Source organism: Corythoichthys intestinalis, chromosome 6 (assembly GCF_030265065.1).
Source record: "Corythoichthys intestinalis isolate RoL2023-P3 chromosome 6, ASM3026506v1, whole genome shotgun sequence".
In the NCBI taxonomy this organism is placed as follows: Eukaryota; Metazoa; Chordata; class Actinopteri; order Syngnathiformes; family Syngnathidae; genus Corythoichthys; species Corythoichthys intestinalis.
The window spans coordinates 2505129-2633485 of NC_080400.1; the positions used below are offsets into that span (position 1 = coordinate 2505129).

Genomic DNA, 128357 nt, shown 5'->3' on the forward strand with positions numbered 1-128357 from the left:
TGGGTCCTTTCCAGGTGACTTCCTGTTCTTTTGGTGTCACTTCCTGTTGAATTTGGGCTGTTGCTGGGTCACTTCCTGTGGATTTTGGGTCTTTTTCCTGTTTATTGTGAGTCACTTCCTGGTCACTTTTCTTTTTGGGTCACTTCCTGTTGATTTAGGGCTGTTCCTAGGTCACTTCCTGTTCATTTTGGGTCACTTCCTCTTGCTTTGGTGGGATTTTCCGGTCACTTTCTATTGATTTAGGGCCACTTCCTGTCGATTTTGGGCCGTTCCTGGGTCACTTCCTGTTGATTGTGGGTCATTACTACGTGACTACCTGTTCTTTTTGTGTCACTTCCTGTCAATTTTGGGCTGTTTCTGGTTCACTTCCTGTTGATTTTGTGTCCCTTCCTGTTTATTGTGGGTAATTTCCAGGTGACGTCCTGTTGATTTCGGGCCGTTCCTGGGTAACTTCCTGTTTATTTTGGTACACTTCCTTTGAAATTTAGGTAATTTCTTTGTGACGTCCTGTCCATCTTGGGTCACTTCCTATTCATTGTGGGTCATTTTCATTTGACCTACTGTTTGTTTAGGGTCAGTTCTGTTGATTTCTTTTTCTGTTGTTTTTGGGTAAGTGACTTCCTGTTTATTTTGGGTCACTTCTTGTTTTTTGAGTACTTTGTGGGTAACTTCTCATTGATTTAGGACTGTTCCTGGGTCACTTCCTGTTTATTGTGGGTCATTTCCAGGTGATCTTCAGTTTGTTTAGGGTCACATCCTGTTCATTTTGTGTCAGTTCTGTCAATTTCACTTTGTTAATTTTGGGTAACTTCCTGTTTTTGTGAGTTGTTTCCAGGTGACTTCCTGATGATTTAGGGCTGTTACTGGGTCACTTCCTGCTGCTTTTACGGGGTTTTCGGGTCACTTTCTATTGATCTTGGGTTACTTCCTGTTGATTTTTGAGCCGTTCCTGGGTAACTTCCTGCTTATTGTGGGTCATTTCCAGGCGGCTTTCTATCGATTTAGGTCTGTTCCTGGGTCACTTCCTGTTTATTTTGGGTCACTTCCTATTTATTGTGGGTCATTTCCCGGTGACTTCCTGTTCTTTTGGTGTCACTTCCTGTTGAATTTGGGCTGTTGCTGGGTCACTTCCTGTGGATTTTGGGCCACTTTCCTGTTTATTATGGGTCATATCCAGGTCATTTCCTTTTCTTTCTGGGTCACTTCCTGTTGATTTAAGGCTGTTCCTAGGTCACTTCCTGTTTGTTTTGGGTTGCTTTCTGTTCATTTTGGGTCACTTCTCATTGCTTTGGGGGGGGAGGATTTTCATTAATTTTGGGTCACTTCCTGTCGATTTTGGGCTGTTCCTGCATCACTTCCTGTTGATTGTGGGTCATTACTATGTGACTACTTGTTCTTTTTGGGTCACTTCCTGTTGATTTCGGGCCGTTCCTGGGTAACTTCCTGTTTATTTTGAGTCACTTCCTGTTGATTTCAGGCCGCTCCTGGGTAAGTTCCAGTCCATTTTGGGTCACTTCCTGTTTATTGTGGGTCATTTCCAGTTGACCTCCTGTTTGTTTAGGGTCACTTCCTGTTGATTTCTCTTTCTGTTGTTTTTGGGGTAAGTTCTGGGTGACTTCCTGTTTGTTTTGGGTCACTTCCTGTTGTTTTTGGAGTACTTTGTGGGTAACTTCTTTTTGATTTAGGACTGTTCCAGGGTCACTTCCTGTTTATTGTGGGTCATTTCCAGGTGACCTACAGTTTGTTTAGGGTCACATCCTGTTCATTTTGTGTCAGTTCTGTCAATTTCACTTTCTGTTAATTTTGGGTAACTTCCTGTCTTGTGGGTCGTTTGCAGGTGACTTCCTGTTCATTTTGGGTCACTTCCTTTTGCATTTAGGGGGAGGGATCACTTTCTATGGAATTTGGGTCAGTTCCTGTCAATTATTAGCTGTTACAGGGTAACTTCCCGTTTATTTCTCTTCCCGTTTATTGTTGGTCATTTCCAGGTGACTTCCTGTTTATTTTGGGTCACTTCCTGTTGCCTTTGAGGGGGTTTCGGGTCGCTTTCTGTTAATCTTGGGTCACTTCCTGTCGACTTAGGGCTGTTCCTGGGTCACTTCCTGTTTATTTCACTTTTCATTGTGGGTCATTTGCAGGTGACCTGTTTATTTTGGGTCACTTTCTGTTGCTTTTACAGGGTTTTTGCGTGACTTTATATTGATCTTGAGTCACTTCCTGTCAATTTTGGGTTATTCCTGGATCATTTCCTGTTCATTTTGGGTCACATCCTGTTAATCTTAGGTAATTTCTGTGTGACTTCCTGTTCATTGTGGGTCATTTCCAGTTGACCTACTGTTTGTTTTGGTCACTTCCTGTTCATTTTGGGTCAGTTCCTGTAGATTTCACTATTCGTTTTGGGTCACTTCCTCTTGCTTTTGTTTTTGTTTTTTTGGTCACTTTCTATTGATCTTGGGTCATTTCCCGTTCATTTGGGTCACTTCCTATTTATTTCAATTCCTGTTAATGTTGAATAATTTCTGTGACTTCCTGTTCATTTTGGGTCACTTTGTATTGGTTTAGGAGTATTTTCTGGGTCACTTCCTATTGATTTAGGACTGTTTCTGGGTCACTTCCTGTTTATTTTGGGTCACTTTCAGTTTATTTCACTTCCTGTTCATTGTGGCTAATTTCCAGGTGACTTCCTGTTCATTTTGGGCCACTTCTCGGAGCTTTTGGGGGGAGGTTGCGGGTCACTTTCTATTGATTGTCGGTCACTTCCTGTCGATTTTTGGCTTTTACTGGGTCACTTCCTGTTTATTTCACTTCCTGTTCATTTTGGGTCAGTTCCTGTGGATTTTTCTTTCTGTTAATTTTGGGTAACTTCTCGGTGACTTCCAGTTCATGTTTGGTCACTTCCTGTCGATTTAGGGCTTTTTCTGGGTCATTTCCTGTTGATTTCACTTTCTGTTAATTTTGGGTAACTTATGGGTGACTTCCTGTTCATTATTGGTCACTTCCTGTCGATTTCACTTTGTTAAATTTGAGTACCTGTTCATTTGAAGGTGCTTTCTATTGATTTTGGAGCATTTTGTAGGTCAATTCCTGTTGTCGTGGGTCACTTCCTATATCACTTCCTTTTCATTGTGGGTCATTTCTGGTTGACTTCCTGGTGCTTTTTTTTTTTTTTTTTTTCAGGTCACTTCCTGTTGATTTGACTTCCTCCTGTTCCTCCTGCTCATGTTGGGTCACTTCCTGTTTCTTTTGGGGCACCTCTAACACTAAAATGACCAATAATAGTCACTTGCCCTGTGAAGCATTTGTTTGTTGAATTCAATCAACGTCGAAAAATACAGAATACATAATGTGAAAAAAATGTTTTAAAATTAAAAAGTAGAAATGTTTCATTTTATTATTTTAAAAAATATACATTTCAAACAAAAGGAAAACAATAAATAAACGCTAAAACTTTTTTTTTTCGTCCTATGAATTGAAATTAATCGCTAGCTAATCCGTTTGAAGCGGGAGGTTTGGCAGCGAATGAACAATCGGGCAGCCAATGAGTTCATATTCATGAAGCATATAAATTTGTGTCATGTGGGAATTGACCTTTTTGAAAAATTAGTAGCTGCTTTCGTGGCTGCCTTTGGGCGCGAATGCGGGAACGGCGTTTTACGATGGCGGGCTCCATTTGTTGGCCGCCGCGTAGCCACACGTGGTGCTAAAAGTCGCACCCGCGACCTTTCACACTTGATGTTTTTGCTGAAGGCCTTTAAAAATGCTTTTCTAATTCAGGCCTGGATTTTTACTAATAAAAGATGTTTTTTAAAGGTAAGTAGGGGGGGATATCCATTCCATGAATAATGGGAGACGCTCACCCTAACCTCCCTTGCTATTGACTAACAAGAGTTGCATTGGAAATGAGCTATTTTTACATTTAGCACACGGTAACGCTAGCATTTTGCGAGTTACAACAATGAAGCTAACCATTGAAGCTACTGTTATTTCATATATTAGCATCAAGGGGAATTATAATTACTATAGCATATAGCACATGTATAGGATACTATATACTGGTATATAATTTATATAATTACTTATAAATAAGTGGCATATACATATATATATATATATATATAAATATACACACACACACATATATATATACACAGTTCAATATCACTTCCTGTTGAGTTTGAGTCACTTGTTAATTTGAGCCATTTCAGGGTCACTTCCAGTTGATTGGGGGGAAATTTCGCGGTCATTTTCTATTCATTTTGGGGACATTACAGGGTCACTTCCTGTTGTCAGGTCACTTCTGTTGAGGGCATTTCAGGGTCTTTTCCTGTTGATTTTTGGGGACATTTAAGGGCCACTTCCTGTTGTCGGGTCACTTCCTTGTTGAATTTCAAGTCACTTCCTGTGAGTCTCTTGTTATTTTTGGGCATATCAGGGTCACTTCCAGTTGATTTTGGGGCATTCCAGGGTCACTTTGTATTGATTTTTGGGGAAATTACAGGTCACTTCCTGTTGATTTTGAGTCACTTGTTAATTTTGAGCATTTCAGGGTCACTTCCTTGTTGATTTGGGGGAAATTTCAAGTCACTTCCTGTGAGTCTCTTGTTTCTTTTGGGCATATCAGGGTCACTTCCAGTTGATTTTGGGGCATTCCAGGGTCACTTTGTATTGATTTTTGGGGAAATTACAGGTCACTTCCTGTTGATTTTGGGGTCACTTGTTAATTTTGGGCATTACAGGGTCACTTCCTGTTGATTTGGGGGAAATTTCAAGTCACTTCCTGTGAGTCACTTGTTAATTTTGGGCATTTCAGGGTCACTTCTTGTTGATTTGGGGGCATTTCAGGGTCACTTCCTGTTGAGGTCGGGTCACTTCCTACTGATTTGGGAGTATATCAGGGTCACTACCTGTTGATTTGGGGGCATATCAAAGTCTCTTTCTGTTGTTAGGTCACTTCCTGTTGATTTTGGGGGAAATTTGAAGTGAGTCACTTGTTATTTTTGAGCATTTCAGGGTCATTTCCTGCTAATTTGGGGGCATTTCGGGGTCACTTCCTGTAATTTTGGGGACATTACAGGGTCACTTCCTGTTGTCAGGTCACTGTAAAGGAAAGAATGAATAGTAGAGGTGTGCAAAATTTCCGATTCTTAGATTATTTGCGATTCGGCCGTGGAAAATTCGAGAACGATTCACGAACATCCAAATTCCGATTATTGAAATATGCCAAGTAAAGCGGAAGTACAACACACTCAGCGCGCCGCGCGGGCTTCGGGACGGAACGGAGCGGGAGTAGCTAAACATTATGCTTCTCATTAACCGGCCCCTCGGGTAATGCCAACGCTCAACTCACGGCTCTAGCTCAACTCATGCCACGAGATAAAAAAACACAACAACATACCTGACTGCTGCCGAAAAGCTGCTACAAGTACAGCTAAGCTACATAATGTTACGGTAGATATCATTTATATAGGACTAGATGGATTATAGACTCGGTAGCGGTAGCAGCACATCTGCAAAAAGCTAAATGCGGGCGTTAGTAAACGGCCGCCATCTTAAAGCAGTAAACGTCCCTGCAATGCTGTTGTAGCGAACCTTCCAAGCAAACCTAATTAACTTTTTATCTAAAATACTCCTAAATCGGTAAAATATTGACTTGAATCTATCTTTAAAATAGTTTTAAAACTTTCACATGTCAAAAGTAGACAAAAGGGAAATTATGGAATAACGGGAGCAATTTTAACAACTTTAACGGTTGATTCACAACATTAAATTAATTGAATGTAGTTTAAAGCTGCTGATACAGAATGGGGACTGGAGTTTTTTTTTATTTAATGTTATTTTTGTATATTTGTTTACTGCTATAATTTAACTTGATACTGAAATAGTAGTTTGGTTTAGCCTGAGAGTATTTTTGAACAATTTTGGAACTAATGTACAAAACTTTATTTAAAAAAAAAAAAAAAAAGGAGGGGGGTGCATCAATAATCGTTTTATGATCGAATCGGAGCCTCTGAATCGTAATCGTAATCGAATCGTTAGGTGCCCAAAGATTCCCAGCTCTAATGAATAGGGTCATGTATTGAGAGATTTTGAGTGAAAATCTCCGTCCATCAGCAAGGGCATTCAAGATGAGACGTGGCTGGGTCTTTCAGCATGACAATGATCCCAAACACACAACCAGGGCAACAAAGGAGTGGCTTGGTAAGAAGCATTTCAAGGTCCTGGAGTGGCCTAGCCAGTCTCCAGATCTCAACCCCATAGAAAATCTGTGGAGGGAGTCGAAAGTCCATGTTGCCCAACGACAGCCCCAAAACATCACTGCTCTAGAGGAGATTTGCATGAAGGAACGGGCCAAAAGACCAGAAACAGTGTGTAAAAAGCTTGTGAAGAGTTACAGAAAATGTTTGGCCTCCGTTATTGCCAACAAAGGGTACATAACAAAATTTTGAGATGAACTTTTGGTATAGATCAAATATTTATTTTCCACCATGATTTGCAAATAAATTCTTTAAAAATCAAACAATGTCATTTTCTGGTGTTGTTTTTCAAGGAGTGGTCGAGATTTTCTTTTTCATATATTTACCCTTTTAAGCACTTTCTTTCAATTTTTCTTTGTTTGGATCGATTATTTATCATTAACATATCGGGGAAAATGTGACAATAACAAAAAAAAAAATTACAATTAAGCGATGGTTATGAGGAAGATATCAGTGACTTTTTTACAGACAGCAAATTTTTCATTGTGACGTCATTTGTTTAAAAGTTTAAAATATGCGAGTGAATCATTTTTTAAAGGCGTTTTTTTTTTTTTTTTTTAAACGAAATATTAGACATCAATTAATGATTCGAAGCTTAAAATGACAGACATTTTGAATAATAAATATGATTAATTACCTTGGTTTTATGGCTGGGTTGAAACAAAAGCGGTTGGGCGACGTCTGTAAACGGGGGTTTCCAGGGTAAAACGGACATGTTCGGGGGCTTAATGTGCCATGAATCTGCTATGGCAGCATATAGACATATTGTTCCATCAAACACAACAGTTACTTTGGCTTAAAATACAGCAGTTTTCTTTTAAAGAAGGGTGCAAGAGCAGAAACTGCTATTTCAGTCTTGTCTGTGTTTTCCGCCATATATAAATGTATATACTGTATTATTATTTCGCTCCAGGATTTTTTTATGGGGGGAATTTCTGTCAGTCTTTTAATTTGTATATATTTATTCAAATTTTTGTTACTGTGATACATTTAAGTTCTGTTTATTTCATCTTATTTTTTTCATACATTTATTAGTTTTTCTTTCACTTTAACATTCAATTTTTATTTGAAGTTTTCCAATTCATAAATCCCATTTTTAAATCTGTCGTGGGGGTGCCGGAGTTTATCCCAGCTAAATATGGGCAAGAGGCGAGGCTCAACTTCAACTATGGTTTCCAGATAGTCATGACAGGCCCAGCCAATACGCAGACTATGCAGCTGCTTAGGGCCCCTGACCACTTGGGGGCCCAGATAGTGCGCAATCTGGCATTTGTTTAATTTATATTCTATTTTCTTTACTACAGTTTGCTTTATTTGACTTTTGTGAGTTTTGATACTTGATTACAAGCTTTAAAAAAATAAAAGTTCTTCCTTAACTTCTTTCTTTCCTCTTTTAGAAAAAGGTTTGGCGTTATCTACTGTAAGTACTGACAATCATTTGGGGGGAGAAGTTTGAAGAATGCAGTGCAACAAAATCTGATTAATAGGCAAGGCAAGGCAAATGTATTTATATGGCACAATTCAACACAAGGCAATTCAAAGTGCTTTACATCACATGAAGATCATAAAAATCACATTTAAATCAATACAACGTAAAAACCAAGAAAAAAAGATTGCATTTAATCACAAATAGAATAAAAATAAATAAATAAAAATAAAACAAAAATAAAAATAAAACAAAAACTACTACTACTAATAATAGATTAGATTGAAATATATAGCCAGTTATGGATATGTAGTGCTAGACAAAAGCGTTTTTAGCCCTGATTTAAAAGAGCTAACAGTTTGAGCATACTTCAGACGTTTGGGTAACTTGTTCCAGAGGTGAGGAGCATAATAACTAAATGCTGCCTCACCCTGCTTGGTTCTTGTTCTTGGAATATGCAGAAGACCGGTTCCAGACGACCTTAGGGGTCTAAATGTCTCATAGGAATCTAACAAACCAAGCATGTATTTTGGTCCAAGGCCATTAAGTGTTTTGTAGTATTTTATAGTCTATCCTTTGACTCACTGGAAGCCAGTGTAGCGATTTCAAAACCGGTGTAATGTGGTCAAATTTCCTTGTATTTGTGAGGACTCTGGCTGCAGCATTCTGTACTAGCTGCAGCTTCCTGACTGATTTTTTATCAAGACCTGTAAATATACTGTTGCAGTAGTCCAATCTGCTGAAAATGAATGCATGCATAAGTTTTTCCATGTCTTGTTCAGTCAGAAGCCCCTTAATTCTGGTTATATTTTTTAGGTGTTAATAAGCAGATTTAGTGACAGACTTTAGATGGTTATCAAATTTTAGGTCTGAGTCAATAATTACGCCAAGGTCTCTGACTTGATTTGTACCTGTAAGTGACACTGTGCTAAGTTGGCTGCTTATCTTTGACCTTTCCTTTTTTGGCCCAAAAATGATCACCTCTGTCTTCTCCACATTTAACTGGAGAAAATTCTGGCACATCCATTCATTGATTTGATGAATGCATTTACTCAGGGAGACTAAGGGACTATAATCATGTGGGGACACAGAAATGTACAGTTGTGTGTCATCTGCATAGGCGTGGTAGGAGATGTCATACTGTTCCATTATCTGAGCTAACGGAAGCATATAGATGTTAAATAAGAGTGGTCCAAGAATTGACCTTTGAGGGACTCCGCACGTGAATTTGGTTCGTTCTGACTGATAGTTTCCGATTGACACAAAGAAATCCCTATCATGTAAATAGGATGTGGACCACTGAAGAATAGTGTCAGTAAGCCCTACCCACTGTTCCGATCTGCTAATATACAAAATATGGACATATAGGTTGGATTGCATGTATGGGTTTCACAGTACATTGTGACGAAATGGTGGGCCAAAAATATTGGCCCCTTGGCATTATTTTGCTTAGGGCCCCCAAATGGCCTGGGCAGGCCCTGCAGATAGTCACAGTATATCTATATATAATACAGTGATACCTCAGCTCACAAACTTTTCGCCTCAAGAACATTAAATTCGCGAGCATATGGTGTCTGCTGACGAACTAGTTTTCGGCGGACGAACCAAACCACGCGGTCGAACAGCGCCACGAGAAGCTGACACACAGTCACGGTGTCCCAGTTCGGCCCCTCCCTTTCGTTGAGTGCGGACGTGGTTTGTGTTTGATAGACATTTTGGACCATATTGAGTGTACTTTTGCTATTATGGGACCGAAAAAGACCCCACCACAGGCTAGTGTTAAGCCTAAGAAGACGTTAAAGAAAATAAGGTATATTCTTGTGTAGTTTCAAGGCTTATTTAGTAGAAAATTACAGTGCCTTGCAAAAGTATTCGGCCCCCTTGAATCTTGCAACCTTTCGCCACATTTCAGGCTTCAAACATAAAGATATGAAATTTAATTTTTTTCTCAAGAATCAACAACAAGTGGGACACAATCGTGAAGTGGAACAACATTTATTGGATAATTTCAACTTTTTTAACAAATAAAAAACTGAAAAGTGGGGCGTGCAATATTATTCGGCCCCTTTACTTTCAGTGCAGCAAACTCACTCCAGAAGTTCAGTGAGGATCTCTGAATGATCCAATGTTGTCCTAAATGACCGATGATGATAAATAGAATCCACCGGTGTGTAATCAAGTCTCCGTATAAATGCACCTGCTCTGTGATAGTCTCAGGGTTCTGTTTAAAGTGCAGAGAGCATTATGAAAACCAAGGGACACACCAGGCAGGTCCGAGATACTGTTGTGGAGAAGTTTAAAGCCGGATTTGGATACAAAAAGATTTCCCAAGCTTTAAACATCTCAAGGAGCACTGTGCAAGCCATCATATTGAAATGGAAGGAGCATCAGACCACTGCAAATCTACCAAGACCCGGCCATCCTTCCAAACTTTCTTCTCAAACAAGGAGAAAACTGATCAGAGATGCAGCCAAGAGGCCCTTGATCACTCTGGATGAACTGCAGAGATCTACAGCTGAGGTGGGAGAGTCTGTCCATAGGACAACAATCGGTCATACACTGCACAAATCTGGCCTTTCTGGAAGAGTGGCAAGAAGAAAGCCATTTCTCAAAGATATCCATAAAAAGTCTCGTTTAAAGTTTGCCACAAGCCACCTGGGAGACACACCAAACATGTGGAAGAAGGTCCTCTGGTCAGATGAAACCAAAATTGAACTTTTTGGCCACAATGCAAAACGATATGTTTGGCGTAAAAGCAACACAGCTCATCACCCTGAACACACCATCCCCACTGTCAAACATGGTGGTGGCAGCATCATGGTTTGGGCCTGCTTTTCTTCAGCAGGGACAGGGAAGATAGTTAAAATTGACGGGAAGATGGATCCAGCCAAATACAGGAACATTCTGGAAGAAAACCTGTTGGTATCTGCACAAGACCTGAGACTGGGACGGAGATTTATCTTCCAACAGGACAATGATCCAAAACATAAAGCCAAATCTACAATGGAATGGTTCAAAAATAAACATATCCAAGGTGTTAGAATAGCCAAGTCAAAGTCCAGACCTGAATCCAATGGAGAATCTGTGGAAAGAGCTGAAGACTGCTGTTCACAAACACTCTCCATCCAACCTCACTGAGCTCGAGCTGTTTTGCAAGGAAGAATGGGCAAGAATGTCAGTCTCTCGATGTGCAAAACTGATAGAAACATACCCCAAGCGACTTGCAGCTGTAATTGGAGCAAAAGGTGACGCTACAAAGTATTAACGCAAGGGGGCCGAATAATATTGCACGCCCCACTTTTCAGTTTTTTATTTGTTAAAAAAGTTTAAATGATCCAGTAAATTTTGTTCCACTTCACGATTGTGTCCCACTTGTTGTTGATTCTTGACAAAAAAATTAAAATTTTATATCTTCATGTTTGAAGCCTGAAATGTGGCGAAAGGTTGCAAGGTTCAAGGGGGCTGAATACTTTTGCAAGGCACTGTATATCAAGATGAATCCGTTTTATTTTTATTTTTTTTAATGCACATTGAATTCCCTTTTAATTGTATTTCTACGTTTCAGGTTTTTTTTTTTTTTTTTTTTTTTTTTTTTTCTCTCACTTGATTACCGGACTAATGATTGACAGCCGAATATCCGTTCGCCTTTTGTCCGAGCTCGTGCGCGTTCTGGTGTCGCTCTTCGCACCCCGCTCCGTCACGCGTGCTCGCACCTCGGCAGACGTTCCCACGACACGCGGCCGCCCACCTGTGCGTTTTCGCACCTTCATCCTCACGAGAAGCTGCCGTTTGGGCACGCGCGAGCAAAAGGTGCGAAGGAGGGGGCGCGTGCGCGCGCGGGGGACAATAGCGGATGGCGCGCGCGCTTCCTGACGCTTCTTGTGTATTGTCGCAAGCGGGTGCGGGGCGCGTCTCGTGCGGAAGGCACGCGCTGAGGAGTTAAAAAGGGGCGGGGCCTGACACGAGTCGGCAATGATTCTGGGACATTACAAATCGGTGATAGGGTAAAATGACGTCAGGGTTAATCCTTTATGAGTAACCGGACTGGATTATATTTCAGCGACATTGACGGTGATAGACGTCAAATTATGTAGTTCTAAAACTCAAATTACGAGTTTATCACTAGTAGACGGGATGAACAATGGCTCTTATTTGGCAAACAATCTAGCTACCTTCATGTTTTTTTTTTTTTTAATAATTAAGGTTTTTCAGGTTTTTTTTTTGCAGTTATAACAGTTTTTCAGTATTTTTTTTTGTTGTGCAAGTTTTTGTTCTTACGTATGTCAACTTGTGTATTGTTGCGCACTGGTGGGCGTGTCTTATGCAAGAAGGAGTTTAAATGGGGCGTGGTCAAACAGAAGAAAGTGATTCTGGGACGTTTTTTTTCTTTTTAATTGAACCATACAAATAACAAATAATACAAAACAACTAGTTCACATAGAATATAACCATCTCAACATATTTACATCATAAGACATACAAAAAAATAGTAATAAATAAAAATAATAATTCAAGAGGAAATTAATGAAGTACTTAACAATTTTGCATGAGCTTCTATAGTAGATTTGCATTTATTATGTATCATATTAAGTGATGTGAAATTTGATTCAAATTCAACCAAAAAAATCTTAAAGTTCGGATTTACTTTTTGAAATTTAGATTTATGAATATGAAATTTCCCTAGCAATATATAAAGATTTAATATAGTAAATGTATGATTCTGGGACGTTACAAGTCAGTGATTGGGTGAGGTGACGTTAGTGTTATTCCTTCACAGGGTTAACAATTCAGAGTGATTGACAGCGATAGACGTCCAATCACGTAGCTTTTAAAAATGAACATTTAAGTGAGTTTATCACTAAGCCATTTTAAATGGGAGAGTGGATTGGACGTCTATAGCGCCACCAGTGGCGGACAATTAGTTGATAGGCTTGAGAAAGGTTTTGGATCATTGGTCAACAATGTTTCTAAATTGGCGACCAATCCTTTGCATGGTTAATCACGTTTTTTTTTTTTTTTTAATTTGTCAAGGTTTTTTCAGTTATTATTTTTGTATGTGATGTTCTGACGGTTTTTCATGGTTTTTGTGGTTTCTTTGCGAGTTCTTGTTTTTCACTTTTTAAATTTTTTTTTTCTTTTTTTGCACTTTTAGCCTTTTTTTTTGTGTCTTTTCTAATTTTAGCTGTTTTCTAAAACATTGACGGTTTATCACAGTGCAGCCGTCAATGCCAAAGATGTCTGTAATCGTCAATGCTAACGACAGCTATATCCATCAATGCTAAAGACTGCTAACTATGTCAATGCTAAATACGGCCAAGTTTGTCAGTGCTAAAGACATCTATAACTGTCAATGCTAAAGACTACCATGTCTGTCAATGCTAAAGACTGGCAAGTCTGTCAATGCCAAAAACTGCTATATCCGTCAATGCCAAAAATGTCTATAACTCTCAATGCTAAAGACTGCCAAGTCCGTCATTGCCCAAGACTACTATAGCCATCGATGGCAAAGACCGGTTTGTCCGTGAAAGCTAAAGACGGACAAGTCCGTCAATGCCAAAGACTGGTATCACTGTCAATACCAAAAACGTCTATAACCCTCGATTCAAAAGACTGCTAAGTCTGTCAAATGCTAAAGATTGGCCAAGTCGGTCAATGCCCAAGCCTGCTAATGCCCAAGACGGCTATGCCCGTCAGTGCTAAAGACGTCTATAACCGTGAATGGTAAACACTGCAATGCCCGCCAATGCTAAAGAAGTCTATAACCGTAAATGGCAAAGGAGGCTATATCCATCAAGATACATATATATGGTGGAAAACACTCAGGTGACTTAAAGTTCCGCTTTGGCCAAACTTCAAAATTGGCTTATATGCATGTGTGATACATCATTGGAAAACTTAAAATCTGTGTTTTCTTGGGGAATAAACATTTTAAACAGGAAGGCATTTAAAAAAATTTTTTTTAATTAAACGGCAAAACCCTAACTGGAGGTGAGAGCATGAGAGAGCAGAATTAAAGACGCCATGATTTTAACGACATATGCTTACCTCTTATCCAAAAACTCCATGTAGCATGTATCACCGAGTGTCAAGACACAGCTGTGAGTGGCCACAGCTGGATTTTGGGGGGATTTTATGGGTGAAACATGGTACTATAACAAGGGTCTCGATGCAGAAATCGCAGACATCAAGGAGTGGTTGATTTTTTCTTTTTCATATATTTACCCTGTTAAACGTTTTTTCTCAATTTTTCTTTGTCTGGATCGATTATCATCTAAAATATTAGGGAAAATGCGAGAGTAACAAAAAAAAAAAAATACAATTAAGTGAGTTATGAGGTAGATATCGGTGACACCATTTTTTTCATTGTGACGTAATTTGTTTAAAATATGTGAGTGAATACATTTTTTAGTCTTTTTTTTAAAAAACAAAAAAAAAACAACAACTAAATATTAGACATCAATTAATGATTCTAAGCTAAAAATGACGGACATTTTGAATAATAAATATAATTAATCACCTTCGTTTTATGGCTGAGTTGAAACAAAAGGTGTAAACGGAGGTCTCCAGGGTAAAACGGAAAAATTAAAAATATTTCGGGGGTTTAATGCGCCATAAATCTGCTATGGCAGCATAGACATATTATTTTATCCAACAAACCAATCCAACAACTTTTTGGCTTAAAATACAGCAGTTTATTTTTAAAATACAGCAGTTTATTTTCAAGAGGGGTGCAAGAGCAGAAACTGCTTTTTCGTCCTTGTCTGTGTTTTCCGCCATATGTGTATATATATATATATACTGTACATATTAGGGCTGTCAAAATAATCACGTTAACGGGCAGTAATTTTTTTTTTTTTTTAATTAATCACTTTAAAATAGTTGAGGCAATTAACGCACATGCCCCGCTCAAACAGATTAAAATGACAGCATAGTGTAAAATCCGCTTGTTACTTGTTTTTTGGTGTTTGGCGCCCTCTGCTGGTGCTTGGGTCCAACTGATTTTATGTGTTACACCATGAGTTAGCATGGTGTGATTATTGACATCAACAATGGCGAGCTACTAGTTTATTTTTTGATGGAAAATTTTACAAATTTTAATAAAACAAAAACATTAAGTGGGGTTTGAATATAAAATTTCTATAACTTGTACTAACATTTATCTTCTAAGGATTACAAGTCTTTCTATCCATGAAATGCTTTAAGAGAATGTTAATAATGTCAATGCCATCTTGTTGATTTATTGCTATAATAAACAAATACAGTGCATATGTACCGTATGTTGAATGTATCTATCTATCTATCTTGTGTCTTATCTTTCCAGTCCAACAATAATTTACAGAAAAATTAGGCATATTTTAGAGATGGTTTGAATTGCGATTAATTACGGTTAATTCATTTTTAAGCTGTAATTAACTCGATTAAAAAATGTAATCGTTTGACAGCCCTAATATATATATATATATATATATACATACACATTTTTGAGTACTCTTCTAATTACTTGTAAGAGTCATTAGCTCTTTCAGTGCAATTAACGATGATACTCATCCAACCTTATGCTCTGAATTCAAATGACTTTATCTCTAGTAAACTTCCAATCCATTTAAAGTGAAATAGATTGGACGTCTAAATCCGTCAATGATAGCCAACAATTTTCCATGAAAGCAGTTTCACTTTAGCCAAATTTTGACTACACCGTTTGTTATTTTTGGCAAGCCGGGGCTGTAAAATGACATTTTTTACAGCTGGGGCCCCGCCCCTCCCCACATAACCCCTCCTCCTCCTCCCACCTCCACGGCACTGGAACAAAAAGCGTCCCGTGCGGTCTCCCGCTTCAGTCCGCAGTCCAACTTTCCTCAACACTTTTGTCCCTCGTCAGGAGAGCGCCCGGCCCCGTTCGTCTGCCGAATTTTTTGGGACACTTTTGGATTGGACGCAGTTGATCCATGGAGCGCTACCTGCTTCTGCTGCTGCTTCTGCTTGTCGGAACGCGCAACGTCAGTACTTTTACGCAAGTCTCTCTCACCTTTCACTTTCTTATTCATATTCTCTCAAAAATTCATTTTTTTAATGCAAATGAGAGAGTGCTGTTGTTACTCTTATTTTTCTTATACTGTACGCTTTCTCCAGTAGATGTATGCATGTATGTTTATAAAGGGGCGCAATAACAGGTAAACTCATATTAAGAATAAGACAAACTGCGCTACTAAATTATTATTTCTAAAAAAAAATAAATAAAAAAAATCATTATCAATTTCATTATCAATTTGATCATAATCAATGAAAAAACCTTGTGTAGATGGGTGCACTAAATTACCCATATATTTATACGGAGGGAGCAAAAGTCAGCTATGAAGATAAAACATGATATAGTCATACAGTGGTTATCTGTTATTAAAGAGTAATGCGTGAAAATAGTTTAAAAAAAAAAATTGTACAACTCTTATATGTATGTGTACATATGTGTACACATACATGAGTATTTATACAAGGGTGCAAAAGTAGCTATGCAGTAACAATGATCAAAATCATTCAAAACTATATATAAATATATCTTTATCGCTACTATGTTGTACACCTATACATAAGCGTAGTTTGAGAGGAGGCAGGCGCGGCAGCGCCCCTCCTGGTGGCCGTAAAAGGTCATTCCATGTAATTGACTTTCCTATCCATGAATTTGAAAAAAAAAAAAAAAAAAAAAAAGACTTTGTTGGTAAAATTTTGTCTAAAAAGTTGAAAAGCAATCAAACGAACAACAAAAATGAATGAAATGAACAAGAATCCGAGAAATTATTTCATAACGGGTCCAAATTATTTTTTGGAACAGATCATGTGACAAACCACTTAGTGATGGTCCTTTTTTATGCTTAGCCAAAACTACACTTCATGGATATCTAGAATTTCTTGTAACCTTTTAACAACAACTGAGCTTGAACCGTGGATTGCACACAGTGTCAGGATGTATGTACATATACTGTATGACTGTATATATAATAACATACATATTTGTGTGTGTGTATATATATATATATATTTATATAGTATTTATGTATACATATCTATATGTATGTATATGTGTATATACATAAATGTATATACGCATATGTGCATATATGTATATGTATTCATATCTATATATCTATATCCATATATACTGTATATAGATATGTATACATATCATATATATAGATACAGATATATAGATATGTATACATAAATGTATATGTATATTTGTATATACATAAATGTATATGTGTATATACGTATATGTGTATATACGTATATGTATATGTATTCATATCTATAGATCTATATCCATATATACTGTATATAGATATGTATACATATCATATATATAGATATAGATATATAGACATGTATACATATACATACATATACATATAAACATATATACAGTATATACGTATACATTTATATATGCGTATATATGTATATGTGTATACATGTATATGGTGGAAAACACAGACAAGACTGAAAAAGCAGTTTCTGCTCTTGCACCCTTCTTTTTAAAAAAAAAACTGCTGTATTTTAAGCCAAAACAATTGTTGTGTTTGATAGAACAATATGTCTATATGCTGCCATAGCAGATTCATGGCGTATTAAGCCCCCGAAATAATTTGTCTGTTTTACCCTGGAAACCCCCCTTTACAAACGTCGCGCAACCGTTTTTGCTTCAACCCAGCCATAAAACGAAGGTAATTAATTATATTTATTATTCAAAACGTCCGTCATTTTTAGCTTAGAATAATTAATTGATGTCTAATATTTCATTTAAAAAATTATTCATTCGCATATTTTAAACTTTTAAACAAATTACGTCACAGTTTAAAAAATTGGTGTCCGTAAATAAATCAAGGATAGCTACCTCATAACTACCGCTTTATTTTATTTTATTTTTTGTTACTGTCGCATTTTCCCCGATATGTTACATGATAAATAATCCATCCAAACAAAGAAAATTTGGGGGAAAAAAAAAAGTTTAAAAGGGTAAAAATATTAAAAAGAACATCTCGACCACTCCTTGATGTCTGCAATTTCTGCATCGCGACCCTTGTTATATTACCATGTTTCACCCATAAAATCCCCCCAAAATCCGGCTCTGGCCATTCACAGCTGTGTCTTGACACTCGGTGATACATGCTACATGGAGTTTTTGGATCGAAAAGAGGTAAGTACGCGATAATATCTTGTTAAAATCGTGGCGTCTTTAATTCTGCTCTCGCGTGCTCTCACCTCCAGTTAGGGTTTTGTTTAATTTTTTTTTTGAATGCCCTCCTGTTCAAAATTTTTTCCCCCCCAGAAAATTGAGATTTTAAGCTTTCCAATGATGTATCACACACGCATATAGGATAATTTTGAAATTTGGCCAATTTGGGCGTCTCAGAGCAGAATTTCAAGTCACCTGAGTGTTTTCAGCCATATACATGTACATATGTGTATGTATATGTACTGCATATATGCATATATGTGTATGTATATGCGTGTATGTGTATGCATATATGCATATATGTGTATGTATATGTATATATGCATATATATGTATGTATATGTACAGTGGGGAGAAGAAGTATTTGATACACTGCCAATGGGTTTTCCCATTGACTGTGTATCAAATACTTGTTCTCCCCACTGTATATATGCATATCTATGTATGTATATGCATGTATGCATATGTATGTATGCATATGTATATATGTGTATGTATATATGTATTTAGTATGTGTATGTTTATATGTATACGTATACAGGTAAATGTATACTTATATATGTATGTATGTATGTGCATATATATGTATATATAAACACCCATTAACATTTCAATAAAATAATAAGAGTATGTGTATATATAACTAAATAAAAAATAAATTATATATATATATATATATAGAGAGAGAGAGAGAGAGAGAGAGAGATATTAGGGCTGTCAAAATTATCGCGTTAAAGCGCGGTAATTAATTTTTTTAATTAATCACGTTAACATATTTGACGCAATTAACGCACATGTCCCACTCAGAAAGTATTCTGCCTTTTGGTAAGTTTTACAGCAAGGGTTTTTGTGCTGTCCAACAGCGAACTCTTGCGACATGGTTTATTGTTTTCTTGCCAGTTCATTATGGCTGCACGACGTCTCGGGCTGATAATGTTGTGCTTATATGATCCTTGGACAAGATTTGTCCGTAAGTATGGTTGTTGTAAAGAATGCACATATTATGTTAGCAAGCGAAATGTTATATTCTTTTGTATGAGACGCTTTTTGTTTATGTTTAGTGAACCTGTATAGCGTGCTAAGCTAACGTTGTTGCTAATGCAATGCTTCTGTACTTTTTGTATTTTTACGACGGTCTAAAGAGGACAATGGTTTGAGGCCATTTTATTAATAAATCAGATGAAAAAGGAAGAAGTCTAATTATTAAGGCGTCGTTCACTAGCTGTCTAGCTTTGGAAAAAGTAGACGCTTCAGAGTGAGGACAGCATAGACAGATTTAAATGACAGTAGAGTGAAATGCCCACTACAGTCCTTTTGTACCGTATGTTGAATGTATATATCCATCTTGTGTCTTATCTTTCCATTCCAACAATTTATTTTACAGAATATATATATATAATTTACAGAAAAATATGGCATATTTTATAGATTGAATTGCGATTAATTGCGATTAATTACGATTAATTAATTTTTAAGCTGTAATTAACTCGATTAAAAATTTTAATCGTTTGACAGCCCTAATATATATATATATATATGCATATATGTATATATATTTGTATATATCAGTGTATATGTATATATATGTATATGTATCAGTATATATAATATCAGTATATATATATATATATATATAATATCAGTATATAAATAATAAAGAGTATGTATAACTGATTATATATTTTAATTGCTTTTTCTGTACTATACGAAATGGTAGAAACATTAAATTTTCTCTTTTTATTTATGTGTTTATTGTAGAAATATATTATAAAAATTATATAATCTATATTAATAATATTTTAATATTATTTAAATAATTAATATCAAAATATTAAATATAAAAATCACGAGGAAAAGAACAGTCAACTCTCTATTTTTTTATTCTTCTATATTTTTAATTAAAACCAGAAATAAACAGTAAATATTTCCATTTTTCTCCTAAATGACTTCAAATATAATGCACTGCCTGCCATTGACAGCGATAAATGTACAAAGTTACTCGCTCCCACACAGTTCAAATTAATTGGACGTCTATCGCCATCAATGGCAACAAGTGGTTAACTGAGTTCCCTATGAAGGATTTAGCTGAAGTTAAGCATCCTATAACAGTTGCTGAGTTATTACTGTATTATTTCTATGTTAAAAAACTTATTTAGTTAGTTAGACTAATTTAGTGCTGCAACGACTACTCGATTAACTCAAATAATTCGATTTGAAAAAACGTTCGAATCAAATTTTGCTGCTTCGAGGATTCTGTTAATGTGTTTTGAAAGTGTTGCGTTTAGTTTGGTTGGATTCGTTTGGGTGGATACACTGCCCTCTAGTGGCAACAGTGAATATGGCATAACTCGCCTATCATGGCTGGATCCAGCTGCTCCATGTTAGGACCAACATAAGGTATGTTTTTGTTTGCGCTAATATGTTTGTTTATACATTCGTTATTTAGTTTACAAGTATATTTAGCAGTTTTTGTGAGAATGTGTTTAAATGATTTGTTAAGAGCCTTGTAAAAGAAAAAAAAACATTAGTATTTTATAACATTTAAGCTAGTTAGCCAATTGTGCCAATTTTGTTAATACTTAGATCTTCATTTATTTATTATATTGTTTGAGGCTAATCTCAGGTATTTAAAATAATCGATACCCTACTGTTATTACCATGTTACGAATTTAAAAGTTAATAGACTAATAACTCAAAGTTAATATACTCATGTAAAGCTGTCTGAACACAAGTGGCGAATGAAGAGGACGCTGGGATACACATACAGTAGAGGTCCGTCTTAGCCAATTGGATGTCAGGAATGCTAGGCAATAGCCAATGGCAGAGCAGCTATCAGTATGTTACGTTCAGTTAAATCTGGGAGCTGCTTTCTCAAAATCAGATCGGAATTTTTGTGAGACGCAAGGAATTTTTTTAATGACCCCGTAAAATTTTCCGTTTGCCTGTAAAAGTGTTTTTTTCCGGGTTGGGGGTTTCAAAAGGTATCTAGTGCTAAAATTTTTGACAAAATCACATCAGTAAGGGGCATAAAAGTTGTATACAATATTTGCCAAAAACTGTCCTATTCATTTCTAATGGGATGCCATTGACAGGCATGTACGTCCAATTTTCCCATTCATTTTCAATAGCCAGAAAACATAGGTCCTTGTGATTTTGCACCTTTTACCATTACTGCTCATTGACTAGCGCCCGAGTATGTCGACAGCCATTGACGGCCATGTACGTCCAATTTTCCCATTCATTTTCAATGGCGAGAAAACATAGGTACTTGCGATTTTTCACCTTTTACCATGACAGCCCATTGACTGGCGCCCATGTAAGTTGACGGCCATGCCATTGGCAGGCATGTACGTCCAATTTTCCCATTCATTGTCAATGGCCGGAAAACATAGGTCCTTGTGATTTTTCACCATTTAACATGACAGCCCATTGCCTGGCACCCGAGAAAGTCGACAGCCATTGACGGCCATGTACGTCCAATTTTGCCATTCATTTTCAATGGCGAGAAAACATAGGTAATTGCGATTTTTCACCTTTTACCATGACAGCCAATTGACTGGCGCCCACGCAAGTTGACAGCCATGCCATTGACAGGCATGTACGTCCAATTTTCCCATTCATTGTCAATGGCCGGAAAACATAGGTCCTTGTGATTTTTCACCATTTACCATGACAGCCCATTGCCTGGCACCCGAGAAAGTCGACAGCCATTGACGGCCATGTACGTCCAATTTTCCCGTTCATTGTCAATGGCCAAAAAACATAGGTCCTTGTGATTTTTCACCATTTACCATGACTGCCGCCAGAGTAAGTCGATGCCATTGACAGCCTTGCAGGTCCATTCCATTGACGGGCATGTACGTCCAATTTTCCCATTCATTGTCAATGACCGGAAAACATAAGTCCTTGTGATTTTTCACCTTTTACCATGACAGCCCATTGACTGTCGCCCGAGTAAGGCGATGCCATTGACAGCCTTGCAAGTCTATTTCATTGACGGGCATGTACGTCCAATTTTCCCATTCATTATCAATAGCTGGAAAACATACAGTAGATCCTTATGATTTTTCACCTTTTACCATGACAGCCCATTGACTGGCGCCCGAGTAAGTTGATGCCATTGACGGCCATGCACGTCCATGCCATCGACAGGCATGTACATCCAAATTTCCCAATCATTTCCATTGTCGGGAAAACATAGGTCATTGTTTTTTTTTCACCATTTACCATGACAGCCCATTGACTGGTGCCCTAGTAAGTCGATGCCAATGACAGCCATGTACGTCTAATTTTCCTATTCGTTGTCAATAGCCGGAAAACATAGATCCTTGTGATTTTTCACCATTTACCGTTACAGCCCATTGACTGGCACCTGAGTAAGTCAACAGCCATTGACGGCCATGTACGTCCAATTTTCCCATTCATTTTCAATAGCCGGAAAACATAAGTCCTTGTGATTTTTTTCCCCCTTTTACCATGACAGCCCATTGACTGTCACCCGAGTAAGTCGATGCCATTGACAGCCATGCACGTCCGTCCATGCCAGTGACGTGCATGTACGTCCAAATTTCCCATTCATTTTCATTGGCGGGAAAACGTAGGTCCTTGTGTTTTTTTTTTTTTTTGGACTATATAGCATGACAGACCATTGAAATTCAACTGGACAGTATACATGTGTAATTTTACATGGGGTGTACACTGTAACGTGTATACACTATAAAGCAAGGGTGTCCAAACTTTTCCACATAGGGCCGTAGTGGGGGCTAGATTTCATTCCAACAAAACAATCTGATGTCTTACAAGTGTAATCGGTCGACTGCAGTCAGGTGTTGCTTTATTTTTAGATGAAACTTCATTGGTTCAACTGTCTTTGCTCAATTGGTAGGAACAAAAACCAGGACCCAAAGAGGACCGGTTTGGACACCCCTGCTATAATGTGTATATACATGTAGAACTGGGTGGTATTGCCTAAAACAGGGATATCCAAATTCGGTCCTCGAGAGCCCCTATCCAGCTTGTTTTCCATGTCTCCGTCCTCCAACACACTTGATCCTAATCAGGATCGTTATCAGGCACCTGCTGATGAGCTGATCGTTTGATTCAGGTGTGTTAAAGGACGTAGACATGAAAAACAAGCTGGCTCTTGAGAACCGGAGTTTGTTACCCCTGGCCTAAAAAAAACACTCAAAATTTGAATGAATACACTAACATAAGACAGAGAAAGATTCAAATGAACATTATCGGCGAAAAATAATTCAATCCCAGCCATTTTCACCGGTGCAATGGCCTTCGCTCCCGGCCGTTTTACTGGATTTTGACTGATTTTGCAAGGCCCACAGAAAATTCTGTTCTATTGCTATATAAACATGGAACCCACCAAAAGAAAGATTAGGAAAAAAAGTGAGTTAATATTGATTTGAAAATTGCTTAGTTTGAGCAATTTTCCAATTTCTGATGAAAAAACGGAGAAAAACTTTATGTGAAAGCATACATTTCAAACATTAACACAGCTATTTTTTGCTTTTGTGACATCCCAAACATCTGAAAAATATTTTCCTTTTACAAAATAACATAAACAACGAGACAAAAAGAGCTTTTGATTGGAAAGTAACAATTTATTTACACATAACTAACTGAGAGATGACGCTTTTGTGGCCACGGCAGCCGGGTGTCTCATAAAAATGGATTTTTTTTTAGTCTTTCCAGCACGGACTCAACGGCATCGTTTACTGCACCGGTGGTCCCGGTCGTTCTGCATGGTCGTCCAGCCTCTAGGTTGTTCTCCATTTGGTCGTCTTCCGCCGGCGACCCGGCCGTTCTTTGCCGTTAAATTGGGTTGCGGGTCTTACCAAATGCGCTACTGCCCTCCAGTGGGCAGTTTTATTGCTTTAAAATGGATTTTCAGCATTGTGCTTTGGAGCTAAATTGAATCAGAACCCAGAGATGTCTACCGTAAAAAGTCTTTGGGACAATGAAAAATCTTTTAAAAATAGAACATATTTATATGTTTTTGGGAACAAATGAGTTAAAAATTTGTTTTGGCGGCGTTCCAAAGTCACTTCCTGTTGATTTTCAGTCACATGTTGTTGATTTTAGGTGACTTCTAGTTAGTATAGAGCTTTTGCAGGTCACTTCCTGTTAGTTGTAGACCACGTCTTGTTGATTTTGGGGGCATTTCCGGGGTATTTCTTGTTGATTCCGGGTCACTCAATTTTGCGGCATTTCCAAGTTGCGTCATGATCGTTTTGGTTCAGTTCCTGTCCATTTGGGGGGCATTTTGAGGTCACATCCTGTTAATTTTTTTTTGGACCACTTCCTGTTTAATTTGGGGGGCAGTTCCTGTTGACTATGGGGCATTTCTGGGGTCACTTCGTGATGATTTTAGGTCACTTTGAGTTGATTTGGGGGTATTTTCAGGTCATTTTCTAATGATTTTGGGCCACTTTCTGTTCATTTTCCGGCATTTCCAAGTTGCGTCCTGTTCGTTTTGGTTCAGTTCCTGTCGATTTGGGTGGGGCATTTCGAGGTCACATCCTGTTGATTTTTTTTGGACCACTTCCTGTTTAATTTGGGGGGCAGTTCCTGTTGACTTTGGGACATTTCCCAGGTCACTTTGTGATGATTTTAGGTCACTTTGAGTTATTTAGAGGTATTTTTGGGTCATTTCCTGTTGATTTTGGGCCACTTTCTGTTCATGTTTCGGCATTTACAGGTCACTTCCTGTTAGTTCTGGGCCACTTCCTGTTGATTTTGTAATTTCAGTTCACTTCCAGTTCATTCGGGGGCGATTTTGGCTCACGTCCTATTGATTGTGGGTCACTCTCTGTTTGTGTTACGGCGTCTACGGGTCACTCCCTGTTGATTTTCAGGCATTTCTGGGGTGTTTCTTGTTGATTTTGGGTCACTTCCTGTTCATGTTGCGGCGTTTACGGGTCACTTTTTGTTATTGAGTCACCCGCTTTTCATTTTGCAGCATTTACAGGTGTCGTACAATTTTGGGTTCACTTCCTGTTGATTTTTTGGGCCACTTTCTGTTAATTTTGGGGCATTTACAGGGCGCTTGCTGTTAATTTTGAGTCACTTCCTGTTGACTTTGAGACATTTCCGGGGTCACTTCGTGATGATTTTAGGTCACTTTGAGTTGATTTTGGGGTATTTTGGGGTCATTTCCTTTTGATTTTGGGCCACTTTCTGTTCATGTTTCAGCATTCACAGGTCACTTCCTGTTAGTTCTGGGCCACTTCCTGTTGATTTTGTAATTTCAGTTCACTTCCAGTTCATTCGGGGGCGTTTTTGGCTCACGTCCTATTGATTTTGGGTCGCTCTCTGTTTGTGTTACGGCGTCTACGGGTCACTTCCTGTTGATTTTCAGGCATTTCTGGGTGTTTCTTGTTGATTTTGGGTCACTTCCTGTTCATGTTGCGGTGTTTACGGGTCACTTGTCGTTTTTGGGTCACCCGCTTTTCATTTTGCGGCATTTACAGGCTGCGTACGATTTTGGGTTCACTTCCTGTTGATTTTTTGTGCCACTTTCTGTTAATTTTGGGGCATTTACAGGGTGCTCGCTGTTAATTTTGAGTCACTTCCTGTTGTTTTTGCGATTTCAGTTGACTTTCAGTTAATTTTGGGCATATTTGGGTCATTTCCTGTGAATTTTGGGGCATTTCCGGATCACCACGTGATGATGTTTGGTCAGTTTAAGTTCATTTGGGGGATTATTGGATCATTTTCAGGCTGTTTTCTGTTCATGTCGTGGCATTTAAAGGTCACTTCCTGTTGATTTTGGGGCATTTCCAGGTCACTTTGCGATTTCAGTGCACTTCCGGTTATTTTGGGGGCATTTCCGGGTCACTTCGTGATAATTTTAGGTCACTTCCAGTTTTCGCGTCACTTCCTGTTAGTTTTAGGCCACTTCCTGTTGATTTTTGGGCCACTACCTGTTCATTTTGGGGCATTTTGGGGTCACTTTGCGATTCCAGTTCATTTTTGGCATTCATCGGTCACTTCCTGTTGATTTTGGGTCACTCGCTTTTAATTTTGCGCCCTTCACGGGTCACTTCCTGTTGATTTGGGGCATTTCCCGGTTACTTCATGTTGATTTCAGGTCACTTCCAGTTAACTTGTTTTTTTTTTTGTGTGTGTTTTTTTTTTTTTACGGGTCATGCCCTGTTCATTTTGGGTCACTTCCTGTTGATTTAGGAGCATTTCGAGGTCACATCCTGTTGATTTTTGGACCGCTTCCACTTAATTTTGGAGGCAGTTCCTGTTGATTTAGGGGCATTTTAGAGTCACATTGTGATTTCAGTTGACTTTCGGTTAATTATGGGCATTTATATGTCACTTCCTGTCGATTTTGGGTCACTCCCTTTTAATTTTGCACCATTTACGGGTCATTTCCTATTAATTTTTGGGTCAATTCCTGTTGCTTTTTGGGCGTTTTTGGGGTATTTCTTGTGGATTTTGGGTCACTTCCTATTCATGTTGTGGGGTTTTCAGGTCACATGCGGTTAATTTTGGGGCTTTACGGAGCACTTCCTGTTCATTTTGGGTCACTTTCTGTTGATTTTGGGCATTTCAGGGTCATATTGTGATTTCAGTTCACGTCCGGTTAATTTCTGGGATTTAAGGGTCACTTCCTGTTAATTTTTGGGTCACTTCCGGTTGATTTTTGGGGCATTTAAGGGCCACATTGTGATTTCAGTTCACGTCCGGTTAATGTTTGGCATTTTGGGTCACTCCCTTTTAATTTTGCGCCATTTGCGGGTCACTTCCTATTAATTTTTGGGTCACTTCCTGTTGATTTTGGGCATTTCAGGGTCATATTGTGATTTCAGTTCACGTCCGGTTAATTTCTGGGATTTAAGGGTCACTTCCTGTTAATTTTTGGGTCACTTCCGGTTGATTTTTGGGGCATTTAAGGGCCACATTGTGATTTCAGTTCACGTCCGGTTAATTTTTGGCATTTTGGGTCACTCCCTTTTAATTTTGCACCATTTACGGGTCATTTCCTATTAATTTTTGGGTCACTTCCTGTTGATTTGGGGCATTTCAGGGTCATATTGTGATTTCAGTTCACGTCCGGTTAATTTTTGGGATTTAAGGGTCACTTCCTGTTAATTTTTGGGTCACTTCCGGTTGATTTTTGGGGCATTTAAGGGCCACATTGTGATTTCAGTTCACGTCCGGTTAATTTTTGGCATGTTGGGTCACTCCCTTTTAATTTTGCGCCATTTACGGGTCACTTCCTATTAATTTTTGGGTCACTTCCTGTTGATTTTTGGCGTCTCTGAGGTATTTCTTGTTGATTTTGGGTCACTTCCTATTCATGTTGTGGGGTTTTCGGGTCACATGCGGTTAATTTTGGGGCTTTATGGACCACTTCCTGTTCATTTTGGGCATTTCAGGGTCATTTTGTGATTTCAGTTCACGTCTGGTTAATTTTGGGGATTTAAGGGTCACTTTCTGTTAATTTTTGGGTCACTTCCGGTTGATTTTTGGGGCATTGAAGGGCCACATTGTGATTTCAGTTCACGTCCGATTAATTTTTGGCATGTTGGGTCACTCCCTTTTAATTTTGCGCCATTTACGGGTCACTTCCCATTGATTTGGGGGCATTTCAGGCTCATTTCGTGATCATTTCAGGTCACCTCCAGTTAATTTGGGGCATTTATGAGTCACTTCCTGTCAATTTTGGTTGACTTTTGAGGCCATTTAAGGCATTTCTGGGTCTCATCCTATTGATTTAGGGTCGCTTCCTGTTGATATTAAGTTTTTCCTCCTTGGAAAAAATGTATATTATGTAAGTTTTGGCAGAACATTTTTGCCCAAAAACTGACATTTGACTTTTGCAGACCTTGATTTTTGTCGTAGGACAAGTAGCATTTTGAAAATTTTATATAAATATAATTTTTTATCATTGAAAATGAATTTTTTTCTTTTTTAGTTTTTGGTGCAACCGAAAATGCTAGTCTCAAAATCAAATGGGGCTTTTAAAAAAAGCATCCCCAGAAATATAGAATACGCATATGTGTGTTGACGACCAAAGACGTCCAATCCATTTGAAGAGGGAGGGTTGGCACTGAATACACGAACGATCCCTCCCGCTTCAAAAAGATTGGACGTCTACTAGTGACAAACGATCACCTCCAGACCTCGTGCTTCAAATAAATTGGCCATCTACGAGCGACGCTGAAACGTAACCGGTAGTTTTGCCGTCGCAGACGGAGACGTCAGGCGTGTTCGAGCTGAAGATCGAGTCGTTGACGGGCCTGAGCGGCGGCCGCGTCTTCTTCCGGGTTTGCCTCAAGCACGCGCAGGAAATCATCGACCCCGAACCCCCGTGCACGTACGGGATGGAGCTCAGCCCGATCATGGACGCCGACCCCGCCTCCCTGGAAGGGAGCGAGCCCCTCAGGGTGCCCTTTCTCTTCAAGTGGCCGGTAGGCGTCCCGCCGCGCCGCGCCGCCCTTCTCGGGAACCCGCCCTCTTTGTCTGATTTGCGCTTATCGCTCTGCCCATTTTTAGGGAAATTTCTCGTTGATCCTGGAAGCCTGGAGCGCCGAGTCGTCGGAATCCTCAGGTAAGAGGAGGTCCGCTTTGCTAGCTGAGATTCTCCACCAGGGGGCGCTGACAGGGGAAAAATTAGCTTGTGAGTTGAGGAGCTTCATTGAAACAAAATGTGTGCTCTTATGCCATCATGTGTCCTCCATGGGAATTACAACAAGATCCTTTTGATTTATTTATATATGTAGTTTTTTAAAAATTGCTTTATATATATATATATATATACATTTTTTTTCACATGAAAAACATTACAGAATTACATAGTGTTTTAATTTTTTTGGTCAGTAATTTTCTTACAATAACAATTATATATATGGATTGTAGTTCATATTAAATCTTTATTTTTTTATATATATGGTATTGTTTAATGTTGTCAAAAAATATTAATCTAAGAAAAAATTTTTCTACATTAAAAATGCATAACAAAATACAGTAAATAAAAAAATGTTTTAATTTTTTTGTCTGTTGATATTTTTCTTACAATATATGGATTAAAATTCTAAATATTATTTATATGTGATATAAATTATTATTATAATTTAGTGTGGACATAAAAATATTTATTTTAAAAATAATGTTCTGTTCATATTCATCTTAAAAAATAAAATAATTTAAAAGAATTATTTAAAAAATGATATTCAACTAATTAATTAAAAATAATAATTTAAAAAATATTAAATACACAAATACACAGTTAAATACACATAAAAAAAATTAATCATTTTTGTCTGTTGATAATTTTTATACGATAAAAGATAACAATCGAAATTAATTTTAGATCCAGAATATTTATTTGCAATATGTATTATTGTTATTAGTTGTATAATTTTCACATGAAAAATGAATATTTTGTATTTAAAAAAAAACATTTTTCTACTTTATTTTTTAAAAATTTCCGTTTTTTTCTTTTTTTTTTCTTTACAAAATGTTTCTTTAAAAAAAGTTTTTTTACATTAAAAAAATACAATTCAAAATGTATTATTTATGTGTAATCATATTTATAATTATGTATTTAAGTTTCACACAAAAATATTGCTGTTTTTAAAAAAATTATTATTTATATTTTTTTATATTTTTACATTTGAAAAAAATCAATATTTGTGTTATGTTTTTTTTTTTATAAATGAATAAACTTAACACTTCAATTAAAATGTATATTCATTATTTCTTATTTATATGTCGTAATAATAATAATTATTATTATTGGTAGTAGTAGCTTATTTAATATCACATAATTTTTTGGGTATTTTTGAAAAATGTCAGCATATTAAAAATATTTAATTTGTATTGCTACTTCCCTTTATTTTTCATTTTGTTTGTTTGCTTTTTTTCCCATGTATTTTTGTATTGTTTTTAAAGCTCCGTGGCCCCCCCACTAGTGGCTTGGAGGGCAATAAGCAGCTACTCAACATCCTTGTGCCTCAAGCAAAATTTGATCTATGAACACTTGCACTTGAAAAAGAAATGAGGCTCCTCCCTTCACTTGGACATCACGACTCCACCATTAGATGGCGCTTGACCCGTTTTTGAACGGATTCTCCCTCCTCCCGCAGATAAACAGAACAACCTGATCGGCCGCCTGGCGACGCGGCGTCAACTGGACGTAGGCGAGGATTGGTCGCGGGACGTCCACTTTGACCACGTGCGCTACCGGTACCGCGCCGTGTGCGACCAGCACTATCACGGAGACACATGCTCCGCCTACTGTCGCCCCCGCAACGACACTTTCGGCCACTTCACCTGCCAGGGGGACGGGCAACGCCAGTGTCTCGAGGGCTGGGACGGTGAATACTGCGGGAAGCGTGAGTACGCCTTAACGTCACTGCCATTGACGGACATAGACGTCCAATTGGGCATTTAAGGTTCACTTCCTGTAGATATTGCGTAACTTCCAGGGGATATGAAGGCATTTCGAAGTCACTTCCTGTTTATATTGGGTCACTTCCTGTTGATCTTCAGGCATCTCGGACCTCCTGGAGATATCGGGTCACTTCCTGTTGATGTGGGGGCATTTAAGGGTCACTTCCTGTTGATTTGGGGATATTTCAGGGTCACTTCCTGTAGATATCGGGTCACTTCCTGTTGATTTGGGGCATTTAAGGTCCACTTCCTGTTGATATGGGGATATTTCAGGGTCACTTCCTGTTGATTTGAAGACATTTAAGGTTCACTTCCTGTTTACATCGGGTCACTTCCTGTTGATTTGGGGCATTTAAGGTCCACTTCCTGTTGATATGGGGATATTTCAGGGTCACGTCCTGTTGATTTGAAGACATTTAAGGTTCACTTCCTGTTTACATCGGGTCACTTCCTGTTGATTTGGAGCATTTAAGGTCCACTTCCTGTTGATATCGGGTCACTTCCTGTTGTCATGAGGGTATTTCAGAATCACTTCCTGTTGATCTGAAAACATTTAAGGTTCACTTCCTATTTACATCAGGTCACTTCCTGTTGATTTGAGGACATTTCAAGATGACTTCTTGTTTATACCTGGTCACTTTCTGTTGATTTGGGGCATTTAAGGTCCACTTCTTGTCAATATCGGGTCACTTCCTGTTGATTTGGGGGCATTTCAGGGTCACTTCTTGTAGGTTCGGGTCACTTCCTGTTGATTCGGGGACATTTCTGGGTCACTTCCTGCTCATGTTGAGTCACTTCCTGTTGATCTTGAGGCACCTTGGACTTCCTGGAGATATCGGGTCACTTTCTGTTGATTTGGGGGCATTTCAGGATAGCTTACTGTTTATATTGGATAACTTTTTGTTGATTTGGGATATTTCAGGATCTCTTCCTGTTTATATTGGGTCACTTTCTGTTGATTTGGGGACATTTCAGAGTCATTTCCTTTAGATTTCGGGTCACTTCCTGTTGATGTGGGGACATTTCTGGGTCACTTCCTGTTTATATTGAGTCAATTCCTGTTGATCTTGAGACCCTAAAAACTAAATTTTCAGATTTTTGTAGTCCTTGGATTAAGGACTACAAAATGGTATTATCCGCCAGTAATGGCGCTAGGCATCCAATCCACTTGAAATGGAAGGGTGGCAGTGAATGACGTAGTGCCGTCAGTGGCAAATAATGAGTTAAAAGTATGTTAAACGAGTTAAAATTTAAAAAACCATCCCACCAATGAGTTTATCGCTAGTAGACGTCCAATCTCTCTGAAGTGGGAGGGTTGGCTAGCTCTCCCACTTCCAATGGCTTGGACGTCTAGCAGTCAATGTTTGAAAGTAAGAAGAAATAAGCTATTTCTGCATTAACTTTGATGGGTATGTTGCCCCTTCCAACATGGCCGCCCTGAGGCTATAGTAGGGGCGATGAAAGGCATTTTTGAATGCCTCTACCCCGAATTGGATGTCGAGCGCTGTCAATGGCAGCCGCTGAAGGGAAGCCGAGCAGCTGGCCTGCCCGACAAAAAAAACACATGGCCGGCGGCGCACATTAATCAGTCAGCGTGCGCGTGTTTCGGCCGGGGGCGACGGAGCTCCCAAACAAAATATGGGCACTCATGCCGATTTATGACAATTTCATGGCTCATAGACATAAACAAGCCTTGCTAAGAAAAGGAGGGAAACCAACTTTTTTGATAGCAAAATTTTTTTGTTTGTTATTTTTTTGTTAATTAGACCTTTATTCATTCCCTGCCATTGACAGGGATAGACGTCCAATTCATGTTAAAGTTATCCGTGACCCAAAGTCAGTAGGAAGTGACCCTGACATGCTCCCAAATCTACAGGAAGTGACCCTAAAGTGCCCCAAAAATTAACAGGAAGTGACCCGATATCCACAAAAAGTGACTTTGTAATGCTCCCAAATAAGCAAAAAGTGACCTGATGTCAACAGGAAGTGACCCTAAAGTGTCCCAAAATTAACAGGAAGTGACCAGATATCCACAGGAAGTGACCCTGAAATGCACAAAATCAACAGGAAGTGTAATTTTCCCAAATCAACAGGAAGTGACCCGATATCTACAGGAAGTGACATGATGTCAACAGAAAGTGACTCTGTAATGCTCCCAAATCAACAGGAAGTTATCCAATATCAACAGGAAGTGCCCCCGAAATTCACCCAGATAAACAGGAAGTGACCAGCTATCCACAGGAAGTGACCCCCGATATCTACCCAAATCAACAGGAAGTGACCAGCTATCCACAGGAAATGACCCACCCAATTTCAACAGGAAGTGACTCTGCAACGCTCCCAAATCAACAGGAAGTGACATGACATCAACAGAAAGTGACCCGATGTCAACAGGAAGTGACCCCGAAGTGTCCCCAAATAAACAGGAAGTGACCAGAAATCCATTGGAAGTCATTCCTAAATGAACCCAAATCAACAGGGAGTGACCTGATATCAACAAGAAGTGACCCAATATCAACAGGAAGTGATCCAATGTCAATAGTAAGTGACCCCAAAGTTTCCCCAAATAAACAGGAAGTGACCAGATATTCATTGGAAGTCACCCCGAAACTCACCCAAACTAACAGGAAGTAACCTGACATCAACAGGAAGTGGCCCGATGTCAACAGGAAGTGACCCGAAATCAACAGGAAATGACCTCAAAGTGTCCCAAAATAAACAGGAAGTGACCAGATATCCATTTGAGGTCACCCCAAAATACACCCAAATCAACAGGAAGTGACCTTATATCAACAAGAAGTTCCCCAATATCAACAGGAAGTGATCCGATATCAACAGGAAGTGTCCCCAAAATGCACCCAAATAAACAGGAAGTGACCTGATATCAACAGGAAGTGACCTGATATCAACAGGAAGTGACCCGATGTCAACAGGAAGTGACCCAATTTTAATAGGAAGTGACCCAATATCAGTGACCCAATATCAAACAGTGTCCCCACATAAACAGGAAGTGACCAGATATCCATAGGAAGCCACCCAGAAATGCACCCAAATCAACAGGAAGTGACCCAATATCAACATGAAGTGACCTGATATAAACAGGAAGTGACCTGATATAAACAGGAAGTGATTCTGTAATGTTCCCAAATCAACAGAAATTGACCTGTTATCAACAGGATGTGACCCTGCAATGCTTCCAAATATACAGGAAGTGAACCAATATCAACAGGATGTCCCCCAAATAACCAGCAGGGGGTGATTAACTGTATCAATTGCCCAATAACTAGTGGCGGGGGCGCAACTAGCGATAAACTCATTTCATTTCATGGTAGAATCTGCTTTCATCGCCCCTACCAAAATGGCTACGGGGCGGCCATGTTGGTAGGGGCACCTTTCCATTCAAAGTCAACGCATCGAAATTAAGGCTAATTAGATAATCCTTTGTCTTTTAAGATGTTTTTATATGCTAATTATCCTGATTTGACAATGTATTTGAAGACTTTTTTTTGCTAGGTTAGCATATTTTAATGATGTTTATGAAGGTTGAAATGCTGAATTCATCTTATTCCCAAGGCTAACTTGTTAAGTTAAGATGTTTCAATGTTGTTTTCAAAGACTAAAGTTCTCAGGTTTGCCTTTCTAAAGTTTTTCAAGGCTAGTAACACAAACTTGTGTCTTTTAAAATGTTTTTAAAGGCTAAGTAACTTGACTTGATGATGTTTTTAAAGGATTTTTTTTACTAGATTATCATGTTTTGATGATGTTTTTGAAGGTTAAATTGCTAAATTATCTTTTTGCCAAGGCTAACATGCAAAGCTAAGATGTTTTGGTGGTGTTTTCTTGGACTTGTGTGCTAAGGTTTTGCTTTCTTAAGTTTTAATGGCTAATAAGATAAACTTGTGTCTTTTCAGATGTTTTTAAAGGCTATGTAACGTGATTTGGTCATGTTTTTGAAGGCTTCTTTGCTAGGCTAGTGAGTTTTCCTGATTATTTTGAAGGTTAAAATGCTAAATTCATCCTATTTCTAAGGCTAACATGCTAGGATATGAGATTTCGATAGTGTTTTCAGAGGTTAAAGTGCTAGGGTATGCCTCTCTTTTTTTAAAGTTTTTAATGTCGGATAAGATAAACTTGTTTCTTTCAAAACGTTCTTAAATGTTAAGTATCTTGATTTGATCATGTTTTTGAAGGCTTCTTTGCTAGGTTAGCATGTTTTGTTGATGTTTTCTGAAAGTTAAAATGCTAAATTCATCTTATTCTCAAGGCTAATCAGGATTTTGAAGGCTTCTTTGCTAGGTTAGCATGTTTTAACGAGGTTTTTGAAGGTTGAAATGCTAAATTCATCTAATTCTTAAGGCTAACATGCTAGGATAAGATGTTTTGATGGCGTTTTCCAAGGCTAAAGTGCTAAGGTATGCCTTTCTAAAGCCCCTGAAGGCTAATATGCATGTGTGAGACTTACTAATAAGTTAATTAATATGTGATTCCGAGACATTTTTTACCTATAAATGGTCAGAATCCTCTTTTGAGCTTAGTAAATGGTGTCTAATTTATTTTTGATTAGTTTATTTCTTTCATATTTAAAAAATGAAAGAAAAACAGCAAATGTATTCATTTTTAAATTTTTATATATTTTTGTATATATTTACAAAAAACTGATTACATAAAAAAGAGAAAAAGTATACTTGAAAAACTTTTTTCATAATAAAAAACTAAATCATTGTATAAAAAACAATAAGTATTAACTCTTTCAGCGCCATTGATGCAGAATTATGTACTCTTTAAGTGCGTTTACCACTAGTAGACGCCCAACGTTCGTTTAGTCGCTGCCAACCCTCCCACTTCGAATGGATTGACATCTATGGCCGTCAATGGCAGCCTGTTAATAGCCAGAGTAATTAGCAGACGTTTTGATTTATAATTTAAATAATCTTTTAAAAATTGGTTGAGAAATAAGCAAGTTATGTATCGTTTTTAATGTCAATACATTGACTTTGTTGGGAATGTTGCCCCTACCAATATGGCTGACCTGAGGCTATAGTAGGGGTAACAATTGGCCTTTTCATGCTACTGCAGTGAATTTTATGACTTTTTTTCTTATGATATTATTGTATTATATTATATATTTTTTATAATTTCATTATTGTATGCCATTGACGGTGTTTTATGTCCAATCCACTTGAAGTTGGAGGGTTGGCCGGGTCCCCCACTTCAAACAGATTGGACATCTACTTGTGATAAATTCATTTAAAATTATGGGCATAAGCATGAAAAGACCTGTCATTAGCCCCACCAACATGGCCTTTGGGCAGCCATGTTGGTAGGGGCAAAGTCAACACAATGACATTAAAATGAAGTCATAACTAGCTTTTCTTTAAAGATTATTCAACCAATGTCAACGCAACTGCTTTTTCCTCATCGGCTGCAATTGACGGTTATAGACGTCCAATTCATTAGAAGCGGGAGGGGTGGCAGCCTTCTGCTTCAAATGTAATTTTTACTAGTAAAAAATTCATGGAAAGTCATGGCAGAAGCATCGTTCATCACCCCTATCAAATTGCTTCAGGGCGGCCATGTTGGTAGGGGCAACATTTCCATCAAAGTCAATGCGTTAACATTGAAATGAAGTCAGAACTAGCTTATTTCTCAACCAATTTTTAAAAGAATCAACGTCTAAGCATCTGACCCTCCTCCCGCTTCCTTCCCATCAGCCATCTGCGCGGCGGGCTGCAGCGCCGAGCACGGGTTCTGCCAGGCGCCCGGCGAGTGCGCCTGCAGGCAAGGCTGGCAGGGGGAGCGCTGCGACCAGTGCGAGCGACACCCCGGCTGTCTGCACGGAACCTGTCAGCAGCCGTGGCAGTGCCACTGCGAGGAGGGCTGGGGCGGACTCTACTGCGACCAGGGTTAGCGCCGTCGTCGCGCGTCGTCGAGCGGACGCCGTCCTTTCCCGATTGACAATTTTTTTGGACGCCCTCAGATCTCAACTACTGCACCAATCATAAGCCGTGCCAGAACGGTGCGTCGTGCACCAACACGGGTCAGGGCAGCTACACCTGCGCTTGCAGGCCGGGATTCAGCGGGAACAACTGCGAGACGGAAAACAAGCTCTGCGACAGCGCCCCCTGTAGGAACGGAGGCAGTTGCCAGGTATGTTTTTTGGGTCAATTAAATAACTTTTTCATTGTTATTACATTATTATTTTTATTAATAAGAACATTGCTCCGCTGGTTGGTAGACTAATTGTGGGTCACTTCCTGTGGATTTTGAGCAACTTCCTGTTCATTTTGGGGAATTTACCGGTCACTTCCTGTTGATTTTGAGGCATTCTAGGGTCACTTCCTGTTAATTTTGGGGCACTTACGGCTCAACCGCCTGTTGATTTTGAGGCATTCCAGGGTCACTTCCTGTGGATTTTGGGCCACTTCCTGTTAATTTTGCGGCATTTGCGGGTCATTTCCTGTTCATTTTGAGGCACCCAGGATCACTTCCTGTTTGGGGCGTTTACGGGTCACTTCCTGTTGATTTTGAGGCATTCTAGGGTCCCTTCCTGTTAATTTTGGGGCACTTACGGATCACTTCCTGTTGATTTTGTGGCATTCCAGGGTCACTTCCTGTGGATTTTGGGCCACTTCCTGTTAATTTTGCAGCATTTACAGGTCACTTCCTGTTAATTTTGGGGCACTTACGGCTCACTTCCTGTTGATTTTGAGGCATTCCGGGGTCACTTCCTGTGGATTTTGGGCCACTTCCTGTTAATTTTGCGGCATTTGCACGTCATTTCCTGTTCATTTTGAGGCACCCAGGATCACTTCCTGTTTGGGGCGTTTACGGGTCACTTCCTGTTGATTTTGAGGCATTCTAGGGTCCCTTCCTGTTAATTTTGGGGCCCTTACATATCACTTCCTGTTGGTTTTGTGGCATTCCAGGGTCACTTCCTGTGGATTTTGGGCCACTTCCTGTTAATTTTGCAGCATTTACAGGTCACGTCCTGTTAATTTTGGGGCACTTACGTCTCACTTCCTGTTCATTTTGAGGCACCCAGGATCACTTCCTGTGAATTTTGGGGCACTTACAGGTCACTTCCTGTTTATTATGAGGCATTCCAGGGTCACTTTCTGTGGCTTTTGGGCCACTTACAGGTCAATTCCTGTTAATTTTGCGGTATTTGGGGGTCACTTCCTGTTGATTTTGAGGTATTCAAGGGTTACATCCTGTGGCTATCGGGCCACTTCCTTTTGATTTTGAGGTATTCCTGGGTCACTTCCTGTGGATTTTGGGCCATTTCCTGTTAATTTTGCAGCATTTGCAGGTCCCTTCCTGTTGATTTTGAGGCACCCTGATCACTTCCTGTTAATCTTGGGGCACTTACGGGTCACTTCCTGTTGATTTCGAGGTATTCCAGGGTCACTTCCTGTGGATTTTGGGCCACTTACAGGTCACTTCCTGTTAATTTTGCGGCATTTGCGGTTCACTTCCTGTTGATTTTGAGGTATTCATGGGTTACTTCCTGTGGCTATCGGGCCACTTCCTTTTGAGTTTGAGGTATTACTGGGTCACTTCCTGTGGATTTTGGGCTACATCCTGTTAATTTGCGGCATTTACAGGTCACTTCCTGTTGATTTTGGACTACTTCCTGTTAGTTTTGGGGCATTTAGAGGTCACTTCCTGTGGATTTTGGGCCACTTCCTGTTAATTTTGCAGCATTTACAGGTCACTTCCTGTTAATTTTGGGGCACTTACTGTTAATTTTGCGGCATTTGCGTGTCATTTCCTGTTCATTTTGAGGCACCCAGGATCACTTCCTGTGAATTTTGGGGCACTTACAGGTCATTTCCTGTTTATTATGAGGCATTACAGGGTCACTTTCTGTGGATTTTGGGCCACTTACAGGTCACTTCCTGTTAATTTTGCGGTATTTGGGGGTCACTTCCTGTTGATTTTGAGGTATTCAAGGGTTACGTCCTGTGGCTATCGGGCCACTTCCTTTTGATTTTGAGGTATTCCTGGGTCACTTCCTGTGGATTTTCGGCCACTTCCTGTTAATTTTGCAGCATTTACGGGTCCCTTCCTGTTGATTTTGAGGCACCCAGATCACTTCCTGTTAATCTTGGGGCACTTACGGGTTACTTCCAGTTGATTTCGAGGTATACCAGGGTCACTTCCTGTGGATTTTGGGCCACTTACAGGTCACTTCCTGTTAATTTTGCGGCATTTGCGGTTCACTTCCCGTTGATTTTGAGGTATTCAAGGCTTACTTCCTGTGGCTATTGGGCCACTTCCTTTTGAGTTTGAGGTATTACTGGGTCATTTCCTGTGGATTTTGGGCCACTTCCTGGTAATTTTGCAGCATTTGCGGGTCACTTCCTGTTGATTTTAAGGCATTCCAGGGTCACTTCCTGTGGATTTTGTGCCACTTACAGGTAACTTTCTGTTAGTTTTGCGGTAATGCGGGTCACTTCCTGTTGATTTTGAGGTATTCAAGGGTTACTTCCTGTGGCTATCGGGCCACTTCCTTTTGAGTTTGAGGTATTACTGGGTCACTTCCTGTGGATTTTGGGCCACATCCTGTTAATTTGTTGATTTTGGACTACTTCCTGTTAGTTTTGGGGCATTTAGAGGTCACTTCCTGTGGATTTTGGGCCACTCTGTAGTAATTATGGGGCATTTACAGGTCACTTCTTGTGGAAATCAGGTCACTTCCTATTGATTTTGAAGTATTCCAGGGTCACTTCCTGTGGGTTTTGGGCCACTTCCCGTTAATTTTTGGGCATTTACGGGTCACTTCCTGCTGATTTTGAGGCATTACAGGGTCACCCCCTGTGGATATCAGGTCACTCCCTATTGATTTTGAGGTATTCCAGGGTCATTTTCTGTGAAATTTGGGCCACTTCCTGTTAATTTTGGGGCATTTATAGGTCACTTCCTGTTGATTTTGAGGCATTCCAGGGTCACTCTCTGTGGATTTTGGGCCATTTCATATTAATTTGGGGGCATTTACAGGTCACTTCCTGTGGATATCGGGTCAGTTCCTATTGATTTTGAGGTATTCCAGGGTCACTTCCTGTGGGTTATGGGCCACTTCCCATTAATTTGGGGGCATTTATAGGTCAGTTCCTGTTGATTTTTAGGAGTTCCATGGTCACTTCCTGTGGATATCGGGTCACTTCCTACTGATTTTGAGGTATTGCAGTTTCACGTCCTGTTGATTTTTAGGTATTCCGGGGTGACTTCCTATGGATTTTGGGCCACTTCCTTTTAATTTTGGGGCATTTACAGGTCAGTTCCTGTTGATTCTGAGGCATTCCAGGGTCACTTCCTTTTTACTTTTGGGCGACCTACTACTCTTCTAATTTTGGCACACTTTCTGTTGATTGTGGGGCATTCCTAGGTCACTTCCTGTTCATTTTCGGTCACTTCCTGTTCATTTAGGTTCAATTCTGGGTCACTTCCTCTTGATTTAAGGCCAATTCCCGATTAATTCGGGGTCATTACTGGGCTACTTTCTAGTTTATTTTCTGTACTCCCTGAAAATTCTCAGGCATCTACGTGACAAATTGTCACAGTAAAGTGCATGGTCCAACTAGAATATGCAATTTTTGCTTTTCCATGGGTCACTTTTGAGGCATTCCCAGGGTCATTTCCTGTTAATTAATTAATCAGCAATATACTGAATATATATATATATATTTTTTTTGTTGTTGTTGTTTTTTTTGTTTGTTTTTTTGTTTGTTTGTTTGTTTTTTTGTTTTTGTCGTCAAAACTAATGACCACCAATGACGATTTTTTTTTTTCGGGGTCCTTGTTGACAATCAGTAAAACTGAATGGATTGAATTGTCAACTTGGCAGTCGAGCGTGCTGACCACTGAGCTAACAGTCCAATCTGTTTTCAGCTGCCGTTAACATGCAAATAAATTTGTCAGGGAATAATTTGGTCCTAACCGTGTATACCGGGTGTCTCAAACTCAATTTCATTGGTTGTGGTCGTCATAAAAGAGGTCTAGCTGAGTCTGAATTGCATCAAGGATTAATAATAATAATAATAATGTTACAAATTCAATTTTGCTAACTTTTTTGTAAAAACACAAAGTTTATCATTAGCTTGAACTATATTAGGCCAGGTCTTCTGTTTTTTGTGTCCTACATCCGCCCGGTGACCAGTTTAGGATGTAGTCCAAATTTTGCCTGAAGTCAACTGGGATAGGCTCCAGCACCCTGCAACCCTACTGACAAGGGTGAATAAATGGATATGTTAGGCCATAGTAACGAAAACAAAATATGCAAATAAGCAAAATATGTATGGGCCACACATTTAAACAAAATATGTTTATTATTCTTTTAAATCAGTTATTCAGGTTGATTATTTATTTGATTTTTTTCATTAGTTATTTAATTTTCTTTAGTTATTTACGTTTTGTATTTTTTTTTTCCCTATTGTTTCATAGTATTTTATGTTATTCATTTTTTAATTTTATTTATGTATTTATTTTGACATTTTTTTCATTGCGCATGCAAAATAGCTGAAGGTTACACTTAAAAAAAAAAAAAAAAAATATTATTATTTCCTTAAATTATAATATTAAATAGTAATATAATAAATTATATTACTATTTTAATTATCAATTTCTCAATCATATTTGATCATTTCATATAACAGATGTTTTTTTTCCAGGTGGCAAAATATGCCTGAGTCACACAAGGGGCGGAGCTTGGAGGGGTGTTGGGTGTGGCGGCACCCGGGCTGTGGGCGTAAAGGGGGCGTGGTTTAGTGAGGAGAGGGTCAATTAGAAAGGTAAACTGATACGCGGAGTTGGAATATAGGGTTTAAGTACAGGTAGTTCCTAAGCCAACGACGTAACCCGAATTTCCGCATAAGTCGGAATGAACCCTTTAAGTACCCCAAAATACCCCTTAAATCTCAAAACAACTGTCCAAAAACATGTATTGTGTGTCATTGTCCTGTCGCGGTCAAGTCCGAGATTGAGCCAACCAAGATTTGCCCAAAATCGGGACTCAATGACATTAGGTCGAGATCCAGATTTGAAGAGTCCGAGACCATGATCCCAACCAAGAATTCGCAAAATCTGGAATCGCTGAGATTAAAACGGGATCGAGATTTAAGGAGTAGAGAAAGAGATTTACTGACCTCTTTAAAACGCGATCAAGATTTTAGGCATAGAGATTAAGACGCGACCAAGGTTCGCTGAAATCAGGAATCGCTCGGATGAAAATCAAGATCCTGGGAGTCAAGGCTGAGAAAAGACCGAGATTTGCCTGAGACTCTCCCAAAATCAGAAAATGCTGAGATTGAATCGAGCTCAAGACTTTAGGAGTCGAGATCAAAACCCAGCCACACGTGCCGAGAAATCAGAAAATAAGTGCCGACCGAGATTTGCCCGAATAAGGAATCAATGAGATCAGGTCAAAAGTCAAGACTTGAAGAGTCAAGACCAAGACATAACAAAGATTTGCCAAAACCAGGACTCCCAGAGTTGAAATCGTAATCAAGATTTTTAGGAGTCGCGACCGAGACGCAACTGAGATTTGCTGAAATCAGGAATCGCTGAGATTAATTCAAGTTTTGGGAGTCCAGACCATGAAAAGATCAAGACCAAGACACGCCCAAGACTGAAATCAGAAAACACTGAGATTAAAGTCAAGACTTTACGAGTTGAGAACACGACCGAGACCTGAACAAGGTTTGCCTGAAATCAGGAATCACTGATTTAAAATTAGGATCAAGCAAGATTTACCTACAGAGTTTATCCATTCTTCTTTGCATCAACAGCCCTTTTCAGAGCAAGCCACAAATTCTCTATAGGGTTGATGTCTGACCACTCCAGAACATTTATCTGCTTCCTTTTTAACCATTGCTATGTTGCTTTTGCAGTACGCTCTGGATTATTGTCTTGCTGGAAAATGAATCGTAGTTCTCTTCCTGGTGTAGTTACAAGTCTTTACAAGCCTTCCAGGTCAGGCTGCTGAGAAACATCCCTAACCACCATGGTTTACTGTGGGGATGGTGTGTTTTTGGTGATGTGCAGTGTTTGTTTTCCGTCAAACATAACGACTTGTATAAAAGGCAAAAAGAATTTCAAATTTGATTTCATCTGACCAAATGGGTAAACTGTCTTGTCTAAGTCTTGTCTTGGTCTTTGTCTTGTCTGGGTCTTGCCTTGTCTTGTTTGGGTCTTTGTCTGGGCCTTTGTCTGTGTTTTGTCTTGGTCTGGGTCTTGTCTTGTTCTCGGTCATGTCTGGGTCTTGGTCTCGGTCTTGTCTGGGTCTGGGCTTTGTCTTGGTCTTTGTCTTGTCTGGGTATTGTCTTGGTCTTTGTCTTGTCTGAGTCTTGTCTTTGTCTTGTCTGTGTATTGTCTTGGTCTTTGTCTTGTCTGAATCTTGTCTTTGTCTTGGTCTGGGTCTTGTCTTGTCTGGGTCCGGGTCTTGGTCTGGGTTTCGGTCTTGTCTTGGTCTAGGTCTGGGTCTTGTCTTGTCCGGGTCTTGGTCTGGGTCTCGGTCTTGTCTTCGGCTAGGTGTAGGTCTGGGTCTTGTCTGGGTCTTGTCTTGGTCTTGTCTGGGTCATGGTCTTGTCTGGGTCTCGGTCTTGTCTGGGTCTGGGTGTTGGTCTGGGTCAGGGTCTTGTCTTGTTCTTGTCTGGGTCTTGTCTTTGTCTTGTCTGGGTCCGGGTATTGGTCTGGGTCTTGTCTTTGTCCTGTCTGGGTCTTGTCTCGGTCTGGGTCTTGTCTGGGTCTTGGTCTTGGTTCAAACAGTGCACATCACCATTGGGGTTTCTCCATGTTGAAATCAGTACATTTCCTATTGATTCTGGGGTATTTGAGGTCACTTCCTGTTGGTTTTGAGTGACTGGGGTTGGAAATCAATAGGAATGAATGGATCTTTTTGTGCTATTAAAAAGAATGGCTACAATGGCCATTGACAATCAATGGGAAATTTTGACCATTTGAAATGAATAGGGATGTTTTTGACAAATTTAGGCCAAGCCATACGTTTTTTTTTTTGTGTGTGCAAAAACCGAATAGAACCTTTGTGCCTATTAGCGTCCTGATTTTTTGATGTGGAAATGATATGATTTGAATAAAAAACTGTAGGACAAGTAGTGATTTTAAATGTTACTTTTATCGACCCAAAAGCCAGCAATTTGGGGCAAAAGGTCATTTTTAGGCTGTCAAACGAAAGCGCCCATGTGGCATGAGAATTCCAGTCGTTTTGGTGTCCGAATGGAGTCAGTGAGTCACATGGTTTTAGATTTAAAAAACAAAAAGTGTGCTAATGCATGCCCTCCTAATACTAGCTACTGTAACTCCTGACCTTCTAGCAAGTCTAAATCTGCAATTAATAAATCAGCCCTGATACAAAAATTCAAAAATCGGGCTCCGAGGATCATTGCATATACGTCCCTAGAATACGCCTACCAAATTTCATTCAGATACATTCACGGTTATCGGAGGAATAGATAAAAAACAGTGTACACGTAGCCAACAACAAGATTAACTTGACAAGCCTTCAACTTCTAACCACTGAAATTTTGCCTATCTATCAAAGCTATATCAAAAAGTATCCAAGTATCAAAACAGAAATCTTGTATCCGGATGCAATTTTTGATTGCAAAAGTATCAATACTCATTTATTTATTGTCATAGGATGAATTTTAATTTTGCACGACCACTGATAGTAATTTATGATATTTTAGCATTTCCTTGTTAACTCGCTGGCTAGCATTGATTGTGCTAGACGTCCAATCCATTTGAAGCTTCAAGTAGATTTAAAGCTTCAATTACATTTGAAGCTTCAAATGGATTTGATGTCTAATAATGATAAACTCATTTCAAATCACAACAGAGGGATGATTGGACGCCACATAATTGGATGTTTATGACTGTCAGTGGCAGCCAATGAATCTCGATGAATCACCACTAATTTTTTGGGATGAATTCATGTGTGATGAATGAAAAAACGAAAAAAAAAACCCTAATATTTTTCTGTAATCAAAATCAACAGGAACTGAAAAGGAACAGGAAGTGACCCAAAATGAACAGGAAGTTCATTTTCATCCGCTGCTAGCTCCTCCCACTTCAAAGGGGTTGGGCATCTCCTGGCGGCAAACTCATTTCAATTCACAGCAGAAAGATGACTCGGCGACGCACAACTGTTAATGCCCCAAAAAAATCAACAGGAAGTGACCTGAAAATGCCCCTGAAATTAACAGGAAGTGACCCGAAAACGTCCCCCCAAAAACAGGTAACACTAAACAAAACGGTAATTAACCCAGAAATGCCCCCAAAATCAATAGGAAGTGAGCCAAAATCAACAGGAAGTCACCCGTACATGCCTAAAAAAAATTACAGGAAGTGATCTAATCAAAATCAAGAGAAAGTAATTCAAAATCAACAGGAAGTGACCTGTAAATGCCCAAAAATCCACAGGAAGTGACCCGTACAGGAAGTCAAAGTCAAAAGGAAGTGACCCTGCAAATTTCCCAAAATCGACAAGAAGTGATCCAAAATCAATGAGAAGTGACCCGTAAATGCTACACAATCAACAGCAAATGATCCATAATCAACAGGAAGTGACCTGGAAATGTCCCTGAAATCAACAGGAAGTTACCAAAAAATGCCCCCAAATTCAAAAGGAAGTGACTAAAAATCAAGAGGTAACCCTAAACAAAATGGTAATTAACCCAGAAATGCCTCAAAATCAACAGGAAGTGAGCCAAAATCAACAGGAAGTGACCCGTACATGCCCCCAAAAAATCATCAGGAAGTGATCTAATCAAAATCAAGAGAAAGTAATTCAAAATCAACAGGAAGTGACCTGTAAATGCCCAAAAATCAACAGGAAGTTACCCTGTAAATTTCCCAAAATCGACAAGAAGCGATCCAAAATCAATAAGAAGTGACCCGTAAATGCTACACAATCAACAGCAAATGGTCCACAATCAACAGGAAGTGACCCGGAAATGCCCCCAAAATCAATCGGAAGTGACTCAAAATCGAGGAATTAACCCAAAACAAAACCGTAATAGACCCAGAAATGCTCCAAAATCAACAGGAAGTGACCCGCAAAGGCCCCCAAACCAAAAAATCAAGAAGTGACCCAAAACAAAACGATAATTGACCTACAAATGCCTCAAAATTAACAGAAAGTGATCCAAAATCAACAGGAAGTGATTCAAAGTCAACAGGAAGTGACCCGTAAATGCCCCAAACTCAACAACTGATCAAAAATCAATAAGAATTGACCAGTAACTGCTACACTATAAACAGGAAATGACCCAATATCAATAGGAAGTGACCCGGAAATGCCCAAAATCAACAGGAATTGATCCATAATCCACAGGAAAGGGCCAGTAAATGCCCCAATGCATATGTCATTATGTCTGCCACGATTCGTCATCTGATCGACAACTCGTTAGCAAATGAATCGACAACTATTTTGAGTCGATTAAGTTAGGTGGGCCAAAAAAAAAGGACGTGACGGGCCAGATTTGGCCCCCTAGCCGCGTGTTTGAAAACTTAAAGCTACGGTCCGCGGCGGCCATTTTAGGAGCTTCTGCATGTTTGTGTCAATCAAGGGATTATTATCAAATTTGTCATTTGAAAGAAGAAGAGGTGCTCAAATTTTGGACTTGTGAGGTCAAAGGTCACTTAGGTTAGGCGGGGCGGTATGCAGGACTTGGGTTAGAACCCACCTTAGATGCATAAATGGGTCAAAAATGAAACATTGGTAGCATTTCGTAACATTTTTAACATGCATAACGTCTTGATCCTTTACAACAAAATCTGACGGAAAAAGTGATCTAGTCTGTGTGGGATCTAGTCAGGTTAATTATTCTAGTTTCCCATTGGTTTCTTAGGAAATGCATGCGATTCGATACGATTTCAATACTTTATGAGGTGAATGTCACACTGGATGGACGTCCAATCCGTTTGAAGTGGGAGACATGACAGCGACTGAACCAACAGGCCAGGGCGGCCATGTTGGTAGGGGCTATGTTCTCATCAATGTCAATGCATTGACATTAAAATTGAGTCATAACTAGCGTGACTATTTTATCACTGTTAAAGAGTGGCTGCCATTGACGGCCATCGGAGTCCAATATGAAGTGGGAGGGATTGACAACGTTCATTCGCGGCACCTTCCTGTTGATTTTGGGGCATTTCCAGGTAACTTCCTGTTGATTATAGGGCGTTTTTGGGTAATTTCCCGTTGATATTGGCTCAATTCCTGTTAGTTTTTGACATTTCTGGGTCACTTCCCATTCAAATCTTGTCACTTCCTGTTGATTTTGAGGCATATACAGGTCACTTCCTGCAGATATTGGCTCACTTCCTGGTAATTTATGAACATTTCTAGGTCACTTCCTGTTGATGTTAGGATCTTTTGGGTTGGTCACCTTATGATTTCAGGTGACTTGCTATTGATATTGGCTCACTTCCTATTAGTTTTTGACATTTCTGGGCCACTTCCTATATATATTGGGTCACTTCCTGTAAGTTTTTTTTTTTTACATTTGTGGGTCACTTCCGGTTAGCTTTGGGACACTTCCTGTTGATTTTGAGGCAATTACAGGTTACTTCCTGTTCACGTTGGCTCACTTCATATGGGTTTAGGGACATTTCTCAGTCACTTCCTGTAGATATTGGCTCACTTCCTGGTAATTTATGAATATTTCTAGGTCATTTCCTGTTGATGTTAGGGTCTTTTGGGGTCACCTTATGATATAAGGTGGCTTGCTATTGATATTGGCTCACTTCCTGTTAGTTTATGACATTTTTGGGTCACTTCCTGTTCATATTGGGTCACTTCCTGTAAGTTTTTGACATTTGTGGGTCACTTCCGGTTAGTTCTGGGACATTTCCTGTTGATTTTGAGGCAATTACAGGTTACTTCCTGTTCAGGTTGGCTCACTTCATATGGGTTTAGGGACATTTCTCAGTCACTTCCTGGAGATATTGGCTCACTTCCTGGTAATTTATGAACATTTCTAGGTCATTTCCTGTTGATGTTAGGGTCTTTTGGGGTCACCTTATGATTTCAGGTGACTTGCTATTGAGATTGGCTCACTTCCTGTTAGTTTTTGACATTTCTGGGTCACTTCCTGTTCATATTGGGTCACTTCCGGTTAGTTTTTGGACACTTCCTGTTGATTTGGAGGCAATTACAGGTCACTTCCTGTTTATATTAAGGCATTTCTATGTTACTTGCCGTTGATGTTGGCTCACATCCAGTTAGTTTTGGGACATTACATGGTCACGTCCTGTTGAATTTAGTGCATTTTTACATCACTTCCTGTTGATGTTAGGGAATTTGCTAGGTCACTTGCTGTTGATATTAGCTCACTTCCACTTAATTTTGGGCCACTTCCTGTTCATTTTTGGGCATTTCAAAGACGCTTTCTGTTTATTTTGGGGCATTTCTAGGTCACTTCCTGTTGGTGTTAGGGTCTTTTGCGGTCACCATATGATTTCAGGTGACTTGCTATTGATATTGGCTCACTTCCTGTTAGTTTTTGACATTTCTGGGTCACTTCCTGTTCATATTGGGTCACTTCCGGTTAGTTTTTGGACACTTCCTGTTGATTTTGAGGCAATTACAGGTCACTTCCTGTTTACATTAAGGCATTTCTATGTTACTTGCCGTTGATGTTGGCTCCCATCCAGTTAGTTTTGGAACATTACATGGTCACTTCCTGTTGAATTTAGTGCATTTTTACATCACTTCCTGTTGATGTTAGGGAATTTGCTCGGTCACTTGCTGTTGATATTAGCTCACTTCCACTTAGTTTTGGGCCACTTCCTTTTAATTTTGGGGCAATTCAAGGCCACTTTCTGTTTATTTTAGGGCATTTCTAGGTCACTTCCTGTTGGTGTTAGGGTCTTTGGGGTCACCATATGATTTCAGGTGACTTGCTATTGATATTGGCTCACTTCCTGTTAGTTATTTCTAGGTCACTTCCTGTTGGTGTTAGGGTCTTTTGGGGTCACCATATGATTTCAGGTGACTTGCTATTGGTATTGGCTCACTTCCTGTTTTTGACATTTCTGGGTCACTTTCTGTTTATATTGGGTCACTTCCAGTTAGTTTTGGGACACTTCCTGTTCGTTTTGAGGCAATTACAGTTCACTTCCTGTTAATATTAAGGCACTTCTACGTTACTTGCCGTTGATGTTGGCTCACATCCAGTTAGTTGTTACATTGCATGGTCACTTCCTGTTGAATTTAGTGCATTTTTACATCACTTCCTGTTTTGCTAGGTCAGTTGCTGTTGATATTAGCTCACTTCCACATAGTTTTGGGCCACTTCCTGTTAATTTTGGGGCATTTCAAGGCCGCTTTCTGTTTATTTTGGGGCATTTCTAGGTCACTTGCTGTTGATATTAGGGCATTTTATTGGTCACTTCATGATGTGGGTCACTTCCTGTTAATTTTGGGGAATTTCTAGGTCACTTGCTGTTGATATTAGCTCACTTCCACTTAGTTTTGGGCCACTTCCTGTTAATTTTGGGGCATTTCAAGGCCGCTTTGTTTATTTTGGGGCATTTCTAGGTCACTTCCTGTTGATTTGAGTGCATTTTTACATCACTTTTTGTTGATATTAGGGCATTTCGAGGTCACTTCATGGTGCGGGTCACTTCCTGTTAATTTTGGGGCATTTCTAGGTCACTTCCTGTTGATTTTAGGACATTTTTAGGTCACTTCCTGTTTTGCTAGGTCATTTGCTGTTGATAGTAGCTCACTTCCACTTAGTTTTGGGCCACTTCCTGTTAATTTTGGGGCATTTCTAGGTCACTTCCTGTTGATTTTAGCACATTTTTAGGTCACTTCATGTGACTTTAGGGCATTTTTAGGGCACTCCCTGATATCAAGTTACTTCCTGTTGATTTTGGTGCCTCTTGTTGATATTGGCTTACTTCTTGTTAGTTTTTGGATATTTTCGGGTCACTTTCTATTTATATTTGCTCACTTCCTGTCAATTGTTGGTCGTCAATGGCAGTTAGAGAGTTAAGTTTGAAAAATTAATTCATTTGGGTTAGATGTCCAATCCTTTTTGAACTGGGAAGGGCTTAGCGAAAGCTAACGCTAATTTGTTTGAATTAGTTTCAAGAGTGGCTCGGGAATGATTCGGCGTCTTTTTCTTTCAGGATTCATCGTCCGGCTACGTGTGCGTGTGTCCCCGAGGCTTCTCCGGGCCCGACTGCAGTACCGGCGCCGTCCTGACGTGCGCAGACGAGCCCTGCTTCAACCGCGGCGTGTGCGTGACGGGCACGCCCGCCGGCTACACCTGCCGCTGCCCGCCCGGCTACGCCGGTTCCAACTGCGAGATGAAGGACAACCCGTGCAGCAGTGCTCCCTGCGCTAACGGTAACTCAAGCTAGGCTAACATTAGCGCTGAGTCTTGTCGCCGGGCGGAAAAGGAAGAAACGGGGCAAAACGGTGGTTTAACGGGAATCGACGGCCACGTGTTTGTCGTTGCCTTTGTTAACGGGCTCCCGCTCAACCTGATTGGTCGGTTGCGGGAAGGTACATAGACTTGGCAAAGTCAAACAATGTCTTAGTTGTTACTTGAAGGGAAAAAATGCACTGGTCTCCACTCTGATTGTGGATGCAAGGGCAAAATAAAGTAGAAAAATGCTTTTGCAAGAGGAATTGCGATGGTAGCTTTACTTCCTGTTAGTTTTAGGTCACTTCCTGTTGATGGGTTGGCATTTTGTAGTCACATCCTGTTAGTTTTAGATCACTTCCTGTTGATTTGGGGACATTTCTGGGTCACTTCCTGTCAGTTTGGTGGCATTTTAGGATGTTTCTGGTTGATAACGGCTCACTTCCTGTTGATTTGGGGGCATTTAGGGGTCACTTTTAATTGATATCGGGGCATTTCTAGGTCATTTGCTGTTGATTTTTGGTCACTTCCTATTCATTTTGCGGCGTCGACGGGCACTCCCTGTTAATTCTGGGTCACTGCCTGTTGATATTGGGGCATATCTGGGTCATTTGCTGTTGATTTTTGGTCACTTCCTGATCGTTTTCCAGCATTGGCGGGCACTTCCTGTTAATTCTGGGTCACTTCCTGTTAATTTTGGGCATTTATGTGTCACTTCGTGTCAATTTGGTGGCATTTCAGGGTAGTTTCTATTGATTTTTTTGTCACTTCCTGGTCGTTTTGCAGCATTGACGGGCACTTCCTATTAATTCTGGGTCACATCCTGTAGATACTGGGGCATTTCGGGGGCATTTCCTGTTGATTTTTGGTCACTTCCTGGTCGTTTTGCAGCATTGACGGGCACTTTCTGTTAATTCTGGGTCACTTCCTGTTGATTTGGGGGCATGGGGTCACTTCCTGTTGATGTTGGGGCATTTCGGGGTCATTTCCTGTTGATTTTTGGTCACTTCCTATTCATTTTGCGGCGTTGACTGGCACTTCCTGTTAATTCTTGGTCACTTCCTGTAGATATTGGGGCATTTCGGGGTCGTTCCCTGTTGATTTTCGGTCCCTTCCTGGTCGTTTTGCAGCATTGACGGGCACTTTGTTAATTCTGGGTCTCTTCCTGTTGATTTTGGCGCATTGTGGGGTCACTTCCTGTTGATATTAGGGCATTTCAGGGTAGTTTCTATTGATTTTTTGTCACTTCCTGGTCGTTTTGCAGCATTGACGGGCACTTCCTATTAATTCTGGGTCACATCCTGTAGATATTGGGGCATTTCGGGGTCATTTCCTGTTGATTTTTGGTCACTTCCTGGTCGTTTTGCAGCATTGACGGGCACTTTCTGTTAATTCTGGGTCACTTCCTGTTCATTTTGGCGCATTGTGGGGTCACTTCCTGTTGATATTAGGGCATTTCTGGGTCATTTCCTGTTGATTTTTGGTCACTTCCTATTCATTTTGTGGCGTTGACTGGCACTTCCTGTTAATTCTGGGTCACTTCCTGTAGATATTGGGGCATTTCGGGGTCATTTCCTGTTGATTTAGGTCCCTTCCTGGTCGTTTTTCAATATTGACGGGTATTTTCTGTTAATTTTGGGTCACTTCCTGTTGATTTTGGGGCATTATGGGGTCACTTCCTGTTGATATTAGGGCATTTGTGGGTAGTTTCTATTGATTTTTTGGGTCACTTCCTGGTCGTTTTGCAGCATTGACGGGCACTTCCTGTTAATTCTGGGTCACTTCCTGTTGATTTGGGGGCATTATGGGGTCACTTCCTGTTGATATTAGGGCATTTATGGTTCATTTCCTGTTGATTTTTGGTCACTTCCGATTAATTTTGCATCATTGATGGGCACTTCCTGTTAATTCGGGTCACTTCCTTTTAATATTAGGGCATTTTGGGGTCATTTCCTGTTGATTTTTGGTCACTTCCTGGTCGTTTTGCAGCATTGACGGGCACTTTCTGTTAATTCTGGGTCACTTCGTGTCAATTTGGTGGCATTTCAGGGTGTTTCTGGTTGATAACTGGTCAATTCCTGTTGATTTGGGGGCATTTATGGGTCACTTCCTGTTAATTCTGGGTCACTTCCTGTATATATTGGGGCATTTCGGGGTCATTTCCTGTTGATTTTTTGGTCACTTCCTGGTCGTTTTGCAGCATTGACGGGCACTTTCTGTTAATTCTGGGTCACTTCCTGTTGATTTTGGCGCATTGTGGGGTCACTTCCTGTTGATATTAGGGCATTTCTGGGTCATTTCCTGTTGATTTTTGGTCACTTCCGATTAATTTTGCATCGTTGATGGGCACTTCCTATTAATTCTGGGTCACTTCCTTTTGATATTGGGGCATTTCAGGGTCATTTCCTGTTGATTTTTGGTCACTTCCTGGTCGTTTTGCAGCATTGACAAGCACTTCCTGTTAATTTTGGATCACTTTTTCACATTTCACACATTACAGGGTGTTTCTGGTTGATAACGGGTTACTTCCTGTTGATTTGGGGGCATTTTTGGGTCACTTCCTGCTGATTTTGGGTCATTTCTGGGTCATTTCTTGTTCATTTTTGGTCACTTTGTATGGCTGCATTGACGGGCACTTCCTGTTAATTCTGGCTCACTTCCTGTTGATTTTGGGTATTTATGTGTCACTTCGTGTCAATTGGGTGGCATTTCAGAGTGTTTCTGGTTCATAACAGGTCAATTCCTGTTGATTTGGGGGCATTTTATGGTCAATATCAACTTCCTGTTGATATTGGGGCATTTCTGGGTCATTTCCTGTTAATTTTTGGTCACTTCCCGATCGTATTGCAGCATTGACAGGCACTTCCTGTTAATTCTGGCTCACTTCCTGTTGATTTTGGGCATTTATGTGTCACTTTGTGTCAATTGGGTGGCATTTCAGGGTGTTTCCGGTTGATACTGGTCACTTCCTGTTGAATTGGGGGCATTTCTGGGTCACTTTCTGTTGATTTGGGGCATTTATGTGTCACTTCCTGTCAATTCGGATGCATTTCAGGGTGTTTCTGGTTGATGACGTGTCACTACCTGTTGATCACAGGACTTTTTGGGGTGTCAAACAAAGGAGAGACTGCGGCACGCGAGAATTCCAGTTGTTTTGCTGTATTAATGGTGTCAATGGGATCAAACGGTTTTGGCTGGGAAGAAACGCCATTGAAAAAAATAATAAATACTGATGCTAGCTTTTGCATTACATGCTAAGCTAACATCAACACATGGTCGCCACTAAGTTTTAAGACACGGACAAAATAAACAAATGATGCCATGTTTGTAGGGGCAAAGTCAATGCATTGACATTCAAATAAAGTCATAACTAGCTTATTTCGCAATCAATTTTTGTTTGTTATTGGCTGCCATTGACGGTGCTAGATTCAAAATGGTCGACTTCCTGTCTAGGTTCAAGAGACTTCCTGTTGATTTTGGGGCATTCCTAGGTGAATGCGGGTCACTTTTTATTGATATCAGGTCACTTCCTGTTGATATGGGAGGTTCTGTGCCTTCAAATTAGCTTAACTAAAATATATTGTTAGGGGTGCTTTTGTTTTGAAAACTTGTACGCGGCACTACCGAGCCAGAAACATCTCACAGTTATGACTTTGCTAGACATTTATGCTAATTTCCATTAGTTTTTGAGAATTTTCTTTTGTTTTGCGGAATCCTTATGTTAAAAAATATGTCATATTCGAGTGCTTATTTGCTAAGCTAGCATGTTTTGAAGGTGGTTTTCAAATATAAAAATGCTAAGTCATGCCATTGTAATTTAATGTGCTCAGGTTAAGGTTAAAGTGCTAGGTTTACTGTATTGCTGAGGCTAACATGTTAAGTTACAATGTTTTGACGGTGGTTTTGAAGGTAAAAATGCTAAGTCATGACTTTGTAAGCTAATCTGATAAATGTATTTTGAAAGTGTTTTTATACCAAGCTAGTTTTGCATATGTTTTTTTTTTTTAAGGTTAAGATGCTAAGTTTATTGTATTGCTGAGGCTAACATGTTAAGCTACAATGTTTTGACAGCAGTTTTAAAGGTAAAAATGCTAAGTCATAACTTTGTAAGATAATGTGCTAAATGTATTTTGAAAGTGTTAATATGCTAAGGTTGCTTGTTTTGCATATGTTTTTTCAGGGTAAGGTGCTAAGTTTATTGTATAGCCGAGGCTAACATGTTAAGCTACAATGTTTTGGCGGTGGTCTGGAAGGTAAAAATAATAAGTCATGACTTTGTAAGCTAATGTTCTAAATGTGTTTTGAAAGTGTTTATATGCTAAGCTTGTTTTGCATTTGTTTTTTAAGGTTAAGGTACTAAGTTTATTGTATTGCCGAGGCTAACATGTTAAGCTACAATGTTTTGACGGCAGTTTTAAAGGTAAAAATGCGAAGTCATAACTTTGTAAGCTAATGTGCTAAATGTGTTTTCAAAGTTTTTATATGCTAAGCTTGTTTTGCATATGTTTTTTTTAAGGCTAAGGTGCTAAGTTTATTGTATTGCTGAGGCTAACATGTCAAGCTACAATGTTTTGATGGTGGTTCTGAAGGTAAAAATGCTAAGTCATGACTTTGTAAGATAATGTTCTAAATGTGTTTCGAAAGTGTTTATATGCTAAGCTTGCTTATTTTGCATGTTTTTAAGGTTAAGGTGCTAAGTTTGTTGTATTGCTGAGGCTAACATCATGTTAACCTACAATATTTTGACAGTGGTTTTGAAGGTAAAATTGCTAGGTCATGACTTTGTAAGCTAATGTGCTAAATGTGTTTTGAAAGTGTTTATATGCTAAGCTTGCTTATTTTGCATGTTTTTTAAGGGTAAGGTGCTAAGTTTATTGTATTGCTGAGGCTAACATGTCAAGCTACAATGTTTTGGCGGTGGTCTGGAAGGTAAAAATAATAAGTCATGACTTCGTAAGCTAATGTTCTAAATGTGTTTTGAAAGTGTTTATATGCTAAGCTTGCTTATTTTGCATATGTTTTTAAGGTTAAGGTGCTAAGTTTATTGTGTTGCTGAGGCTAACATGTCAAGCTACAATGTTTTGACAGTGGTTCTGAAGGTAAAAATGCTAAGTCATGACTTTGTAAGATAATGTGCTAACTGTGTTGTGAAAGTGTTTATATGCTAAGTTTGAGTGTTTTGCATGTTTTTGAAGGTTAAGGTGCCAAGTTTATTGTTTTGCTGAGGCTAACATTTTAAGCTACAATGTTTTGACGGTGGCTTTAAAGGTAAAAATGCTAAGTCATGACTTTGTAAGCTAATGTGCTCAATGTGTTTTGAAAGTGTTTATATGCTAAGCTTGATTGTTTTACATGTTGTTTAAGGTTAAGGTGCTAAGTTAATTGTATTGCTGAGGCTAACACGTTAAGCTACAATGTTTTGACAGTGCTTTTGAAGGTAAAAATGCTATGTCATGACTTTGTAAGCTAATGTGGTAAATGGTTTTGAAATTGTTAATATGCTAAGCTTGTTTTGCATGTTTTTTAAGGCTAAGGTGCTAAGTTGATTGTATTGCTGAGGCTAACATGTGAAGCTACAATGTTTTGACGGGTGGCTTTGAAAGTAAAAATGCTAAGTCATGACTTTGTAAGCTAATGTGGTGCTAAATAGCCTAAATGTCTAGCCTAATTCTTTTCCCATGACTGCCTCTTCTCAGTGTACGATACGATACGATTTGTGATACAAGGCTCACGATAACGTGCGTCTAAAATATACAATGTATTGGTTTTAGGTCACTTCCTGTGGATTTGGAGGCATTTCTGGGCCATTTCTTGTTGATTTGGGGAGCATTTACAGGCCAATTCCAGTAGATTTTGGGTCACTTGTTAGTTGTGGGGCATTTATACGGCACTTCCTATTGATTTTGGTCACTTCCTGTGGGTTTTGTTGCATTTCTGGGCCATTTCCTGTTTATTTGGGGGCATTTACAGGTCATTTCCTGTTGATTTTGGGGTCACCTGTTAATTTTGGGGCATTCACATATCGGTCACTTCCTGTTGATTTTTGGGCATTTACAGGTCACTCCCTGCTGCTTTGGGGCATTTACGGGTCATATCCCGTTGATTTTTGGGCATTTCCGTAAAGCTCATTTCGCTATAAGTGACTGGCTAATTTGCGTTTAAGATTACGCACATGTCGTTCATTTAGCATTTGGATGTTTGGATGGTGTGTTGTGCGCGGGACTGGAGCTCCAGCAGTATCCTACTTCCTGTTTGGGAGACAGCTTTATTCTTTGACACCACAGTGAAAGCATAACACACAGAGAAATACATGAACAAAACCAAATCTTAGCACCTGGGTTCAGAACAATGTCACTATTTTAGCCTGCTTTTGCAAAAAACTACCACATTGTCATGTTTACATATCATTTAATAACCCGTTTACTACTAAATTACTGCTTAGCCCCTTCAATATAAAACAATTGCTAATGATTAGCATGGTGAAACACTGCTTACCAGCAATAAATGAATGAACTCCTCTAAAAACTGAGACTTTAAATGCTCCCAAAGGCCAAAATTTTCTTCTTTTCAACATTTGTTCAATGTGTTGTCAAGCCTAATACTCATATTAAATCCACAATCAATATACCACATTAGTACATTAGCTTGGATAACGTACTAATCACTTATGTTAGCAGAGGAGACAAGTTCGCTAGCCTACTTTTGGCAGTTTTTCCCTCCTTCTAACAAAGCTAACACGTTTATAGACACTCAGGTTAATGTTAGTGTTCATAAAAATCCTGGTTGGTATTAGCGTTTAGCGTATACTTTTACCCACCATTTAAAATCATTACTATCACAGCATGGTCAGACAATGCTTAACAACATTAAGCTTGATGCTTGTATTAGGTGTACAACCATGATATCGCATTAGTACATTAGCTTAGCATACATGTTAATCACTGATGCTAGCAGAAGACACAGGTTCGCTAGCCTACTTTTGGCAGTTTTCCCTACATTTAACAAAGCTAACATGTTTATGGACACTCAGGTTAATGTTAGTGTTCATAAAAATCCTGGTTGGTATTAGCGTTTAGCATGTACTTTTATCCACCATTCAAAATCATCACTATCAAGGCATGATCAGACAATGCTTAACAACATTAAGCCTGATGCTTGTATTAAGTGTCCAACCGAGATACCACATTAGTACATTAGCTTAGCTAACGTACTAATCACTTATGCTAGCAGAGGAGACAAGTTCGCTAGCCTACTTTTGGCAGTTTTTCCCTCCTTCTAACAAAGCTAACATGTTTATAGACACTCAGGTTAATGTTAGTGTTCATAAAAATCCTGGTTGGTATTAGCGTTTAGTGTATACTTTTACCCACCATTTAAAATCATTACTATCACGGCATGGTCAGACAATGCTTAACAACATTAAGCTTGATGCTTGTATTAGGTGTACAACCATGATACCACATTAGTACATTAGCTTAGCGTACATGCTAATCACTGATGCTATCAGAAGACACAGGTTCGCAAGCCTACTTTTGGTAGTTTTCCCTACATTTAACAAAGCTAACATGTTTATGGACACTCAGGTTAATGTTAGTGTTCATAAAAATCCTGGTTGGTATTAGTGTTTAGCGTATACTTTTACCCACCATTTAAAATCATTACTATCACGGTATGGTTAGACAATGCTTAACAACATTAAGCCTGATGCTTGTATTAAATGTCCAACCAAGATACCACATTAGTACATTAGCTTAGCTAACGTACTAATCACTTATGCTAGCAGAGAACACAAGTTCGTTAGCCTACTTTTGGCAGTTTTCCCTACATTTAACAAAGCTAACATTTTTATGGACACTCAGGTTAATGTTAGTGTTCATAAAAATCCTGGTTGGTATTAGCGTTTAGCGTGTACTTTCATCCACCAATTAAAATCATTACTATCTGTCAGGCCGAGATGACGAGGCGGGCTCAGCTGCGGAGTTTCAGGCAAAAACTTTTATTGAGAAAACAGGTTCTTCCGCAAGCATGCGGGGATGAGGGAAAAATACCAACAAAAAGCGCTCCAAAAGAAAGAAAATTACAAACATAAAACACTCCCAATGGAGGAAAAAGCCCAGATAACTATGATCAAAGTTCAAACCAAAAGCACTCCAAATGGAGGATAAAATCTAGACAACTATGACTGCTGTGAAACCAGGCCGACGTGACTAACATAGGTAGTAAGACAGTTTGGCACATGTCAAGGGAGATGCAGACTATTTATACACAAGATGTAATGGGGAACAGGTTGAAACAATAGGTGATTAGGTGATAAGAGGAAGGGCAAGTGTACAGACACAAGGAAGGTGAAGCCTTCAAAATAAAACAGGAAATGACGTGACACAACTCCTCCATGACGTGACACTATCACGGTATGGTCAGACAATGCTGGTATTGCTGATGCTGGTATTAAGTGTTCAACCATAATACCACATTAGTACGTTAGCTTAGCTAACGTACTAATCACTAGCTGACAGAAGTTCGCTAGCTTACTTTTGGCACTCCTTCTGTATAACTGAAACATGGCGGCACCCCCAATGAGTTCAGCTCAATAAACCATTCACTATTTTGGATCTCGTCTGTTGTTAGGTGTAAGCCCCGCCCACTCTTGTACCGTGACCTTGAACTCGTTATGTTCAATATCGAATTTGCCATCAAAAATCATCCACCCCCGATTATTATTTTTTTTTACCATAAGATTAGAAAATGCAATTTCTGGAGAAGTTGCGATGAAACACTAGAACACTTCCTGTTGATTTTGGGGTGTCATGGAGTCACTTCCTGTAGATTTGGGGGGATTTCTGGGTCACTTCCTGTTAATATCGGGTCACCTCTGTTGATATTTGTTCACTTCCTATTTGTATGGGGGCATTTCAGCGTGTTTTTGGTTGATAATGGGTCACTTCCTTAAGCGAACTTGCGTTCTTTGCTAGCATAAGTGATTAGCACGTGAGCAAAACTGATGTGCTTATGTGGTATAGTGGTTGTGGACTTAATACGAGGATCAGCTTTAACGACAAATCGAACAAACATTTTTAAAAAAATATATATTTTTGGTGTTTGGGACCCAAAGTCAAATTTACCCAGAGATGCCCCGAAATCAGCAGGAACCGGCTCGAAAACCAATAGGAAGAGACCCAAAATCAACAGGAAGTGACCTGTAGAGGTCACCAAATCAACAGGACGTATCCTGTAAATGACTCGAAATTAACAGGTGACCCCAAATCAACAGGAAATGCCGCGTAAATGCCCCAAAATAAAAATGAAATGAATCATAAATGCCCCAAAATCAACAGGAAGTGACCTGTAAATACCCCCAAACCACAGGATTCGACTTTGGAAAGTGAAATGAAATCAAGAGGAAGTGACTCAAATTCTGGGAAGGACCCAGGAACGCCTCAAAATTGATGGGAAGTTACCCAAAAATCAACAGGAAATGACCTGTAAATTGGCCAAGATTAACAGGTGACCCAAATCAACTAGATATGACCTGTAAATGCCCGAGAGTTAACAGGAAGTGACACAAAATCAATAGGAAGTGATTTCAGATGGCACAAAAATCAAAACGCAACAGCAAATCGATGTGAAGTGACCCGGAAATGCCCCAAAATCCTTGGAAAGTGACCAAAAAAATCAACAGGAATTGATCCAGAATCATGGAGGGATCTGCAGATGCCCCCACAATCAAAAGGAAATGACCTGTAAATGCCCCGAAATCAAGAGGAAGTGAATGCCCCCAAATTAACAGGTGACCCAAAATCAACATTAAATGAACCGTAAATGCCCCCAAATCAACAGGAAGTGACCCGTAAATACCCCCAAACCACAGGATTCGACCTTGGAAAGCCCCAAAATCAAAAGAAAGTGACCTGTAAATTTGCCAAAAATTGGAAGGTGACCCAAAAACAACAGGAAGTGACCTGTAAATGCCCCCAAATCAAAAGGAAGTGACATGTAAATGTCCCAAAAATTAACAGGTGACCCAAAATCAACAGGAAATGCCCCGTAAATGCCTCAAAATCAACAACATTAAATGAACCATAAATGCCCAAAAAATCGACAAGAAATGACCTGTAAATGCCCCAATATCAACAGGAAGTGACCCGTAACCTGTAAATGACCAAAAATCAACAGGAAGTGACCTGGTAATGTGAAAAAAATGAAAAGGTGACCCAAAATCAACAAGAAATGACCCGTAGATACTAACTAACCACAGGAATTCACCTGGGAATGCCCCAAAATCAACAGGAAGTGACCCAGTAAATGCCCCAAAATCAACAGGAAGTGATCCGTAAATGCCCCAACATCAACATTAAATAAACTGTAAATGCCCCCAAATCAACTGGTTTGCCAAAAATTAAATGGTGACCCAAAATCAACAGGAAGTGACCTTCAAATGCCCCAAAATTTATAGGAAGTGACCGGTAAATGTCCAAAAATTAACAAGTGACCCAAAGGCAACATTAAATGAATCACAAATGCCCCAAAATCAAACATTAAATGAACCGTAAATGCCCCAAAATCAACAGAAAGTGACCTGTAAATGTTCAAAAATTAACAGGCGACCCAAAGGCAACATTAAATGAATCGCAAATGCCCCAAAATCAACAAAAAGTTACCTGTAAATGTACAAAAATCAACAGGTGACCCGAAATCAACAGGAAATGCCCTGTAAATGCCCCAAATTTAACATTAAATGAACCGTAAATGCCCCAACATCGACAGGAAATGACCTGTAAATCCCCCAACATCAACAGGAAGTGACCCGTCAATGCCCCAAAATTAACAGGTCACCCAAAATCAATAGGAAATGACCCATAAATACCCCCAAACCACAGGAATTCACCTGGGAATGCCCCAAAATCAACAGGAAGTGACCTGTAAATTTGCCAAAAATTAACAGGTGACCCAAAATCAACAGGAAGTGACATGTAAATGACCCAAAATCAAAAGGAAATGCCCAGTAAATGCCCCAAAAATCAACATGAAGTGACCCGTAAATGCCCCAAAAACAACATTAAATGAACCGTAAATGCTCCAATAATCAACAGGGAGTGACCTGCAAATTTGCCAGAAACTAACAGGTGACCCAAAATCGACAAGAAGTGACCCGTAAATGCCCTAAAATCAACAGGAAGTGACCTGTTTGTGTCCAACAATTAACAGGTGACCCAAAACCAACAGAAAATGCCCAGTAAATGCCCCAAAATCAACAGGAAGTGACCCGTAAATGCCCCAAAAGCAACATTAGATAAACCGTAAATGCCCCAAAATCAACAAATTTGCCAAAAATTAACAGGTGACCCAAAATCAACAGGAAGTGACCCGTAAATGCCCCAAAATCAACAGGAAATGCCCAGTAAATGCCCCAAAAATAGACAGGAAATGACTAGTAAATGCCCCAAAATCAACATTAAATGAACTGTAAATGCCCCAAAATCAACAGGAAGCGACCTGCAAATTTGCCAAAAATTAACAGGTGACCCAAAATCAACAGGAAGTGACAAGTAAATGCCCCAGAATCAACAGGAAGTGACCTATAAATACCCCCATGCCACAGGAATTGACCTGGGAATGCCCCAAAAGTGACCCGTAAATGTCCACAAAATTAACAGGTGACCCATAATCAACAGGAAATGCCCAGTAACAGCCCCCAAAATCAACATGAAGTGACCTGGAAATGCCCCAAAATCAACATTAAATGAACCGTAAATGCCCCAAAATCAACAGAAAGCGACCTGCAAATTTCCCAAAAATTAACACGTGACACAAAATCAACAGAAAATGCCCAGTAAATGCCCCAAAATCAACAGGAAGTGACCCGTAAATGCCCCAAAATCAACATTAAATGAACCGTAAATGCCCCAAAATCAACAGGAAGTGACCTGCAAATTTGCCCAAAATTAACAGGTGACCCAAAATCGACAGGAAGTGACCCGTCAATGCCCCAAAATCAACAGGAAGTGACCCGTAAATGTCCCCAAATCAACAGGAAGTGACCCGTAAATGCCCTAAAATCAACAGGAAGTGACCTGTTTGTGTCCAACAATTAACAGGTGACCCAAAACCAACAGAAAATGCCCAGTAAATGCCCCAAAATCAACAGGAAGTGACCCGTAAATGCCCCAAAAGCAACATTAAATAAACCGTAAATGCCCCAAAATCAACAAATTTGCCAAAAATTAACAGGTGACCCAAAATCAACAGGAAGTGACCCGTAAATGCCCCAAAATCAACAGGAAATGCCCAGTAAAAGCCCCCAAAATCAACATGAAGTGACCCGGAAATGCCCCAAAATCAACATTAAATGAACTGTAAATGCCCCAAAATCATCAGGAAGCGACCTGCAAATTTGCCAAAAATTAACAGGTGACCCAAAATCAACAGAAAATGCCCAGTAAATGCCCCAAAATCAATATTAAATGAACCGTAAATTCCCCCAAATCAACAGGAAGTGACCTGCAAATTTGCCAAAAATTAACAGGTGACCCAAAATCAACAGGAAGTGGCCTGTAAATGCCCCCAATTCAACATGAAGTGACCTGTAAATGTCCAAAAATTAACAGGTGTCCCAAATCCCCAAAACAACAGGAAATGCCCAGTAAATGCCCCAAAATCAACCGGAAGTGACCCCTAAATGCCCCAAAGCAACAATAAATGAACCGTAAATGCCCCAAAATCAACCGGAAGTGAGCCGTAAATGCCCTGAAATCAACAGGAAGTGACCTGTAAATGTCCAAAAATTAACAGGTGACCCAAAATCAACAGGAAATGCCTAGTAAATACCCCAAAATCAACATTAAATGAACCACAAATGCCCCAAAATCAATAAGAAGTGACCTGTAAATGTCAGAAAAATAACAGGTGGGCCCATTATCAACAGGAAGTGACCTGTAAATGTCCCCAAAATCAACAGGAAGTGACCTGTAAATGTCCAAAAATTAACAGGAGTCCCCAAATTAACAAGAAATGCCCAGTAAATTCCCCGAAATCAACGATAAGTGACCCGTTAATGCCCCAGAATCACCAGCACCAACTCTTTCAGTGCCATTGACAACAATAGACGTCCAATCACATGGCTCTTTTCATCCTTCTGCTGTAAACTGAAATGTGTTCGGTCACTAGTTGATGTCCGATCGTTCTTCTTCTGCTAATTAAAATGAGTTTATCACCAGTAGACGTCCAATCCATTTGAAGCGGGAGGGTGGCAGCGGTCAGCCCCTCCCGCTTCGAATGGATTGGACGTCTAGCACCGTCAATATCAGACAATCCACCTCGTTATGCCATTAAATCGTATTGACCCGCATGCATTTCCTATGGAATGCACCGACCTGAATAGATCACACATAGACACAAACTAGATCACTTTTTTCTGTCAGACTTTGTTCGGCATTTTTTGGGGGGAAACGGAAATCGGCTTATTCATTTTTAGGGCAAAAGATTTGATTCCTCAGTTCTGATTGGGCGCCTGCGCACAAATCGTGTCAACAATGACCTTTCTTGTTTGTCAGGCGGGAATTTTAGGAGATTGGAAGATAAGAAATGGGCCGTGCCCGAGGGGGAGATGACGCCCCGATAACGGCGGCGCTGGCGCCCAGGCTTCCTGATTAACTGGCTACTTCTTTTCTTAACTGTGGCTGCAACAACAACTTTTGACAGACAAACACCAGCTTGAAAAACTGATTTGTGAGCTGACTTTGGCTGGTGACTGATCTTTCTGTGTTTATTCGTCAAAACAACTAATTTTTAAAACAAAATATTAACTTGCAGTATTGGACTTCTAGTGCTGTAAATGGCGCTGAAAGATGAATCAAAGATAAGTTGTGTGTTTTGAAAGTGTGTTTGAAGGCTTATTTGCTAAGCTAGTATGTTTTGAATGTGTTTTTGAAGGTTCAAATGCTCATTTCTTTACATTTCACAAGCTAACATGCTAAGCTATAATGTATTGATTGGGTTTTTAAGGTAGAAATGCTAAGACGTGCCTTTCTAAGCTAATGCAGTGCTAAATAATGTGTTTGGAATGTGTTTATTTGCTAAGATAGCATGTTATGAAGGCACTGTTTTAGGTTCAGGTGCTTAATTCATAGTATTTACGAGGCTAACGTGCTGAGCTATAATATTTTGATGGTGTTTTTGAAGGTAGAAATGTTAAGGCGTGTCTTTGTTGACTAATGTTGTGCTAAATAGCGTGTTTTGAAGGGTTAAATTGCTAAGATAGCATGTTATAAAGGCACTTTTTAATGTTCAGGTGCTTAATTCATCGTATTTCGAGGCTAAGATGCTTAGCTACAATGTTTTGATGTTGTTTTGAAGGTCTATTTGCTAAGCTAGCATGTTTTGAATGTGTTTTTGAAGGTTCAGATGCTCAATTGATTATATTTCTGAGGCTAAAATGCAAAGCAATAATGTATTGATGGGTGTTTTTGAAGGTAGAAATGCTAAGGTGTGCCTTTCTAAGCTAATGCAGTGCTAAAAAATGTGTTTGGAAAGCGTTTAAATGCTAAGATAACAGGTTTTGAAGGCGCGTTTTAAGATAAAGATTCTCAATTCATCGGATTTTCGAGGCTAACATGCTTAGCTATAATGTGTTGATGGTGTTTTTTAAGGTAGAAATGCTAAGGCATGTCTTTATAAGCTAATCTTTTGCTAAATAACATGTTTTAAGAGTTTATTTGCTAAGATAGCATGTTATAAAGGCACTTTTTAAGGTTCAGGTGCTCAATTCATCGTATATCCGTGGGTAAGATGCTAACCTACAATGTTTTTATGTTGTTTTCAATGGTAGGAATACAACTAATGCCTAAGCTAATGTACTAAATGTGTTTTGAAAGTGTTTATATGCCAAGCTTGCATGTTAAGCTAATGCAATAATAATAATCATAATCATTATTATAATAATAATACTACTACTACTAATAATAATGTGTTGTGTTTGGAAGGTGTTTATTTGCTAAGATAGCATGTTATGAAGGCACTTTTTTAGGTTCAGGTGCTCAATTGATAGTATTTCCGTGGCGAAGATGCTAAGCTACAATGTTTTAATGTTGTTTTTAAGGCCTATTTGATAAGCTAGCATGTTTTAAATGCGTTTTTGAAGGTTCAGATGCTCAATTCATTATATTTCCGAGGCTAACATGCTAAGCAATAATGTATTGATGGTGTTTTTGAAGGTAGAAAAGCTAAGGTGTGTCTTTGTAAGCTAATGTTGTGCTAAATAACGTGTTTTGAGAGTGTTTATTTGCTAAGATAGTATGTTATAAATGCCCTTTTTAAGGTTCAGGTGCTCAATTCATCGTATTTCCGAGGCTAAGATGCTAAGCTACAATGTTTTGATGTTGTTTTTGAAGGTAGGAATACAAGGTGTGCCGCTGTAAGCTAATGTGTTAAATACTGTGTTTTGAAAGATTTTATTCTCTAAGTTGGCATGTTTTGAATGTGTGTTTGAAAGTTCAGGTGCTAAAACAATCGTATTTCCTAGGCTGAGATGTTAAGCGACAATGTTTTGATGGTATTTGTGAAGGTAAAAATGCTAAGGTGTGCCTTTGTAAGCTAATATTATCCTAAATAACGTGTTTTGAAAGTTTTTATCTCTAAGATAGCATGTTTTGAATATGTATTTTTAAGGTTCAGGTGCTACATTCCAATTCCCAGATTACAATGCTAAACTACTTTGTATTAATGATGTTTTATAGGGTAATAATGCTATGACATGCTATGTAGACTGACGTGCTAAATTACCTGTTTTGAAAGTTTATTTGCTTAGCTAGCATTTTTAATGTGTTTCTTAAAGTGCAGGTGCTAAATAATATTTCCGAAGGCTTACGTGCTAAGCTACATTGTTTTGATGTTGTTTTTTTGAAAGTAGAAATGCTAAGGCGTGCCATTGTAAGCTAATGTTTTTCTAAATAACATGTTTTGAAAGTGTTTATTTGCTAAACTAGCATGTTTTGGAGGCGCTTTTTAAGGTTCAGATGCTCAATTCATCCTATTTCTGAGGCTAAGATGCTAAGCTACAATATTTTGAAAGTATTTTTTTGAAGGTGCAGCTACTAAATTCATCCCATTTCCAAGGCTTACATGCTAATCTAGCATTTTTGAATGTGTTTTTTAAGGTTCAGCTGCTAAAATAACCGTATTACAGATTCTAAGATACAAAGTTAACATGTTTTGACGGTGTTTTTGAAGGTAAAAATGCTAAGACACGCCTTTGTAAACTGATGTCAATGTCAAGGAGTATGAGGGATGGAAAGGGGGAGGGTAGAAGAGGAACGAAGTGGTCCTAGGAGGAGTGTAGATGCAAAGGTGGGTGGCTGAAGAGCAGTGACTTCCAGTAGCCGATCCGGGAGGTGACTAGACTGCAAACAAGAGTAGAGTCAAAGGTGGAGATGGGAAACATTGCCGAGATGTAAGTAAGTTGAGAGGGTATCAAGATTGGAGGTGGGTTTGAAGTTTGGGTGTCATCCCTGTGAAAATGGTTGTTACATTTACGGAAAATGGAACAGATATATAAAGATAGAGCGGATCTAGAACAGAGCCCTGGTGCACACCGGTGGAGACAGATAGCGATTTGGGTTGGTTGGACTTTGATTCAACAAATTGCGTGCAGCCAAACAGGAGGATAAGTCTCGGAGGTCGGCCGAGAAAGAAGAGAAGAACAAGAATTGAGAGTAAACCAAAATCGAAAGCTACAAGGAAGTCCTCAGTGATTTGAAATAAAGCGGTTTTCGTAACCGGATTGAAATGGCTAGTAGATGGCGTTGGTGTCGAGATGGTCATGGAGGTGCGAGGCAACTGACGTTCAAGACGTGAACCGGGGCATAGAATGAGTTTTTACGGGAGCACGTGGTACGGTTCAGGTGATTAGCTTAGGTGTTCATGTTCTTAATTGATGCTAGCTTAGCATATCATGCAATAGCTACCATACCAAAACTGTTTGTCCCACCGACACCCAAATGACCGTTGGCCCAAAAACGCTGGGATTATGAATACATTTTTTTTTTTTTAAGTTTCAAAAGCTACTTGTACTAGTTTTTGTGCAAATTGAAAAAAAAACTTTATCCAAAAGACATTGACAAATTGACAAAAACATACTCATTCATTTCTAATGGCCAAAAATTCCCATTCATTTTCAATGGCCAAAATTTCCCATTCATTTCAATGGCACAAAAATAGGAAGTTACCCATAAGTCCCAAAATCAATGGGAAGTGGCCCGATATCAACTGGATGTGAGCTCAAAATGCCCCAAAATCAATAGGAAGTGACCTGCTATCAACAGGAATCGACCCCAAACCAACAGGAAGTGACCCTGAAATGTCCCCAAATCAACAGGAAGTGACCCAGTATCAACAGGAAGTGAACTGATATCAACAGGAAGTGACCTCAAAATGCCCTAAAATCAATAGGAAGTGACTTTCTCAAGATGACGTGACCTCAAACCAACAGGAAATGACACTGAAATGTTCCAAAAATCAACAGGAAGTGACCCGATATCAACAGGAAGTGACCTAAAAAAGGATAGCGTGCTAAGCTAATAGGTTTTAAAGTTAATTTTCAAGGATGGCGTACAAAGCTGACATTGTTTTGTGTTTTTTCAAACCCAATATGCTAACAGCATAGCATAGGATGCCAAGCTAACATGTTCGTATAGTAAGCCAGTGTGCTTTTCAAGACCACATGATGGTATTTATATTTCCAAGGCTAAGATGCTAAACTACAATGTTTTTGTGTGTTTGTTTTTTTTTGAAAGTCGAAATGCTAAGGCATTCACTTGGAAGCTAATGTTATGCTAAAGTGTTATGAAAGTTTTTATTTGCTAAGCTAAGGGAGAACATTTTACAACTTTTGTAGCTGTCAAATTTACAGAACTGCGCCATTTTCTCTTTGTTTTGTCTTGTCTGTAAACTTTTAAAGTAGACGCCTTGTTGCCATGCCGCGTTTGGATTCGACATGATTGCTCCTCCTGTGTATGTTCGAAGGCTAACATGCTAAGCTAAAGCACTTTCAACATTTAACAAAGCCTCCTAACGCAAAATTGACCAAACTAGAAATTAGAGGTGCACACCGCAAATTGGGATGCACTGACAGTCCGTCACTGGCTGCCATTGACGGCGGTCGATGTCCAATCCGAGGGGCCACAATGTGGGAAGGCGAGACCTAGTAACAGAAAGAGAAGATAGGACAGAAAGTATGCGTACGTTTAGTGCACAAACCGTGTTAGCAACTGGGGAACACAGTTTTAGTTACCCAGAATTGGCCAAAATCAACAGGAAGTAATACAAAAGCTGTAGTTAGCGACCTGGAAATGCTCCAAAATCAACAGGACTTGACCTTTGAACTTATGTTAGCAGGAAGTGACCCAGAAATTTCCCGAATCAACAGGGAGAGACATGGAAATATACCTATATTAACAGGAAGTGTTCTATAATCAACAGGAAGTGACCTGCGGATCGACCAAAATCAGCGGGAAGTGACCTGAAATGAACAGGAAGTGACCCAGAAATTCCTAAATCTCAACAGGAAGTGACACAAAATCAGTGGTTAGTGCCTGGCAATCCTCCAAAATCAACAGTGATTGACCCGAACTTAACAGGAAGTGACCCAAAAATGCCTGAGAGTCAACAGGAAGTAACCCAGTATTGACCAAAATTCAACAGAAGGTGACCCAGGATTGCCCCACATTAACAGCATGTAGCTTGGAATTGAAACTAAATCAACAGGAAGTGATGCAAAATGAACAGGAAGTGACTGAAAAATTCCCAAAACTGAACAGGAAGTGACCCAAACTGAACAGGAAATGATCGGGGATTACCCAAAATTAACAGAAAGTGAACTGTAAATGCCCCAAATAATCAGGAAGTGACACAAAATTAACAGGAAGTGATCTATATTATATACCCATTTTGTTAATTTATTTTTGGGAATATCTGGGTCACTTCCTGTTGTTATCCTGGCTCTGTTGGGTGACTTCCCGTGTTTATTGGTAACTTCTAAGTGATAAGCTCGCCGTCCAATCATGTGGCTCTTAATTAAAACTCATTATAATGTCCCCGCATTGACTTTGAAGGGGAGTGTTGCCCCTACCAACATGGCCGCCATGAGGCCATTTTGGTATGTTCTGTGAAAGCTCTTTCCATGCTTCTGCAGAATGCTGAAGAATGCCCAAAATTAATAGGATGTAAACTTGTATCAACAGGAAGTAATCTGTTTTTAAAAGGAAGTGACACCGAAACGCCCTAAAATCAACAGGAAGTGACCTGATATCAACAGGAAGTGATCAAAAAATACCCCCAAAATCAACAGGAAGTGACTTGTATCAACAGGAAGTGATCTGTTATTAACAGGAAGTGACACCGACCGCCCCGAAATGAACTGGAACTGACGTAATAGCTACAGGAAGTGAACTGATTTCAGCAGGAAGTGACCCCGACATGCCCCAAAATCAACAGGAAGTGACCTAACAACAACAGGAAGTCACCCCCACATACCCTAAAATCAACAGATGACCTAATACCAACAGGAAGTGACCTGATAGCGACAGGAAGTGCCCTTGTACTCCCCTGAAATCAACAGGAAGTGAACTAATATCAACAGGAAGTGACCCCGAAATGCCCCGAACTAAACAGGAACTTACCTCGTATCAACAGGAAATGAACTGATATCCCGAAATGCCCCCAAATCAACAGGAAGTGGTTTGTTATCAACAGGAAGTGATGCAAAAATGACCCAGAATCAATAGGAAGTGACCTCGAAATGCCCCGAAAGCAAAGGGAAGTGATGTAATACGTATAACTATTTGATGACTGTCATTAGATGGAGCATACGTCGCATTTGATACGATGACATAAAAGTTACATAAATCTGCATTTTAATATTTATTTTATCAAATGCATTGCTGTGTACCCAACAATGGCTTAGTGTGTGACTTCATCTATAATTTAACAAGTATTACGTTACACCATTATGAGGTTATAATATTATGAAAGGACAACATTTCGCGTGTTGAAAAGCGCAATATTAGCATAACGCTATATTGGCACAATGGTATGCTACATAACAGTATGGTCAGGATGCGCCAAAGCTTCCTTTGTTCATGTTAAGTTCTACTGACCATTTACGTTATTTACTACCTACACCTAAGTAGCATCTAGTTAACTTTTTAGCTAGCATGACCGACGCGTGTCTTTGTACTTCGCAGAAGACATTAGCCCAGCTTTCCTTGTTAAGAAAAAAATCTTAGGGTTTCGAATGTCTTGGATTTTGTCGCAAATACATCTTTGAAGCTTCCCTCCTCTAGCAGAGGTGGGTAGTAACACGTTACTTTTACTTTTGGAGAAATGTGTACTTTTAATAATACTTTTAAAAATAAAATAAATATATGTATAATAAAATATGTATAATATAAATATATATAATGTATAAAAATATAAAATAATATAATACGATAAAATAGTAAAGTTTATTAATTAACGACTAAATTTAAAAAAAATTAAATTAAAAAAATAAGTTGATAAAATAAATAAATATTACAAACAAAAAATATAAACTAATAATATTAAATAAAAAATGAATTAATTTAAAGTTAATTAATTTGAATTTTAAAAAGTCAAATAAAAAATAAAGTTAATTAATAAATAATAAAAACAAAATACCTGATAAAATATAATAATGTAAAATAATATAAAATGATTCATATTTTTTTTAAATTTTTTATAGAAAAATAAGTATATTAAATAGTGTAGTATAATAATACAATAAAAAAATGAATTAAAATTTAATTAATTTTAATTTTAAAAATTACTTTAAAATTAATTAAGCTAATTACATAAAATTAATAAATAATAAAAACAAAATAAATAATAATTAAATATAATCATGTAAAATCGTATAATAAAAATATTTATGTATAATTTAAATGTAATAAAATGAAAATATAATATATTATGATAATGAGATAGTTAATTAAAAGTTAATTAAGTTAAAAAAAGAATTGAATTAATTACAAACATTAATGAATAATAAAAACAAAATAATAATATCAAATAATGTAATGAAAATACATAATATGTATATAATATAAATATATAAAATACATAAAAATAAAAAGATAAAATAATATAATATAAAAATATAATCAATTTAATAATAAATAATGAACTAAATAAAATAATTTAATAATATTATGACACTTGAACCCTTACATTTCTCCTCTTAATTCCACATGTACTTGATTTATGCCAGGGATTGGGAATTGGGTCTTTATAGCCTGAGCAGTTTTAATGTGCCACATGCGAGTTTGGTGAGTTGTTATGGTCTGTGAATGCGGAAACAAGGTTGGACCGCACCAGGGATGCGTTCAAGGCTTTATTAAATATACACAAAAAACACGAAAGAGGGGATAACAAGAAAGGCCCGACGGGGATCGATAAAACTAACCCGAGAGTAAATGATGATGTACCGAACACTTTTTCTAGCATTTCTGAAAAGCATACTTACTACTCTTTAGGGCACAAATTGTATGTGTACTGAAGACAAACACATACTGAATGCGCTAAAATTGTTGTTGATAGGGTACAGACTAGTAGTGATTAATCGATTAACTTGAGTAACTAGATTTAAAAAAAAAAAAAAGCTTCGAATCAAATGTTGCCGCTTTGAGGATTCGTTTAATTAGAGTGGCGTTGTAATGGTTTGTTTTGTAAGTGTTTGCATTAAGTTTAATTCATTTGGGTGGCCTCTAGTGGTAACGGTGCATATGACAAAACTCATCTAACATGGCTGGATCCAGCTGCTACCTGTTAAGACAAACGTAAGGTTGCAAGTTTTTGTGTGATGATTGTTTATGCATTCGTAATTTAGTTTAGAAGGTATATTTAGCACTTTTGCATCGGAATATGTGTTTGAACGATTTGTTAAGAGCATTGGAAAAAAAAAAAAAAACTTGGCATTTTATAGCATTTAGGCTAGCAGATGTTTTCTATGCAAGCTAACTGTTCTTTCGTTGTACTTTGATCCTCATTTTTTTTTCTTTTTTTTCGGTATTTTGATTTCAGTTCAAAATAAATAGAAGAAAACATCAAACATGTTTTTATTGTTCTCACATTCTTTAATTTCCAGTTTATGTGCAAAAATAGACAACACGCCTTTTTTTGTAGTGATCGACTGAGATAACCGTTAACGTCAGGTAGCATTTTTTATCAAAATGCGATTACAAACATGCACATATGCATTTTGGGTTCGCTTCCTGTTGATTTCAGGACATATCAGTTTTACTTCTTCTTGATATCAGGTCACTACCAACTGATTTGGGAACATTTCAGGGTCACCTTCTGTTGATATTTTGACGTACAAGATTGTCAATGGCATCGACTTACATATGCGTCAATGGAATCCAAGTACATCGGCGTCAATAGAATTGACATATGTAGCCGTCAATGGCATGGGCGTACGTCTGTGTCAATGGCAAGGACGTACATGGCTTTCAATGGACCACAAGAACATTGGCGTGAATGAAATCGATATACATAGCTGTCAATGGCATGGTCATACATGACCGTCAATAGCATGAACATACATTGGTGTCAATGGCATGGACGTGCATAGCTGTCAATGGAATCCAAGTACATTGGCAATAATAGAATTGACATACATGGCTCTCAATGGCATGGACATACATTGGTGTCAATTGCATGGTCGTACACAACAGTCAATGGCAAGGACGTACATGGGTGTCAATGGCATGGATGTACATTGCCGTCAATTGGATGGTCGTACATGACTGTCAATGGCATTGATGTACATTGGTGTCATAGGTAAGGAAGTACACGGGTGACAATGGCATTGACATAAACGGGTGTCAATGGTATGGACGTACATGGGTGTCAATGGAATCCAAGTATATTGGCATCAATAGAATTGATATACATGGCTGTCAATGGCATGGACATATATGGCCGTCAATGGCATGAACGTACATGGCTGTCAATCGCATGGTCGTACATGACTGTCCATGGTATGGGCATCATTGGTGTCAATGGCATGGTTGAACATTAGGGTCAATGGCATGGCCGTACATGGGTGTCAATGGAATCCAAGTACATTGGCATCAACAGAATCGACAAACGTTGCCGTCAATGGCATGGATGTACATTAGGGTCAACGGCATGGATGTACATTAGGGTCAATGGCATGGTCATATATGGCCGTCAATGGCATGGACGTACATTGGTGCCAATGGCAAGGACGTACTGTACATTGGTGCCAATGGCAAGGACGTACATGGGTGTCAATGGCATGGATGTACATTGGTGTCAATGGCATGGATGCACATGAAAGTTAATCCCGCTATTTAGTTTTTCTTTACAATCTAGTGTAAATCCCAATCAAAGCTAGCTTTTGCTTGTTGTCTCACACCAGACACTCTCTGAGAGGAAAGTCTGCCTCATTTTGACTGCCATTCAATGAATTTTGTCCAGTTCTGAGTTAGCATCTTTCCTTTTTCAGAACCTTTATCATCGCCGTGTTAGTTTTGCTAGCTAGCCACTTAGCCACTCTTACCCCATTGTTATAGTTCCGCTAGCTAGCTGCTAACTAGGGTTGCCAACTGTCCTATGAAAAACGGAATCGGCCTGTATTCAGAATGGTAAATGGTGTTATACTTATATAGCGCTTTTCCACCTTCCAAGGAGCTCAACAAAATGCGCTTTATTTTTATATATATATATATATATATATATATTTTTTTTTTTATTGGCATTAAACTCGAAAATAGTGTCAGATTTGCAGGACGAAAAAATACTTGTGCGTTTTTTTTTTCAAGAATATGTAAGGGAACGCCACAACAATGACAATCCCGCTCATCTCATTGGTCGAGGTACTGTCACATGTCATGATACACCCGAAGAGAACATAAGACTGTTAGAGATCTCTCTACCAATGAGGTGTCCTTTATTTCTATTTCCAGTGAGTTGGCTACCATCCCGTTAACTCTTAGCTCTTACACATGACTAAACAAAGCAAAATTAGCTACCTACTGACACCTACTGATATAGAAGAATACTGCACGATTACCAACCACTCAGCAACGGCGCATTTGTGGATTCATTCTATGCCACTGCGGTTAAAAAACAAAGCGCTATCTGATTCCACTAACTTTGATCATCTAAACAAAAGCGCTATGAGGGTTGCTCCTCTTCTATCTCTTGGCCCGACCACCACGCAAGGGAGTGTACGTTGTCGTCCCCACTGTTCTCCGCGATCTCGGCGCCATCCAGGCCGGCATTCCTCTCAGGCGCTTGTATTTTAAACGTCTTCTGTGCGTTGATGACACTGTCAGGGTTCGTTCAGGTCCTTGAAAATGCTTGGATTTTAAATGTCAAGGTTTGGAAAAAAATGCTTGAATTTTGCGTCAAGTCCTTGAAAATGCTTGGAAATGTGAAGGCCTTTTCACACTAGTGTCAGCTAATGTGAAAAAAAAGGGAGGAGCCATGTAGCCTGACGTAGACACTGTCAGGAAGTGAGAACCTCCTGAAAAAACTTGTTTGGTAACTACATTTCCACACAAATGCAGGTCGCGGAGTTTAACTAAGAGAGGTATGAGTCATTTTTTGAGTGTACCAGAGCTCACGAAACTTAAAAAAAACACATTTATCAAGCTTTCATCAGCCGTGACTTGTGCGTATCCGTCTGCCGAAACGGCCTGATAGCACCGATATTGGTACGCCTTCATCTCTGCTATTGAATGCGTCGTTGACATCAGCGTGGCGGCACTGTGAAAATGGAACAAGTCTGTATTTTGACCCATGCCCCTCGGTGAACATTCACTCAAGACTTTCCGCTTAGTCCAAAACGACCAAGAAGTCCACTCCCACATACACAATGAATGGGTCGCCGCTGAACCCTTCACAGACTAGGCTGCCACTAGTTTGAATTGGCCTTTAGGAACACAATATTTCTAAGCACCATGTCTAAAAATATCAATTATTAACACCGCCGGCTTCCGGCAGGTGATGGCGAGCGCTTCCGCCCCCATAGGTGACCGCCCCGATTAGCAGGCTCACAAGATTCACGTAGCAATCACGCCCACTTGAACTTTAGTGCGCCAGATGCGGCCGGGATCATCAATCTGACAGTTCAAATGATAGGTTACGCATTGTTCTGGGGCGGACCATATAAACCAGAGGTGTCTAAACCAGTCCTTAAGGACTTGGTGTGTCCTGGTTTTTGTTCCTAGCAATTGAGCACAGAGAGTGTAACCAATGAAGTTTCTTCTACAGGCACTTTCACTTCAGACCAGAGTCATTGGAGAGCTACCTCGCAACAACACTTGCAAATGACTTGTTGGATAGTTTCAGTATTCACTGCTCAACCGACATTTCCCAGTAGCATCCCATGGACGAAAGGCATACTCATTGATTGGACAAATTTAGAAGAGGTAATACCTTCCTCTGAGCGGAGGGTGCGCAGTGTGAGGCTGGCCGTAATGTAACTTAAGCGCACCCTGGTCCGCTTACATTCACAAGCGAAGTAAGGGTGCGCTTGAAGCGAACCACGACCCACGATTTTTGAGCAGACCGGAGTTCGTTAGTTCGGATACGAGTTCACATTTACAAAACGAAGTGGACTATCTGAGAAAACGAACTGTGGTCCGTTTAAAACAGACCAAACAGCGCTAGTATGAAAGCACCCTAGAACCAACACCACCTAACTGCAATCAACTGTGTCCAAACCATTCTGGGTCCTGGTCTTTGCTCCAACAGATCCAGCACAAACCGTTCAACCAATGAGGTTTCTGCTAAAACAAGCAGCACCTGACTGCAACCAACTAATTACACTTGTAAGACACCAGATTGGTTGAAAAGGTATCGTCTTGTTTTGTTTGAATGAAATGTAGCACCCACTGCGGCCCTTTGTGGAATCTGTTTGACACTCCTGGCTTAAATCATGAATGTCCAAACTATTCTGGGTCCTGGTTTTTGTTTCTGCCAATCAAGCACAGACAGTTGAACCAATGACGTTTCTGCTAAAACAAGCACCACTTGACTGCAACCAACTGATTACACTTGTAAGACACCAGATTGGTGAAAAGCTATTCATCTCATTTGGTTTTAATGAAATCCAGCACCCACTGCAGTCTGGTTTGACACCTGTGGTATAAACCCATATAGGGACTCCAAATTTAAAACTGTTCTGATACAAATCTGGCCCAATGGTGGCCTAGTAAGGTTGCCAACAGTCGTGGATTGCTCTGGGCTTCCTGGAATTTAGGAAGCTCTAATTGCCACCGCACCGCCTGTGGTACAAATGGTACCCGCCGGCGCCACCGGTAACAGTGGACTGTTGGCAACCCTATGGCCCAGACTGGGTAACATGTGTTTCCAATCTGACTTTTTTTGGTAATATCGGTACTCTCGACTAGGCACAGGTGTCAAACCGATTCCAGAAAGGACCAAGTGGGTGCTGGATTTTGTTCCAACCGATAACGCGCAGAGAGTTTAACCAATGAACCTCCTGCTCAAACAAGCAGCACCTGACAAAGTTTAACTGATTACACATGTAAAAGATCTAATTGGTGAAAAGGTGTCCTCTTCATTGGTTGGAGACTGCCGTTGCAGTGGAGACTTTTATTCAGCAGTAACACGACAGCTGTGGACATGCAGACACTCAACACCAGCCTTAGGAGTTCCACCCATGCCTGATTCACATGAACAAACTCGGCAGGACATCTGGTTTCTGAGCCTTCAGCCCGCCCCACTTGAGCCCAGTGTTTCAGTTTCCGGTCTATTTCCCTATTTACATTGTGAGGTTAGTATTTTCGAGCAATAGGTTGTCTGTGCTAGTGAGTGGAAAATGGAAATCTCGGATGAAATTTGCATCTCCGGTGATGACAATAATCGCTAACTAAATCACCAACAACAACTAAAGTGGTCACAATCGTGGCATCAATAGTTCCGGATCTGGAACTGTAGCTGGCATCAATAGTTTCAGATCCGGAACTGTAGCTGGAGAAGGGGGGTGGCGAAAACCAGAAACCAAGGGGAACTGCGGTGCCAGTCCAGGCTACTCCACTCCGCCTGACACCTGCCTTCTCTCTCTCTTACCTGCTCAACTTCTTCGAGCACTGTTTTTTGTAACGCTAGTCATGTTCAAAAACAACAACGGCCGCTTGGGGATGAAGGTAACAGATATTTGCCATATCCAGGCCGTTTCAAACTAGCGGCAGCCTAGTGTAAAGGGTTCTGCGGCAACCCATTCATTGTGTATATGGGAAAGGACTTCTCGGCGAGGGCCAAAATAAAGACTTGTTCCCTTTTCACAACACCGCCATGCCGACGTCAACAATACACCCAATAGCAGAAGGACAGACGTACCAATATCTGTGCTATCGGGCCGTTCTGGTGAACGGATACACACAATTCATGGCCGATGAAACCTTAGCAAATGCACTTTTTTTAAAGTTTTGCAAGCTCCGGGACACTCGAAAAATGACTCTCGTGGCATCCAGCCGATTTGGTGACCCTAGATAACCTCGAGCCGATCGCAGGCCGATCGTTTCTGCACCTACCATGGTGACCACGGGGAATCAGGGTTCGTTTCCGGAGAGGGAACCTGAGAAACGGCTACCCACATCCAAGGAAGGCGGGAAGAAAAATAACAATGCAGGACTCTTTCCAGGCCCTGTAATCGGAATGAGCACACTCTAAACCAGGGGTGGGAAAACTGGTCCTCGAGGGCTGCAGTGGGTCCTGGTCTTTGTTTCAACTGATTTAGCGCAGACAGTTTAACCAATGAGGTTTCAGTGGAAACAAGGAGCACCTGACGGCAATCAACCAGATTGGTCAAAGGTTGTCCTCATGATGAGTATGAACAATAACCGGCACCCACTGCAGCCCTTTGTGGAATAGTTTGCCCACCCCTGCTCTAAACCCTCAGTGGTTTTTAACCTGGGTTCGATCAAACCCTAGGAGTTCGGTGAATAAGTCTAAGGGGTTCGGTGATGGTTAAGAAAGGGAGCCCTATATTCGTACGCTGATTAAATCCAGGCAAAGTGTCTTTGTAGACCAGGTTTTAGCCTGGTTTGCTCCCAATTTACAGGCTTAATTCATTTCTTTTAACTGATGGTCCTCGATCTGATGGGAGGAGGAACTGGTTTGCTCAGTGGAAGGTTGACTCACACATGGTATGAGGGAATACAACAGACCAATGGGCAGCGTGGTCTCAAATTTTGACCTGTTTATAAGACAGGCTGTCAAAATGAGAAGAACTTTGAACAGGAATTTGCCATATTATTAGCTTGCTAGCTTAGATATATTGGTTTTTAATTTGAAAATAATTGCTTTATTAGCCAATTCCGAAGGGTTCGGTGAATCCACATGTGAAACTTCGGTACATTTAGCAAGGTTAAGAACCGCTGACCCATTGGAGGGCAAGTCTGGTGCCAGCAGCCACGGTAATTACAGTAATTGGATTTTTGCTAGCACAGTGGCTCAAGCAGTTTAACCAATCAGACGTGGCAACAGTAATGACTCCAATGAGACGTAACGATACAATCACATGACCGCACACAAGCTTATCTATCACGCGTTGCTAAGCTAAAGGATACCTCGATGCGCGCTTGTGTGAAAATGTAGATCACCAATAACCAAAAAGAAAAAACTTCATCTTACCAAAATGAGCACAACGCTACACAGCTAGCATAATGCTCCCTACTCCTTGAAATATGAGAAGTCGCTGTTTTCTTGTACAACAATAGAAAATAAATGCATCAGTGGTTGGGGACTATATAAAAAACGCTTGCTGGAGACGACGTTTGCGTCAAAGTATATGGCTCCTCCTGTTTTGTGCTTGCCACGGGCCGCCTTTCACACCGGTGAAACAGTCTTTACCGTGGTTTCTGCGAATTCGGACCTGTTCTGGTGCAAAATATTTGCTAATCTGGCAAGTAAATCCATTACATTTTGACCAATTGTTCAAAAAGACACTGGGGCTGATCGGTTTCACGAAATTGGGCTGAAATTTGCAGAAATCTGGCCCATTTCTGCCAGTTTTTTGCCGGTGGTTCAGTCCAATATTTTAATCCAGTCCTTCTAAAATAGTGGGGCGAAAAAACAATGCCGGGGGAGGGGTCCCAGGGACACACACACTTTTTTGCCATACTGGAATAAAGTTTAATTGCACATCCACTCAGTGGGTGGCAGTGGCGCTCTCATTTTCAGTGTGGGCGCAGTATTTTTGAACCAAACAAGAGCATACAGCAAAGAGCAGGAGATATGAAGTGCATTCAGAAAACCCTTCAGCAACACTAGGGCTACAGCTATTGATTATTTTGTAGTCGATTAATCGATGAACTAGTTAGTACAAATAATCGAGTACTTGGATAAGGAACATATTAAAAATAAAATACCTGAGCTAAGCCTCAAACAGTATAACAAAAATAAATAATTGAGGATGTAAGTACAACAAAAGAACAGTTGGCAAAAGTCCGCTAGCTTAAATGCTATAAAATGCAAACTTTTTTTTTTTTTTTAACAATGCTCTAAACAAATGATTCAAACACATATTCCCACAAAAAAAGGTTAAATATACCTATAAACTAAATTACGAATGCATTAAAAAAAATTAGCTCAAACAAAAACTTAGCTTACGTTGGTCTTAACAGGGAGCAACCGGATCCAGCCATGTGAAATGAGTTATATTTACTGTTGCCACTATAGGGCTGTGTATCCACCCAAATCAATATAACTAAATCCAAACACATTCAAAACAAACAATTACAACGCAACTTTAAAAATGTAATTCAAATCTTTTTTTTTCAAATTGAATTACTCAAGTTAATCGATTAATCGTTGCAGCACTTGATTAATCTATCAACTTGTTAGTTCGAATAATCGAGTCATCGGAGCATTTAATGCGTTGCGGAATTAGTTTTAGGAGGTATAAAACAAAGGCTTGCTAAGATTGCACTTTCAAAAGAGCACAAAGGAACAATTAGCTAACTTGCATAGCAAAAATCCGCTAGCATAAATGCTATATATATTTTTTTTACAATGCTCTCAACAAATCATTCAAACACATATTCCCACAAAAAACAGCTAAACATACCCGTAAACTAAATTATGAATGCATCAATAAAACATTAGCTCAAACAAAAAACTTGTCGGTCTTAACCGTGAGCGGTTGGATTCAGCCATATTAAATGAATCATATACACTGCTGCCATTATAGGGCAGTGTATCAACCCTAATCAATTAAACGGAATGCAGACACTTTCAAAACAAACCATTATGACGCCACGTAAACGAACACTCGAAGCGGCAAAATTTGATCCGAAGCTTTTTTCGTAATCGAATTATACTCGAGTTCATCGATTAATCGTCGCAGCACAAAGCAAGACAGCGACACAATGAAAGAATATTTGACAGCAATGTCGGAGATGTCTTCCGCAAGCAAAGGCAAGGAACGTATGTAGCATTTAGTTTCACATTTAATACAGTGGGAGACAAGGAAATCCCAGTATGTTTAGTTTGGCTAACAATGTTAGGAGCGGACAGCATGAAGCCAAATCAATTACGACAACACTTAAAAACATTTTGAGAGAAAACGTGCCGAATATCACCAACAGTCCCGCTTTGTCAGTGTTACATCAGTAAACCGACGAGCACTGTTAGCATCATCTAAGGTGGCACAGATGTCGTTAAGTCTCATCCAGCAAATTATGTCACAAACTCCATTTATGTCCAGCTGGGATCTTTTACATCAATTCAAAAGTGACATAATTTGCCGAATGGCGCTAGATGACATCTGTCATAAGCATTCATTAATGCTCATGGCAGTGTCATGTCACAATTATGATGGTCTTATGACAGTCTTATGGCGCCACCGTCAAATAAAGTGATACCAAATGCCATAACTAGCAATTAATGAAACAACTGGAACAGTAACTGAAGAAATAATTAGCACAAAACATGAATTTTGACTGGTATTTCCATCTGTAGTGCAGCAATGCATGCTAGGGGGCATGTTGAACAATGACAGTGTTGACAGCAGGCGCTAGCAGAGGTTGACTGTCACCCCAAAGGGAGCATTGATGGCCAAATGAAGCTTTTTGAAGCAATGAAGCTTTGTAGCCAATTGGTTCAAAGCGTCATAGTAGTTCATTTGGTCTTATGACAGTGTTAAAGTGTTACTAACAGTGAAGAAATAATTAGCACAGAACATGAATTTTGACTGGTATTTACATCTGTAGTGCAGCAATGCATGCTAGGAGGCATGTTGGGCAACGACAGTGTTGACAGCAGGTGGTAGCAGATGTTGACCGTCATCCCCAACGGTGCATTGATGGCCAAATGAAGCTTTTTGGAGCAATGAAGCTTTGTAGCCAATTGGTTCAATGCTTCATAGTGGTTCATTTGGTCTTATGACAGTGTTGTGTTAGTGTGTTACGTAATACTATAACTAGCAATTAATGAAACAACTGCAACAGTAACTGAAGAAATAACTAGCACAGAACATGAATTTTGACTGTTATTTACATCCGCAGTGCAGCAATGCATGCTAGGAGGCATGTTGGACAATGACAGTGTTGACAGCAGGTGGTAGTAGATGTCACCACCAAGGGAGCATTGATGGCCAAATGAAGCTTTTTGAAGCACTGAAGCTTTGTAGCCAATTGGTTCAACGCTTCATGGTGGTTCATTTGGTCTTATGACAGTGTTAAAGTGTTACCAAATACCATAGCTAGCAATTAATGAAATAACTGGAACAGTAACTGAAGAAATAATTAGCACAGAACATGAATTTTGACTGTTATTTACATCTGTAGTGCTGCAGTGCATGCTAGGAGGCATGTTGGAGAATGACAGTGTTGACAGCAGGTGGTAGCAGAGGTTAACCATCGCCCCCAAGGAAGCCAAATGAAGCTTTTTGAAGCAATGAAGCTTTGTAGCCAATTGGTTCAACACTTCATGGCGGTTCATTTGGTCTTATGACAGTGTTAAAGTGTTACCAAATACCATAACTAGCAATTAATGAAATAACTGGAACAGTAACTGAAAAAATAATTAGCACAAAACATGAATTTTGACTGTTATGTACATCTGTAGTGCTGCCATGCATGTTAGGAGGCGTGTTGGAAAATGACAGTGTTGACAGCATGTGGTAGCGGAGGTTGACCGTCACCCTCAAGGGAGCATTGATGGCCAAATGAAGTGTTTTGAAGCGATGAAGCTTTGTAGCCAATTGGTTCAAAGCTTCATTGTGGTTCATTTGGTCTTTTGATAGTCTTACGATACCACTGTCAAATTAAGTGTTACCGGTTAATATCTTTTGGTGTGAATATCCCATAATACAGCTAGGACAGCTGCGGCCTATTGTCCAGCGCAAATGTCGTTTCGTGTCAAATTTGGTAGGCGGCGTCTTATAGTCAGGTGCACCTTATAGTACGAAAACTACGGTATACGCCCAATCCATTTGAACTGTAAGGATGGCAGCGAATGAACCCCTCCCACTTCAAACAGGCCCCTCCCACTTCTATGGCCGTCAGTGGCAGTTAATGCCAGGCAACGAGGTAATTCTGGTCCATTTCAGGGTCATTACCTGTTGATTTTGGGGCATTTTATGGGTCTATGGATTTTGGGTTTAAGAACAGGAAGTGACCCGGGAATCTCCCAAAAGAATATGCAGCGACTCAAATTCAACAGAAACCGACCTGTAAATGCACCGAAAAACGGAAAGAGTGACTGCGAACTATGTTTTCCAAGAGTTTACAAAGACAGAGTCACTGCGCTAAATGCTAATGCAAACGCTATGCTAACGCTAAAAGTTAGTTTAGTGTGTGACGATCACTCAGCACAGACCTTAAAAGGCTAAAGCAACATGGCATAGCCAAGATAAGAAAACCAGGGAAGGCGCGGCACATCACATGAATGACACAATCAAACACTACTTAAGCGTGCTAACTACACATACAATGAAAAAAATATGACACATTTTGAATTTATGACAGAAGCGAATTTTTAGATGGCTACAACTGGCATCCATCTCGTTATGTTGTAGTCACCCGAGACACGTTTTCAGCGCGTCGTCGCGACGTCATCGCCATGAAAAAAATTGTGTGTTGACGAAACATTTTCGTCATCGTTGATGAAAACAACACATGTCACACCGCTAAATTACAGTGGCGGCAGAGAGTTGGGGAGTCGCTAAACGTTCACGTCTTCCTGAGAAGCGCTGCTTTAAACCTACTCGCCTGGTTCTCGATCGACTGTCCTTGTTACACTAGGAAAGAGCCATTTACTGTATTTTTAAGAAGTACGCTGCAAAAACACTTTAAAACAGTGGTTCTTAGCCTGGGTTCAATCAAACCCTGGGGGTTCAGTGAGTCAGTCTAAGGCGGGGATCCGCAACACACGGCTCTTTAGCGCTGCCCTAGAGGCAAAATGGAGGGTTTTCAAAAATGTATGAAAATGGAAAAAGATGGGGAGGGAAATCTATTTTTAGTTGTAATATGGTTTCTGTTGGAGGACAAATATGACTCATTTTTGGACGCTGACTCATAGACTTGACTATCAGTTGACGGGCCACGGTGCTCGGGGCCGATCCGTAGGGGGCCAATTTTACAAAACTTCAAAATATTTTCAGAACCAACTCGTTCCCTAAAAAAATCTCTTTTCATTATTTTTTTTCTACAAGTATAAAAAAACTTAGAATAGCTATGAAATTCTCAAATTTTACGCTAGCGGCACAAAAATCACCAAATGCAGAGATAATCGCCTATATTTTCAGGATCAATAGGAATATTTAACATATCATAAGTTTTTGCCCAAAATAGAAAGTTACTTTTTTTTTTTTTTTATTAGTGCAGGTTTTCCCAGCAGGACCGAGAGCCAAAACTGGTTTTTGAAATGTAGCAAAATGGAATTTGCCATGTGGAATTCTTTTTACCATGTGGCAAAATGGATTTTGAAATGTGCATTTTTTTTGTTTTTGTTTTTTGCCGTGTGGCATTTTTTTGCCATTTGGCAAAATTGATTTTGGTGTCATTCTTTTTGCCATGTGGCAAAATGGATTTTGCCATGTGGCATTGTTTGCCATGTAGCATTTTTTTTTGCCATTTGGCATTTTTTTCCCATGTGGCAAAATGGATTTTGCCATGTGTCATTTTTTTGCCATGTGGCAAAATGGATTTTGACATGTGGCAAAACGGATTTTGACATGCAGCATTTTTTTTTTTTTTGCTATGTGGCATTTTTTTGCCATCTGGCAAAATTGATTTTGCCATGTGGCATTTTTTTGGTATGTGGCAAAATGGATTTTGGTTTGTCGCATTTTTGGTGGGGGTATGTGGCATTTTGGGAGGGTATATGAGAGTTTTGAAGGCCATGCATTTCCATGCCATTGACGGCTATGCACGTCCAACTTTTCCATTCATTTTAAATGGCAGAAAAACGTGTGGCTGTGATTTTTGACACTTGGGAACCAAGTCAGGCTATACCATTGACGGCTATGCATGTCCAAATTTTCCAAAATCCAAATCCATTTTGCCACATACAAAAAAAATGCCACATGTCAAAATCCATTTTGACAAATGGCAAAATCAATTTTGCAACATGGCAAAAAAAATGCCACGTGGCAGAGAAAAAATGCCACATGGCAAAAAAAAAAATTGCCACATGGCAAAATCCATTTTGCCACATGGCAAAAAAAAAAAGGCCACATGGCAAAATCCATTTGGCCACATGGCAAATACTACTTTTGGTTCTCGCTGTCTGTTTTCAACAGCTAATAAATCACTCAATTTTCACATCCGAAACTTAATACCTGAGGAAAGCATGCAGAATCATCGTAATTTTACTCAACAAAAGCAAAATATGCATTTTTCTATATACAATCACAACTTATTTAGGTTGAATTCCGCTATTGTGTAGAGATACAAAATCCAACATGGCGGCCGTCATAAAACAAAGAGCTTTTCAAGTTGAAAATTCTTGTAAATAAATGCTTAAATACCAAAATTTCTATAGATATGTATGTAAAACACTCTAGACTCTTGGTTAAAAGAAAAAAAAAAACGGACAGTTATCATTCATTTTACATAAATATTCCAAGCTAATGTTAGGTTAATCTCTTCCATTCATTTTATTGTATTCACAACATTTCAAAGTGCATGCATGGTGCAAAAAATATATAATAATTACCTTGACTCCTTGACCAAATCACTCATGAGACACTCCTGCCTGCTTGCATGCAGTATAACTTTCGTCCTGTTTCCACCTAAATCTGGCGTTAGGACGCAGCATGTGTTTGAATGTTCTGAGCTTTTTCAAAACCCGCTCAAAAAAGTATAGTCTAGTATGATAGTATTTCGGCTACCAAAAAGAAACAGACGGCCACGGCTTAGAAGAGGAAAGACAGCTGACGTGCAGGCAACACCTCCAACATGATTTCACATTTACATGACCATCATCCGTCACTTTACACAAAATTTAAGGTAAGTATACGCTGTCATGAACGTTTCCCAGCAGCTACGAGAGTTCACTCCAGTGCGTTTCATGTGTGTTGACGAGGCTGTTAAGGTGGCTAGTTAGCATGCCAAAATGGCTAGCTAGTTTTCTCGCTATTAGGGTGCTTTTGTAAAGTCTTCCGCCATTGTAAACATCATACAGCCTGTGATGTTTTTTCTCTCAGGCGACTTTCTGTGTTGAGAGAGGGTGTTTTTGTGTGTGTGTGTATAACATGTAAATAAGGATACGAGTCATACACACGCGTGTACATCGTGTAGCAAGCTTCAGTGAGCTGCTAGCTTTATTCTCATGGGACCACATGATCTGAGTACAACAAGTAAAACAAGCACAAGAGTGGAGGCAGCACCCTCTATAGGAAACTTGTAGCATAGCTATCATTACATCCCCCTTCAAAAGCTAGTGGTACTGTATAACGTATGTAACATGCTAATTCAAATTTTCAAACGCCCAATAACTTTAGGTTAGTGCAATGAACAATTAGCAAATAGGCACTTCAGCATATTACTATGTAAGTTATACTAAGTAATACATTTCAAACATTTTCAATAAGTCTTCCAGGTGGTTTTCTCATTCGAGTAGATCTTCTCAGTAGTTCTGTCATTGGAGATGATCCAGGAAGCTCAGGTGGTTGTGTAGCACTTTGTCGTTCAGCTCCAGCATCCTTAGAATGACTCTCTGTAGCCGTATGAGCCTTTAACAGACTCCTCCTATTTCTTCTCAATCTGTGTTAACAATGAAACATCTTGGACTGATTTCACATAGCACAGTAGCTTTTCCATCCCAAAAATCCGGTCCTTCGATCCTGACATTGTCAAGGTCAATATCTGTTAATATTCATCTAATTAATATTATTAGCAGTAGTGGTATATTAACCCAGAAAATGTGAACACACTACAAATAATTTATTTGTAACCCATACATCTCAAAATAACATATTTTAGAGCTATAATTGCAACACCATGATACCGTGAAACCGCTGTATTTTTGCTCAAGGTCATCATACTGTCAAAATCTCATACCGGCACATGCCTCGTCCCCAAATTTACAGGCTTTATTCCAATTCTTTCAACTGCTAATCCTCTATCTGATGGAAGGAGAAACTGGTTTGCTCAGTGGAAGGTCGACTCTCACTCGATGTGAGTAAGTATAACAGACTTACGGGTGGCGTGCACTGCGTTGACATAAATAAAACAACATTTGTGTCAATTTTATGCCATTAAAAATCGTATGTGAGTCATAGGCATGTGCCGGTATGATAACCTCAAGCCAAACTATCAGTTTCATGGTATCACGGTATTGCAATTACAGCTCTAAAATCGGATAGTTTGAGATATCTGGGTTTTAAAAAAACAAAACAAAAAAACTTCCATTTAACAGGACACACTATTTAGCTGGGTGTTTGCCTGGGCAAAGGCCAGATAGTGTTGTTCTGCAACTTTATTCTTCTTCTTATACATCTTACTCTCCGCGTTTTATCGGCGCTCCACGCAGCCCAAACCATTTGACCAATCGGCACCGTTCGAGTGGCAAAAGGACCGAAAATTTTGCGCGACATAGGCTTTTTTTCTAAAGGCCCTGAAAAATTTTCCGTTTGGGTTTTTAAAAAATGTATTATTGAGTGATTGGCTTTTCTTTGCGCGTTTCTTCGGCGCGCCGCGCAGCTCGAACTATTTGACCGATCGGAACGAAACGTCCGGAATTTTCACTCGACGTTGGCTTTTTTTCAAACCGACCCGAAATTTTTCTCGTTCGTCCGTAAACGGCCATTTTCTGAAAAAATCCAAATCACATAATTTGGGCATCTAAAATTCCGAGATTTTGAGGGGCATAAAAGTTGTTTACAGAATTTGGAAAAAAATTAGGGTTCCCTGGAAATTTGCCAAAAACTTTCCCATTTATTTTTAATTGGAAATTTCCCATACAGCGGCACGGTGGCTGAGTGGTTAGCACGTCTGCCTCACAGTTCTGAGATCAAGGGTTCAATCCCGGGCTTCGGCCTTCCTGTGTGGAGTTTGCATGTTCTCCCCGTGCCTGCGTGGGTTTCCTCCGGGAACTCCGGTTTCCTCCCACATCCCAAAAACATGCATGGTAGGCTGATTGAACACTCTAAATTGTCCATAGGTGTGAGTGTGTGCGTGAATGGTTGTGTGTCTCCTTGTGCCCTGCGATTGGCTGGCAACCAATTCAGGGTGTCCCCTGCCTACTGCCCGAAGTTAGCTGGGATAGGCTCCAGCACCTCCGCGACCCTCGTGAGGAATAAGCGGCATGGAAAATGAATGAATGAATGAATTTCCCATACACTTCCAATGGAATATCCAATGGAGTTTAAATTGCATTGGTGCCATTGATAGCCATGTATGTCGAATCTATTGATGCTAGTGTACTTGTATTCCATTGACGCCTATGTAACCCGATGCCATTGACGGCCATGGACGTCCAAAATTTTTCCTATTCATTTTCAATGGGAAAAAAACAATGTCCCCAAATCAACAGGAAATGACCAGATATCTATAGGACGTGTCCCCCAAACTTCCCCGATTCCATTGATGCTTATGAAAGGTGCTGCCATTGACAGCCATAGACGTCCAAATTTCTGCATCATTTCTAATGGCATTTAATTTGTTTAATGCCATTGACTGGCATTTTTGTCCATTCTATTGATAGCCCTGGGCGCGTATAAGATCTGTATAGCCACACAGCAAAGACCCAGAGTAATTACCATAGAAATCACGTACGTATGACTCGTATCATGTTTGAATTATACACACTCTCTCTTTCTCAACACAGACAGTTGCCAGGGAGAAAAAAAACACCACGTTTGACCAACGCTAGACACACTCGCTCGAGAAAAACGTTCATCAGGAAACGTTCATGACAGTGTTTACTAACCTTTAATTTTGTATAAATGTGAAATATTGAAGGTATTGCCTGCTCGGCAGCCACCCTCCACAAATGTTTTACATGTCGGTTGGCCCTCCTCCTCTAAGCCGCGGCCGTCTGTAACTTTTCCGTAGCTGAAGTATTCCAATATCGGTGATTTTGTTTTCTTCGATGGGGGAAAAAGTTCAGGAGTTTCACCTCCTCCAGCCATCGTGTCACACAGGACAACAACCGGTGGGGGGTCGGTTGAGCTTTACAGCTGCAAGCGAGGGATTTCTCCATACATTTTTGGGACATAAAAAATAGCTAATACCCTAGGGACGGTATGACAGATTTTTTTTTGCGGTTGTGCAAGGTGTTTTATTAGATGGGACTTTGCAAGGCAAAGGCCGAGATAGTAAAATTCCTTTTTACGCCGCACAGCCCAAACCACTAGTCCGACCTTCACTGTTTGAATATCAAAATGACCAGACTTTTTGCACGATGCAGGGAATTTTTCGGATGGGCCCCCCAAATTTTCCATTTGTCCGTAAATGTGGGTTTTTTGAAAAATAAATAAATAAATAAATAAATAAATGTTTTCAAAATGTATCTTGTCCTTCAAAATGTATCTTGTCCTTCAATTTTTGACCTAATCTCGCACATTTTAAACATAAAAAATTCCAGGACGATAAGGGGCATAAAAGATATAAAATCCGCCAGAAGCTTTCCCATTCATTTCTAATGGGATGCCATTGACAGCCATGTACGTCCAAATTTCCCATTCATTTTCAGTGGCTGAAAAACATAGGTCCTTATGATTTGGACCATTTACCATTGACATGAAACTGGCACCCAAGTCAGTCGATGCCATTGACGGCCATGCACGTCCATGCCATTGATGTCTATGTATGTCCAAATTTCCTATTCATTTTCAATGGCAGAAGAACCCTGTGTGATTGTGATTTTTGACCAAAAACGTACTATTACAGCCCATTGCCATTCAACTGACGCCATAATTCGATGCCATTAGCAGCCATGCATTGGGCCAGTTTTGGTTTAGTGGTCTGATGATGCTTAAGGCATAAATATAAAAGCATACATTTTGATCTGTTTTTTAAAAAATGCCATCTAAATGAGAAGACATTTTGAATGGAAATTCAGGTTTTAGCTTGTTAGCTTAGGTATATCGATTTTGAAGTTGTGGACAAAAAAAAAAAAAAAAAAAAAGATTTTTCAAATTCTATAAGGTTCGGTTAATGCACATGTGAAACTCATAGGGTTTCAGTACCTTTAGCAAGGTTAAGAACCACTGCCTCAAAACAAGTTAAATTCCCTTGTTTTCAGTGTAAATCTACTCGAAACCAGAAAAATAGCGAGCTGAACATAAGCTTAAAAGACTTCTTTGAAGCAATAAAAAGTATATTTAATATTTCAAAAGCTTTGAAAGGTCAGAAATGGTCTTAATTGAAGAATAGTTGTTGTTCAAAGCCAATTTTTCTTGTTTTGGGTGAAAAATAACCAATTTTAGCTGTCCTAAAGCAACACTAGGTAACTTTTCAAGCTAATAATATGACAGACAACTAGTTGAATGACACCTCTTTTACATCTCGGGGGAGTCTGTATCGCTGTCATTGGCACTAATCAACTTTGAGTGGTGTGGCCCTGCCACACACAAAAAAAAACTACAAATGTGCTGACTACTTTACGGCATAGCCACATGTTTGCTAACCGTCATATGCTATTGTTTAGCCATAATCGGATTTATGACCTTATTACTATTCATCCTTCACTCAGCCGCTGGAAACTAAATGTTGTTTAAGCCATCTGCAGGCGACCAGGAGCTCATGATTTTACGACACTGTGCGGTGTGCGCTGGTCCTCGTGGGAAACGCAGTCTTCCTTAAGGCAAAACACTACCGCTTTTGTCCACTGGCGCCGCTAAAATCAACCGAAACTGAAAACTTACCAACTGTTGCTTTAATATGAACAAATACTAGTAGTCTCCAGGTTATGACGGACTCCACTTACGCAATTTTGACTTTACGACGCTGGAGTCTCGTCCGCCATTTTGTCTCCAGTCATTTCTTTTTAAATCTACATAAACAGTACCTTATTGCTGTAGCACACATATGTACACTTATGTTCAAAACAACACGCATTTTAACAATAAAACACCTGGCACAAAGCAATTAGTGTTCAAACGTCTATCTCGTCTGATCAAAATTAGCTTAATTTGCCTAGCAAAAATCCGCTAGCTTAAATGCTACAAAGGCTAACATATTAACAATTTTCATACCAAATCACTCACACGCAACTCCACAAACCATCGCTTTAAACTTAATTACCAATGCATACACAAACATATATTAGCGGAAACAACTTACAGCCTCAAAAAGGCCAAACCAGAGTGCAGCTATCCTTTATCCATGTCAGATGTCTGATTCTGCTTCTCAGTCATACAAGACGACAGTCCAGCCAGATGCAACGCTGCCACCAGAGGGCGGTGTATAAAATACTTTTTGTCTTTTTGGTTAGTTGATTTTTTTAAAGGGTTATTTGCGACTTACGCGGAAATTCGGGGTTACGTTGCCGGCATAGGAACGCAACTCGTTTGTAACTACCTGTAGTAATATTTAGTTAAAGTAAGTGCAATAATCTGACGCGTTAATCTGTTAAATAGTCTGTAAAACTCAAAACAAGGTTATTTGACAAGATTTAAGAAAGAAATCCCGATTAAGACATTATAAAATTTGCAGTGTTGAAGAGATTTTGATAGCCTTGTAGCTAGCTTTGCTAGCTTAGTGAGAACAGAATCGTTTTTTGTTGTCATTGCGAACTACGGTTCCATGCAAACGTACATCGAGATACGACGTAGCTTAGCAATTTGAGGCCTGATAGCTATTTTTCAAGTATCCCAAACAAAGCGCATTTAACAAGGTTTCCTCGACTGTGACGTGTGCGTCTCCGTCCACTGAACTGCATGCTTATACTACCTGCTACTGGACGCGCTCAGAGTTTGCCACAAAAAAAAAAACGCTGACTGCTACCGAAACACGGAACAAAAACATTTTGGAAGATATTTGCGTACTGTATGTTGATGATTATCGATTAGCATCTTAGCAAAAATAGCATTTCCCATCGCAATGCTACTATTACTCCGCAACTTTTGGGCTACACTAGAGTCGTTACATTCTACATTAGATTAGATTGGATTGGATTTGTTGCTAGCTTTGCTAGTTTCACCAATCAGACGAAACTATACAGTCACATGACCACCCAGTAGCTTATCTATAATGGCGCCGTAAAAATAAAACTATTTGACATACTTCTGTAAAATTTTCTGGTCTGAATTCCATGATTTTTGAGTATTTCATTGGCCTAACATGGTTATGTTATAGGTTATAGTACAGTAGGATAATAATAGGTTATATAGATAAGGGGTGTCAAACTCATTTTGAGTGGCTGTTAGATCTCATGTGGGCAGGACAAATTTATTTTTGGCTAAATAGGTGAGCTCACTGGTCGCCATTGATGTCGAGTGCCTACAGTGGCGCTGGAAGATGAGCATTCACAGCCAGTTCTTCAACTGTAAGTCAATTGGACATCTGTCGTTTTCAATGAGTTAATTTTTCGTCACTTCCTGTCAATTTTGATCGGGGCCCTGGTGAACCCCCGAGCACCTACAAACTCATTCATACCTCCGGGGAGAGTCGGAACGGGCCCGTACAGACCTGGGCAAACTCACCCTTGATTTTAATGCACCACACTCTGAGGTTGTGGGATGGTTGGGACCCATTGGGGGGGCGGGCGGGACCCCCCCGTATGCCTCCTCATGGCAGGCCCCGCCATTCCCGCACCTCTTTTAACACACCACATATATCATACACCACGGCGGATCTTCGGCGACGGGTGGGCGGCTGGGTACAACTTCCATGTGGCGGTCCCACTGCTCTCCTGTTTTAATGCATACACGGCACTACCCTTCCCACACAATCCTATCGCTGTGCTGGGTAACAAGCTGCGGACCTTCAGCTATAGTAATAGGGCGGCAGGTGGGTCCCAGACTTTCTCTCTATGGCGTGGCTCCTGGTGTCGCCTGCTCTGGCTGGGGATCCTGCCCTGCCCTGCGCTTGGTGGGACGTTGCGGTTCCCGCGGTGTGTCCTGCTGGGTGGGGGGCTGCAGTGGTGATGGTGGTGGGGTTGGTGACGCGTCCCCTCGTCCCGTCCCTGAAGGCTGGTTGAAGGGGACGCAGATGGCTCGGGGGACCACCCTGGATCCCAGGGGGGAGCCTTGCTGGGCTGCGGGAGGAGGGATGGGGCTGCGCTGGCACGCTACACCCAACCCCATGCGGCATTTCCATTCGTCTGCAGGACTATCACATGTCTGATGGGATTCACGCATTACTAGGTGTAATTAGACACACTCAAGTAGTAAAACTCAGTGTCAGGATTAGCGATCAGATAGCATAGAATAGTCATACCAGCATACCTAGACTTACAAGGGATTCAAACAAATACTGGGTATACACCTCATATGGCTGATTTGTGTACACTCCACCCCTCCCAATCACTTATCTTTCTGACTCCCCCCCGTCTTTTTCCTTGGTCCTCAGGCGCCCCACATGGTGTCATCTAGAAATACAACTCGCTAATGAATTGAAATGAATTCAACAATAGTAGACGTCCAATCCGTTTGTAGCAGGAATCTGGCAGTGAATGAACGTTTGCCATCCCTCCCATTTCAAATGGATTGGACATCTACCACCATCTATGGAAGCCATTGAGATAGCAACAGTAGATAAAAATGGGAAAATAAACTCGTGTATTTCTGATCTGTATATAAGTAAAGGATGCTTAACTAATTAGTTGCCATTGATGGTGCTAGACGTCCAATCCATTTTGATTGGGAGGGGTGAACGAACGTTCTTTCAAAATGGATTGGACGTCCTAAAAAATTCACAGCTAATCCTTTCAGTTTAAATGAATCGAACATCTACCGTTGTTAATCATATTAACTTAACATGAAAAGAGAGAATGTCATTGCCACCGATGGGATCATTGACCCTACCAATATGGCTGCCACATAAGCGAGAGTGTGTCAATGCTGCAGCATTATTATAAAATGCATTAACAACAAGGAAGATGTTTTTGTTGGGATTTGTTACTTGTGCCAAGTTTTTATGAATTAGGAAGTTGCCAAATGACTTAACCATGTTTGAAAAGTAGATTTTTTTTTTGCTAACATGCTAAGCTAACATCTTGAAAAGGTTTTTTTTTTTTGGAAGTCAAGCTACATGCATATGTTACGGCAAAGTGTGGTAATAATGTGACTCATGCATGTATATTTTTTAAAACCTGCGTTTTTATATGAAATATATATATATTTTTTAATTATTATTTAAGTTAATAAATAAAATAATTATTAAAAAAAAAAAAAAAAGTGTGGCTTCCATGTATTTTTGCGATGGACAGTAAAAAAAAATGTAAATAATTTTCAATTAAATCAAATAATTATTGGAAAAATAATTTGAAAAAATACATAAATGCACAGTAAAATCTATATAAAACAATACTAAAATTAAAATTAACAAAAATAAATAAAATGATTTAAAAATAAAGTAGTAAATTTAAAAAAATAACTTTTTTTTGCCAGCGTATATTTTAACCTGAGCACATTTAAATATTGATATAAAAAATAATATATAAAAATAATATAAAAATAATTTTAAGAATATTGATAAATAAATATATAAATATATATAATATAAATAAAATATTACATTTATTGATTAAAAAATGTGAATAAATTTTACATACATTTAAATAAATTTTTGAAAATGAATAATTACGGCTTTTTGGGTTTTGTTTGTATGGCCTAACCTAGCTCAAGCTAATGATAACTTTTTTCAAAAAGTGAATTTAGCAACATTAGTTCCTTTTTTTGTTGTTTTGCAGAATCCTTGTACAACAAAATGTTCTACAGAACAGTTCTTATTCCCTAAACTAGCTTGTTTTGAAGGTTTTTAAGGTTAAGCTAAATTCAGCATGTTTCTGGCTGACTAAGTTAGAATGTTTTGACGGAGTCTTTTGAAGCTAGAAATGCTAAGTCATGCCTTTGTATGCTAATGTATTGCTAAATGTGTTTTGAAAGGGTTTGTATGCCAAGCTCGCACATTTTGCATGTTTTTTTAAAGTTAAGGTGCTAAGTTTATTGAATTGCTGAGGCTAACATGCTAAGCTACAATGTTTTGACATTGGTTTTGAAAGTAAAAATGCAAAGGCATGCCTTTTTAAGCTAATGTGGTGCTAAATAACGTCTTTCAAAGTGTTTATCTGCTAAGTTAGCATACTTGGAATGTGTGTTTTTTGAAAGTGCTATTACATTGTACTTCTGAGACTAAGATGCTAAGCTACAATGTTTTAATGGTGTTTTTGAAGGTAAACATGCTAAGGCATGCCTTTCTAAGGTAATGCAGTGCTAAATAACATATTTTGAAAGTATTTTTTGCGCTAAGTTAGCATATTTTGAATGTGTTTTCTAAGGTTAAAGTGGTAAATTCATCATATTTACGAGGCTAACATGCTAAATTACATAAGATGTTTTTTTAATCGCTAAGTTCATCATGTCAAGGCTAACATGCTAAACTCCAATGTTTTGATTATGTTTTTGAAAGGTAATATGCTAAATTATTGTCTTTTGATATGTTTTTGAAGGCTAACATGCTAAATTCTTGACTTTTAAAATGTTTTCAAGGCTAACATATTAAGTTAATATGTTTTGATGTTTTTTGAAGGCTAATATGCTAAATTCACGTCTTTTGAGGATTTTTTGAAGGCTAACATGCTAATTCTTGTTTTTTTAGATGTTTTTTGAAGGCTAATATGCTAAACTCACGTCTTTTGAGATGGTTTTCAAGACTAACATGCTCAATTCTTGTCTTTTAAAATGTTTTTGAAGGCTAACATACTACGTTGGTATGTTTTGATGATGTTTTTTTTGAAGGCTAATATGCTATACTTCCGTGTTTTGAGATGTTTTTGAAGGCTAACATGCTACATTCTTGTCTTTTTAGATGTTTTTGAAGGCTAACATGCTACATTTTTGTCGTTTAAAATGTTTTTGAAGGCTAACATTAAGTTAATATGTTTTGAATATGTTTTATTGAAGGTTAACATGCTAAATTGTCTTTTAAAATGTTTTTGAAGGCTAACATATTACGATTGTACATTTTGAGGATGTTTTATGAAGGCTAATATGCTAAATTCTTGTCTTATAAAATGTTTTTGAAGGCTAACATATTGAGTTTGTATTTTTTTTGTTGGCCGATATGCCAAAGTAAGATGTTTGGAAGTATACTTAAGAGCTTTTTGTGTGTGTGGTTTTCCCGCTAGGTGGCGAGTGTGTGGACTCAGGCACTGATGCGGTGATGTGCCGCTGTCGCCCAGGCTTCGCGGGCCCTCTCTGCGAGACCAATGTGGACGACTGCGCCAGCAACCCTTGCCGTAACGCCGGCACCTGCACGGACGGCGTTGCCGACTTCACCTGCACGTGTGCCCTGGGTTTCGCCGGCAAAGACTGCTCCCTGCGCTCCAACCCTTGCGACCGTTTCCCGTGCCACAACGGCGGGCGCTGCTTCGCTCACTTCTCGGGGCCCGTGTGCCAATGCCCGCCGCAATTCATGGGGGCGCGCTGCGAGTACGACGTGGAGCCACAGGTGTTGCCCACCTCGCCCGCCCCGCCACGGGACGCCTTCTCCGCCGCGTTGGCCGCCGCCTGCGTCTTGGGCGCGCTGACATTGAGCCTCCTGGCCGCCGCCAGCGTTTTCGTGCTGCGGCAACTGCGCCGCGGGAAGGAGCTGGCGGCCATGTCGGCGTCCGTCAAGAACGACCTGGAGGCCGTCAATAACCGGGCGGCGCCCGGAGGACGCGGCAAAGTGTGCAACAAGGAGGCCGCGCTGGGCTGGGGCGGAACTGAGCGCGGAGCTGTCGTCAAAAACAAAATGGCCGCCGACTCCAACCTGGCCAAGGAGCGACAAGACGACAAGTCGGGCAGGTAATGAATGTTATATTTTTAATAAATTTGTTTTAAATCCATCATCTCAATGGCAACCAATGAGTTAATATTAGATGCCAGGTCAAGTTGTTTACATTTTCCAGTTTTGGGGGCATTTTTAGGTCACTTCCTGTTATGTGGGATCACTTCCTGTTACTTTTGGGACATTTACGGATCATTTCCTGTTAATTTTAGGAAATTTCTAGGTCACTTCCTGTTGATTTCGGAGCATTTATAAGTCATCATTTTGGTATTGGCTCACTTCCTGTTAATTTTGAAACATTTTACGTTCACTTCCTGTTAATGTTGGGATATTTACAGATCATTTCCTTTTGATGCAAGTAATTTCTAGGTAAATACGGGGCATTACTAGATCACTTCCTGTTGATTTCAGGCATTTTTAGGCCACATCCTGTGGATATTGGCTCACTTCCTTTTAATCTTGAGACATTTCCAGGTCACTTCCTGTTGATGTCAGATCACTTCCTGTTGATACAAGTAATTTCCTGGTAATTACGGGGCATTGCTTGGGCACTTTCTGTCAATTTTGGGGCATTTTTAGGCCACATCCTGTTGACATTGGCCCACTTCCTGTTAATTTTGAGACATTTCCGGGTCACTTCCTGTTAAATTTTGGGACATTTACAGATCATTTCCTCTTGATAGAAGTAGTTTCCTGGTAATTACGGGGCATTGCTTGGTCAGTTCCTGTCAATTTTGGGGCATTTTTAGGTAACACCTTGTTGACATTGGCTCACTTCCTGTTAATTTTGAGACATTTCTGGGTCACTTCCTGTTAATTTTGGGACATTTTCGGATCATTTCCTGTTGATACAAGTAATTTCCAGGTAATTACGGGCATTACTAGGTTACTTCCTGTTGATTTGGGGACAGTTTTAGGTCACATCCTGTTGATATCAGGTCACTTCCTGTTAATTTTGGGACATTTCTGGGTCACTTCCTGTTAATTTTGGGACATTTGCGGATCATTTCCTGTTGATACAAGTAATTTCCAGGTAATTACGGGCATTACTAGGTTACTTCCTGTTGATTTGGGGACAGTTTTAGGTCACATCCTGTTGATATCAGGTCACTTCCTGTTAATTTTGGGACACTTCCAGGTCACTTCCTGTTAATTTTTGGAACTTTACAGATCATTTCTTGTTAATTATAGGGAATTTCCCTTTTAATTTGATAATGGCTTTTATCTTTTTAATTGTAAGACTTTTCCAGGTCACTTCCTGTTAGCGTTGGTCATTTCTGAATCGCCTATTGATTCGTGGATATTTCTATGCCCCTTCCTGTTAATATCAGGTCGCGCCCTGTTAATTTTGGGACATTTGCAGGTCATTTCCTGTTAATTATGGGACATTTCTTGGCCACTTCCTGTTGATTTTTGGGCAGTTTAATTTCACACCCTGTTGATATTTGCTCACTTCCTGTTAATTTTGGGATATTTGCAAGTGCCTTTAAAATTTTTAGGCTTTTATGGGTCACTTCCTATTGATATTGGCTCATTTCCTGTTCATTTTGAGACATTTACAGGTCACTTCCTGTTGACAATAGATCACTTCCTGTGTATTTTGGGGTATTTCTAGGTCCCTTCCTGTTGATGTTTGTTCACTTCCTGTTGATTTTGGGATATTTGTAGTCAGTCCCTTTTATTTTTTTAGTCATTGTTGGGCCACTTCCTATTAATACTGATTGATTTCCTGTTAGTTTTGAGACATTTACTTCACTGTCACTTCCTGTTTATTATGAGGCATTTCTTGTCCACGTATTTTTATGTAGCGTCCTGTTGATATTTGCTTACTTTCAGTTAATTCTGGGATATTTGCAGGTCCCTTTAAATTTTTAGGCATTTCCGGGTCACTTCCTGTTGATTTCGGGGTATTTCTAGGTCACAGCATGTTGATATTTGTTCATTCCTGTTAATTTTGGGAAATTTACGTATAATTTCCTGTTGATACAAATAATTTCCTGGAAATTACGGGGCATTACTAGGTCACTTCCTGTCAAATTTTGAGCATTTTTAGGTCTCATCCTGTTGAGATTTGCTCACTTTCTGTTAATTTAGGGATATTCGCAGGTCCCTTTAATTTTTAGGCATTTATGGGTAACTTCCTATTGACATTGGCTCGTTTCCTGTTAGTTTTGAGAGGTTTATAAGTCACTTCCTGTTGATCACAGGTCACTTCCTGTTGATTTGGGGGTATTTCTAGGTCACATCCTGGTCATATTTGTTCATGTCCTGTTGATGTCGGGATATTTGCTGGTCCCTTGTAATTTTTAGGCATTTATGGGTCACCTTCCTATCGGATCATTTCTTGTTTCTTGTTTTTGTTTTTTTTAGACATTTACAGGCCACTTCCTGTTGATTTGTGGTATTTCTAGGTCACATCCTGGTCATATGTGTTCACTGCCTGTTGATTTTGGGATATTTGCAGGTCCGTTTTAATTTTTAGGTTATTTATGGGTCACTTCCTATTGATATTAGCTCATTTCCTGTTAGTTTTGAGACATTTACAGGTCACTTCCTGTTGAATTTAGGGCATTTCTAGGTCACATCTTGTTGACATTTGCTCACTTCCTGTTAATTTAGTGGTATTTGCTGGTCCCTTTTAATTTTTAGGCATTCATGGGTCACTTCCTATTGATATTGGCACATTTCCAGTTCATTTTGAAACATTTACAGGTCACTTCGTGTTGATTTGAGGGTATTTGCAGTCAGTCCCTTTTCATTTGTAGTGGTTCATGGGTCACTTCCTAATGATATTGACTCATTTCCTTTTAGTTTTGAGACGTTTCAGGTCACTTCCTGTTGATGTTTGTTCACCTCTTGTTGATTTTGGGATATTTGCAGGTCCCTTTTAATTTTTAGGTATTTGTAGGTCACTTCCTGTTAATTTTGGGACAATTACAGATCATTTCCTGTTGGTACAAGTCATTTCCTGTTAATTATGGGGCATTTCCTGGCCACTTCCTGTGTATTTTGGGGTATTTCTAGGTCACTCCCTGTTAATATTTGTTTACTTCCTGATAATTTTGGGATATTTGCTGGTCCCATTTAATTTTTAGGCACTTATGGGTCACTTTCTATTGATATTGGCTCAGTTCCTGTTAGTTTTTAGACATTTACAAGTCACTTCCTGTTTATTATGGGGAATTTTCTTGCCACTTCCTCTTGATTTTTGGGCATTTTTATGTCACATCCTGTTGATATTGGCTTACTTCCTGTTGATTTTGGGATATTTGCAGGTCCCTTTTAATTTTTTGTCATTTATGGGTCACTTCGTATCGATATTGGCTCATTTCCTGTTAGTTTTCAGACATATACAAGTCACTTCCTGTTGATTTTGGGGTATTTCTAGGTCACCTCCTGTTGATATTTGTTCACTTCCTGTTAATTTCGGGACATTTACGGATCATTTCCTGTTGATGAAAGTAATTTCCTGGAAATTACGGGGCATTACTAGGCCACTTCCTGTTGATTTTGGGGTATTTTGATATTTGCTCACCTTCCGTTAATTTTGGGATATTTTGCAGGTCAGTCCCTTTTATTTTTTTTGGCATTTATGGGTCACTTCCTATTAATATTAGCTCATTTCATGTTAGTTTTGACATGTTTTCAGGTCAATTATTGTTGATTTTGGTGTATTTCTAGGTCACATTCTGTTGATATTAACGTCCTATTAATTTTGGGATATTTACAGATCACTCCCTTTTAATTTGTAGGCATTTATGGATCATTTCCTATTGATATTAGCTCCTGTTTATTTTAGGATGTTTACAGATCACTTCCTCCTGATTTTGGAGATTTCCAGGTCAATTTCTATTGATTTTTGAATCACTTACTGTTCATGTCAGGACAATCTCCGGGCACTTCCTGTTGTTTTTTTTTTCATCTTAGGTCACTTCCTGTTTATATTGGCTCAATTCCTATTAGTTTTGGGACATTTCCGGGTCATTTCCTGCAGCTTTTGAATCACTTTTTGGTGAATTTCTTGAATTTAAAAGGAAGAAAATCAACTCTCAAACTCATAGTATTTCAATGAGTCCCCCATACAGGGTTAAATGAATGTAAATTGTTTTCTTTTAGAGAAAAACATTTTTTTTTGTGGGTAAGTAAACGCTTCATCTTTTTGTCTTGAAAGCTGTTGCAGGCGCTAACGCGTTCTGTTTGTTGTTTTTGTGGGGGATGGGCTGTTTAGAGTGAAGTGCGATTCGTCCTCGGCGCTTCATTTGCTACAAGACGTCCGCTATCAGCCCGTCTTGGTGGTCCCCGAGCAGCTGGAACACTGCGTCTTTGCCACGGAGGTAATAACCGCACAAAAAAACACTACACCAACGTGCCCTTACAATTTAATATGATTAAAAAACATAATTCTCTTGTATTTCGTTATTTTTATTAATTCTACAAATGGATTGGAAGTCTACGGCAGCCAATGAGTAAATAGCAGATGCTATGGCATTGATAAAATATCCTTTTAACTAGTTATGACTAGGGTTGTTCCGATCATGTTTTTTTGCTCCCGATCGTTTTAGTTTGAGTATCTGCCGATCCCGATATTTCCCGATCCGATTGCTTTTTTTTTTTTTTTTGCTCCCGATTCAATTCCAATCATTCCCGATCATTTTTTCCGATCATATACATTTTGGCAATGCGTTAAGAAAAAAATGAATAAAACTCGGACGAATATATACTTTTAACATACAGTACATAAGTACTGTATTTGTTTATTATGACAATAAATCCTCAAGATGGCATTTACATTATTAACATTCTTTCTGTGAGAGGGATCCACAGATAGAAAGACTTGTAATTCTTAAAGGATAAATGTGACTTTGTATATTGTGACTAAATATTGCCATCTAGTGTATTTGTTGAGCTTTCAGTAAATGATACTGTAGCCATTTAACTGTTCTGCCCAAATGCATGATGGGAAGTGCAACCATGACTTAGCGTAGTGGCACCAATTGATATATCTTCTCTGCGTTGGGAAGTAACATAGGGTGTTAAGGAAAAGATCAACCACGACCGTTCTTCCCCACATTGCTTCCCACTATATTTCTAATTATTGAGAGAGGGATTTTAAGGCTCTAGCCAATTAAAAAGAGGCTCCAAAGACTGCCAAAATTCTCTCTACTCATTTTACGCTGCCTGTTAACTCTATACAGTGCCTTGCAAAAGTATTCGGCCCCCTTGAATCTTGCAACCTTTCGCCACATTTCAGGCTTCAAACATAAAGATATGAAATTTCATTTTTTTGTCAAGAATCAACAACAAGTGGGACACAATCGTGAAGTGGAACAACATTTATTGGATAATTTAAACTTTTTTAACAAATAAAAAACTGAAAAGTGGGGCGTGCAATATTATTCGGCCCCTTTACTTTCAGTGCAGCAAACTCACTCCAGAAGTTCAGTGAGGATCTCTGAATGATCCAATGTTGTCCTAAATGACCGATGATGATAAATAGAATCCACCTGTGTGTAATCAGGTCTCCGTATAAATGCACCTGCTCTGTGATAGTCTCAGGGTTCTGTTTAAAGTGCAGAGAGCATTATGAAAACCAAGGAACACACCAGGCAGGTCCGAGATACTGTTGTGGAGAAGTTTAAAGCCGGATTTGGATACAAAAAGATTTCCCAAGCTTTAAACATCTCAAGGAGCACTGTGCAAGCCATCATATTGAAATGGAAGGAGCATCAGACCACTGCAAATCTACCAAGACCCGGCCGTCCTTCCAAACTTTCTTCTCAAACAAGGAGAAAACTGATCAGAGATGCAGCCAAGAGGCCCATGATCACTCTGGATGAACTGCAGAGATCTACAGCTGAGGTGTGAGAGTCTGTCCATAGGACAACAATCAGTCGTACACTGCACAAATCTGGCCTTTATGGAAGAGTGGCAAGAAGAAAGCCATTTCTCAAAGATATCCATAAAAAGTCTCGTTTAAAGTTTGCCACAAGCCACCTGGGAGACACACCAAACATGTGGAAGAAGGTGCTCTGGTCAGATGAAACCAAAATTGAACTTTTTGGCCACAATGCAAAACGATATGTTTGGCGTAAAAGCAACACAGCTCATCACCCTGAACACACCATCCCCACTGTCAAACATGGTGGTGGCAGCATCATGGTTTGGGCCTGCTTTTCTTCAGCAGGGACAGGGAAGATGGTTCAAACTGACGGGAAGATGGATGCAGCCAAATACAGGAACATTCTGGAAGAAAACCTGTTGGTATCTGCACAAGACCTGAGACTGGGACGCAGATTTATCTTCCAACAGGACAATGATCCAAAACATAAAGCCAAATCTACAATGGAATGGTTGAAAAATAAACGTATCCAGGTGTTAGAATGGCCAAGTCCAAGTCCAGACCTGAATCCAATCGAGAATCTGTGGAAAGAGCTGAAGACTGCTGTTCACAAACACTCTCCATCCAACCTCACTGAGCTCGAGCTGTTTTGCAAGGAAGAATGTCAGTCTCTCGATGTGCAAAACTGATAGAAACATACCCCGAGCGACTTGCAGCTGTAATTGGAGCAAAAGGTGGCGCTACAAAGTATTAACGCAAGGGGGCCGAATAATATTGCACGCCCCACTTTTCAGTTTTTTATTTGTTAAAAAAGTTGAAATTATCCAATAAATGTTGTTCCACTTCACGATTGTGTCCCACTTGTTGTTGATTTTTGACAAAAAAATTACATTTCATATCTTTATGTTTGAAGCCTGAAATGTGGCGAAAGGTTGCAAGGTTCAAGGGGGCCGAATACTTTTGCAAGGCACTGTATATAAGGAAAACGGCGCCATTATAGATTGAATGCGACAATGCGTGAGTGGGTCGTGCAGCGCCTGCGTTAATTGCATTAAATATTTTAAAGTGATTAATTAAAAAAAAATTAATTACCGCCGTTTACGCGATAAATTTGATAGCCCTACTTTAAGCCAAAACTAAAGCCTCTGGATGAATGTAAGACATTTTGTTTGTAACGTTAAATACAATTAGAAAACGATTTAATTAAAATTAGGGCTGTCAAAATTATCGCGTTAACGCGCGGTAATTAATTTTTTCAATTGATCACGTTAAACTATTTGACGCAATTAACGCACATGTCCCGCTCAGACAGTATTCTGCCTTTTGGTAAGTTTTACAGCAAGGTTTTTTGTGCTGTCCAACAGCGAACTCTTGTGGTCGCTTTGCGACATGGTTTATTGCTTTCTTGCCAGTTCAATGTGGCTGCACGACGTCTCGGGCTGACGCCTACGTTGTAATGTTGTGCTTATATGATCCTTGGACAAGATTTGTCCGTAAGTATGGTTGTTGTGAAGAATGTACATATTTTGTTAGTAAGCGAAATGTTCTATTTTTTGTATGAGACGCTTTCTGTTTATGTTTAGTGAACCTGTATAGCGTGCTAAGCTAACGTTGTTGCTAATGCAATGCTTGTGTACTTTTTGTAGTTTTACGACAGTCTTAAGAGGACAATGGTTTGAGGCCATTTTATTAATAAATCAGATGAAAAAGGAAGAAGTCTGATTATTAAGGCGTCGTTCACTAGCTGTCTAGCTTTGGAAAAAGTAGACGCTTCGGAGTGAGGACAGCATAGACAGACTTAAATGACAGTCGAGTGAAATGCCCACTACAGTCCTTATGTACCGTATGTTAAATGTATATATCCATCTTGTGTCTTATCTTTCCATTCCAACAAATTATTTTACAGAATATATATATAATTTACAGAAAAATATGGCATATTTTATAGATGGTTTGAATTGCGATTAATTGCGATTAATTACGATTAATTAATTTTTAAGCTGTAATTAACTCGATTAAAAATTTTAATCGTTTGACAGCCCTAATTAAAATATATATATATTAAAAAAAGGCATGTCCGATATTTTTTTGCCGATTCCGATACTTTGAAAATGACGTGATCGGACTCGATCGATCGGGACATCTTTAGTTATGACTTTATTTTTTATGTCAATGCATTGACTTTGATGGAAACGTTGCCCCTACCAACATGGCTGCCCTGAGGCCATTTTGTTAAGGGTGGTGAATGATGGTACTGCCATGAATTTCCTAGAGTTTATCACTAATAGACGTCCAATCCATTGGAAGCGGGAGGGTGGCAGTACAGTGTTATTAAAAAGTGTCTAAACCTTTTGGAATTTCTCACATTTCTGCATAAAATCCCTATCAAATGTGACATGATCCTTGTCAAAATCACACAGATGAAAAAACTGTCTGCTTTAACTAAAACCACCCAAACATTTATATTTATTATTATATTATATTATATATATATATATGTTATATTATATTATTATATATATATATTTTTTTTCCTATGTTTGTCTGTTTTGCACAGAATTTTGCCAAGTTTGCCTTGACTTTTTTAATGTACGATTTACTCGTTTGCACTGAATGTTTTACAAATAAATATCAAGGCGGAGTATTATAAAGATTGCTTTACTAGTTAAAGATGTCCCGATCGATCGAGTCTGATCACGTCATTTTCAAAGTATCGGAATCGGCAAAAAAATATCGGACATGCCTTTTTTTAATATATAGATATTTTTTAATTAAATCGTTTTCTAATTGTATTTAACATTACAGACAAAATGTCTTACATTCATCCAGAGTCTTTAGTTTTGGCCTAAAGTAGGGCTATCAAATTTATCGCGTAAACGGCGGTAATTAATCTTTTTTAAATTACTCACGTTAAAATATTTAATGCAATTAACGCATGCGCTCCACGACCCACTCACGCATTGTCGCGTTCAATCTGTAATGGAGCCGTTTTACTTATATATAGAGCTAACAGGCAGCGTAAAATGAGTAGAGAGAATTTTGGCAGTCTTTGGAGCCTCTTTTTAATTGGCTAAAGCCTTAAAATCCCTCACTCAACATTAGAAATATCGTGGGGAGAAATGTGGGGAAGAACGGTAGTGGTTGATCTTTTTCTTAACACCCTATGTTACTTCCCAACGCAGAGAAGATATATCAATTGGTGCCACTACGCACGGTCATGGTTGCACTTCCCATCATGCATTTGGGCAGAACAGTTAAATGGCTACAGTATCATTTACTGAAAGCTCAACAAATACACTAGATGGCAATATTTAGTCACAATATACAAAGTCACATGTATCCATTAAGAATTACAAGTCTTTCTTTCCGTGGATCCCTCTCACAGAAAGAATGTTAATAATGTAAATGCCATCTTGAGGATTAATTGTCATAATAAACAAATACAATACGTATGTACTGTATATTGAATGTTATATTCGTATATTAGTTTTATTCATTTTTTTTCTTAATGCATTGCCAAAATGTATATGATCGGGAAAAATTATCGGGAATGATTGGAATTGAATCGGGAGCAAAAAAAAAGCAATCGGATCGGGAAATATCGGGATCGGCAGATAATCAAACTAAAACGACCGGGATCGGATCGGTAGCAAAAAAAACGATCGGAACAACCCTAGTTTTCATATTTCACTTCCTGTTGACATTTGCTTACTTCCTGTTAGTTTTTGGATATTTGCAGGTCCCTTTTAATTTTTAGGCATTTATGGGTCACTTTCTATTGAAATTGGCTCAGATCCTCTTAGTTTTGAGACGTTTCAGGTCACTTCCTGTTGATTTTGGGGTATTTCTAGGTCACAGCATGTTGATATTTGTTCACTTCCTGTTAATCTTGGGACCTTTACAGATCATTTCCTGTTGATATAAGTAATTTTTTGGAAATTATAGGGCATTACTAGGTCACTTCCTGTCAATTTTTGGGCATTTTTAGGTCACATCCTGTTGAGATTTGCTCACTTCCTGTTAATCTAAGGATATTTGCAGGTTCCTTTCATTTTTAGGCATTTATGGGTCACTTCCTATTGATATTGGCTCATTTCCTGTTAGTTTTGAGAGGTTTATAAGTCACTTCCTATCGATATCAGGTCACTTCCTGTGTATTTAGGGATATTTCTAGGTGATATTTGTTCACCTTCTGTTAATTTTGGGATATTTGCAGGTCCCTTTTAATTTTTAGGCATTTATGGGTCACTTTCTATTGATATTGGCTCAGTTCCTGTTAGTTTTGAAACATTTACAGGTCACTTCCTGTTTATTATGGGGCATTTCTTGGCCACTTCCTGTTGTTTTTTGGGCATTTCTATGTCACATCCTGTTGATATTGGCTCACTTCAAATATCAAGCGGGAGGGTGGCAGTATAGTGTAATGAAAAAGTGTCTGAACCTTTTGGAATTCCTCACATTTCTGTAAATAAAATCCCCATCGAATGTGACATGATCTTTGTCAAAACCACACAGATGAAAAAACAGTGTCTGCTTCAACTAAAACCACCCAAACATTTATAGGTTTTCATATTTTAACGAGGATAGCATGCAAACAATTAGGGCTGCAGCTATCGATTATTTTAGTAGTCGATTAATCGATGAACTAGTAAGTTCGAATAATCGAGTAATTGGATAGGGAATATGAAAAATTAAAATACCTCAGCTGAGCCTTAAACAGTAGAAAAAAATGAATGCGGATCTGAGTACAACAAGAGAACAATTGGCTAACTTACATAGCAAAGGTCCGCTAGCTTCACTGCTATAAAATGCTATGTTTTTTGTTTTTGTTTTTTTTGTTTGTTTTTTTTTTACAATGCTTTAAACAAACGGTTCACATATTCCCACAAAAAACGGCTAAATATGCCTATAAACTAAATTATGAATGCATAAAAAACATTATCTCAAACAAAAACTTTGCATATGTTGGTCTTAACAGGGAGCAGTTGGATTCACCCATTTGAAATTAGGCAGACCAGAGGGCAGTGTATCCACCCGAATCAATAAAACTAAATGCAAACACTTTCAAAACAAACCATTACAACGCCACTTTAATTAAACGAATACTCGAAGCAATAAAATTCGAATATTTTTCTCTAAACGAATACTCGAGTTAATCGATTAATCGGTGCAGAACTACAAATAATGACTGAAGGGGGAAAAATAAGTCTGCCCTAAGGAGACTTAAAGAGCAATTGAAACCAATGTTTACCAAACATTTTAAGTCAGGTGTGTGCCCAATCACTGATGAGTGGTTTAAAACTGCCCTGCCCACCATAAAACACACACCTAGTAAGAAATGTCTTGATCGGGTTGGTCGGTCAGTCAAAAGAGCTGTCTGAAAACCTGCAATCTTTGTATAAAGCTTGGAAAGGGTACAAAAGCATCTGTAAAAGTCTGGATGTTCATCAATCAAAAGAGAAGTTGTCTACAAATGGAGAGGGTTTGGCACTGTTGCTTCTCTCCCAAAGAGTGGCCGTCCACTAAAGAAGATGCCAAGAGTTCAGCGCAGAATACTCGGAGAGGTAAAAAGAACCCTAGAGTGTCTGCTAAAGACTGACAGAAATCAATGGCACTGTCCAATATCTCAACTATATGTAAAACAATGGCCCAGACTCCACGGAGGAAACCTCTGCTGTCTACAAAAAAACATTGTTGCTCGTTTGATGTTTGTAAAAACGGCACTTGGACACTCCACAGAAGTTTTGGCAAAATATTTTATAGACTGGTGAAACCAAAGTTGAATTGTTTGGGGGTAACACACAACGTCATGTACAGTGGGGAGAACAAGAATTTGATACACTGCCGATTTTGCTGGTTTTCCCACTTGCAAAGCATGTGGAGGTCTGTAATTTGTATCATAAGTTCTCTTCAACTGTGAGGGACGGAATCTAATACCAAAAAACAGATAATCACGTATGATTTTTAAATTATAAATTTGCATTTAATTGCATGAAATAAGTATTTGATACATCACAAAAATTGAACTTAATATTTGGTACAGAAACCTTTGTTTGCTATTACAGATACCAAACGTTTCCTGTAGTCCTTGACAAGGTTTGCACACACTGCAACAGGGATTTTGGCCCACTCCTCCATGCAGATCTTCTCCAGAGCCTTCAGGTTTCGGGGCTGCTGCCGGGCAACACGGACTTTCAGCTCCCTCCATAGATTTTCTATCGGGTTCAGATCTGGTGACTGGCTAGGACCTTAAGATGCTTCTTACGGAGCCACTCTTTAGTTGCCTTGGCTTCGTTGTCATGCTGGAAGACCCAGCCACGACCCATCTTCAGGGCTCTCACTGAAGGAAGGAGGTTGTCAGCCAAGATCTGGCGATACATAGCCCCATCCATCCTCCCCTCAATACGGTGCAGTCGTCCTGTACCCCTGGCAGAGAAGCAGCCCAAAAAAAATGATGTTTCCTCCTCCATGTTTCACGGTTGGGATGGTGTTCTTGGGGTTGTACTCATCCTTCTTTTTCCTCCAAACACGACGAGCCGAGTTTGGACCAAAAAGTTCCATTTCGGTCTCATCCGACCACATGATCTTCTCCCATTGCTCCTCTGGATCATCCAGATGGTCAGTGGCAAACTTCAGACGTGTCTGGACATGCACTGCCTTCAGCAGCGGGACCTTGCGTGCGCTGTCGGATTTGAATCCATGACGGCGTCATGTGTTTTCTTCAAGACTCTGGTTCCGGCTCTCTTCAGGTCATTGACCAGGTCCTGCCGTGTAGTTCTGGGCTGATCCCTCACCTCCCTCATGATCAGTGATGCCCCACGAGATGAGATCTTGCATGGAGCCCCAGAACGAGGCAGATTGACCGTCAACTTGAACTTCTTCCATTTTCTAATAATCGCTCCAGCAGTTGTTACCTTCTCACCAAGCTGCTTGCTTATTTTCCTGTAGCCCATCGTAGCCTTGTGCAGGTCTATTATTTTATCCCTGATGTTCTTACACAGCTCTTTGGTCTTGGCCATTGTGGAGAGGTTGGAGTTTGTTTGTTTGAGCATGTGAACAGGTGTCTTTTATACAGGTAACAAGGTCAAACAGGTGCAGTTACTTCCGGTAATGAGTGGAGAACAGGAGGGGTTCTTAAAAAAGAACTAAGAGCCGAAATATTTACTAGTTGGTAATGTATCAAATACTCATTTCATGCAGTTAAATACAAATTTATTATTTAAAAATGATACAATGTGATTTTCCGGATTTTTGTATTAGATTCCGTCCCTCACAGTTGAAGAGAACTTATGATACAAATTACAGACCTCTACATGGCTTGCAAGTGGGAAAACCAGCAAAATCGGCAGTGTATTAAATACTTGTTCTCCCCACTGTATGAAAGAAAATGGAACAGCTCACCAACATCAACACCTCATTCCCTGCGTCAAGCATGATTTGGGGCTGTTTTGCTGCCTCGGGGCCTGGACAACTTGCAATCATTAATGTAAAAATGAATTCAAAAATTTTGCAGGAAAACCTGAGGCCGTCTGTCAGACAGTTGAAGCTGAAAATAGGATGGATGATCATCCAAAATCAACTTCAGAATGGGTTCAGAAGAACAAAATACACGTTCTGGAGTGGCCAAGTCAAAGTCCAGACTTGAACCCCATTGAGATGCTGTTGTTTGACCTAAAGACAACGATTCATGCCAGACATCCCAGGAAGCTGACTGAACTACAGCAGTTTTGTAGGGAAGAATGGGCCAAGATTTGTCCTGATCGATGTGTCGGACTGGTCTGTAGCTACATGAAGTGTCTGGTTGAAGTTGTTGCTGCCAAGTGGGGGAGGGGGGCACAAAATATTAAACGCGATGGTACACTTGTCCACCTTCTGTCATTGTTTGCGTACTATTAAAATATGAAAACCTATGAATGTTTGGGTGGTTTTAGTTAAAGCAGACACTTTTTTTTCCATCTGTGTGATTTTGACAAAGATTAGATCACATTTGATGGTGATTTGATGCAGAAATGTGAGAAATTCCAAAAGGTTCTCTCATACCACTGTAGTTCAGGCATTTGCTGCCAACCCTCCCACTTGAAATAAATTAGACGTCTATGGCTGTCAATGACATCCAATGAGTCAAACAGTGTCTGACCAACATTTAAAATTTAGTATTATTAGAAAAATATAAATTTGTATCTCTATATAATTTTTTTTTAAAAAAACACCATAAAATATATATTTTTTTTAATCCAGTATCGAAATTGGTGCATAACCAATTATTATTATTGCTGTTTTTTTTTTTTTTTTTTTTTTTTTTTTTTGAAGCATTTCAATTTGTATACTTACACGTTTTTGTCTTTTGATGTCGTTGCAGGTTTGACGTCAAACCATGGAAAGTTTTGGATATTGAACAAGACGTTTTGAAATGATTTTTAAATTTTTTTTATGCCGACTGAATGTTGAATGTTGTTGCCACTCTTGCACTTTTTCCAATCATTGCCAGGATCGCGCACGCTGCGCATGGCGACGATCCGCCTAGTAACAAAAAGGTGCCTTCCTTCATCATCATTGTCTTTCATCTTCATCCCAAAGTTGTGTGTGTGCTCTCTCGGGTGTATTTTGAGCATGTTAATTTAAGACCATGCAATGTGTGTACAGTTTTATTTAATTTGTACATAAACTTGTACAGAATTTATATTTAATAAACACAATCACTAAGTATATTTTCATAAATAAATGTCAAAATCTAATTGGAGTGTGTGTCTTTTTTTAGTTTGACTTCTGTTTCGGTGGTTAATTTGTTGTTTGACCTTTAGAATGTGCTGTTTTTACATTTAGCACACAGTGACTTTAGCATATTAGCATATATATTGACTTTTCCGTTTCAGTGTTTAATTTGATGTTTGACGTTTAGAATGTGCTGCTTTTACATTTAGCACACAGTGACTTTAGCATATTAACATATATATAGACTTTTCTGTTTCAGTGCTTCATTTGATGTTTGACCTTTTGACCTTTAGAATATGCTGTTTTTACATTTAGCACACAGTGACTTTAGCATATTAGCATATCTCGACTTTTCTGTTTGTGTTTCATTTGATGTTTGACCTATTGACCTTTAGAATATGCTGTTTTTATGCTGTTTTTACATTTCACACATAGTGACTTAAGCATATTAGCATATACGTCGACTTTTCAGTTTTAGTGTTTCATTTGTTTGACCTTTTGACCTTTAGAATAAGCTGTTTTTACATTTAGCACAGAGTGCCTTTAGCATATTAGCATATCTATAGACTTTGCTGTTTCAGTGTTTAATTAGATGTTTGACCTTAATAATGTGCTGTTTTTACATTTTACACATATTGACTTTAGCATAATAGCACATACATAGACTTTCATTTGTTTGACCTTTTGACCTTTAGAATAAGCTGTTTTTACATTTAACACACAGTGACTTTAGCATATTAGCATATATAAACTTTTTTGTTTCAGTGCTTCATTTGATTTTTGACCTTTTAGAATGTGCCGTTTTTACATTTAGCACACAGTGACTTTAGCATATTAGCATATCTCGACTTTTCTTTTTGTGTTTCATTTGATATTTGACGTATTGACCTTTAGAATATGCTGTTTTTATGCTGTTTTTACATTTCACACATAGTGACTTAAGCATATTAGCATATACGTAGACTTTTCAGTTTCAGTGTTTCATTTGTTTGACCTTTTGACCTTTAGAATAAGCTGTTTTTACATTTAGCAGAGTGCCTTTAGCATATTAGCATATCTATAGACTTTTCTGTTTCAGTGTTTCATTAGATATTTGACCTTTATAATGTGCTGTTTTTACATTTCACACATAGTGACTTTAGCATAATAGCACATACATAGACTTTCATTTGTTTGACCTTTTGACCTTTAGAATAAGCTGTTTTTACATTTAGCACACAGTGACTTTAGCATATTAGCATATATAAACTTTTTTGTTTCAGTGCTTCATTTGATTTTTGACCTTTTAGAATGATTCGTTTTTACATTTAGCACACAGTGACTTTAGCATATTAGCATATTGTTTTCTGAAATTTCCAGGTTCGCGGTGAATCAGTAACAGGCAATCCCCGTGTTACCGTGACAGCAAAACAAAATGTCCCTTAGCAATGAAAATCGCTTACCGTGACAAATGAGTGGGGAGCCAACACACTCCGGTAAGGCGGGGATTCTCGGGTTGACAAACTTAAATCTAGCGTCATCGTTGACATTTATCATGCTTGTTTTTGCATTTATTCTGCATTTTCTAATTAATAAACATTGTCTATTGAGTAAAAGTGTGCCTGTTACTGATTCACGGCGTCCCTGGAAATTTCGGAAAACACATATATATACACTTTTCTGTTTCAGTGCGTCATTTGATGTTTAACCTTCTGACCTTTAGAATATGCTGTTTTTACATTTAGCACACAGTGACTTTAGCATATTAGCATATAAATAGACTTTTCCGTTTCAGTGCTTCATTTGATGTTTGACCTTTTGACCTTTAGCGTATGCTGTTTTTACATTTAGCACACAGTGACTTTAGCATATTAGCATATATATATCTCGACTTTTCTATTTCAGTGTTTCATTTGATGTTTGACCTTTTGACCTTTAGAATATGCTGTTTTTACATTTCACACATAGTGACTTTAGCATATTAGCATATACATACTTTTTTCAGTGTTTCATTTGTTTGACTTTTTGATAGCGTAGAATATTAAAAGGGTTAGTTTGTAACTTAGCTTGTAAATTAACCTTGCCTACCATCGATGACAATAGATGTCCATTCCATTTGATTGGACTTTTTGTTTGACCATATTTGGTAACTACTTGACAGTTTGATGAAATACTACACTATGTGCGCGGTTGTGTGTCTGTGAATGAGTGTTACTTCCTGTATCAGTGTTTAACTTGATGATCACCTTTGACCTTTTGAGCTTTGAGTTGCTGTTTTTACATTTCGCACGCAGTAATTTTAGCATATTAGCATATTTATGGCATAGCTTACAAAAACGCTCAAAGTAAGGAAACACCTTCAACTTTAGCATATGAGCTCACATAGCACATCTATGCAGCATAGCGACCATATTTTGGTCTTGTCAGATCAACAAAATACTACATTGTGTGTCCATGTATTTATTTCTTTTATTTGACGAATGACTTTGTCTTCCTGTGTCAGTGTCCAACTCGATGGTCACCTTTGACTTGCTTTGATGTAAGCTCTTTTTCTCCCACAATAGGCAATAGGTGTCCAAACGAGCTATTTTTACATTTAGCTCATTTGACAAATGAGTTTGACTTCCTGTTTCAGTGTCTAACTCGATGGTCACCTTTGACCTTTGACCTTTTGAGTTGCTTTAAAACAAGCTATTTTTACATTTCGCACACAGTAACTTTAACAAATTAGCCTACAGCGTATCACAAAAGTGAGTACACCCCTCGCATTACTGCAGATATTTAAGTATATCATCACTGACAAAATGACACTTTGACACAATGAAAAGTAGTCTGTGTGCAGCTTATATAATTAATTAATTTTCCCCTCAAAATAACTCAAAATATAGCCATTAATATCTAAACCCCTGGCAAAAAAGTGAGTACACCCCTTAGAAACTACGTACATCCATAAATCTCCAAATTGAGTACTGCTTGTCATTTTCCCTCCAAAATGTCATGTGACTCGATACAGGAGTGCTGTAAGCGTTGCTACAGAGATTGAAAAGGTGGGGGCGTCAGCCTGTTAGTGCCCAGACCATACGCCGCGCTCTACATCAAATTGGTGTGCATGGCTGTCACCCCAGGAGGAAGCCTCTTCTGAAGACGGTAGACCAGAAAGCCCGCAAACAGTTTGCTGAAGAAATGTCAACAAAGCACATGGATTACTAGAACCATTTCCTATGGTCTGATGAGACCGACGGGCTTTTTTGTGCAACTTGATGGTTGCCTTTGACCTTTTGACCTTTGAGTTGCTTTAAAATGAGCTATTTTTACATTTAGCACACAATAACTTTACCATGTTAGCATCTATATAGCTATATATGGCATAGCATATTAGAAAGGTTAGTTTGTAACTTAACTTGTCAATTAACCTTGGGTACCATTGACGACGACAGATCGCCAATCCATTTGTTTGGACTTCCTGTGTTTGGTAAATACTTGTCAGTTCAATAAAATACTACATTACATGTGTTTGTGTGTCTGTATATTTTTGTCTTTTATTTGACGAATGAGTTTAACTTCCTGTTTCAGTGTTGAACTCGGTGGTCACCTTTGATCTTTTGAGCTGCTTTAAAACGAGCTATTTTTACATTTCGCACACAGTAACTGTAGCATATATAGCATAGCATATTAAAACGCCCAAAGTAAGGAAACGCATCAACTTTAGCATATTTGCATATATAGCGTATATATATAGCTTAGTGACCATATTTTTAAAATACTTGTCCGTTTAATGAAATACTACATTATGTGTCCATGTATATCTGTCTTTCACTTAGTTTGACTTCAAATTTCAGTGTCTAATTTGATGGTTGCCTTTGACCTTTTGACTTTTAAGTTGCTTTAAAATTAGCTTTTGCATATTAGCATCTTTATAGCTACATATACCATAGCGCATTAAAAAATTTAGTTTGTAACTTAGCTTGTAAATTACTCTTTGTTTTCGCACACAGTAACTTTAGCATATTAGCATATATAGCATATCATATTTAAAAACTAAGGAAACATCAACAGTTTTCCTACTATTGAAACAGCTTGAATCTTAGTATGTAAATTAACCTTGGCTGCCATCGACGGCGATAGATGTCCAATCCATTTGATATGTCTCCCTGTGCGACCATATTTGGTAAATACTTGTCAGCTTAATAAAATACATTGTGTATTTTTGTCGTTTATTTGACTAATGAGTTTCACCTCCTGTTACAGTGTCTAACTTGATGGTTGCCTTTGACCTTTTGACCTTTGAATTGCTTTAAAATGATCTATTTTTAGATTTAACGCACAACAACTTCAGCATATTAGCATCTATTATGATATATATGGCATAGCATATTAAAAAGGTCGGTTTGTAACTTAGCTTGTAAATTAACCTTGGCTACCATTGACGATGACAGATCGCCAATCCATTTGTTTGGACTTCCCGTGCGACCATATTTGGTAAATACTTGTCAGTTCAATGAAATTCTACATTACATGTGTTTGTGTCTGTTTGTTTTTGTCTTTTATTTGATGAATGAGTTTGTCCTGTTTCAGTGTTGAACGCGGTGGTCACCTTTGACCTTTTGAGCTGCTTTAAAACGAGCTATTTTTACATTTCGCACACAGCAACTTTAGCATATTAGCATATATAGCATAGCATATTAAAACGCCCAAAGTAGCAAATAGCAACCATATTTTTTAAATACATGTCAGTTTAGTGAAATACTACATTATGTGTCCATGTATTTTTGTCTTTGACTTAGTTTGACTTCATATTTCAGTGCCTAATTTGATGGTTACCTTTGACCTTTAAGTTGCTTTAAAATGAGCTATTTTTATATTTAGCACACAATAACTTTTGCATATTAGCATCTATGTAGCTATATAGAGCATAGCATATTAAACATTTTGTTTGTAACTTAGCTTGTAAATTACTCTGTTTTTTGCACGCAGTAACTTTAGCATATTAGCATATATAGCATATCATATTTAAACACACAAACCAAGGTAACATATCAACAAGATTCCTACTGTTGAAACAGCTCTAATCTTAGTATGTAAACACCCCTGCACTAAATGCTACATTTCTGTTTGTATGCTAACTTCCCGATAACACATTTGCATGAGTCCCCACATTGCCATATTGGGTCAAAATGTGTGTGTGGGTGTGTGTGCAAAAACTCGAGTTGTTATTTCCTCTGTCTCACGTGACTATTTCGGATAAACGGCTTGCGAATGGACGCCAACATTCTTTTTGTGTGTCAAGCGTGTACTTGTACATTCCTTTCGGTTCGCTGCTAGGTTTATGTTTTCTTTTTACTACAGATGTCTTTGATATGGCATCGCTAGTATTTACACTTGTGGCTGTTGCAGCATGTATGTACATGTCGAGTCGCTGTGTACTGTAGCTGAGCTTGTTTACGTGTTAGTGTGTGTGATATCACTGCACAAACAGGAGAAATAAAAGTTCACGCTACATATTTACTTTGGACGTTTTAGCCATTAAACATTTACAACATTCGAAGTCCAACGCTAGCCAATAGACAGTGATGTGTGTACATAAAAATACAAGATCACAAACACACAGTTGTGAACCTTTCGTTAACCGAAATACATATAAACTAAAGGAGAGTTCCCTTTTTTACCTCTGTGACCTTTGACCTCATGACCCAAAAATGTTAGCGACTCTTCCCTTTCACGTTACAAAAACATCCTGCAAGTTTGATCATAATCTGGTTAATCGTTCTTGAGTCATCTTCAACACAGACAATTCAATTTGTCCCTGTGACCTTTAACCTCATGACCCCCAAAATTAATTAACTCTTCCGTTTCATATTCCAAATATATACTGCAAGTTTGTTCATGATTTTTTATTTGTTCTAGGGGGTTGAATACAAACATACAAATTCAACTGGTCCCTGTGACCTTTAACCTCATGACCCCAAAATATCATGCACTTGACAATTCACCAAAAGTCGGAAAAATCTAAACTAAAACTCATAATTTTAAGGAAATTCCAAACGAAAACTAGGAAATCCACTCTAAAAACTAATAACGCTAATCAAATTAGAGAAGAAAAAAAATTAAAATATAAAAATAAATGGCCAATGAGTTAATGAAAAAAAAATCTTGTTTCTTTTCAGGTAGTCGGGCCAAACGTTTATCTGCTAAGTTAGCATGTTTTGATTTTGCTTTTAAAGGTTAAAACTGCTAAATTCATCATAATTCCAAGGCTAACATGCTAAACTAAGATGATTTAATAGTATGTTTCAAAGATTAACATGCTAAATTATGCCTTTCTAAGGTCTTTGAAGGCTAATATGCTAACCTTATGTCTTGTAAGATGTTTTAATTGTCGAGTAAAATGTTTTGAAAATGTTTTTAAGAGCTTAACTAAATTAGCATGTTTGGAATGTGTATATTTTATATTATTTCAAAGGCTAACATGCTAAGCTAAAATGATTTGGGGTTTTTTTACGGTTCATACAGTCCTTTCATAAGTCTTTGAAGGCTAATATGCTAACCTCCTGTCTTTTAAGATGTTTTAATTGCTAAGTAACATGTTTTGAAAATGTGTTTAGCAGTTTATTTGCTGAATTAGCTTGTTTGGAATGTGAATATTTTATCTTAGTTCTAAGGTTAACATGCTAACCTAAAATGATTTGTGTTCAGATATGCCTTTCTAAAGTCTTTGAAGGCAAATATGCTAAATTCATGCCTTAAGATGTTTGCATGTTTTAAATTTCCAAGGCTAACATGCTAATTTTCTAAACCAATAAGATTTAATTGTATTTTTCAAAGATTTACGTGCTAAATTATGCCTTTCTAAAGTCTTTGAAGGGTAATATGCTAACCTCATGTCTTTTAAGATGTTAAATTGCTAAGTAACATGCTTAAAAAAAAAAACTGCTTATTTGCTAAATTAGCATGCTTGGAATGTGTAAATTTTATTTTATTTGTAAGGCTAACATGCTGAACTAAAATGATTTGTTTTTGACGGTTCAGATATGCCTTTCTAAAGCCTTTGAAGACTCATATGCTAACCTCATGTCTTTTAAGATGTTTTAATTGCTAAGTAACATATTTGGAAAAGGTTTTTAACAGCTTATTTACTAAATTAGCATGTTTGGAATGTGTATATTTTATATTATTTCAAAGGCTAACATGCTAAGCCAAAATGATTTGTTTTTAACATTTCAAATATGCCTTTTTAAAGTCTTTGAAGACTAATATGCTAACCTTATGTCTTTTAAGATGTTTTAATTGCTAAGTAACATATTTTGAAATGTTTTTAATAGTTCATTTGCTAAAATAGCATGCTTTGATACTGTTTTCAAAGGTTAAAACTGCTAAAACCATCATATTTCCAAGGCTAACATGCTAAACTAAGATGATTTAATATTATTTTTCAAAGATTAACATGCTGAGTTAAGCCTTTGAAGGCTAACATGCTAACCTCGTGTCTTTTAAGATACACATTCAAAACATGCTAACTTAAGGTTAAAATGCTAAATTCACCTTATTGTCATACTGTTGGTGTATTTAGTTTGAGTGTTGGAAGAGGTGATGTGATGACGACACCGCATGCTCAAAGCAAAGCAAGTCTGGTTCGTCTATCAGCGTCAATGGCAGGAACACACTCGTGTACGCACAACAAACACACAAAAATAAACTCACCTAACTTACTCTCAGACGCACACCCATATAAAAACTGGTCATAAAACACACTTGGTGAGTGTTGCCTGTCAGCGGATGAGCTGGGAAAACGTTTTCCTCGAAGTCAAAGGTCGCAGAGGGTGACGAAGTGTTGACAGGTGTGTGTGTGTTCTCCTTTAATGTTCACTTCCTCCTTTTCACGTGTCCTTACTCCCCACCACAACATTCCCGTTCTCGTGTATCGGAAGAGAAAGTAAAAGTCATGACAGGAACAGAAGTTGCGCTAACAAATACACAAACACACTGCGATTATACAATGTTCGATTTACCAAAAGTGGTTATGTGACCATTGACTGGCAAGAAATAACATACACACACACACACACAGCCCCCCCCCCACACACACACACACACAAATGTAATACGTGTACCAGACTTCCCCGTTCAAACAGGTTGGACATCTATTGTTGTCAGTGAGCCAGTGAGGTACGTTGTGTCTTTGTTATGTTATGCTAGCATAACAACTAAACTAGCAGGTTAGCTGTACTCGTGAAAACTATCTATTTGGCTGAGCCTAAAATAGTTGGCCCACTGCTAGTGAAATGCTAACATGCTAACAGTCGCCCTGCTAACGTGACATAACAAAAGACAGGACTTGTCGAGAAAAATAATGTGGTGAAAGCAAAAATATATATCATATTTTTATTTATAAACTAGAAATAGGGTGGGGGTAAAATTGATAAAAACTGATTTTTTTTGTTGTTTTTGTTGGAAAGAAGAACGGCCTAGCACAAAAAAAGATGCAGTATTTACATCAAGTTGTTTTCTTTAATATGTTACATTAGCATACCCACTATTAGCATGTTAGCTTATTTTGACTCATTTAACTCTTTGGTTGTCTTTGACAGTGCTAGACGTCCAATCCATTTAGACTGGGAGGGGCGAATTCAGTCTAAATGTTTGGCACTAAAACAGTAGCATTCACAGCCAGTCTTCCCAGTTTGAAGAAATTGCATTTGGACGTCTGTCGCCATTAATATGTTGTGTAATGTTATCTTTGTCATGTTACGCTAGTATAACAGCTAAACTAGCATGTTAGCTGTACTCATGAAAACTATGTTATGTTAGCATAACAACTAAACTAGCAGGTTAGCTGTACTCGTGAAAATTATCTATTTGGATGTGCCTAAAATAGTTGGCCCACTGCTACTGAAATGCTAACATGCTAACAGTCTCTATGCTAAGGTGACATAACAAAGAAACAGGACTTTGTCGAGAAAAATAATGTGGTGAAACTGAAGCTATAAATCAAAAATATTTTTACAACATAGAAAATAAGGAGAAAATCATTTTTTGTTGGAAAGAAGTGTGAAGTGTGTTTTCTTTAATATGTTACATTAGCATAACCACTGTTAGCATGCTTGCTGAAGTCATTAAGTGATGCAATATTTTTTTTAACCCTTCCAGGAACTCATTTAACTCCTTGGCTATCTTTGACTGTGCTAGACGTCCTATCCATTTAGACTGGGATGGGCGAATTCATTCAGTCTAATTGTTTTGGATGTCAAGCACCGTCAAAGGCACTAAAACCTTAGCATTTACAGCCACTCTTCCCAGTTTGAAAAAATTGGATTTGGATATCTATCGCCATCAACGCGTTCTGTTATGTTATTTCTTTTTTCATGTTACGCTAGCATAACAACTCAACTAGCAAGTTAGCCTTAGTCATGAAAACTTTCTATTCGCCTGAGAAGAAAATAGTTGGCAGTGCAATGTCAAATGACTGTTGCCAAAATGCTAATATGCTAACAGACGTTATGCTAACGTAACGTAACAAAAAACTGGACTTTTGTCAAGAAAGTGACATGTGTTTGAAGGTAAAGCTATAACCAAGCTTTTTTTTTTTTTACAAACTAGAAACAGGGAGCAAAAACACATGACTAATAACAATTGCTGTTTTTGTTGTAAAGAAGAAGGCAAAGCAAAAGAATCATGCAAAGACTTGTCGTATGTACAAGAAGTTGTTTTCTGTAATACATTAGATTAGCATAACTACTGTTAGCATGTTAACCATAGTCATTAAGTCATGTAGGATTTTGTTTTACCCCCACAGGGCACTCATTTGAAGACTTTCTATTGCCACGTGGCAAAAAATTTCATTTTCAATGACTGCTGCTAAGATGCTAACAGTCGTTATGCTAACATAACATTAAAAAAAACACAACTTTTGTCAAAAAGAATGAAATATGTAGTGAAAGCTACTTCAAAAGCAGCTAAATGTAAAAATAGTTTCCTTGTCCAACTATTGTAAACTCACAATTATTTTCAATGACTAACGCTAAAATGCTAACAACTGCAATGCTAACGTAACATAACAATAAAAACTTTGAGAAAAATAAAATATGTAGTGGAAGCTAAGTCAGAGGCTGCTAAAAACGTTAAAAAAAGGTCCTTTACTAAACTCATTTACAGTGACTACTGCCAAAATGCTAACATGCTAAAATACGATATGCTAACGTAACATAACAAACAACACAACTTTTGTCAAGAAAAATGAAAAACATAGCGTAAACCAAGTCAAACATTACTAGTTCCCTTGTCAAACTATTTTGACTCACAATCTCGCAGCGAGATTGTGAGATTTTTAATGATAACTGCTAAAAGGCTAACAGTCGTGATACTAACGTAACATAACAAAACGAAAAATGAAAAGTTAAAATCTGCTAAAAATCTGTTGTCCAACCCACTACTGCTGGTATGCTAACATGCTAACATACGGTATGCTAACGTAACATAACAAAAAACACAACATTTGTCAAGAGAAATAAATTATGTAGTGAAAGCCAATTCAAAAGCTGCTAAATGTAAAAATCGTTCTTTTTCCAACTATTATCAACTCACAATATTCAGTGACTACTACTGAGATGCCAACATACGCTATGCTAACGTAACATAACAAAAATCACAGCTTATGTCAAGAGAAATGAAACACGTAGTGTAAACCAAGTCAAAAGTTGCTAAAACTAAAAGTAGTTTCCTTGTCAAACTATTTTCGACGCACAATCTCACAGTGCTGTCATTTTCAATAACTACTGCTAAAAGAGTAACAGTCACTAGACTTCACAAAACAAAAATAAAAATGAAAAGTCAAAAATTAATTCTCTTCTCCAACTCACTAATGCTAAAATGCTAACATGCTAACATACGCTTTGCTAACGTAACATAACAAAAAGCACAACTTTTGGCAAGAAAAATGAAATATTTTGAGAAAACCATGTAAAAAATGACACTTGGAGAAAAAAAGGATGTTGCAAAGAAGAATAAGAAGTAAAAGCACTGGTGAGGCTGTAAAGTGGCATGTCTTCACCTCCTCCGACAGGTTCCGCTCGTTATCTTGCCGGTCATCGTCTTCCTGCTCGCATCCGCCTCCCGCTGACCTTTGACACCAACCTCGGTGGGAACACGGTGCAGACGCAGACTTGCCGTGACGGTCACAAGGGCAAAGCGCCAATCATCAGAAGACAAGAACAACGCGTGGCAGCACCTGTCCACACGCACGAACGCACGCACTTTTTCTTTACTGAAAACGTTAAACTTTCTTCAAAAAAAGTACATAAAAAAAGAAAACCACAATTTAAATGTATTTACTTAAGATGATATGTTTGTCCAATGTTCTTGTTTATATTTTTTGTACATACATGTCAATTTATCATGTATTCCTACAAAATTTGTTACAAGTTGACACCGTTTTTTTTTTTTTTTTTTTTTCCCTCTAGAAGAAAAGTTGATTTGGGGAAAAATTACACACTGATAAAAATATTAATTTTGAAAATATGAGGTTTTTGCTTGTCAACAAATATATTTAAATACATGTTATGATCATTTGTTCGTTGAGCAGTTTATTACAAATAAATATTTGTAAAAGAAAAAAGATTTAAATTGATTAATTGATTAAATACGTGAGTAATGTAAACTTATATTTTTATTGATCAATACATTTATAAATATATATTAGCAAAATAATATTAATTAATATGTATTTTAGTAAAATACATTTAAATTAGCAAAATATAAAAATAAAATATCTTTTATTTGAACTTATTTTCATTGGGAAAAAAAAAATCCAGTTTATTGTATTTAAAGTGCCTGTGACACGAAAAAGCATGTTTATTTCATAATACACGCGGTATTTTATGCCCCTGAATGATATGGACCGCTTGGATGTGTGTGGAAGCGATCGCTATATTTATTTAGTTTTTTTAATCCCGCGCCAAGAAAATGAGTGACTTCCGGCTTCGGTCTCTCATTGAGGAGGAGGGCGCTGTGACGTGTACGGTAGAAGACGTTCTCTTCACTATACAGTGTACTGTTGTGGATGAGGACGAAGGATTCAGCTGATTTTGCGGATTAATACTTTTATTTTTTGCATCACGCCAGTCAAACGGCTGCAGAAAAATCATTCTGTATGCGGGAGAGGCGTATGCGCCTTTTTGGAGTTTCAAAAGGTTCCCATTCACCGTGGATATTTACTGTGGGACCATTGGACTTACAAGGAAGTGAGTAAACATCTTGTTTTGTATTATGTCAAATACGAATACAGTGATTACAAAGTAAACACTATAAAATTCCTTTAAATAAAGGACTACTTACGTTTGATCATTGATAGGCATTAGTGACGGGATCTGTCGTTCACTTGGGTAAACGAATCCATTCCGGTTCGTTCAGTAAAAAGATTCGTTCAAACAAATCGTTCAACGAATCGTTCGCCCCCCTCATCTCCCTCCCCGCCCAAACGAATCGTTCGGTTACTGAACGGGAAGTGACGTTGCCGAACGAATCACCAAAGACCGCTTCGCAGTATAACTGAACGGGAAGTGACATTGCTTGGTCCCTCCCTCTCTTCCACATTGACCACTCGTCGTAGTTTCAGAAATGAGTGACAGGCGGTATCATTCTGCTTTCACAGACAGCCTCGTCTCCCTCCTGCTGCTGCAAAAGCGAGGGAGAACTTCCGCGTCGTCTGTCCTAGTTCTATGGGCTCAAAGTCATGGCTCGTGCTTGCATTTCGATTTAGGACACGGTTAAACATTTTCCTTTTGTGAGGGGAGTAGGGGGCGGGGGCGCACGGACTTTCTTTAGCAGGTTCTTGATCACACATGCAATCACATATACAGCGTGTTTGCTGTCACGAAAATAAAAATACATCGAAAGTTTAATTTCTGAATATGGAACGACCAACACATCATATTTACATCTCGCTCTGTTGTATTTTGGTTTTTTAGTATTAAGATGATCGTGTTGAATTTTTGCACTGGTATTAATAAATAAAATAATCCGGTCAGCTCCCCTGTCGTCCCCGCATCTCAGATCGTCAAATGCTGACGAGAAATAATTGTTTGCTCTTTACGATGTCGCCTTTCTACTCTCATTAGTCTGTTAAGAAAAATGTAGACATATTGCGACATCTCCCGTGTCCGCGTGCTTTGTTTTTGGGCGCTTGAGTAGCACATGATGGACGGATTGACATAATTTGTCAAACCAACCAACACCTGACACGAAGAAAAAAAAAAAAAAACCCACTCGGAAAAAAATTACATGTATATACAGTTTCATTGCAAATCAGTATTATGGTGATCATATTGTCTTTTTTGCACTGGTATTAATAAATAAAATAATCCGGTCAGCTCCCCTGTCGTCCCCGCATCTCAGATCGTCAAATGCTGACGAGAAATAATTGTTAGCTCTTTACGATGTCGCCTTTCTACTCTCATTAGTCTGTTAAGAAAAATGTAGACATATTGCGACATCTCCCGTGTCTGCGTGCGTTGTTTTGGGCGCTTGAGTAGCACATGATGGACGGATTGACATAATTTGTCAAAACAACCAACACCCGACACGCTGACACGAAATAAATAAATAAATAAATAAAACACTCGGGAAAAAATTGACATGTATATACAGTTTCATTGCAAATCAGTATTATGGTGATCATACTAAATATTCTTTTTTTTCTGTGCACATATGAGGTAAATATCGCTGCCATGAAGCCTCCATATAGTGGCAGTTCTCTGCCCGCTTCACTGCCGTCACGCGACCGCAGCTCAGCTTTTGCTTGCCTCGTAGCTACCCGTGTTTTAAATTACTGTAAATTTGATAGTATGTCGTCATAGGCAGTCACGAGTTTGTTGAGAAAAGTACTACTCTAAACAATGCTCGCTAGATTTGTGTGGTGTTTTTGTCTGTTTGAGCAGCATTTGATAGGCTCCACGTTAACAAATATGTGACAAAGTCATTTCCTTTCATTTTCTGATTCGTTCACCGCATAGTCATTACTGGAAAATCAAGTTAGCAGCAAGCTAGGTCAGGAACCGGAGGACCGAGTCACTGAACGGGAAGTGACAAAACTCAGTCTTGCCCCCCTGCCTGCACGCTGGCTGCTTATTGGCCACACGTGGACGTGAGTGACAAACGCCCTGATTCTGTTTCCGCTCCCTCCCCTGCCCGCGATGAGGCTGGCGTCTGATTGGTCGTGTGCGATGTCAGAAGACGCTGCCGCTTGCTCAACGCCCTCCCACGCAGCGAACAAGCACCACCTTCATAGAACGAATCAGTGCAGATGATGATTAGTTCGGTCTCGTTCACCAAAACAATTCGTTCAAAAAGAACGAATCGTTCGCGACCGATACAACACTAATAGGCATGTAAAAAGCTATCCTCATGCTCATTAGCAGTTAGCTGTTAGCACGTTAGCTCCACAACAACTCCAGCCATCCTCCTCCAGGGAACGAACTGTAAATTGCTCTCCGCCGGGCGGTTTGCCGATCCGCAAAGAAACTCGACAACCGGGTCGTCATGTCAAATAATCCAGGCTAGTTATGTGTGATTTTCCACTTCGAAGACTTTGAAACGTCCCTCGGTTCGGGTTAGCATGTCGGCTAGCTGTCACTCCTTCTGGTCTGTTTACATTCTCCGAAGCCGGGGAAGGGAAATTACATATGTCCGATTTAGGTGTCATAAAATATCGTTCGGGAGGTGTGACAGTAAAGGTGAAGTCGACTGTTTTGACCATTATGGAGTCATTTTGCCATGTCGTCTTGAATAAATGGATTTTTATTATTTTATATTCCATTTAGCACAAGATTGTTATTTGTCATGACCATGCCATTTATTTAGCAATTGGGGAAAGTACTTGGGTAAAAAGAATATCCTGTAAAAATATTGAAGTAAAGAGACAGAAACAATGACATTTTGCCGCTCTCTTCGTCGCGTTTTCCTCATTGTGAATAGTTCCCCCTCGACGGGCTGACTGGTCCTTCTCAAGCCATTTATATAGCTATTGGGGAAAAATACTTGGATAAAAAGAATATCCTGTAAAAATATTGGGAGTAGAGAGACTGAAACAATGACATTTTGCGGCTCTCTTCGTCGCGTTTTCCTCGTTCTGAACAATTCCCCCTCAATGGGCTGAATAGTAAAACCGATGAGCCCAGTCTACCGCTGACGTCATCCACCTGTTGGGGACGCTAAAGCCCTATAATGGTAGGCGTGGCTAACCGGCAGATTAAAAGACTAATTTCTCGTCATCTGCGCTTTGCTAAATTGTTGTATATAGTCGAATCGTCTCAAAATATGATTCTAATTCACATAATAATGCCATTTAAGACTTTTTTTCTGGTGTCATATGCTCTTTAATGTTAGAGTAGAATAAAATGAAAAATACTGATAAAATATAAATACATATTTTGGAAATGTGCTCAGTAATTTCTTACAAATATATTGGAAAAAATATTTCACATTTAAATCTTTATTCTATCTATCTATATGTAATATCTATTGATTAAATTAGTACAATTAGCTTAAATGTATTCATCAACAATATATATTAATTTATATTATGAAAATCATTTTAATTAAAATGCATATTAGTAAAATTATTTTATTTTATTTATTCGGTTAATTAATTTTAAATTTGTAAAATATTTGGACTAAAATTTCAACTTATTGTTTGAAATGTCTATTTTTAAACAATAATTTTGTTGTTATTAATTGTTCAAATATATTTGTATTAGAAATATATTACATCATTTTGTTTAATTTGATATTCAAGGATATACATTTAAAAGGACAAAATATATTAGTAAAATATTTTTCTTATTTTATTTTATTCATTGATCATTTTATATTATTTATTTTGTTATATTATTTATATATATATATATATATATATATATATATTTTTTTTTTTAAACTTATTGAGATTTAAATTGATTTATTCATTAAATATGTTAGTACAATTAACTTAAATTTATTTTTCTAATAATTGTTTTATTATTATTTTTAGTCGTAGTAGTATGTATGACCAAAACAGCGAAAAAATGGTAAGATTTACGTTTCTAAATAAACTTAAATTGGCAAAATAAGAGGAATATTTTTTTCTTTAAACTTATATCAAATTTATTTTTAAGTTTTTAAATTAAATGTTAGTTAATTTATAGTATAGAATCAAATGAAAACTATTGACAAAATACACATTTTGATCATTTGTTCAGGAATTTCAATTTCAATTATAAATACATCTAATGTATTAGTTTGAATGATTTTTTTTAACATTATAATTCGGTCTCCTACAGCTGCTTCCCGTTTCTCAAAATCGTGCGTCACGTGACAGGAAGTACAATTGAGCGGTCTGCGTTACGGGGAGTGACAAATGTTCGACTTCCTGTCGGACCTTTTAGCCTCCGGCTCGCACTTCCTGTCGTGCCTGACATTAGTAGAAAACAAAAGAAAACACTGCAAGTTTCAATTTAACTCTTTGGCAACCATTGATGGCAAATGAATTGTACATTAAATTGTAATATTAGAAGAAAAAAAAACGTTTTTTAAAAGCCTTTACAAGGCATTGACGGTATACTATTGACGTCCAATTAAATACCGTCAATGCCACTCGAGTACATACTATCAGATAAAATTGTTAATTCTCTCTTTATTCATTACAATTTCATTAATTTAGCTTTCATTAATATTGTATTATAAATGGATTTATACATTTCTTAAGTCTTAATACATCCATTTTTTTCATGGTTCAAATGGTCGCAAAATGTAAGAATGTGTAAAAAACCATCAATACAACAGAAATTGTTTTGTCTTATGAGAACAAAAATACTAGGGCTGCAGCTATTAATTGTTTTAGTAGTCAATCGATTAATTAGTTTGAATAATCAAGTAATCGGACAAGGAACATAAAAAAATTAAAATACCTGTAGAAAAAAAAAAATGAATGAGGTTCTAAGTACAGCAAAAGAACAATAGGCTAACTTACAAAGCAAAAGTCCGCTAGCTTAGATGCTATAAAATGCTTTAAATTTTTTCATTTTGTTTTTTTACAATACTCTTAACAAATGTTTCAAACACAAATTCCCACAAAAAACGGCCAAATATATCTATAAACTAAATGATGAATGAATTAAAAAAAAAAAACATTACCTCAAAAAAAAAAAAAAAAAACTTACCTTTTGTTGGTCTTAACAGGGAGCAGCTGGATTCAGCCATGTGAAATGAGTTACGTCTACTAGAGGGCAGTGTATCCACGCAAATCAATAAAACTAAATGCAAACACTTTCAAAACAAACCATAACAAGACCACTTTAATTAAAAGAATACTCAAAGCAGCTAAATTTAATTCAAATTTTTTATCTAATCAAATTACTGGAGTTAATCGATTAATCGTTGCAGCACTATAAAAAATATGAAAAAATTAAATATATAAATGAAACTACTGATATTAAAAATAAACCCGAACCCGGATCAAACTCTAACCCTAAACAAACCCTAACCCCAGAAAATAAATAAACTAAAATTTGTTTAAAAATAAAAAATAAAAAAAAATAAAAAAATAATAATAATAATGTATTTTGAAAAATGCTTCCAAAAAAAAAAAAAAGTCTTTAAAATTGTGGAAAACGTCTTGT

At 38.7% G+C, this 128357-nt stretch overlaps 1 protein-coding gene across 1 annotated transcript; it reads left to right on the forward strand.

Moving 5' to 3' along the window:
• Positions 1-15517: 15517 nt before the first annotated feature.
• dlc (deltaC) lies at positions 15518-110933 on the forward strand. The gene is made up of 10 exons (XM_057838239.1): positions 15518-15677; positions 28129-28347; positions 28433-28487; positions 30025-30273; positions 36043-36234; positions 36309-36478; positions 49490-49709; positions 95539-96199; positions 100411-100516; positions 110381-110933. Exons 1-10 carry the CDS (start codon positions 15627-15629, stop codon positions 110384-110386), a joined length of 1929 nt encoding a protein of 642 aa, XP_057694222.1. The 5' UTR covers positions 15518-15626; the 3' UTR covers positions 110387-110933.
• The last annotated feature ends 17424 nt before the right edge of the window (positions 110934-128357 follow it).

Coding starts and splice junctions, on each gene's coding strand:
- dlc (XM_057838239.1), top strand. CDS start 15,627: ATGGAGCGCTACCTGCTTCTGCTGCTGCTTCTGCTTGTCGGAACGCGC. Junction 36,235..36,308: donor CGGACTCTACTGCGACCAGG/GTTAGCGCCGTC, acceptor GGACGCCCTCAG/ATCTCAACTACTGCACCAAT. Junction 96,200..100,410: donor CAAGACGACAAGTCGGGCAG/GTAATGAATGTT, acceptor TGGGCTGTTTAG/AGTGAAGTGCGATTCGTCCT.